Raw genomic sequence first — 105344 nt, 5'->3', positions numbered from 1 at the left:
CAACTAGTAAAATCTTTATTTTTGTGCCAATGATTTTCATATTCTCCTCAGTTGTGCATACATGTTACATCATTGCCATGATAATTGAACGTTCTTGATTAGTATGGGTGTCGGGTTATGGGGAGAAGGCAGGAGAATGAGATTAGGAGGGAGAGATAGATCAGCCATGATTAAATGGTGGAGTAGACTTGATGGGCAGAATGGCGTAATTCTGTTCCTAGAACCTATGAATATTCCTAATGTAATGAGATATTTTTGGATACATTTGTGGTTAAAAAGTTGATTTTATAGAATCAGAACTGCTGTAGAAAATACATCAATTTTATGTATTGGATTTATTCACCTATATTGCATGTAAGTTGATGGATTCCAAAATGAATTAACTAGACTGTTTTAAATGATTTAGAGATATGCTACCTATGGTTAAGTAATTTTTTTTTGTTATTTGAACTATTTTATGTCTCGATACAATCCCTCAAAAAGCATCAACTTGGTCAGGATAGGTTAGAGAAAGGTGTTCTTGGATGGAGTCATTAATGTGGACACTTGTTGCTATCACCAAATGCCATTAGTGATTAGGAACTGAGCTATCTATTTATGTTCCCTATCTTTAGCCTGAAAATTGATGTATTTGTATCTCCTTAACTGCTGCGCTGGATGGCTGACGTGATAAACACGCACATCAGGAAAATAATCTACCTCAACAAAGTGAAGTCTTGGGAGTTTTTGCAAATAAATTGACAATGGGCTCTTTTTGCTGGCAGTTGTATCAGTAACTTGGGACAGAAGTGTAGAATATTTACCAAGCAAACTGAGCCAAGCAGTGATATCATAACATAACATCCTGGGGTTACTAAAGGCTAGAGTCACGACTGGCCAGCTACAAATACCCTGACTGCAAGAGCAGCTCAGAGTTTAGGTATGCTCTGGTGAATAATTAACCACCTCCCGTCAAGGCCTTTCCACCAGACAAGGCAGGTCTGTGGCGTGTGTACAATCCCTTGCCTGCATGAGCACCACTTCAGCAAGCAACCCCTTGACTAGCATCTTAACTATTACTGAAAATATACAAAACCCATCACTACCGGTGTTCTGTGGCTGCTCTCTGTGTCATCCACAAAAAAATGTTGCTTGTCCAATTTTATCTAACAACTCCCAAACCTGCTGCCTCCACCATCACAATGAGCAAATGAAAAAGTAATAGAAAGAAAAACACCCGTGGGCTCCCCCACAAATTGCAAAACCCCCCTGACTTGAAAATCTATCATTGTTCTTGGAACTTAAAGCTACCGATTAATAGAGTATGAAAACAGGCCCTTCGGCCCAACTCGTCCATGCTAAACCAAGATGCCCCCAAATAAACAACTCACGTTTGGCTCATAGCTCTTGAACCTTTCTTATCCAAGTGTCTTTTAAATACTGTTATAGTATCTGGCTCAACTACTTTCTCTTGACCTAACTTGGGTAAAAGACTAGGGTGTGAATTCATCCAATTACTTTCCCTCATGCAATTCTTCTCACCTAATTGCACTAGGGAAGTACCATAACGAGAAGGACTCCAAAGGCTCAAATGGTGTAATAAAAGCTCCATCAACTGCCTAAAAACTTAATTTAGACCTTCAGATATTGGTATTTGTGGAATCTTTGGTGAAATATGACATTAGATGCACCCCACTAATACCCACTGATGAATGAATACATAAAACATTCTTGAGAAGAAAGTCTAGTAGGGCGTATAAAAGCATGAGAAATAAATAGGGCGCATGCACACAGCCTTTTGCCCATAGTAGAGAAATCGGGAACCAGTTCAAGGCAAGAGGGGCAACCTTTTCAGAGTGGTGGGTATTTGGATGAGCTGCCAAAGGAGGTAATTGAGGCAGGCATTATAACAGCATTTAAACTACATTTGGACAGGTACATGGACAGGAAATGTTTAAGAGGGATATGGGCCAAACATGGTGAAATAGAACTTACTTAAATGGGGCATCTTAGTTGGCATGCGGTTTGGACTGAATGGCCTTTCATGATGCATGATTATTGGAAATGTGTGAGGTGGTATTCTTATTGCTTGCTTTTCTGTACCACTTGCTAATTGGAAATGCCAATGTAGTGAGTGTCTAAAATACATACTTGGCCCATCGTCATGCTTGTTCAATTATTTGATGAAAGCAGGACTGCCAACATTGGGTGAGAGTTGGGAGTGAGAAATTGCGAGAGACCAAGCCCGAGGGGGGGGGGGGGGGGGTGGTGTGGGAGGTATCCCCCTCCCATTGGTACGGAGCTTTCTCATTTTTCAGTTTGAAATTGTGCAATCAGGTGCATACTGTAGCGAGTCTTTTAACTTACATTTGAATGCAATATTTATGCTTTAAATTGGATCAGCTATGAATAAGGTTAGGCTAAATTACATTCCACAGTAGAGCCAGACTCATCAACAGGTGCAGCACATGAATGATCTTAGTATATTCATGTATGGAAATCAGATTATAATTTGGCACTTGGTCCATGTTGACCAACCTGAATCTCACTGCACACCTGGTACTACTCCTGGCCTGGGACTCTTGCACTGAGGCGGTTCCATCTCTGGAGCTGCAGCGAGCGATTCGCCCGCTCCGGCTCCCCATCCGCATCTGTCCCAGCTTCTGCTTCCATCCCTCCCTCAGCCCCGGCTCTCCAACACGGCCCATGCAGTTGATATGCGTTTTTTAATTTTCGTTGATCACAGAATTTCTCACGACAGAGCGTGAGAAACTTGTGATCAGCGTGAGAATTTGGCCAAATGCGTGATTCACACGCTCAATGCGTGACAGTTGGCAGCCCTGTGAAAGGTAAAAGAATAAAGATTCACGTTTATGACTTTAGGGTGCCCACATTTTAGTCGTATGCAGTTTGCCAAATTGAAATAATTTGTGTCCGAGAGAAAACCAGCCAATTTACACCAAGGAAAGACACAAAGTGCTGGAGTAATTCAGCGGGTCAGGCAGCATCTCTGGATGGTGAGGTTTTGGGTCAGGACCCTATCTCAGATGGATTATGAGAGGGGGGAACTGGGAGCGAGACAGGACAAAGTGTGGCAGTTAATGTATGGACACAGGCAAGGTTTTTTTTGATCGATGGTTGGAACAAAGGCCAGAGGTTAAAGCAGATGGTATGTAACACACTGAAGAGTTGCAAATTGTGATGGTAGAGGAAGAAATGTAGGACGGGGCGAGTCCAGGGGCACAGTGGAGGGCGTTGTTAGAAATTACTTAAAATTGGAGAATTCAATGTTCATACCGTTGGGTTGTAAGTTACTGAAGAGGAGTATAAGGTGCTGTTCCTCCAGTTTGTACGTGGCCTCACTCTGGCACCAAGGAATACTTCAAAAACATTGTTATGTGAAGGACCTCTTACTGTTGAAGGATCTCGACTTGACAGCCTGTACAATCCCCCCTCAGCTGCTGCCTTACTGAGTTCCTCCAGCACTTTTTTTGTTTTGGATTTTGCCTGTTCGTTTCGGGGCACTTGTTTCCACTTAAGTATGGAGCGGGCGTATTAAATTTGTGTTAACATTTTGTCTGAAAGGCAATGCCTGTGACATTGCCACATTGAGTTGACGTGTCCACCCCTAGCAGCAGTGTACCCCATCAAAGCTGAGTTTAAGAGCAAAATAAAATTAAGGTGGCTGGCACCATATGTTGAAATGTTCAATGCACCGTTGATTTTATGTCAGGTGCACTAACAAGATGCTTAGACCGTGACAATTTCAAAAGTGCTCAAGGGGTGAAATAGTAGCTGCAATCTATACTGGAATTTTTCTCCGATTGGATTGGTACCTGCCTTAACTACCTCTTCTGGTAGCTCAATCTATATACTCACCACACTCTGAAAAAATTGCCCCTCAGGTTCCTATTAAATCTTTCTGCTCTCACCTTACACCTAGTTTTTGATTTGCCTACTTTAGGTAAATTTCTGTGCATCTACCCTATCTTACGATCCTCTTCGCCTCTGTAAGATCACACCTCATGCTCATATACTCTAAGGGATAAAGTCCTACCCTGCCCAACCTCTTCCTATAGCTCAAGCAATCAAGTCCTGGCAACAGTTAAGCATGTTGTAATGTGTTTGTCTTGCATGGGAAACTTTGTCTTAGTCCAAACAAAATGGCTATTTTAAGCCTTGAGAGTTTGCAATTTAATGATGGAAATTTTGATTGTGCCTCCTTTTGAAATGTAGAACAGGATTGTAAGGGTCAGAGGTGAACTGTAATTGGCTTCATTCTTTCATTGCCCAATCAGCAGCACTAAAACAGTATTGGTGAAACAAATGAAAATGTCCCTGTTGATGTTTGCACCTGGCCCTGAGGAAACAAATTGCCAAATAACAGACCCAAGAAAGTGCATATTTGGGCAGCTCAGCTGACATTAATAATGTTGACAACATAATGCAGAGGCAGTAACAAAAGTATTGCCAAATAAATTATTGCAGAGATTATTCATTGCCAACTATTTTTCACTAAGTTCGTGCAGGAAGATCTTTCAAAAATTGGTCAGCTTTTATTTAAGATGATTATTTCGAATCTTGACCTTGAGCAGTTTCCACGGCAATGCGGAGCAACAAACACAAAAGCAAACGAGGTGAGCAAAATCTGAATACATTGCAAGTAAATAAAGTGCAGTAATAAATAGCAGCATTCAATCCTGGTTAAGGTTTAGAAACATAGAAAGTAGGTGCGAGAGTAGACCACCAGGTCCGTCGAGCCCGCACCGCCATTCGCTCATGGCTGAACACTAAACAGACACACCCACAAACAGTAGACACAAGACACAGAACACAAGACACTACCCTCCCCTTTATACCGCTATCACCCCTCTCCACCCCAAGAACCGCGTGATCTCCTGGGGAGGCAAAAAACCGGATAAAAACCCAGGTCCAATTCGGGAAACAAATCCGGGAAATTCCTCTCCGACCCCAATCCAGGCGATCGACACTTGTCCAGGAGATCACTCAGGTCTTACTATACTAACCATACCTAGGTCCATATCCCTGCCCTCTCCCCGTAGCCCCTTATCCCCTTGGCAGCTAAAAAACCATCTATTTTAGACTTAAATATATTTAACGTTTCTGCTTCCACTGCTCCCTGGGGCAGTGAATTCCATAAATTAACCACCCTCTGGGTGAAGAAGTTCTTCCTCATCTCAGTTTTAAAAGAGCCCCCCCTTATTCTGCGACTATGTCCCCTAGTTCTAGTTTCCCCGATCATTGGGAACATCCTCGGTGCATCCACCCGATCAAGGCCCCTCACGATCTTATATGTTTCAATGAGATCGCCTCTCATTCTTCTAAACTCCAAAGAGTAGAGTTCCAGCCTACTTAACCTTTCCTCATATGTCAATCCCCTCATTGCAGGAATTAATCTTGTAAACCTTCGCTGCACTGCCTCCAGGGCTAGTACATCCTTTCTTAAGTATGGACCCCAGAACTGTACACAGTATTCCAAATGTGGTCTCACTAATACTGTGTACAGCTGCAGCAAGACCTCCGTGTTTTTATACTCAATCCCCCTAGCAATAAAGGCCAAAACTCCATTGGCCTTCCTGATTGCTTGCTGCACCTGCATACTAACTTTTAGTGATTCATGTACTAATACCCCTAGATCCCTTTGCGTTGCATTACAACGCAGCTCCTCCTCATTTAGAAAATAACTTGCCCTATCATTTTTTTTCCCAAAGTGAATGACTTCACATTTATTAGTATTAAATTTCATCTGCCAAGTTGTTGCCCACTCACCTAGCTTATCTATATCCTTTTGCAGACTCTTCCTATCCTCCTCATCCCCTACTTTTCCTCCCATTTTTGTATCGTCCGCAAATTTTGATATATTACACTTGGTTCCCTCCTCCAAATCATTTATATAAATTGTGAACAACTGGGGTCCCAGCACCGACCCTTGCGGAACCCCGCTAGTTACCGGTTGCCATCCCGAGTATGAACCATTTATCCCCACTCTCTGCTTCCTATTTGTTAGCCAATCCTCTACCCATGCTAATATATTACCCCCAATCCCATAATTTTTTATTTTTAGCAATAGTCTCTTATGTGGCACCTTGTCAAAAGCCTTTTGGAAGTCCAAGTATACCACATCCACCGGTTCCCCTTTATCCACCCGGGTTGTTACTTCCTCAAAGAATTCGAGCAGATTCGTTAAACAGGACTTCCCCTTCACAAAACCATGCTGGTTCTGTCCGATGAAGTCATGTTTATCCAAGTGCCCCGTTAGTGTTTCTTTAATAATTGTCTCTAACATTTTACCCACCACCGATGTTAGACTAACCGGTCTATAGTTACCCGCCTTCTGTTTACTTCCTTTTTTAAATATAGGTGTTACATTGGCCATTTTCCAATCCACTGGGACCGTTCCTGCCTCCAGGGAGTTTTGGAAAATTATCACCTATGCATCCACAATCCCCACCGCTATCTCCCTCAAGACCCTTGGATGTAATCCATCAGGCCCAGGGGATTTATCCTCCTTCAGTCTCATTAATTTCCCTAATACCACCTCCTTGGTGATCTTAATAGTATTTAGCTCCTCCATTCCTACCGCCCCCTGTTTATCCAGCGTTGGAATATTTTTTGTGTCTTCTATGGTGAAGACTGATACAAAATACTCGTTTAATGCCTTTGCCATTTCCATGTTCCCCACCAACAACTCTCCAGTCTCACCCTCCAATGGACCAACGTTCACCTTAGCCACCCTTTTTCTTTTTATATAGCTATAAAAACTCTTACTATTAGTTTTTATGTTGTTCGCTAAATTCCTTTCATAGTCTATTTTCCCCGTCTTAATTAATCTCTTGGTTATTTTTTGCTGACCTTTAAATGCTTCCCAATCCTCTGCCCTCCCACTATCTCTGGCTACCTTATATGCCCTTGCCTTCAGCCGAATACTATCCTTTATAGTTTTACTGAGCCATGGCTGACTGTTCTTACCCTTACCCCTTTTTTTCTTCATAGGAATAAATTTTTCTTGAAGGTTATACAGTAGATCCTTAAACGTACACCACTGCTCATGTACCGTCTTATTCTTGAGTCTGCTATCCCAGTCAACTTTGATCAGCTCAGTCCTCATACCTTCATAATCCCCCTTATTTAGACTAAGCACCCTAGCCTGAGTTTCAACCTGCTCCCCTTCTATTTGAATATGGAATTCGACCATATTGTGGTCACTTGTTCCCAACGAGTCCCTAACTATGACATTTTTAATTAATCCTGCTTCATTACACAGGACCAGATCCAAGATTGCCTCCCCCCTTGTCGGTTCTGCGACATACTGTTCTAGGAACCCGTCTCTAATACATTCTATAAACTCTTCCTCTAGTCTACCCTGCCCAGTTTGGTTTGCCCAATTAATATGAAAATTGAAGTCCCCCATGATTACAGCAGTTCCCTTTTTACATGCGTCAACTATTTGCAGATTTATGTTCTGACTAACAGCGTCACAGCTATTTGGAGGTCTATAAATTACACCCACTAGTGTTTTTTTCCCCTTGTTATTCTCTATCTGTACCCAAGCTGTTTCACTATCCTGATCCTTCAACGCAATATCCTTCCTCTCTATTGCCGTTATTCCCTCCTTTATTAAAAGGGCCACCTCTCCTCCCTTTCTTTCCTGTCTATCTTTTCTAATTGTCGAGTACCCCTCTATATTTAACTCCCAGTCCTGATCCCCTTGCAGCCATGTCTCCGTAATGGCCACGATATCATAACTATATATACTTAATTGCACCGTTAATTCATTTATCTTATTTCGAATACTCCGTGCATTTAGATAAAGCACTTTCAGATGATTTTTACTACCCTTCCTTTCCGTTTTTGCCCCTTTTACATCTAGAGCTTTATCTTCACACATTCTGGATCCTCCTGTCACATTTTGATTTACCGCTTCCCCACTGATACCCTGCTCTATTTCCTCTACCCCTGCCGTTATTACCCCCCTTGATACCTCCCCCCCGCTACTTAGTTTAAAGACCTCTCTACTGCCCTAGTTATATGATTTGCCAGGACCCCAGTCCCAGCACCGTTCAGGTGAAGTCCGTCCTTACAGAACAGATCCCCCCTGTCCCAGTACTGGTGCCAGTGGCCCAAGAAACCAAACCCATTTTTCCCACACCAGTCTTTGAGCCACGCATTCAGCTTTTTAATTTTACGTACCCTCGCCGATTTGGCCCGTGGCTCAGGTAGCAATCCGGAGATCAGTACCCTCGAGGTTCTGCTTTTTAATTTATTCCCTAACTGCTCAAACTCCTTCAGCAGATCCTCCTTCCTCGTCCTTCCTATGTCATTGGTCCCCACATGGACCACGACCACTGGATCCTCCCCCTCCTTCTGCAAATTTCTCTCCAGCACCGCAGAGATATCCTTAACCCTAGCACCGGGTAGGCAACACAGCCTTCGGGACATGTTCTGCTGGCCGCAGAGAACCTTATCTACCCCCCGAATAATACTATCCCCTATCACAACGGCATTTCTTCTAACTCCCCCCTCTTGAATGGCCCCCTGATCCACGGTGCTGCAGCCAGGTTGCTCATCCCTCCCACAGCCCCTGATCCCGTCCTCACATTGAGTAAGAGCCTCGGTCATGCTCGTCAGGGACAAGGGCTGTGGCTCCTGCCGCATCTCCTCCTGGTTCCCCCTACCTGCCTCGCTTATGGCCACACCTTCCTTTCCTTGCTCCCTAACTACTGAATTAGTTAAACTGGTTGGTGTGGCCATCCCCTGGCACCAAACATCCAGGTAATACTCCCCCTCCCTGATGTTCCGCAGCGTATGAAGTTGGGTCTCCAGCTCATCAATGCGGAGCTCGAGTTCCGCTAGCCTCAAACACTTACTGCAGCTGTAGGGATTATCTACATCAATGGTGTCGACAAATTCCCACATCTCACAGTATTGGCACATCTCCTGGCCGCCCATCTTATATAAGTAATTAACTGGTCCTATTTAAGAATCCCCTACCCGGATTACTGTATTGATACACCCCTTATTTATATAATCCTACCTCCTATAAATGGGAAAGTACTCACCCCAGCCGTAAATTACCTACTGGTTTGGCTGTCTGTAGTAATTCCGTGGTAATTCCGTCCGTTTATTATTGTCACATGGACAGAGATGCAGTGAAAAGCAAGGGGGAAGTGAGGAACAAACTGTGGGCAGTCCCAAAAATGGGTAGGTTGGAAATTGCTTCCAGTATGTAGGTGAATGGTTACATCTGGAGGGAAACAGGAGAATAAAATGGGGCAACATTGAAATGGAGCAACAATCTGCTTCAGGAACTCACCAGGTTGAGCAGCATCAGGGGGAACGGAAGAAATAAATTATCAAAATAAAGAACACCAGATGCTGGTTTACATTTAAGGGCCTGTTCCACTTGGCGATTTTTTTCGGTGCCTGGCTGCTGGCATCATATCAGTGTCGCAAAAAATGTATAGCATTTCAAAATCCAGCGGCGACAAAAAAATGTTGCACACTTGGATAAAACACTGCGCGTCATACATCATCACGCCGTGAATTTATCGGTGACCTGATACGTCAGTCAATGATCCCGGCAGTCACCGAAAAAATCGGCAAGTGGGACATGCCCTTAAAGGACACAGAGTGCTGGAGTAACTCAGTGGGTCAGGCAGCATCTCTGGAGAAGCTGGGTATTGATGTTTCGTGCCTGGTTTGCTTTGCACGGAAACTAAGCATCTGGTTACCTTGCAGTATAATTCTGAGTCCTTTGGACCATAAGGAACAATGGAGGAATATATAGAAAGGAACTGCAGATGCTGGTTTATACCAAAGATACACAACATGCTGGAGTACCCCAGCGGGAGAGGCATCTCTGGAGAGTAGGAATGGGTGACATTTCGGGTTGAGACCCTCCAGTCTGAAGAAAGGTCTCGACCCGACACATCACCCATTCCTTCTCTCCAGAGATACTGCCTATCCTGCTGAGTTACTCCAGCATTTTGTGTCTATAAACAATAGAGAAAGATAGGGTTGAGTCCAAGGCTGAAGAGAAGTTCAAAAAAGGGTCTCGACCCGAAACATCGCCTATTCCTCCGCTCCATAGATGCTGCCTCACCCACTGAGTTTCTTCAGCATTTTTGTCCATCTTCAACAAAAAAAAAGGATGGCATTTGTAATTTTGGCTGGGGCATGTTAATGCTTTATGGGCCTGTCCCATTTAGGTGATTTTTTTTAGGCAACTACAGGTGATTAGTTTGTCGCCACATGTTCGCTGGTGGTCGCCGGGAGAAGTCTCCTCAGTCGCGCAAAAAGTCGTAGCGTCTTTCTGGTTGTCGCTAAATTTTCAACATGTTGAAAAAATTTCGGCGACAGTGGGTTTGATGCCAATGAGCGTAACTTGACTTCTCCCGACATAGTTGCTGTCGTAGATTGTTGCCAGGATGACGTAGGTTGTCGGCGTTTTTTCGGCGACCTGCTACGACTATGACAGTACCTGGCAGTTGCCTAAAAATTCGGCAAGTGGGACAGGCCCATTAGTTTAGCGATACAGCATGCAAACAAGCCCTTCGCCCCACCCAGTCCACGTCGACTCTCAATCACTAGTTCACACTCGTTCTACATCATAAAATTTACGCATCCAATCTCCACACGGGTAGTTTTTAAGAGGTCTCTTTTTTGGAGAATTACAAAGCCGCACATCTTTAGGATGTGGGAGGACCCGGAGGAAACCCATTCGGTCACAGGAAGAATGTGCAAACTCCACGCAGACAGCAACTAGTCAGGATTGAACCTGGGTCTCTGGTGCTGTGAGCCACACCCCTCTGTTGCCCCTATTCTGACAAGGAAAGCTGGATGGATATTGAATTGTGAAGTTGCAGAAAACAAAGGCGTTCTGGCTGTTGGAGACAAAGGAACTGGTGCAGATGTTGAATAATAAATCCATGCCTGGAGTCCTAGGTTCTGTTTTGGTTTTCTTGTATAAGAATGCTTGAAAATAAGAGTTGTGGCTATCTGGCCCTTGAACCCTGTCCTGCCTGTCAATATGATCACGGCTGATGATGCCCTAGGGCTAATCTCTTCTCTTTCTTGCCCCCCATAGCCCTAAATTCTCTGAACTTCCAAACTCTCGTTGCTTAAAAATCTACACTGTAATTGTAGTAATAGTAGAGATACAGTGCAGAAACAGGCCGTACACTAGTACTATACTACACACTAGAGACAATTTACAATTTTACCGTAGCCAATTAATCTACAAACCTGTATGTTTAGAGTGTGGAAGAAATTCTGAGCACCAGGAGAAAACCCGTGCGGTCACAGAGAAAACGTGCAAACTCCATACAGACAGCATCCGTAGTCGTACCCAGGTCTCCGGCACTGTGAGGTAGCAGCTCTATTGCTGTGCCACTGTACCGCCCCTAATACAGCCTCCACATTATTTCAGGGCTTGCTACATTCACCGGGAAGAGACATTCCAGAGATTCACACACTTTGTGAAAAGCATTGGAGGTTGATTAGGTTAATTCTGGAATTAAGCAATTACCTTAGGAATTCCCTAACCATCTGAGGCTATTATTTAAAAATAAAAATGAGATATGACCTTATTGATGATGAGCAGGGCTTATTATCCCAAGCCAGATCGATGCAGGAAGTTGTGCATCGAAAAACACACTAATAGCATTCAGTGGGTCAAGCTACATCTGTGGAGGTAAGAAGAAAGTCTCCAGGTACTTGTGAGTGGTAAGAGAAGGGAGGGATGATAAGATAATCTGAGAAATGTGTGTCAAACTTACATTCATGGTTATAGAGCATTGAAACAGGCTCTGCAGTCCAACTTGTCCATGACCACTGGTTTTATCACTGAGCTAGTCCCATTTTCCTGTGTTCAGTATTTCTCTAAATCTTCCCTATCTATGTAGCTGTCTAAATATCTTTTAAATGTCGTAATTGGTCCTGTCTCTATGGCTTCCTCTGGTAGCTTGTTCCATGCAAGAATCATCTGTGTGAAGAAATTGTCCCCCCCAATCCATTTTAAATCTTTCCCCTCATCTTAAACCTACGCCCTCTAGTTCTAGACTGCTCTACGCTGGAAAAAAGGCCGTAACCAATCTCCTTATCAACACTCATTAGTTTGTGTACCTATATAAGTTTATCCCTCAGCCACTTATAAGTTTATCCCTCAGCTCCCTGGAAATAAGACCTTGCCTCCCTCATTGGCACAGCAGTAGATCTAATGCCTCACAGTGCCAGAGACTTGGGTTCAATCCTGACTGCGATGCTGCCTGTATGGAGTTTGCACATTCTCTCTGCGACCGTGTGGGTTTTCTACCACATCCCAAAGGTTTGTGGGTTAATTTTCCTCTAAATTGCCCCTAGTGTGTAGGAAAAAGAACGGGTGATCAATGGCCGGCGTGAACTCAGTGGGCCAAAGGGCCTGTTTCCACGCATCTTGAAGCTCTTATAACTCAAGTCTGAGTTCTAGTAATATGCTGGTGAATCTTTTCTGCACCCTTTCCAGCTTAATTACATCCTTTCTATAGCTGGGCGATCAGAACTGCACACAATTCCTGCAGATAAAAGTATAATGAAATGTGGGTGAAAAACATCAGAACTAAAGCAGTATGGAAAATGCCAAAAGCGTGGATATGTCTGTGGAGAGAAGAAAAGGGCAACTTTTGGTCAGAGACTTTGATCAGAATTGGAACAAAAGTATGAAGAGCTGCCATAGGTTTCATGCACGCAACAGGGCCAGAGCTTGAGGGAGAAAGAAGAGAATCACATAATTTAGAGAGACAAAAGGGAGAATCAAGTTTATTGTCATATGCACAGGCACAATGAAAATCTTGCTTGCAGTGGCCACACAAGTTCAGACTTAGAGGGCACATAAAAACAAAAGATGGAATGCAAGGAAAAGATGCTGGAATCTAAAGCAAAACACAAAGTGCTGAAGGAACCCACGAATCAGGCAGCAACAGATATTTAGTTCAGAACTTTGTGTATTGCACATGAAAACAAACTGACCTAGTCAGGGTGACATATAGTTGCACAGTAGGTGGAGCTGTTACCTCACAGTCCCAAATTCCAAGGTTATCCTGACCTTGAGTGCTGCCTGTGTGGAGTTTGCACATTTTCCCTGTGGCTGCAGGTTCCCTCCGGGTGCTCTGGTTTCCTCACACATCCAAAAGACGTGTGGGTTTGCAGATTAATTGGCACTCTGTAAATCGCCCCTAACGTGTATAGAGTGGATGGGAAAGGCGGTCGCATGGAGTTGGTGGGCCGAAGGGTCTGTTTCAATGCTGTATCTCTAAAATGATACAGTCTGAAGGGTCTCAACCAAAAACGTCACCCATTCTTTCTCGCCAGAGATGCTGCATGGCCTGCTAAGTTACTCCAGCATCTTGTGTCTACCGGAAATTCCACCGGACAGCTTAAATAAAACTGAGCAAAGAAAAAGTCATTAGTGAAAAAACAGAACTGGGGGAGATAAAACTCTATGGTACTGTAATGCAAGAGGTTGGTTGAGGGTGCTGTAAAGGCTTTCAAATAGGGAGACAAAATGTGCAATGTAACTACAGGTATGCTTTTGTGTCTTTTATTGTAAACCTGAATCTGCAGTTCCTTCTTTCTCCATATAATCTACAAGAATTATATTGTCGTAGAATATCAAGATTCTGATATTGTTGCTATTCAGAATCAAGAATATCATGTTGGTTTGCAAAAAAAAAAGAAAGTGCTGGAGTAAGTCAGTAGGTCAGGCAGCATTTCTGGAGAAAATGTAGAATGGAACTGCAGATGCTGGTTTACAAAAAAAAGGCACAGAGTGTTGGAGTAACTCAGCAGGCCAGGCAGCATCTGTGGAGAAAAGGTGTGCAGAAAGGAACTGCAGATGCTGGTTTACAAAAAGAAAGACGCGTTGTGCTTTCTTGAGTAACTTGGCATCTCTGGGGAACATGGATAGCCGCCGTTTCCTGGCAGCCTAGTGTGCCAACAATAACCTCGTCCTCAACTCTAAGAAGACGAAGGAAATCATTGTTGACTTCAGGAAGACCAGAGGTGGCAGACATACCCCCATCCACATAAACGGGACTGAGGTGGAGCGCGTCTCCAACTACAAATTCCTCGGGGTACACATCTCAGAGGATCTGTCCTGGTCCCTCAATACCACCAAATTGATCAAAAAGGCGCAGCAGCACCTTTACTTTCTGAGGAGGCTTAAGAAAGCTCACCTGTCCCCCCAGATCCTGTCCAACTTCTACTGCTGTACCATCGAAAGCATCCTGACCACCTGCTTCACGGTATGGTACAGCAGCTGCACCGCAGCTGACAGGAAGGCACTGCAACGGGTGGTGAAAACCGCTTAGCACATCATCGGTGCCCCGCTCCCTGCTATGGATGCCCGCCACCGAAAACGGTGTCTGAGACGGGCCGGGGAAATCATCAAGGACCCCTCTCACCCTAACCATGGACTGTTTGTCCTCCTCCCATAAGAGAGGCGGTACAGGAGCCTCAGGTCTCGCACAAGCAGGCTGGGGAACAGCTTTTTTAATAACACCATTGAACTCTGAGTCCCGTTGCTAGCTATCTTTAGACTCTCCCATTTGTATAGTTATTTGCCTATGTACCAGTTTAATTCATCCACAATCCACACATTGTTAACCAGTATTTTTATTTTTATTTGTATTTTTTATTTTTACTTCTACTATCTTGCACTATGACCAGACGCTAAACTGCATTTCGTTGTACCGATACTCGTATTTGTGCAATGACAATAAAGTTGAATTGAATTAATGGGGTGTGGTAGGAGGATCTTTGGTAGGAGGTGCGCCCCTTTAAACAGCGGCGCGCACGTCGCTTTGTTGAACAGCGTGGTGACGCAACGAGCCCCGTCCCTCCCCTCAGTGACGCTCCAGTTGCCATGGCGCGGTGACCCACACGCCGCGCGCGTGCGTCGTGCGTGAGGGGCGCGCGCGGATTTTTTTTCCACTCAAAACAAAATCTTCCAACGGAACCGAAATCCACCTGATCGCCGACATGGCGCCGCCTCGGCCCTTTTAAACCCCCACCACGCCGCCTCAGACCGCGTCTAAGATGCCCCGCAGTCAGCTGCGCCAATGTATCTGAAGAAATCTCGAAGCACCTCGATAAACGGCATCGGTAAACAAGGTCGGTAAGCTTAAAAAAAAGAATTGGTGGCTTCAGTTAGTCAAAACGCCTCATATTAATCAGTACAACTGTACCCGCAGCTCCCGCGTGTCGTTAAACTCGACGTTTTGTTTCATACTGTAGTGTTTTTTGGGGTGATTTTGTTTTCCCTCAGTTGACGAGGAGGAAGATTTCTGTTGGCATCCGGTCAACCAAGCTTGATGTGGGGTCCCGGCTGTGATGGACGACCCGCTACACCAATGAGAGAGGGCGGCCGGCGGAAGCGGGCCAATGGTGATGCGGGGAAGGGGCGGGGCAGGTGAAGCAGCAAGTTAGGTTGTGCTCACTGTTAGTGTCGGGGTGGGAGACGGAAGGGGAGACAGCTGATGTCTATTCGTCTCAACAGCGCAAAGTTTTTGGGAAAATAGTTCAAAACTTTTTAGTGTTTGTGCTTTGCATATTTTTTTTGCAATCTTTATTTTGTTGTGTAGTGTGCAAACCGCAAGGGCCAGTTGTTTTGGAAACCTACTACCATTCCTGTCTATTTTTCTCTTCGTCTTTCCTATTTTCACCCAAAGTAGTGCATTTTGACTTTTCAAAATTGTGATCTTGTTATCATAGTCACTTTGAATAGTCACAGTTCACTATTCTAAATGGGGAAGAGGAAGTAAATAAATGGTTAGGAATGGATAGATATCTCTCTAATGTATAACACTCCAAATTAACGAAGAATGTAATGTCAGTTGATTCATTCCACCGTTCATAACCGGTGTATTTTGCAACGTGGGATTAATGAATAGGAGGAGACACTCCTTCAGGGATTGGGTGATATGCAAGGTGAGAGATTTCGGGTTCAAGAGTGTTTATATGACATATGAACCAGAGCATTGAGGTGCTTACTCGTTACAGCTTTATAGGCACATTAGACATAAGGACAACAATGTATACAATAATCAGTTATTACAACTAAACTAGACCACGATTGCAAAGAACCAAAGTAGTTAGAGCGACCACAGTGGTGCTTGGTATTTAAATGACTTGGCATCACACTGTCTATGTGTACATCACTGGTTATTTTTGTTCTTCAGTAAGTTCATTTTGTTTGGGCAGATAATTCAAATAAGAAACTCCCTTTGTAAGCTTTCGGTCAGGTTCGTAAATGTGTGGGAGATTAATAGTCTTGGAGAATCAGGACAATTGTTTTTGTTTTTACATTGGTAAAAATCTTTTATGTTTGCTTCAACGGTGGAGGGCTGATTGTAAAGGAACAGAGTGAAATAGTGTCTTCCCAACTAAAGTCACTGCGCAGCAATTGTGAAGTGCTAAGATGTTAACTAATAGCAGTGTAGTGATCAGTACAGCAAAATGGATATACCAAGGGATTCCATTCTGAATTGCAATATTTGTTTTGTTTGACAACTGGAGTGCAAATGCCTTTGTCGAACAGTAGCTTTTTTGTTCCTTGTTTTAAATTTTGTTTCTATTCGGATGCTTAGTTCTGCTACTCAGATTGTATCAAATTGCTTTAGAGTGTGAAATCGCAGCTTGCTTGCTTATTTTCTGGTTTCCTCTTAATTGTTTCCTGTCTCAAGTTAAATGTAGTTTCTGGGGATGTGGTGCTGAGCGTCAGAATAGCCACTGAGAATGTGGACAGCTGCTGGCATTGACAGCTAGGTATATGGTTTGGCGCTAGCTTCCCAAGTGAGATATTTCCCCACAGCACTGGACTGAAAGTCCCTAGGTTATGACGGGGAATTGTTCATAGCCTACACTGTACGTAAGTCGGAAATTACCAGCAATAATAAATGGGAGAGGATCACCGAAACAGCTGTAACAGGAAAGTGAGCAGGCATTGGGTGGGAGCGGTTGCCATCAGGCCTCACTGACTCACTGACTATCCATTTGTCGAACAGTGGATGGGGGGGGGGAGGAGAGGAGGAGGAGGGACGATGCAAGAGAAGGCATGTAGAAATGTCCTCTTCCCACCTGACAGAAGGTACCTGCATCCCCATTGTACTTTTGGTTCAATCGTAATCACAATCAGTATGAATAATATAATTGTAATCAGTATCAATGTAATCTCATCTGCGGATCACAATCAGTATGAATTTGGCAACAACGCTTCCTCCTCTAACAATCAACACTGGACCCCCTCAAGGCTCTGTACTCAGTTTCCTGCTTTACTCTCTCTGTACCCATGACTATGTAGCCAGACACAGCTCCAAAGCCAACTCTCGCCAACTCTCGCCAACTCTCACTTTACCAATGATACCGCCGTGGTTGGATGAATAACAGGTAATGATGCGTTAATCTGCAGGAGGGAGATTTGAATGGTACCAGAACAACATTATTGCTTTCAACATTAGTGAGACTAGTGAGACTAAGGAGCTAATTGTTGACTGCAGGAGGGGAATGGTGGGGATCTATGAAGATGTCCTGTGGAGAGAGGCACAGCATTATGTTCGTAGGCATGTATATCTGTGAAGATCTGTCCTGGGCCCAGCATATTGATGCAATCACAAATAAATCTCGTCAATGCCTCTAGAAGATTGAGAAGATGATTTGTTAGCCACCTGATTTTACTTACGTGGTATGTGAGAAGGAGTTGTTGTTACTGCATCATTTCAGCCAGGTCCCTAGTGTTTTAAATATTATATGTAGTTGTGCACTATTCCAAAAATCCCAAGGGTTCGCACAATCACAAGGGTTTACAACTAAAAGAGGCACACAAAGTTGTGGCCAATCGCCCTTCAATAGGATGAGAAGATTAAGGGTTTTGAATAAAAGTAAACACTGCATACCAAAAAAGAACCAAGCATCAAACATCCAAGGCTTTCTTTTAACCACAAAACATCAAATTCAAGTGGGGTCATGAGAGGCTGCGGATGCTGGAATCTTGAGCAAAAAATGACTGCTTGATAAACTCGATGAGCAGGCAGCATCTGTGGAAGGAAATGGACAGATGGTGTTTTAGGTCACGACGCTTCTTTAGATTGGAGCTCACCTGAAACATCGTCTTGTGTTTGCCTATGTAAAAGAATGAAGAAAAATGCATTTTAAGATTGATATTAGATAGTAGAGTTCATAAAATTAATTCAGAATAGAAAAATTGTACTATTTGGAAAAATTAAGAAACCATTTGGGAAGTGAGCAAGACTGACCAAACTGACACGTGCAAGAGTATTTAATTGTCGTATACACCTAGAACAGAACAATTAAATTCTTGCTGTAGCTTTACAGACTCATTAATGTAACAAAACAACAAATAAATAGACGATAAAGAATAATACAATACATTCTCAGACTGAAGAAGGGTCTTGACCCGAAACGTTAGCCATTCCTTCTCTCCAGAGATGCTGCCTGTCCTGCTGAGTTACTCCAGCATTTGTGTCTACCTCAGGTTTACTAGGTAAGTAGACCATAATACTACAAGCCAAAGAATGTTGTGCAGCCTTGTACAAAGTCCAAAGTAGTTTGATGCTGAGGTAAAATTGTGGTTCAAGAGTGTGACGGGTTGATTAGACAAAATTAATCTTGAACCTGGAGGTAATGGATCTTGGGCTCTTGTGCCTTCCTCCCGAATTCATGTGAGCATGCTCGGCGAGGTGTATGCCTTTGATACAACTGTTTTTGCCTTCAGGCAGAGCTTACTGTAGATCCCTTTGATGGTGGGGAGCTCAGTACCTGTAATGGACCAGGCAAAGTCCACCACTTTCTGCAACCTTCTTCATTCTTGAGCATTCGAGTTACCAAACCAGGCCATGATAAAACCAGTTTGTATGCCCTCGAATGTACATTTATAGAAGTTTAACTGAGTATTTGCCGACCTGCGGGATATCCTCAAACTTCTGAGGATATAGCGGCATTGATGAGCTTTCTTGTGATTCCATCAATGTGCTAGGCCCAGAAGTTTGTGGTTTGGGTGAACAGGCTATTTGTTGACGTGGTCTGCATTTAATGATTCACTGGGCTGGCGGAAGTTTCAGTGATAGGGAAGTATAAGAGCAAGATTTTAAAAATATATATTTTCATCCTTCACAATCTCAATGTCTCAAATTCTCTGGAGCTTGAGGAATAATGAAGGTGGTTTATGATGTTGGTGAGGAGGGAGCTGATCTAGGTGCAGGCTGTAAAGGCTGCTTTTTACAAGCTCAGCATATGCAAATACAGTAAAACAAAAAAGTAATCTTACCCAAAACTTGTTTTGCAGTAGATTTGTTTTCCTATCCTTCCAGTGTTAATTACATTTTCTAGTCCTTGGTTATATCTGGCGATGCTGGGGTTGGTTTAACTTAATATATATGCTTTTTTCAAATAACATGGAATATTTATGGAGGCCTTTTACTTGTAAGGTGGCAGAGTAAATTTAACTTGCAAATAAGATCCTTTAATGTTTTCCGTGAGAGCTGTCATTTTGGGTCAGGATACTTAGATATACCTCAAACATGCTCAGTATTTGTGGACTTTTCTTTCGTTTAAAAAGAAATGCTCGGGGGTTGATCAGAACCCTTTTAAGAGTGTGGTTTTGTACAAATGGTGGAATTATGAACTAGCCTACCGGGGGTCTTATTTTCAAGGGAAATTGGATGTTGGAAAAGATGCACAAACTAGGAAAAAAGAGATTGATTTTGTGTTTTAATTTGTATTTCCCCATTAGATAATGAATCAAAGAAAAAGAAAAAGACTGCAGAAATTCTCCAAGCCTTAAACAGGTCTCCGGTGGATGTGGCTGCTTTGAGGAGAATGGCAATCAGTGAAGGTGGTCTTCTGACAGATGAAATCCGCTGCAAAGTATGGCCAAAGCTCCTTAATGTGAATACGTGTGATCTACGGCCTAAACCAGGTAATCCTCGTTCAGAGTATTTGTTTCAGTACTGAAATGCACGGTTGAGCTGCATTAAAGATCAGAAAGATTAATGATGATGTAGGTTTGAAGTTGAGGCACCGTGGAAAAATTTGTGCTTCACAAAGTCACTATTCACTTCAATTTTGAGAGTTTCAAAATAAGAGCAGGAATGCCCATGTGGCCTCTTGAACCTATTCCAACATTTAATAAAATCATAGCTGATTCAAGATCTCAACTCCATTTCCGCCCTGGTCCTATTTAACCCAAGATTCATTTGGTGATCAAAACTCGTATTATTTTCCCGTAGAATATATTTTGCCACTGAGCACGCTTTATTTGGGTAGAGACTGTTTAAGATTCCTAACCCACTGATTGAAAAACAATCTTCTCACCTTTGTCCAAAATGACCAACTTCAAGTGTGGCCTCTTGTAGATTTTTGCAGTAGAGTGTACTCACTCTTCCACAATCACCACCCCCACCCTGAATTCCATTTTAATATAATTTGCCTTCGTAATTGCTAGATCTCCTTGCAAACATTGAGCTTTTCATAAACCCAAATTGTTTTTTAATGATAGACTGGTGTGAATTAATATGTGCTTCTTCCAAAGTATGTAACCTCCATATATCTGTACTGTACCACATCTACTATCTTCTCGCTCTGCCTTTCTCTAATTACATTGCAATCCTTTCTTATACTCTCTCCTTGCTCTCATACCTAACTACATTCTGCAGCATATATCTTTCATATATTACACTTGGCCCCTTTATCTAACTCGGTGTAGTAGCACTAATTGTTGTTGTTTTTCACCAACAAATAATACTATCGATATTTCATATCCATTTGAAAGGGCGGCGGAGTCTTGGATTTACATCTTGTTCAGAGTGAAGGCCCTCCCAACAGTGCAATGCTCTCAATATTGAGGGATGTCTTTTTCTTTGAGCCGAATAATCCTCTGATTCAGTTTAGTTTAGCAATATGGCATGGAAACAGGCCCTACAGCCCACCAAGGCCGTGCGAACCAGTGAACCTCCCATGCACTAGCACTATCCTACACACTAGGAACAATTTTCAATTTTTATCAAAGCCAATTAATTCCATACCTACTTTCCATTAACTTACAAACCTTTGCAATGTGAGAGGAAACCAAAGCTCTCGGAGAAAACCCACGCAGTCACGGGGAGAACGTATAAATTCTGAGCAAGACAGCACCTGTAATCAGGATTGAACCCAGATCTCTGGCGCTGTAAGGCAGCAACTCTACCGCTGCACCACCATGCCACCCTGATATGAGAAGCTGAACCAAGCATTGCACTTCATTAGATGTTAATTTCATAGCTCTAAAAATCAAATTGCTTGATCAGGAATTAATAACAGCATGTAAAATGTCTGAATTATGGAATATGGTTGTTTTAAGTTCAATATGTTGTTTGTACTAGGTAGATTTAGCTTGTAGTATAGAAATTCTACATGGCTACTGTTAATTATGTAACATGCATTTAATAGTAAATACTTGACCTTTGCAACAGGACCAGAACTCCGAGAGAACAACAAAGACCATCAACAGGTGCGACTTGATGTGCAGCGATCATTACGCCGCTTTCCACCCGGTAAGACGTGTTGTTGAGAAATCCAGTTATCGTGTTGGAAACGGGGACTATTCACACCTTGGGTTGTGTACTTAGGAATAGGTTGATGCACGGATCCTTAGTTTCAGTAATACCATAAAGCACCAATATTAATTTGCATGGAGATGGGGAATAAACTTTAATCGAATATTGTAAAGATTCTCCACTTGCAGGAGGCAGCCACAATGCATCATTGACTTAACGGAGAAGAAGTTGGGGAACAGTGTCGCAGTACGGTTAGAACAAAGAGTATTGAACTTGGCCAAGAAACATGCAGGCATAGCAGGGCCCCGTGTGAGTGCCCATGGCTACACCTTTGATTTGTTGAAAGGAGAGGGATCAAAAGGAGAGTTGTTGAGGGTGAGGACAAGTTTTGTCCAGTAGAGGGACAAATTGTCCGGTGGAGGGAGAGAACATAGAACAGTATTGTACAGGAACAGACCCTTCGGCACATAATGTCTCTGTCAAACATGATGTCAAGACCATCTCTTATTTATCTGCACATTTCCTGTACTTTTGTCCATCCCGAGAAAAAGGTTCTATTACCCTAACTTTGCCTCTCATAGGTTTATATACATAGTGTTAGTTATGGGGAAGTGATTGCATTCTTCTTCTGGGAAGAAACACAGGGCATTGAGGCCTTCCTGATGGATATAGAAGCATAAGGTGAGACATCTATGGTAAAGATCAAGCAGTGGGAGCCAACGAATTGTTTACCTGGTGGAGAGTGTGTGAGGTGTCCTAGGTATAGGTGAGACAGGACTGGACAAGGGAGGGACAAGATAGAGTTGGGGTATGAGCAGTTGAGATCAGTGGGGCAAGAGCAGGCTGAAACACTGGGCTTTCCAGGGCAGTCCTGTTTGTGGATCTAGTGTAGGAGCTAGATATGGGAACTATCAGGTTGGAGGCTGTGGAGGGGAGACTGCCAGAAATAATGTGACCTTGTGGTTGGGGAGACTAGGCGCTATACAATTGTAATGGATATTTTGGTTGTGGTAAGGAGCTAACTACTGCGGAGTATCTTTAGAATAGAAAGAATAGTCCTTTCATTGCTTTTCATCATGACTTTTAAGGATTTAATTGTTTCCTTCTAGATGTTTAAGTGATTAATTGATTTTTTTATTGGTTGGGTGAGGTTGCATAATCACCAACCTATCTGGTATACTGCAATATGTGATGGTGTCTACAAATACGTCCATTAGATCGGAGTTATGACTGTTGCTGTTAGTTTGTGCTGAGGTTGGGAAACTTATCTCCGGGTGCTCCAGTTTTCTCCCACACTCCATAGACATACATGTTTGTAGGTTAATTGCTATGGTAAAATTATAAATTGTTCCTAGTATGTAGGATAGTGCTAATGTACGGGATGATTGCTTGTTGGTGCAAGACTCAGTGGGCCAAATGGCATGTTTCTGTGCTGTACCTCTAAAGTCCAAAGAAATTAAGTCAGTCCATTCATACAAAAGATTGCTATTAGCAACCACTGCAGAGAACTGGACACAAAATGCTGGAGAAACTCAGCAGGTGAGGCAGCATCAATGGAGAGAAGGAATTGGCAACGTTTCTGGTCGAGACTTCTTCAGAAGGAATTGGCGACGTTTCGACCCAAATTCCTTCTCTCCATAGATGCTGCCTCACCCGCTGAGTTTCTCCAGCATTTTGTGTCTACCTTCGATTTTACCAGCTTCTGCAGTTCTTTCTTAAACACTGCAGAGAACTGTTTGAATTACTTCAGATCATAGACGTAATGTCCGTGAGGTATCATTTTTGGCCTGAGATGAGGGATGGAATTGATGTAACCACCGGCTAAAGCAAAGGCATAGTTATGATATAGTCAAGCCTGTGGGAAGGGCTTGCGGCAGCTAGTTTCATAGTGCCTTCATTGTTGGAGGTGCTGATATTTCACATGGACGTGGTGGGATTATTTCCCTGTCCTAACTATGCCTTTGCTTTAGCCGGTGCTTACATCAATTCCATCCCTCCCTCGCAAAGATGTGAGATTTCATTAAGAGCACACTTGGATGAATAGATGCAAGTGGAATATGAACCTCTAGCGTCTCTTCCATGCGCGCAATACATGAAGCCGATGAAATTAGACAACTGTCACACCAAAGATAGACACAAAATGCTGGAGTGGCGCAGTGGGACAGGCAGCATCTCTGGAGAGAAGGAATGGGTGGCGTTTTTGGCCGAGACCCTTCAGACTCAGTCTTTAGGTCTGAAGAATGGTCTCGACCCGAAACGTCACCCATTCCTTCTCTTCAGAAATGCTGCTTGTTCCACTGAGTTACTCCAGCTTTTTGTGTCCATCTTCGGTATAAATGGATTACAGATTATGTGGTGTTTTGTACGTGGGAGCTTGTTATGTGCGTTACGCAGGCAACCAGACGGTATTACTGTGTTTAAACAATAAATGAAATGCGCTTCTTGTTGTCAAGGGGGGGGGGAGTGGGAGGTGATAAAATTGTTCGTTGTCATGCACACTTATCATCGGACTGCCAGGGAATTTGTGTGCCCCCCCCCCATGTTTTAAAAGCGATTTACTATGGCTTCCAATGCCCCGGGCCGTCTGTTCCCGCGGCCGGGGGTGAATCACCCCGTGTGTGGGTCGCGGTCCTGGGGTCAAAGGGGGGGTGAATCACCCTGGTGTGGGGTTTGGGGTCTGGTGGCGGTGCATCGCGGTCAGTGATTCTGCGTGGGCGGAGGGACCAGACTGTCCCCAACTCTGCTCCATTCGGCTCCATGTGTGTGTGTGTGCTACCGACCCACAGCCCGTCACAGTGCGGCCGCGTGGGGGCGACGAGGCGGAGGGTGGCCGTGGGAGAGGGGGCTGTCCCGAGGGATGCGCTCCTTCAGCCGTTTACAACTTGGTGCTCGAGTTCAGAGTGCCCAGTCACCCTCCAGCCCAGGACAGTCTTGTGTGGGAAAATGACCCACGCCCCCGTCTCCCCCGGCCAGTGATGTGATGGACCTGGGGGTCTGGACCAATCGCTGACAAGTCCCGCCCGTCATGTCCGTTATTTGGCTTTTCGGCACAGCGGCCTTTCGGTGAGTTGACTTCTAGGCGGCGCAGCCTTTCGGTTAGTTGGCATTTCGGCACAGCGGCCTTTCGGTGAGTTGGCTTTTAGGTGTCCCACCCTTTCGGTTAGCTAGCTTTTAGGTTTCCCACCCTTTCGGTAAGTTGGCTTTTAGGCGTCCCGCCCTTCGGTTAGTTGGCTTTTTGGCTTTGTACACTATCGGTTATTTGGCTTTTCGGCTTAGTTTCCGTTCGGTTATTTGGCTTCCATTTCTTTGCTTCGGCTTCTCGTCCTTCGACGCCATGTCCGCACACGGGTTATTTCAACCTGTGGTTAATGGAAGTGGGTAACTATCAACAACAAAAGCATTAACTTGCACACTATACCAGACCATGGGTGTCACTAGACCAGACAGTTTCAACCTATGGTTAATGGAAGTGGGCAATCATCAACGATGCAAACTTTTGTGGAGGGATTAGCTTTCAAAAAGTGAGGAGTTCTGAACATTGTTGAAGTTTGAATTTATTTTGTCCTTTCTACTAGATTTAAGTGGGAGGTATCATTGTTTGGGTTAATTTGCTCTCGAGAGGGGGCACTTGGAAAAATAGTGCGATTTTTGTACATTTTTGTCAGATATTTAATGATTTATGATCACCAATGATTTGTAGGAATGCCGGACGCAGAGAGAGAGGAACTGCAAGAAGAGCTGATTGACAGTATCTTGGAGGTACTAAAGAAACATCCCCAGCTTCATTATTACCAGGGTTACCATGACATAGTGGTCACCTTCCTTTTGGTTGTCGGTGAGAGAATGGCAACAGCTCTAGTGGAAAAACTTTCTACACATCATCTCAGGTACTTGGTACATAACTGTTTTTAAAAGTAGTGTCAACTTTTCTACGTATTCCACTCGATTTAGAGACAATGTTCATCTGTCAGGAAACAGCTGCTTCTTCCAGAACAGCCTTCATTCCCTTCACTGATTCTTTAGCTTTCCTTTCTGTATTGTAGTTTTCTTTTGCTTTCCATTCCTTATTCTAGTTGTTTCTGTTCTAAATTGCATTATTAATGTGAGGAATTTGTAATTGGCTGCCAACTCTTCATTACCTTCTTTGTGAGTATAACTGGAAAGATGGCTTAATGGTTTTATATCTCTAATCTTGCAATTGTCTTGAAAGGATTATAAATAATCCACTAAACCTAATTTAATCATTCATCCTCTGCTGAGCCATCTTGTTTATATTTGCAAAAATGTTTTTGCAAATCTCAATGTTATAGTCTCTGGCTTGCTCTTTAGTCGGTACTGTGGGCTGAGTGTGCGGCTGGGATTGGGTCCGTACCGTAAGGCGTGTGATTGGGGTCTGGTAGAGGAGAGTGGTCTGCATTTGCTCACCTGTGAGGATTATTCTTGATGAAAGTTTTTCAGCATAGGACTTGTGTTCATCACTGGATTAAAAAGCGCTGAACATATGGAGGCTTGGAACATATAAACATTCGTTTGGTAGAAAATGAATTTCTACCAGTTAACTGAAGAAACAGTCTGAAGAAGGGTTTCGGCCCGAAACGTTGCCTGTTTCCTTTGCTCCATAGATGCTGCTACACCCGCTGAGTTTCTCCAGCTTTTTTGTGTACCAACTGAAGAAACCAGTTAGACGCAGTTTGATGACTGTCCCAAGACATGGCCTAGAGGTTGGTTTGGAGAACATGCTGAAAAGGGACTAGTGCTTGGTATAAACCACAATTTGTATTGCAAAATGCAGTTGGGGCTCAGCACTTCAACTGTTCTTTCATAAAGTGTAGTGTATCCCTATGTTGGTTTGAAGGATAAGGAGCTTCTATTATGACATAGAAACAAGAAGCTGGTTTACAAAAAAAGACACAATCAATGAGGCAAGCACCATCTCTGGAGAACATGGACAGGGGACGTTTTGGGTTGCGGCCCTATTTCAGGCAGCTTCTCCATGGATGCTGCCTGACCACGGAGTTACCCCAGCACTTTGTCTTTTTTTTTACCATTACTTGGCTTGTTATTTCTTGGCTGTTTTCTGAGTGTTTAATTTTGTGGGATTTTATAATTGAATGCATTTTAATAAAAATTACGTGTTTGAAAGTTTGAAACCATTCAAGCTGTTGTAGACTAGTTTTGCATCCTTTTTGACCAGGCCCTTGATGTTCGATCAGCCAGTGGATCTCGCTGGTAGAACAATTGATTAGCCCAGTAAAGGGCATTCAAATTATTTTTCAAATCTACGTCACAAAATAAATTTTCATTGTTGAATTTCAAAGTTCTGACAACTTCTAAATATCTTTACGTTAGTAATTAAGGGTGTATCATCTGAAGCCATCAAAAACTTAGATTCTTACAGATAATTGTCATAGTTAATTGTTAATTGAGTCCTAAAATCTGACCCTGTATAATAGTCCAAAATGCACTAACTGAAAATGTTTTTAAAAAATGTATTCACCAGAGATGAAAGGGAAACAAACATTTGCAGGCTTTGTAATTAGATCCTTGGACCCATGAACATTCTAGCAGTTAATTAGTGTGGTTCAGCTGGATACTGTACATTAAACATGCAGGATATGCTACGGGGAACATGCTAACTGACGGGTTACAGTGAACAGAAATATCAGCTCTCGTTGCAGGAATCTGGTGTTCACACTGAAGATTAAAATGGTCATGCTGGCATATCCATTAAATAAATAACACAGACGATGGTATTTTATTGTCTCTGTCAGTGGAATGGTGGTTTGGGGGGGGGAAGAAATAGAAAAGGTTCAGAGAGGTACATCTTTTGAGTTTTAAGGTACAGGTGCACAACCTTTTATCCGAAAGCCTTGGGACCAGACACTTCTCGGATTTCGGAATTTTTCGGATTTCCGAATGGAAGATTTTTAGCGTAGATTAGGTAGGTAGTGCGGGCGGCTTGAAAAGTCTGGAGCGGCTGCCTCCTCCCCGGAGACCGGGGAATCATTGTAAATCATTGCTTAAATGTTGGTCAGTTAGTTTGGAGGGATTTTATGTGGTTGGGGGGGGGGGTTGAAGGGGGAAACTTTAATTCTTAGTCCCCTACCTGGTCGGAGAGGCGGGGAGCGGGCAATGCCTTACCGGGTCGCCGTGCAGTAAGCTCCGGAGCGCTGTGGCCGCCGACTCCAACCGCGGAGCTGGGGCTGCGGGCGTCCGGCCGCGGGCGGCGCCGGATGGAGCTCCGACCCCGGCAACTCTACCTCTGGCTGCGCGGCGCTCCAAATCCAGCGCCGCCCGCGGCCGGACGCCCGCAGCCCCAGCTCCGCGATGTTGGGAGTCGGCGGCGTCGCAGTGCTGGGATACCAGCGGGGAGCGGGCAATGCCTTACCGGGTCGCCGTGCGGTAAGCTCCGGAGCGCTGTGGCCGCCAACACACAACATCGCGGAGCTGGGGCTGCGGGCGTCCGGCCACGGGCGGCGCTGGATTTGGAGCGCCGCGCAGCCAGAGGTAGAGTTGCCGGGGTCGGAGCTCCATCCGGCACCGCCCGCGGCCGGACACCCGCAGCCCCAGCTCCGCGATGTTGGGAGTCGGCGGCCACAGCGGTCTGGAGCTTACTGCACGGCGACCCGGTAAGGCATTGCCCGCTCCCCGCCTCTCCGACCAGGTAGGGGACTAAGAATTAAAGTTTCCCCCTTCACATAAAAGCCCTCCAAACTAACTGACTAACATTTAAGCAATGATTTACAGATGTTTAAGTGTCTCCCCGGTCTCCGGGGAGGAGGCAGCCGCTACAGTAGTACAGACCTGGGTTGACCGTGGGTCGTTTGGGGTCAAGTTTGGCGCCAAACGCGAGCTTTGGTGTGCAGACGACATCCTGGAAAAAATATCCGGTTTTCGGAGCTTTTCGGTTTCCGGAACTTCGGATAAAAGGTTGTGCACCTGTATTGCTATTTTTTTTTTTTGAATAGTTGTTCTGTGACATGAAATAGTAAGATTAAACGAGAACTTACCAGTTTGAAGTTTGATCTTGATTTTATGAGGAGTTGCGATGAGCGATTACGTGAAGAAGGGCCATCCGTCTGCGTGCGCGTCAATCTTCAAAGCAGCGGTGTTAAATCACAGATAAAAAGAAGACCTGAGAATAGTAAGATTGAAGAAACTAGAACTTCCATGTGACCTTGATAGTATGAGGGTGGGAGCGGTGGGCACGTAATCGCTCATCGTAACTCCTCATAAAATCAAGATCAAACTTCAAACTGGTAAGTTCTCGTTTAATCTTACTATTTCACTTCGGAGTCACGTGAGTGACTACGTGAAGATTTCAAAGCTCTGTGATTTTACGCCGGTTACGAATCCAGGCGTCACGCACTGAATGGATTGACCATGGATGCGTGTAATCATTAAAGCATTCAGACATTACGTAGTTAAGTAAGGACACTGATGCTTTAAATGAAAGAAAAGTTTAAAAAAAACTAGTTTCCCCTCCCAACCTTGGGGGTAAACTAAGGGACAGAACTTAAAATGGTACGTGCAAACACCCCCAGTCCGGTAATAGGTTTGTTATAAAACCGATGGACCGTTATTTCATTCGTCCATCCTGCAGCCACTAGGATGTTGTCAAGAGGCACGTCCATTGCTCTTGCTGCCGACGTAGATGCAGCCCTGGTGGAGTGAGATTTAACCATATGAACGTTCACTCTGTTACCGCCATTACCCCCTTTGACCATCTGGAGATGGTTTGTGTTGACACCTTCCGGTCTGTCCTGAGCCTCTGTGGTTCTCCGTAACTCCCAGATAGTGGTGTTAGTATGTTACCACACACACAACCGTAGGTCCTCTGGATATGCCAAGAACTGGATCTCCATCCCTGGCATTCCTGGCCTGCTATGTTTATATCAGGTTCCTGATTACGAATGTTATGTTGTTCATATTGGTGGTCATGTGGTCCAACCGTAGCTTTTGCAGTGTCTGGACTCTTTGTCAGCATACCACCTTCAGGGTTAGTTATAGGCGGTCCCCACTGTCAAAGTAGGGTTAGTACCACGCTCACATCCCATGTGTCCGTGTACCTTGGTCTTAGAGGTATTAGATTGTAAATTCTCTTCATGAATTTTGTTGTAAAGGGGTGCGTTCCTATCGACCCGTGCCCTGCTTGCAGCATCAGATAGGAGGAAAGTGCGCCTCTGGCACTATTGATTGCACTATAACTTTGTTTATAGTTATAGTACAGAGTTGATAAGAAACTCCAAGACATCTGTTATCCGAACTGTGTTGTATTTGTTCGGACAGTCCTATGCCTTGAAATGGCCTCCTCAGAATCTGCAGACCAACAAGTTAATACGTTCGTGTAGTGGATGATTACTCCCTGTAACTGGGTTCACTAGGAGGTCCCTGCTCTTGGGTACAGCCATAACTGGCTGGACTATAGTTCCCAAAATTTTTGGGGACCAGCCTTGAGTAGGCCAATGTGGCACTACCAATATGCCTGTGGCTTAGTCTTGCTTGATTTTGGTCAAGCATCGGTTTGTGAGACAAACTTGCGGAAAGCATGCATAAACAATCCTCCCCAATTGAGGGAGAAAGCATCCACTGCCTTTGTTCCTGGATCCTGCTTGCAGGACACATATCTGGGTAACTGATGGTTTAGTCTAGATGCAAATAGATCAAAATCTGGTATGCCAAATCGTGTAGTTATTTCGTTAAATACTGCCTGATTCAACATCCATTCTGTGTTGTTATTAAACATCCGTAATCCAGCATTTGTCACCGTGTTATATCTACCTCGTAGATTTCCCAAATATTCCTCTTGATACACCAGTGCCAAATGAGGTTCGACAATCTATCGTAAGATACAGATTTTACACCACCCTTGTTAGTGGATATGTGCCACCGCAGTGGTGTTATCAAGCTGAATTTGAACAAGCTCCGGTTGCATATTGCTACAGAACCCCTTGAGTCCAAATTGTGCCCCCAACAATTCTGGGTAATTGATTCCATGTGTTGGAGAATTACAGACTCCTGCTCATTCCATCTGCCCCCACAGCTCTAGACTGTGTTAGTGGCTCCCCATCCTTAGCCGCTAGCATAGGTCTGAAGAACCCTCGATGGCTTTCAAGCAAATTTACTTTGAGCTTTCTCACGTTCGTTATCCACCGTAGTTATTCAACAATGGCCTCTGCTGGCAAACCATGGTTTTGCCAATTTTGCCTGCATGGAATCTGAGTGTTCGTTCCTTTGCTCGCTGTAATTCTGGTAATGCAAAGGCCCGTACGTACTGCTGGAAATGCGGCTACTATTTGCCAATTACACACGCTGTTTGCCTGATAGATGGCTAGTATTTGACTATCAGGTCATAGCAGGCTTGATTAATATAGTCGTTTGCCCCTAGGCAAAGTCACCAACATATTTACTGTTTTTGATAGTAAATTCTAGGTAATCAATTACCCTTGTAGGTGTCAATTTTGATTTAACTGGATGGATGAGGTAACCAATTCTATCAAACAGGGTTTTGGTTTGCTTTGACTGATGCTTCTGCCAATTCTAGGTGACTCCAAAATGAAATTGTCCAAATATGCCATTACTATGTGGTTCTGAGACCTTTGTAGACCCAGAATTGGTTTCCGTAGTTTTGTCAATAGTCTAGGAGCTGATGTCAACCCATTTGGCAGATCCATACCATCCAGTTAAACTTCAAATGTCTCCTGTTCTTAGTGAATAGACACCGAATAGTATGCATCTTTGAGGTCGATGCATGCCATGTGACCATTTTATAGGAAGCTCCTATAAAACAGTAGTTAGACCGTAACAAAATTACTGTTTCTAAAAGTCTATACTGCACAAATGAGTTAAACCTGGATGAAGTGACATCCTCCATCTGTCACATGTCCTGAATGGCAATCCTGCCCAAAATTACTGGGCCTGCCTCGAAGACAATTCCAGTCCGAGTTCCAAGTCTGCTTGGAACCTGTGTATGTTGTGCAGTAAAATTATCACGTTATTATCTGTTTTTTTTTTTTTTTAAACAGTTCTGAAATTTCATGTTATTGTCATTTTGAACAAGAACACAAGAGTAAATTACCAACATGTAACTGCTCCACAATCCCATGTTTCAGTAAACCCAGACCCACCTACCTCCATGGCTACTGGTGGTCTTGTGGTAAGCCCAAAGGCCCCTGATGCGGATTCCTTTTCTCTCCTTGATTGGGAGTAGGACTGGTAAGGAGTGTGGATTCCATGTTTCTCCTGACCTCTGCTTGGGTCTGGTCTGAAAACCTCATCATACTGAACCTGCCTTGTAGGACAATTCTGGCCATTATTTTGAGTCTGCCTTGAAAGACGACTCTGATCGTATTTCCGTGCCCAGCTTTCAAGCTACCACCGGATTCAGTGAACCGCTTTCCCCCTATGGAGGTGTGGGGTGTGTTGTTGCCTATGCGGATATTCTGCCAACTGCTGGCACTTGAGGCCATATGCATGTGCTTCAGTATGTTCATACTTTAAATTCGAGATCAGTTACCTACTGATCATTCACACTCCCCTCTACTGAGAGTGAGGTTCGTAGGCAGCCCTGAAAACAGGTGCTGCCGCAGGCCCCTGAGGATACCTGTGCTGACATGGCCCTTCCAGTGGACCTAAATGAGATTATAGCTTTGGTCAGACTGAAATGGACCATGAATGCACCTCTCCTCAGAGCAGGAGACATTTGTGCAGCCCTGAAAACAGGTGCTGCTGCCTGCGGGTTCTCCATAATACCCGGGCTGTCAAGAGCTAGATTCCATCCAGGGAAGCACCCAGTGGAACCTGGATGATTGCAGAAGCACTTATTTTCTGTTTGTTTGTATGGAAGCTTATTATTCCTTTTATGTAAAGCATTTTGGTGTTGACTTAAACAGTGCAATATAAGTAAAACTTACTTACTTACTTACTTCCTTTCTTCTGCTTGTCCCTGGGAAGGTTTCTTCCACTTGTAGTTCCCCCTCCAATGGGGAAGACATTGGGCTGCCCCATGTGCGAGGCTCCCGGCACCGGCACTGCTGTAGGCCGTGCTGATACTGCTCCCTCCTTTGGAGCAGATCATTGTTGGAGCAACTTCTCCATAAGTTGCTCCATGTGGGAGAAGTCGTCCTCAGACGCTCTCCGTTGAGGGAGGGTATCCCTCTTCCCCGGGCTCACTGAGTCAACGGGTTCGTTTAGACTTGCGGGTGGCATTACGTCCCGCAGGACAACCATGGAGCTCCTGCTACCGCGCAAAGTCTCCTGCCGATTCTGCTGTCGGCGCTACTGTCGGGAAGCGAGGCTCCCGGCACCGGCACTGCTGTAGGCCGTGCTGATACTGCTCCCTCCCTTGGAGCAGATCATTGTTGGAGCAACTTCTCCATAAGTTGCTCCATGTGGTAGAAGTCGTCCTCAGACGCTCTCCGTTGAGGGAGGGTATCCCTCTTCCCCGGACTCATCTGAGTCAACGGGTTCGTTTAGACTGGCGGGTGGCATTACGTCCCGCAGGACAACCATGGAGCTCCTGCTCCCGCGCAAAGTCTCCTGCCGATTCTGCTGTCGGCGCTAATGTCGGGAACAAGACCGTCGCCCGCTATTTGGAAAGCTGCGGTCTTCGGCAGCCGACATCCCCGCGGGCCTTCTCCTCGACATCTGGGCTCTGAAAAAAAAACTTCAAGCCCGAAAGAACGCAGGTAAGTGATTCAACTTTCCTTACCTGCTCATCCCGACGGCCTGGGAGGACTCAGTGCCTGCCAGTCCGTCGTGCGTGTTGCGTTCAGACGTAATGACGCGCACGCAGACGGACGGCCCTTCTTCACGTAGTCACTCACGTGACTCCGAAGTAAAATTTATGGATTGTTATACACAAAAACCCCCCAGATAAATCAATGTTAAACGACTGGAATCTAAGTCGATGGATTTAGATTATACATATGAATAATCTAAATCCATCAAGTTGGATTCCAATCTTTGAATTGATTTTTCCCAGTTCTTCTTTTGATCTGTCAAATGACGTGTAGTAGTTTTATCTTCAAGTGCATGATTTGTGCATTCTTTTAAAATAAGTCATTTTAACAAACGAATGTGTTTGTTAATAGTTAATAATGTTTAGCCATATTATAAGTTGAGCACTATTTTTGTTTATAGGGATTTTATGGACCCAACCATGGACAACACAAAACACATTTTAAATTACCTTATGCCAATAATAGAGAAGGTTAACCCAGAAGTCCATGATTTCATGCAAAGGTGAGTGTGTGAATGTGGTTTGATTCATTAAGGGCCTGTCCCACTTAGGCATTTTTTTTGGCGACTGTCACAGTCGTAGCAGGTCGCCGAAAAAGGTGGCGACTGGACCCCCCCTACGACAATGTCTACGACAAGCTACAACAACCTACCACCGAGTCGACGTCAAGCTACAGCAAGCTACCGACAACCGGCGACCCATTAGGACGTCCAACTAGGACCACGCCTACGACAACCTACGACCACACAGGCGACAACCTACGATAACCAAAGTCAACCTACGTCCACCCGCGACAAGTAACGATCCTGTCAGCGACAACAGAAGACAATTCAGTCGCTGGTACCTGTCGCCGGTTGACGTAGGTGGTACCAATGGAATTCATCAAAGTCAGCACTTGGCGACAACCAACATCACCTGATCCAACCTGCGTCATCCTGGCAACAACCTACGACAGGAGAAGACAAGCTACGTCAAACCCACAGTCGCCAAAAAGTTTTGAACAATTCAAAATCCAGCGGTGACCAGACAAACGTTACGACTCTTTAGGCGACTTGAGGAGACTACTCATGACCATACAGGCATCACCCCGCGACCATGTGGCGACAGCCTAGTCACTGAAAAAATCGCCTAAGTGGGACAGCAGCTTTACACCATGGTTACAAGCTATGGGGAACCCCTGCAAATGTTATCTGACATATGGACTCACCATGCTTTATTTCCCATATGTAGATTCTGTCTAGCCAATAGTTGCAAAAATATGAAATCTAATTTGCCTACATGCTGTGGATTTGGCAGACTCTGTTCAAATATACTTTTCATTGACTGTACAGTTGACCAAATCTTTTCAATAATCCAACATCCATGTAAATTGTGCCTACATGCTAAGCTTGTTCTTGAAAAAAATAAAAAGCTCTTGGCAACGGGAGAATTCCCCTTTGCTCTATCTATTGTACTTGAATTTGAACTGAATGTATCTTAGCTGTTTGGATAGGATGCAAAACAAAGCCTCACTGTACATGTAATAATAATAAACCCAAACCTAAATTGGGAGTTCTCTAATTTGAATACTCGCCTTTAGACCCAAAACATAGTAACCAGCTATTGGCTCTTTCAATACCAATCAATGTAAATTTGCCAGAGAAATCAACAGATCATATCAATGAACTTAGTTTTATCATTGATAGAGAACAATTTGATGGAATAGATGATGTTCACTACAGTGTTTTTTAGGAACATAAAATCTTTGATTCTTAATGTTTCTTTGAAAAATGTATTAACTGCTAGCAATCACAAGTAACGAAAACTTGAATGTAATATAACCTGGGACTTCAATCATTTTTCGATATTTAAGTAAAACAATATGTGAAGCACATATAATTAAGATAATTGTTTTCTTGTAATGTTGTATTTCGAAATTAATGAGTTTTACTTAGGCAGCACTGCCCAATTTTGCCCACTACAGAATCACTTAGAAACATAGAAACATAGAAATTAGGTGCAGGAGTAGGCCATTCGGCCCTTCGAGCCTGCACCGCCATTCAATATGATCATGGCTGATCATCCAACTCAGTATCCCGTACCTGCCTTCTCTCCATACCCTCTGATCCCCTTAGCCACAAGGGCCACATCTAACTCCCTCTTAAATATAGCCAATGAACTGGCCTCGACTACCCTCTGTGGCAGGGAGTTCCAGAGATTCACCACTCTCTGTGTGAAAAAAGTTCTTCTCATCTCGGTTTTAAAGGATTTCCCCTTATCCTTAAGCTGTGACCCCTTGTCCTGGACTTCCCCAACATCGGGAGCAATCTTCCTGCATCTAACCTGTCCAACCCCTTAAGAATTTTGTAAGTTTCTATAAGATCCCCTCTCAATCTCCTAAATTCTAGAGAGTATAAACCAAGTCTATCCAGTCTTTCTTCATAAGACAGTCCTGACATCCCAGGAATCAGTCTGGTGAACCTTCTCTGCACTCCCTCTATGGCAATAATGTCCTTCCTCAGATTTGGAGACCAAAACTGTACGCAATACTCCAGGTGTGGTCTCACCAAGACCCTGTACAACTGCAGTAGAACCTCCCTGCTCCTATACTCAAATCCTTTTGCTATGAAAGCTAACATACCATTCGCTTTCTTCACTGCCTGCTGCACCTGCATGCCTACTTTCAATGACTGGTGTACCATGACACCCAGGTCTCGCTGCATCTCCCCTTTTCCTAGTCGGCCACCATTTAGATAATAGTCACTTAAACATCTTTGAAATGGAAGAAGCTTCATATTCTCACAAAGATATTAAGTCCTAAATTAATGATAAGCACCTCTAAATTATGTTTACTTGCACTAAAGACTTTTCTATTCCCTACTCTTTTATTTTGTAGAGCTGAAGTTGGTACTATTTTTGCCTTGAGCTGGCTAATAACTTGGTTTGGTCACGTGCTTTCAGATTTCCGGCACGTAGTTCGGTTATACGACTTCTTCCTGGCGTGTCATCCTCTAATGCCAATCTATTTTGCTGCAGTGGTAAGTGCATTTTTCTCCCTCCTTCCTTATTTGTTTAGATACAAGAGAGAAATAATTTGCTCAATCTCAGCTGAATTGGGAGTATTTGAGTTGAACAGTTAAATTTGTGAATACCAAAAGTATTGAATGCTTAACATAGAATGGTAAAACTGTTGGCATATTTCCTGATGATTTATCACCTGCTTTTATTGTCAGGTTGCCATATAAAGGGTTGGCTAGATGTAAAATCCTGTGCAATCTATGAACGCAGCCTGGACTATGACACAAGCCAGTCTCTCCCCCCACCCCGCCACCATCAACTCCATCTTCACTTTGTGCCGCCTCAGGAAAGCAGCCAATGTAGCAAAGACCACTCACATTCTCTCTTCCCTCCTTTCTAGTTGGGTAGACGACACAAAAATCTGAAAGCACGTACTACCACATTCAAGCAAAGCTTCTTGCCTGCTATTATCAAGCCCTTGGGTAGACCTCCTATATTAGGGATGAGTTCCCAATCTTCCAGTCTACCTCACTGTGGCCCTTGTATTTGTTTTTAACTGCACTTTCTCTGCAGCTGTAGCTATATTATGTTCTCTTTTGCTCTATCTTATATACCTCTATATGGTATGATTTTCCTAGCTAGCACACAAAACAGTTTTTCACTATATCTCAGTACTGGTGACGATAATAAAATGCTGTCATCCATATGGGTTTTTCTTATTCCTCTAGATTGTATTGTACCGAGGGCATGAAGTCCTGGAGAGTGAATGTGACATGGCTGCTGTTCACCATCTGCTGTCCCAGATCCCACAGGACCTTCCATATGAGACTCTGATCAGCCGTGCTGGTGATCTCTTTGTCCAGTTTCCTCCGTCCGAACTTTCTAGAGAGGTTGCCCAGAAGGAAAGGTAAATCGTGTTTCTATGCACAAGCACAATGAGCTACAGGTATAATACTTGCAGCAGCATCATAGGCACACACACTTGGGCAACACATTAGAAAAATAATAATTATACATAAATTACATATAGGTTCTACAAGACACTGAAAATAAAAAATACTTTGCAAAAAAAACATGTTAATGCAAAGCACAATTAGAAACACACCCCTGGTATTATAAGAGTGGTTCATATTGTTCTGTTGCCAAGGTAGAATTAGAGTTGTGCAGGTCGGTTGAAGAACTTGACGGTTGTAGGAAAGCGTCTGTTCTGTAGACAGTCGACAAAAGAACCAACCAGACAGAGCAATTTAAAGGATGAACTTCAAAGAGAAGCTACCTACTTTGATTTGCTGCTGGAAAAAGGTCTTTGTATAAGATTCAGCATCTTTAATCATTGCCACTTCTACAAACTTCTCAATTCAAGGCAAGCACCCATATGCTATCTTGTCTCTCGAAATGCTTGCTCTCTGGTGAAAATCATCAATGACAGTGTACACTTTTAAACAATTCCCTCCAAGGACATGATATCGTGCTGTGAGTTACAAGGAGTGCTTATGTGACTGTCTTCAGTTTTGGATTATGTGATATTTCTGACAGCAGTGTAGGGTTTTGCTATTGTTCTTTCTGTTTGTTATCCAGCTGAATAAGATGGTGATGGATGAGAGACATTGTGCAGTTGACTCCATAGTTCGTCCCCTTTACCAAGGAAGTCTTATTGCCTAGTCAAACCCACTTAAGGAAGGCATTGTTAAAAATTATTTTCACGAGAATGGGAGGGAGCATTTTGAGAGAAGACCGTAGCTTGTGTGCCCTTTGACTTTGACATTAATCTCTTGATATATCATGAGAAAAGTGAAAAGGATGGCTAAAGGCCAAGGAAGCATCAGGGAAACTAAATTATCTCAGTAATGGGATATTGTATCTCACCACCCATATTCAGTTGTCTTGATCCTTGCAGTGAATGGATTTTATCAGTCCGCATCAAAATTTAGGTGGTCATTATTTCTCTCTAAAGAATTTTTCTTGCCCATCATTATTGCATTTTTGAGTGTGCCTCAATGTCAGATTATCTGTTAATGGTCTTCCTATGGTTTTGTTGAATATGTATGAAATAGTTGCTGCCTCTTTGGATTGTTTTCCCCCTCTGCTCTTGAATGAGGCTATTTGTATGTGTCCCATGAGCAGTATTTTCGGGAATCTCAACTTAGTTTCCTTTTCTCTTCTGTTGCCAAAAGATGGACAGACGAACTTGGAACCTGATTATGGATGATCAGCCATGATCACATTGAATGGCGGTGCTGGCTCGAAGGGCCGAATGGCCTACTCCTGCACCTATTGTCTATTGAACCTTCATGATCTGTATATCAGTGTCGCCACCCTGTGTAGAGATGGGGAAATCTCGATGCATTTTAATGATCAAGATTCACATACTCAAAAAGCATTAGATGTATTTTATTATTTTTAATTTTGTAAATCACAAGAATAAGAAACAAAATTCCAAGTCAATCTAAAAACATCCCTGTAAAATTCTATAGTAAGATAAGAAACCCATTTGTAAATGGGAGTTGCGATAGCTACCTGAGGTTAATTAATTGTAGGTTAGTCAACTTGGTCAAATGAAAATAGTTCAAGATGAGGCAGACCATTTGATGAATTACAGAAGTTTTCATTATCACTGTTGTAATCCCTTGTAGACCATGAAATGATTCCTAACTAACATATAAAGATTAGAGGATTTCAAGGGAAGATTTCTGTGTCATTCCTTGCGTTGACATGGTTAGTTAAAACTGGCATGTAATGTAATGTAGAGGATCTATCCAGCTGTGGATAGAGAGGAGCCGGTATATAGACTATACTTAGACTTCTAGAATTTGTTTAATAATGCTGTTTAAAAACTTGTTACAGCAAATGGCTCATGGTATAGCAGGTAACATTGGCATGGATCGAGAATTTGGGAAATGCAGTTAGAGTTGCGAGATGAATAATTGTCTTTTGTAGATGGTTTGCACTGCAGCCATTGTGAATTGGTGGTTGAAAGAATGAATTTGTAGAATGGTTGATGGAGTTATTCTGGATGGTGTTGAGTTTTTTTGGTAAGTGAAGAGTTCTGCACCTTGTAATGGTTTAAAAGGTGTGGGGTGTCGAGGTTAGACATTTGCCATAGGATACCCAATGTCTGATCTGCTCTGTAGCCGTCATGTTTATGTGGCTGAGCCAGTTGAGTTTCTGATCAATGGTAATCCCAAGGATGTCATTAGTGGGGAGAGGTCTATTCTTGTTTTTAGTTAATATGTGTGTAAGGAATGTCAGTAAAGTAATCACTTGTTTGCAAATCTTCTCTGTTGAGACACTGAATATTTATCTTGTGTCTATTATCATAGTCATATGACAAAAGAGTCATTTGACCCAACAAATCAAAAGCAATAGAGTTGTACAGCACAGAAACAACACTTCATGAGAAAGAAATCAAGATTTTGTTTGTAACAAAAGGAGCTACAATTGGAGCTTTGATGCTAACACTGCTGATTTTAGCTGACCCATTGAGTAACATTCTTGGGAATCGACTTTAACTGGAAGCTTGGCTGGAACAGCTACAAAAGTACTATAAGAGCAGGTCAGGCATATGATAAACTGCCTTCTACTTGTCTGAATGAGTGTAGCTCAACTCCTCTTAGAACAAAGCAACCTGCTTGATTGGCAACTCATCAATTACCCTAAGCATTCATTCCCGCCACCACTGACACACAATGGCTACCCACAGTATATCCCATCTACCAAAAGCATTGCAGTTACTCTGAGAACATCTCTACCACCAAACAGGACCTGGTCCCCTCCAAGTTGCATGCCATCCTGGTGTTTCTATGGTGTTACTGGCCCTGGTATTCCATCACATATGCTGTGGGTGTACCTACATCAGAAAGGGTGAAGTGATTCAAAAAGACAGCCCACCACTACCTTCTCGAGAGAAATAAATGCTGGCTTTACCAGTGATGGCCAATTGTTCAACATTAACTAATGGTGTAAATCGAATATAGCTGTCCTTCTTTCATTTATCTTATGGCCAGCAGAGACCAAATAGCAAAGTAATTTCATTGTCTGGCAGAAAGATATCTATGAAGATAAATTCATTTTGTGTGTATAGCATTATAATGGATAGTGCAGTTAATATTCAACGTTGAGCCTTTATTGATGTCTTCTTTTCCTTGCAGGTTATGTTCACAAGCAGAAAGCACCCCAGTGTAGTTTGATCCTAAATTCCCCAGTAAATATTTTTACGCTTGCAGTTGATAAGCAAGTATGGATATGTTATTTTGCAAAATGAAATCTTTGTAAAGGAGGGGTATTTCCGTTTCAGTATCGTACCACAATAGGACAGAACAGCGGGCTGGCTACAGCATCAAGGCAATTTGTCACCAACTTCATGCATTGTCCACTCTGTCATATTCAGATGATACAAATTAGATTCTGAACTCTGGCTTTGCTGTAAAGATCCAATCTGAAGCAAAAGTGAGATCGAGGAGCTATAGGCTATAACCTAACCAAAGTGCTTTACTGTTTACCTGGTGCTTTATATGATCGAAATAAATGACAGGCAGAAATACAGCAGTCTTTACGTTTTAACAGCAAATTAAGACAGGGAAAGCTAAAGGTAAGAGTTTTTTAATTAATGAAACATTTTTCAGTTTGGATGTTTGTTACAGTTTTATTTAAATTGGAGGGTAGCACAGAACAAATGAAAGCATAATATTTTTGCATGTAAATTTAAGCAACTTGGTGATGTCCACTTCACTTCAGTCTTTTTTTCTGCGCATGATTATTTAGTAACCTCTAAGCGACTACCTCAATTCTATTGGGGAAATATCAGTCAGGAAGCATGTGGACTTCTGTTGTTTTGATAGAGAAAATTAGCAGCAGGTGAAGTGATTTTGTGGACTGTGGCAAGGATGTGAGACTTCAGTCATAGTGAGAGATTGGAGACACCAGATTTGATGTCTTGATTAGAGATGGTTATGCTCAGGGCTGCCAACTCTCGCGCTTTGAGCGTGACACTCGCACATTTCAGCCAATTCTCACGCTGAAGACAGAATTCTCACGCTGACAGTCTGTCTTCAGTCCCTGCACAGTTTGTCTCAAGTTTGCGCCGCATGACAGCGATCTGCACGGATTGGGGAAGCGCGTCGGTCCCGGGCAGCGGGCGCCAGCGCTTTTGTGAGCCGTCTGTGAGCGCTGCGCTTCCGGCTACCGCGGCAACCTCGCTCCCTCCCTCCCTCCTGCCCTTCAACCCACACGGCAGCGCCAGCGCCGCCAATCCACGCTACACCTTGCCCGCCAGACTCCCCATTGGGCGGCCGGGGAACGAGTGGGAGGGGAGAAAGAGAGAGAGAGAGAAAGAAAAAAAGGGAGGGATGGAGGCAAAGAGAGACAGGGGAGGGAATGTAGAAAGGGGATGAAGGAAGGGAAGGAGAAAGAGGAAGCGTGAGGAAAAAGAGGGAGGGGGGGAAGAGGGAGGAGGGAGGAAAGAGGGAGGGGAGGAAAGAGAGGGAGGGAGGGGGAGGATTGAGTGGGGGAAGGAAAGGTGTGTGTCTCCCTGTGTGTGTGTGTCTCCCTATGTGCGTGTCTGTGTGTGTGTGTGTCTCCGTGTGTGTGTCTCCCTTTGCGTATGTGTCTCCCTGTGTGTGTGTGCGTCTCCCTGTGTGTGTGTGTGTGTGCATGTCTGTGTGTCTCCCTACGTGTGTGTGCATGTCTGTGTGTCTCCGTGTGTGTGTGTGCATGTCTGTGTGTCTCCCTGTGTGTGTGTGTGTCTCCCTGTGTGTGTGTGTGTGTGTGTGCCTCCCTGTATGTGTGTGTGTGTGTCTCCCTGTGTGTGTGTGTCTCCCTCTGTGTGTGTGTGTCTCCCTGTGTGTGTGCATGTCTGTGTGTGTGTGTCTCCCTGTGTGTGTGTCTCCCTGTGTGTGTGTCTCTCCCTGTGTGTGTGTCTCTCCCTGTGTGTGTGTCTCTCCCTGTGTGTGTGTGTCTCCCTGTGTGTGTGTCTCCCTGTGTGTGTGTGTCTCCCTGTGTGTGTGTGTCTCCCTGTGTGTGTCTCCCTGTGTGTGTGTGTGTGTCTCCCTGTGTGTGTGTGTGTCTCCCTGTGTGTGTGTCTCCCTTTGAGCGTGAGAGTCACGCATTTCAGCCAATTCTCACACTGATGACAGAATTCTCATGCTGCCTTCAGTCCCTGCACAGTTTGTCTTTCTGCGCCATATCACAACGATCTGTGCGGTCTGTGGAAGCGCGTCAGTTGGCGACTGTGAGTGACGTCGCATCTCTTCTCTTCTCTTCTTTCTTGGAAAGAACAACATGAAGCAGCCGGAGATAAAACTAACCAGGTGAATCGGTTGTAAAACATGGGGAGGACCACAATGAGGCCAAACATCTAGGACGGGGTTCGGCAACCTACGGCACACGGGCCGTAACCCAAAAACCTGAACACCATCCTCCACCCCCCCCCCACCCCCCCCCGTCGCAACGCTCCCTCGCAAGTTCTCACTCTCAACTCTCACCCAATGTTGGCAGCCCTGTTATGCTGGGGAAAGTTTTGGAAGCATGTGGGTAAATGCTATTTTGAAGGTATTCAAAATTATAAAGTATTTTAGGACATAGTTTAAGCTAGCAGGTGAATCAATAATCAGTAGGGATAGACTTAAATTAGTTAACAAAAGAACAATGTGGAAGATAGGAATTTATTTCCTTTGCTAATTATTACACCCTGGAATCCACGGGTTGACTGCATGTTGCAAATTGATTCAGTAATAACTTTCAAATGGAAAATTGATGAATGTTTAGAACATTTTGCAGGGCAATAGGGAAAAGGCAGGGAAGCGGACCAATTGAATAACCTTTTCAAACAACTGGCACAAGCATGGTGCTCCAAATGGCCCGTGTAGAGCCATGATTGCGTGATTCAATTGATATTACTTTTCTCATTCAATTTAAGTCAAATGGCCTACTTGTGGTTTATATATTTTTCACCATGTCTTCTTCCTGAAGTGTTGAATGTCCCCGCTCTCACAGAAGCCAGTGTTCAGCTAATTCAATTCATTCCATGTGTGGTATGCAGAAACTGCTGGGTGCAGTACAATGACAGTCCTGGCAATAGCAACCTCTCAGCTGTAGTCTGAAAGGCTTGTGCTTAGGAGGTACTTGTGTCTTTAGCCAAGCTGTTCGAGTACTGTCACCTATCTGACAATATAGCAATTTATTAGACATGACTATCCCTCATTAGATAAGATATTCCAGGATTTGATTCTACTGGTCATGAAAGAACTAGTTTATTTTCATGTCAAGAAGGTATGGAGTGGCCACAATGACGGCAGCAACTTGTGAAGCACTCATTACCATCTTTAGTGGAAACAAGCCCTTCGGCCCACCGAATCCATGCCGAGTAGTGATTACCAGTACGCTAGTTCTATCCTACATCCTAGAGACAATTCACAGAGGCCAATTAACGTACAAACCTGCACATCTTTGGGATGTGGGAATGTACTGGAATACTTGGTCACAGGGAGAACATGCAAACTCTGTTCAGCCGACACCCGTAGTCAGGATCAAACTCGGGTCTCTGGTGCTGTAAGTAGAAACTCTACCACTGCGAAACTGTGGCATAAATAGACTAATCTCCCCGAGCGTAAATTTACACAACCTTTTCCCAAGGTGGAGATGTTCAACAGTAGTGGGCATAACTATAAAATGAGATGGTTTAATGGAGATGCGTGGGGCTATTTATTTTTACAGTAGGGGCTTGAAACACATTGCCTGGGGTAGTGGTGGAGGCATGATCTGATAGTGGCCTGTAAGAGCCTTTTAGATGGGCATGTGGAAGTGTAGGCAATAGAAGGGTATGGATTATATACGGGCAGGTGAGATCATTTTAACTTGGCATCATGTTAGGCACAGATGTTGTAGGCCAAAGAGCCTGTGTTGTCTTGTTCTATATTCTAACTTATGGATGGACATTAAATTCATGGTCAGGACTGACTAACTGCAAATAACCAAGGGAGTGTTTAAGTGAAGAAAAGTAATGCAAGGTTGTACAGTTGGGCTGGTAGCCTTGGAGTAAGAAATTGATGTATTAGATTTTAGGAGTTTCAGCTGAATCCAACCAAATAAAGGACTATTGAGTTAGAAGGACAGTTCATTGGACACTGAGACTTAACCATTCATTAATGTTGGGATCTAGCCAGATTCTGTTCTTCTACAACCCATCCAGTCAGAAAAAGGTTTATTACTGAATTCCATTTAGAACAGTTGGTGGCTTTGTTCTTGCTATCTTACTATCAAAAATGTTTTGATAGTAAGATAGACATACTCAAATAATTTGATAGACATACTCAAATAATTTCCTAGTTCCTGTGTTTTACTATGCTTTGCTACTAGTACCTAAGAATTTGTTCTACATTTTGTGATTGAAGAAGACATTTGAAAGTCATGCTGCCGGATGTAAAGGCACCCGTTCAAGATTTAAAAAATTTAAATGGGCCAGCAGAACTGTGTAAGTAGAATTGCAGAAATTCCAAATGTGTTTCATAAGTAGATAAATAACATGGGATGAAGGTGTTTGAAGTTAAGAAGGGTAGCCTGTGTGAGAGGGACACATGGTGCAAGTTAGATTCTGATATAATGCTCGCCTTTCTTCATAGCGGAGCAGAATACATTTTAATTGAGGAGGAATTTAAATGCTGGATATCATGTAAGAGGAATTTTTAATGTGCTTGGTCATCTTCAAATTTAAATAATTGAGCGCATCTGGATAAAATGTATCCCAGGTCATTGACAAGGAATAGCGAAGGTTCTGACCATTATTTCTTGATCCTCACTCTTTGTTGGCATGATGCTAGTGGACTGGAGCATTGCTAATGTGGTACCATTATTGGCAATAGACAGAGGAAACGTAACTAATCCTTGGCAAATTATGAAAAGAAATTGACGCAGAGCATAAACCATAATTTAAATAATTGGAGATTTAATTAAGTGCAGTCAGAATGCGGATTTGTTAAGTAGAATGAATGTGGTCTGATTTTAACGTGACTTTTAACAGGGCCAGCCTGATATAAGATCATGGGTGGCAAGTTGGATCCAAAATTGGCTCAGTCATGGGCCACAAAGATTAATGTCATAGAAACTGGAAGATTACTTTTTACTGTTCAGTAGGATGCTGTGCCAGTGATATGTCATTGATTTGTATACAAGAGCAAGGAATATGAAATGGGCAGTGTTTACGATAATGTGGCTTGTGGTGTGCAGCAGAAAGCTGTGGACATCAGGACGCTGCCAAGGGGCTGGCCACGTAGGCAAGATCGGGCAAATGGGATGTAATCCGGAGAAGTGATACTTTTAAGGGGACAAACCAGAGAAGGGACAAGCAATGGGTTACTGTGGCACATGATTAAGAAGACTGTCTTAGTGCGTCTTGTTCAAGATTTTAGAATACAAGATCAGGAAGATAATGCTTAAATTGAACAAAATATTTTTCAGCCGTGCAGCTCTGCTCAATTTAATGCACAAAGGTTATCATGGCATTAGAGTGGCAGAGAATTTTTAGTAGGACATTGCCAGGAAAGGAAAACATTAGCTATGAGCAGAAATTAGCTAGGCTCAGGTCAGATTCTTTCCAAGTAATCTGTTTCATCCAGATGCATAAAATTAGGAGATGGTAGGAAGGACTTGCTTCCCTTAAGAGAGGCTAATAACTTGACCCTTTTTTAATGAAGATAATTGTAAAAGGATTAGGGGGAAGTTGAGGGAGTTTCTTTTTGAGAATGGTGGGTGAGCTTACGTGGTACCGTATCAGTGAACAATGAGCCAAGAGTAGGGGAATAACCTGCACGATGCAAAGGGCCTTCATGGCTTCCTTTGTCACAAATTTCTGAGTTTACAAAATGACCAGATATGGTAAGGGAAGTGAGTAGGATCAGTATTTTGCAAGCATGCAATAAAATGGGTTACACAGCATAGGCACATGAGATTGCAAATGCAATTTTAAAAAAAAATGCTTGAGGAACTCAGTGGGTCAGAGGGACAGGCGCAGCCGTGCTGGCGCGGAGACGATCAAGAACAGACTCGGACGGCATCTGCCAAGAACGAGGCCAAGCTTGGTGGCTGAAGTGACAGCTAAGAATGAGGATGGACTGGACGATGAGTGCTGAGAACAAGGAACAAGGACAGGTCCGGCAGGGCAACATCGTGGCGCAGCAGTAGAGTTGCTGCCTTACAGCGCTTGCAGCGCCGGAGACCCGGGTTTGATCCCGACTACGGGTGCTGTCTGTTTGTACGTTCTCTCCATGACCGCATGGGCTTTCTCCGAGATCTTCGGTTTCCTCACACACTCCAAAGACGTGCAGGTCTGTAGGTTAATTGGCTAGGTGTATGTGTAAATTGTCTCTAGTGTGTGTAGGATAGTGTTAATGTGCGGGGATCGCTGGTCGGCGCAGACTCGGTGGGCCGAAGGGCCTGTTTCCACGCTGTATCGCTAAGCTAAAGGTCCAACAACAACAATAAAAGCTCGTCCGCCGCTGAAACGAAGACCCAACAGCCACATGCTGGGGAAACTCAGAGGCCGAAGACCGGAGAGTCGAGGAGGGAGCCGCTGTCTGTGACGGACGCAAGGAGTTTGGCTGGTAGTAGAGGGATCTGGGTATTGCCACCAATGCCTTCAGGGTCAGACACAGGCGGTCGGCGGAGGAGGGGCACATCCGGTTGAGCTTACCTGGATCAGGGCGTTCCAGTACTTCCAACACGTGGACAGGACTTTGCACTTTGGACTGTTTGTGTTTTCTAGGTTTTTTTCTTTTTTAAACAATGACAAAATTGTGGCGACTGTGCATTTGTGGTTGTGCAAAAGAATTTCACTACTGTGTATACCTGCCAATAAAGAACCATTGAACCATTTGGCATTAGTCAAGGCAAATGGATAGTTGAAGCTTTGAGCTGAACCCTACATCGGGACTAACTGTTTTTCATTTTAAGGTTTCTTGTGACTGCATGAGGTTGCAGAGAATAGCATAATATTTAAGCTTTACTTAACTGATTTATGCTGATTGTCTTCAGTAACTTAATATAGCAACGATAAAAAGCAATGCTGCAATATTTTAAAGACATAAATGAGATACTATTTCTACTCCTGACCTTGTGCCCTTGCTGAATGGATGCCAAATACAAGGTGCTAGGAATGTTGGTGTGCTGCCATTTACAAATTGATCAGGAAACTGTCATGTGCTAAAGGAAAATGTGTAGACTCACTTGGGTTACTGCATTGTATTATTTATGCAAGGGAAAGAAAGGACCTGCATTTATGAAGCAACTTTCACCGAAGTACAGATTTACAGCCAGAGGAGTAGTTTGTCGTGATGTCTGTGTTACAAAGTAACATGGCAGCCAATTTGCACAGCAGGGTCCCACAAGTACCAGGGAAATAAATAAGTATCAAGTTTGTTTTCAGTTTAAAGATACAGCACAGAAAAGCTGCTCCACCAAGTCAACCCAAACCATCGTTCGAACTATTCACACCCATTGATTCACACTAGTTCTATATTATCCCACTTTCACATCCACTCCTTACACACCAGGGCCAATTTACAGAGGCCATTTGAGCTACAAACCCACTCGTCTTTGGGATGTGGTAGAAACCCAGAAGAAACCTATGCGGTTACAGACAGCACCCAAGGCCTGGATCATACCTGGGTCTCTGGCGCTCTGAGGCAGCAGGTTTACCACAGGTCATAGCATCGGGAGATGCTGATGCTCTACAAACACAAGAAATATTAACATTTGAGGCTTTTTGAGAGATCACAGGAGCCTGAGTGTATATCAAGAAACTGCAGAAGCTGTTTAACCAATCAGCAGTGTGTTACTAATCACTTCAATGTCTTGATCAGCTGGCTATCTGCAGGTTATAAAAGTATCTATCAGCAGTGGCGGACTGGCCAGGGTGTCAGCTTGCCCGATGGCAAGTGGGCCCCTGATGAAGTGATGGCAAGTGGGCCACTGTTAAATGATAGCATTGTAGTTGTGGGTGGGCCCCCTTTGTCTCCTGGCAACCAATATTTTTAGACCCAGTCTGCCACTGTCTATCAGTATTGTTGATTGCCAGTGCTACCATAAACTGTAAGGCATTTGCAGTTTCCTGGCCATTCTGAGGCAAGAGCTTTGTCAGATTTGCTGCTGTACAGTTATTAATTTAGTTTATTGTCACCTGTGCTGAGGTACAGTGAAAAGCTTTTTGCTGCTTGCTAACTAATCAGCAGAAAGACTATGTGTAGGAAGGAACTGCAGATGCTGGTTTAAACCGTAGACAGACACAAAAATTCAGCGGGTCTGACAGCATCTCTGGAGAAAAGGATTAGGTGACGTTTTGGGTCAAGACCCTTCTTCAACCTGAAACGTCTCCTATTCCTTTTCTCCAGAGATGGTGTTCGACCCACTGAGTTACTCCAGCTTTTTGTATCTATTAGTGGAAAGACTGTATATGATTACAATCAAGCAGTCCACAGAATACAGATACTTAAATCAAAGGGTCTCCAGGGCTGCCAACTCTCACGCATTGAGGTGGGTGTGGGGGGGGGACCTCTCCCCCCCCCGGTCACTACGCTACCTTGGCAGCCCTGGGCCTCCAATGAGGTAGATAGTAGCTCAGGACCACTCCCTACTTGGTGATAGGATGATTCAGTTGCCTGCTAATTCCCATTCTAGGATGGGAATGTTATACAGTGTGGAGGATGGGATCTGATCAGTTTGCAGTACTTCATTGCTTGAAGAAGTTCATGGTCTAAGGGAGCCAATTATTTTGGTGTTTCTGGCTAGGTAGTATTTTTGTAGCTGTAGCCAAGGACCAGGACTACAAACCATTAGTGCTCAACCAGTAGAAAAATACCATCAGATTACTGAGGCAATTGTTCGTGCCATTTTGGAGCAGTTTCTAATTTAATCACGGCATTACATTGCCTAAGTATTACTGCAGTAAATGGGAGTTATTCTTTCCGAAGAGCGTTGTATTCCCCTTGCCATATTTTGTTTTATTTTTCCTGTTTCGGTGTATCCCTGTGTATGCTGTTGATTTCTGTAAATGTAACAAATTGGGTGCTGAATATGTAAAATGAACAGACCCGTGAACAATTTGCATGCTAAAATGCTTTTAAGAATCATTATTTTACAGAATAACAAAGAAATAGCTGCCGGATTCAAATAGGACAAGTTATTTAACTAATGGCAGTCTTGATGAATTCTGAAAAATTAGAATAATTTTTGAGTTTAATTATTTTTAAGGGAGTTCTATTGCCCTGGTCCCATTGTGATATGCAAGGTAGCATACCTGCTTATGAAGCATGAAATGCATTTTACAAAACGTACATATTTAAGATCTCTATGAATTTCCTTTTATCCTTGTTTTCTCTTCTTCCCTGTGGGTATTAGCTAGTTTTCAAGAATGTTATTTGTTTTCCAAAGCTTCACATGCTTTATGGTCACGTGAGTTTTGGTGAATGTTGGTTGCTTGCCTCTCATTAGTGTATGTGAAATACGCCCAGCTATTTCTAGTATTAGCTTTGGAGAGCAACAAAGATCAGGAGGCCTTGTTGCACCTGTCTGCCCCCTCCCCCCCCCCCCCCCCCCCCCCACCCCCACCCCCCCCCGATTAATTTTAAACAAGAATTATTTGTTACGTTGACTTTGTCTTCTTATTGAATAGGTTGACTTTTATGCTGCATGGGTTTTTGTATAATTAAGGATTTGTTCCTGTCTACTTCCACAGCACTGCCGCTTCGACCTTCAAAGACTTTGAACTGGTGTCGGCTCAGCAACATCCCGATACGGTGCTTCGAAGGCGATTTAAAGACCAAGTGCAGCCAGCACCCACAACGAGTACTATTGTGGCAATAACGAGGACCAGGAGGTTGATAAAGCTGGCGGTGATGGGCCTGACTGTAGCACTGGGGGCAGCAGCTTATGCAGTGGTCAACAGTGCATTGGAATGGGCACCAAAATTTGAACTGCAACTATTTCCATGAAAGGGAAAGGTGTTCTTAGCCACTTTACAAAGCCCCAATCATGTACTGGGTAAGGGGCGTGATTTTTAGTTGTCATTGCCTTTTAGTTACGAGTACATCACTAAAGACTGGAGCGTCTTATTCCATGTATTCATTTATGCATAGGACTAGATTGAACACTGATTTTATATTTTGACTGCCATTTTGTGCAAGAATTGTACCAATGTTAACATAGCAATATATTGCAGAATATCAATTTTGCCATCAAAATCTTGGGCTATGACGTTGAAAATATACTGCCTCAATGTGGTTATCTCATTTCATTCTAACATGGCACATTGCTAATCTTATTTAAGTTATTGAGGGAAGGAGGCAATTGTGGGGCAATGGATGTGTGATGATATTCCAGGGAGCAAATTATTGAGTTAATTACTGAATTAATATCTGTTCCTTAAACTAAAATGTAGAGCGTTTGGAAAACCATATGGTAAAACAGAGAAAGGATTGCATTGATTATGTGCAAAAATTAAATAATTTCGGCAGCATGCATCACCCAGATGACAAGAAGTCTTGCATCTTTAACACTTGTGAAGCTGTACCACTTGTTACACAATTACATTTAGAGACAGCGAGTAGAACATTAGTTTAGAAGCTCTGTTTGTACCATAAGATTAGAGGAGAGCAGGCCTAGCGCCATCTCAGAAAGTTGTTAAACTCTGCCTTGTTGTATGATCATTCCCCTGGCAAGAGCAGCTTCTAGTCAAATTATGTAGAGCTGAACATGGCAGATTTTGAATTCAGATTTCTTCAGTTTGCAAATCTCTTGTCAGGTTGGCAGTGGGGGGCATTTGGCTTGCGCTTTCTGCTGCGCTGTTTCCAATGGGAAAACAGGTTAGGCTGAGTTGCAAAAAGATAGACACAAAATGCTAGAGTAACTCAGTGGGTCAGGCAGCATCTTGGGAGAAAATGGATAGGCGACGTTTCCGGGCGGGACCTTTCCTCAGTCTGAAGAAGAGCAGCTATCAATGTTCTTCAGAGATGCTGCGTGACCCGCTAAGTTACTCCAACATTTTGTATCTATCTTCGGTATAAATCAGCTGCTGCAGCTCAGTTTTATTACATTTTGGCTGTGCTACCCTCTCTTCCTTGATTAGCCTATCGTCATGGACTGTCTGCAATCATGGATAAAGAATAATCACTTTAGTCATAATTAACTTGACTACACTCCACAGCATGTGTCAACACCTTGAAGAAAGGGGGAATAAATGGGTAGTTGGAGATAAAATGCATGTCTTTTAGTGGTAGATTACTGGCCAGATGGCCAGCCCAGTTCTTCACTCGGCCTTTCCATGTGGGTAGCACTGGTGTTAAATTGGTGCAGCGGAGATACTGTGCAGAGTTCTAGGCTTTGGTTCTGTGACCACGCCATTACACAAGGAGGATGAACATGACATGCCAGTGATCTGCTGGAGCCCCATTCTCTCAGGGTAGTTATACATTCTCTCTCAATTTTCTCATTCAACTCATTCAATTCTCATTCAATCCTCCAAATTGCCCTGCCTTTAGCAATGCTTATCTGCACCACTGACTAGATACCTCAACTGCGATCTGCAGGATGTTTTTTTTATTCTGCTACCTAGAACATGCCTGTATCACAAACCAAACAATCATTTTAAATAAAGGCAAAAACACAGGCTAATCCATCACTTTAATAACACTTATATCACTGTTGGTTTAATTTTAACTTTGTAAATATACAGCAGAACATTAGATCTAAAATGTTGTTAGTGGGATCTGTTCAACAATTGTGACATGTAGGCTACAAGTCAACTGTTTAATTAATACACTTCAATTACAAGCAGCTAATATATTTTAACTAGCATATTGCAGCCTTAATATTGGTGACAGTAGGCACACTAATCTCACTGGAAGTGTTTGTGACGTCTCGCTAGCCCTTATGAGGCTATATTGCTTGAGAATTTGGTATGAAAGAATTATGTTCATGACATATTGTTGGCTTTGAAATGCGACATACAAATCTTTAAACCGTTTCATTTTGTCATTACAAGATTTCGCTAATTTTGTGAAGGTACCCAATGTGATTAACATGTGGAATTAATGATGGTTAAAAAAGCTATTACTTGCATTATTCTGTTTTTATTTTATTTCCTGTTTACTTCTCATTCTTATTGTCACTTTTTGTCGGGCTTGAATTCTGACCTTGGTGTTTTCTTATCTACATTACAACCTGCTGCTTTCTTGAGGTGCTATTCTTCTCCTTTGTGGGAGGAAAGAACCTTTTTATTTTTCTCTCCTGGAGTATAGGTTCCATTGGCAAAACCTGTGTAGCTGGGACATGTTGGCCGGTGTGGGCAAGTTGTGCCGAAGGGCCTGTTTCCACGCTGTCACTATGACTCCATGGTGTTTGTTTCCCATCCCTGTGTTCCTGGAGAAGGTGGTGGTGAGCTATTGTCATGAGCTGCTCCTAGACTGCTGCAGATGTCTACAACAGACCGTCTAGGACAGCGTTCCTCAACCGGGGTTCCCTGGAACACCAGCATGGTTAGAAACATAGAGAAATAAAGGACTGCAGATTTTTTTAACCAAAGATAGACACAAAATGCTGAAGTAACTCAGCGGGTCAGGCAGCATCTGTTCTGACCCGAAACTTCACCTATCCATTTTCTCCAAAGATGCTGTCCGACCCGCTGAGTTACTCCAGCACTTTGTACCCTTTTGTGTATTAACCTGCATCTGCAGTTCCTGGTTTCTGCATTGTTATGTAACCTGCCAGATCTCTGACTAACAGAGCAAGCTCAAATGTTGTATCTTGCTGCACTGTAACTGTTTCATACATTGTTATCTAATCTGCAGAATTCTTTCTACTTCTGCCATCATCTGTTTTTCTATGTCTATTTGTTCTTTCAGATTTCATCCTTCACTGAAGTTGGCTTCATGGGGCAGGGCTTTGTGACTATTTAAGGAACTGCAAATGCAGATTTACAAAAAAATGACAAAGTGTTGGAGTAACTCAGTAGGTCAAGCAGCATCTCTGGAGAACATGGATAGGTGACGTTTCGGGTGTCTCCATAGATTCTGCCTGACCTGCTGAGTTATTCCAGCACTTTGTGTCTTTTTATGGTTAGAAACATTATATTTTTATCAGATCTGTTTGTCTGACCCTGCTCTTGCATTCCCCACATTACAACAGTGACTCTTCATTGATTGCAAAGGGCTTTGGGCATTCTAAAAGGTGCTATTGTCTGTATTTCTTAATTCAACAAAGCGTTACCAACCACTAATGCAGAATTACTTTGCAGTATAAATTTTGAGTACAAAGAAGAAGCCATTAGCTGAGCAGGTGTTCCCCTCTCCCGTTGGTCAATCTGCCATGAAACCAGATGCAAAGGTTTATGATATTAGCTCCTTGGTAATGTTTAATAAGGAACTAAGTCTAATAAAGCTCTCCTATTGAGATCATTTTGTGAATTGTAGTATTGTTTATGCATTTGGGGAAAACCATTTTCATATGGCTTGAATTCTCCACCGAAACTTGCAGATCTTTGTAATATGACTACACCTTATCTTTGCAGTCAGGTATGGATTTTACTTGGTTCTTTCTGTCAGTCAAATTCAAGCATTAAAATTTGGTTTGTAAATTGCTTCCCAGTTAGGTACTTTGTTTGGAATTAACTAAATTGAACCTTGGATAATTTGCCTTTTGTTCATACTAATTGCTGTTTGTCCGTGTACAGTGAGTGACTAACTTCTGCAGCAGAGGGTTCATTGAGTGCTGCAGCAATATAAATTACTGGCCAGGTCTTGACTAGAGCAACAGGAAGGCACTGCAGTTAGTGACTGCAACAAGGGAGAAGGAGCATTTGTTGTCCATTGGGAAGAAAAACTCGCCAGAGCCTAATCAAGAAGAGTTGATCACCAGTAGTCAGGATATTAACAGTTACGTGGAGAAGGTCGAAGAATGGGGTCAAGAGAGTAAGATAGATGAGCCATGATTGAATGGTGGAGTAGTCTCAATGGGCCAAATGGCCTAACTGGTCCTATGACATATGATCATGAATACAATTGAATAAAACCATAATGCTGAAAACATTCAGCGGGACAGGCAGCATCTGTAGAAAGGGAAACCAAATTCCAGATCTGTCAGAAATGGGAAAGAGAGTAAAGAAACTGCCACCTCGCTTCCAGTTTTCTGTTACCTAAAAGACGATGTAATATAGTTAGAAAGGCTGGTGTGTAGGCCTGGACAAAGAATGTGTTATCAAGCTTGCATTGGGCCTTGCTGTAACAGCATTGGAGGCCAAACACAGATTAAAATGGGAGTGGTGTAGGGTGGAGAATTAAAGTGACGGGGCAACCAAGAACTTGGACTCTACCGCTGCACCACTGTCACCCAGGGGAGAGAAAGAGACACCATGTTAGCTCATGGAAGGAATAGAAGGCCATAGTTTTAAGGTTTTTGGCTCACGCTCTCAACAGATGCTGTGTTTTTTGATATTATTGGACGAGAATAAATGTACTATATCCATAGGCTTACCTTATCTGCTGAAAAAGTGTAAGTCTTTATAGCTGTGATGGGTAATCGAGGGCTGGGAGAGTAAAGGAGCTGAGTTAGTATTGGTAGCATTTTAGTCAAGTTGCACTGCAGGCAGAAAGGTGCACACAGAAATCTGCACTTGGCTGATTTAGTTGTTTTAACACTGATATGCTTGCTCCATGTGCAGAATTTGGCCATGTGGCCCATCAAGTCTACTCCGCCATTTAATCAAGGGTGATCTATCTTTCCTTCTCAACCCCAATCTCCTGCCTTCTCCCCATAACCCCTGACACCCATTCTAATCAAAAATCTGTCACTCTCTGCCTTAAAAATATCCATTGACTTGGCCTCAACAACCTTTTCTGTGGCTCTGACTAAAGAAATTCCTCATCTTTCTAAAGGTGCGCCCTTTTATTCCAAGGCTATGGCCTCTGGTCCTAGAATCTCCCCCTAGTGGAAATATCCTCTCCACATTTACTCATGGCTTTCACTATTCGGTAAGTTTCAATGAGATTTCTTTCCCCTCATCCTTCTAACTCCAGCAAATACAGGCCCAGTGCCATCAAACACTCCTATGTTAACCCAATCTTTCCTGGGATCATTCTCGTAAACCTCTGCATCCTCTCCAACGCCAGCACATCCTCCGACATGGGGCCCAAAACTGCTCACAATACTCCAAATGTGGTCTGACCAGTGCCTTATAAAAGCTCAGCATTACATCTTTTTTTATATTCTAGTCCTCTCGAGATCTAGCATTGTATTTTCCTTCCTTAGGTGGGCTTGTGTCAACAGATAAGCCAATGAGCGTAGTCCAGAACACACTGCATCTCACATTAGAAGTACTTTATTAAACGTTTCATAAATTGCAGCAAGAACATTGGGGGCTAAAACTTTCAGATCAGAACGGTCATATCAGTGGAAAAAATATATATTACATAAGCAATATTTAATCATCTATACTCACCTCAACAAATGAAACACCTCAGAAAAATGACCGTACCAAATTAAGACTCCTTCCAGAAGCTCCCTCTATGCTTAATATGTCTGGATAATAATTCTGATAATAATTCACAAGTTCTGTCATGATAGGACTAGGAGTATATGAGGTGTTTTGTGCAGGAGGGTGGGTGGGGTTCAGTTACCAACTGGATTTACCTGCTCAGCCACTTAACTATTTGATCACATCTTGGCATTGCTAGTGGGGTGAACGTTGGCCACCTCTGAAGTCAATGGCTTGCTCAGTCATTTCAAAGGGCAGTTATGTGCCATCCAGTTTGGCGTGCCTGGACATCCATATAAGGGTGTCAGATATCCTCCTTGTAGCACATTGTTGAGCGAGTGGACTTTACGACAGTCCAGTAGCTCCCTAGTCACCGTTCCTGATACTGGCTTTAGACTTTAGAGATACAGCGTGAAATCAGGCCGGCCCTTCAGCGCACCGAGTCAACGCCGACCAGCAATTCTCCCCAAACGTTGCGTCACTGTGCCGCTCTTTGTTCCAGATTTATTATTTGAATTCAATTGCCTCAGTAGATTGGAGGTATTAAACCTGACTGATCTTGGATTCTGGATATTGGTGCGGTAACTGAACAGTCTACAGCCATAACAGTCAAGCACTTGAGCAACTGTAAGGTCTTTTTGCATCCTTTTCCAGGGAACCGAGCAAGGCCAGTAAATACAAAAGAAAAGTGCTGGAGGAACTCAGCAGGCCAGGCAGCATCTGTAGATGGAATGGACTGGCAACATTTTGGGTTGGGACACTTCTGGAATCCCTCCAGCGCTTTGTATTTTGCTCAAAATTCTGGCATCAGCAGGTCCTTGTATCTCCAAGATCAGTAGATGAATGGGGATAGATCTTTTTATCAGGGTCTGACGAAGGGTTCTGACCCGAAACGTAACCTATTTGTTTTCTCCAGAGATGCTGCATGACCCACAATGTTACTCCAGCATTTTGTGTCTATCTTGTATCTTTTATCAGAGTTAATTTATCAGATCAAACGTACACATTGAGAAGTGAATGGGAATTACATTAATCATCCATTTTTAAGTATGTGCTGAGACCCGGCTTCAAGCCTTCCTCGGCTTATTTAGGGAAGACCTCATGGACTTTCCCCAGAAGCAGAAGCTCCACCCTTGGACCTCCTTTTTATACCCAGTTAAAGAAATTAGACTCTTTCTCACTCTGCTTTTTATGCAACACACTGGTTGTAATTGAATTTCCAAACTAGGCTAATGGTCTAAATGAGGCCACTGATTTAGTGCCTGGGAATTAACTCTACATTGGTCCCATCTTGTTTTGTTCAGAACACTTGCTGCCTAAGGCAAGATACTTCATCCTGCGCCTCCTTGTGTGATTTGCAATCTGCTCCTGGAATGTGGTGATGGCTTTTCGCAAGTTTAGTAACTAATTAATTGTTGCTAACCATCCAGCTTTGGTACACAATGGCCAGTAACTTGATTGCAGTCTCTTCGACCCAATGGGGCATCTGCCCCAATTCCGGCACAGTCACAAGCATTGTGTTTCGGCCAGTTACAGAGATGACTAACAGTGCTCTGAAAGTGCTCAGTTACAGTGATTTAAATGCACTAAAAAAACCCTTCTTTCCTCAAAGTTTTAAAGTCAGTACTTTCAAATCAGACACGTGTCTATCTGTGTTAGGAGACGATCATCATAGTTTTAGTTTTCTGGCTAGCTTGTCCAGAAGAAGTAAGTCTAAGGTACTGTGCTGTGGCCTTTGCTGCATTGAGGCAGAGATAATTGAGTGTTCTTCAGTGGCAGTTCTGACACCTGGGATGACATGGTTGACCATTGATGCGGCAGCGACATCCTCCACTGGTGTCACCGGTCCCCTGAAATAGACAGGAAAATGTATAAAATCATTGCATTAACAAAATAAATAGGGCTGAATAGTGAGAGGCCTGGTTAGAGTGGATGTGGCGAGGATGTTTCCACTAGTGGGAGAGTCTAGGACCAGAAGGCACAGCCTTAGAATAAAAGACCGTACCTTTATAAAGGAGGTGAGGAAGAATTTCTTTAGTCAGACTGTGGTGAATCTGTGGAATTTATTGCCACAGATGGTTGTAGAGGCCGTCATTGGGTATTTTTACTGCAGAGAATGACAGATTCTTGATTAGAAAGGATGTCAAAGATTATGGGGAGAAGGCAGGAGAATGGGGTTGAGAAAGAAAGATAGATCAGCCATGATTGAAAGGCGGAATAGAGTCAATGGGCCGATTGGCCTAATTTTGCTCCTGTGACATGAACTTATGAAGGTGTGGAAAAGGATGCAAAATGCTGGAGTAACAGAACAGGTCAGGCAGTATATCTAAAGAACATGGATAGGTGAGGTTTTGGGTCGAGACCCTTCTTCTGATGAAGGGTCTCGACCTGAAACGTTGTCTATTATGTTCTCCAGAGATGCTGCCTGACCTCCCAAGTTAATCCAGCACTTTGTGTTCTTGTGTGTATCAACCAGCATCTGCAGTACCTTGTTTTCACAATAAGGTATAGAACCTGTCGGATCTTATTGCAAGCTCAAGATGTTGTATCTTGCTGCACTGTATTTGTTTCATACATTCTTACCAAATCATCTGTAGAACTCTTTCTACTTCTGTCACCATTTAGGGCCTGTCCCACTTAGGTGATTTTTTTTTTTAGGCGAGTGCCGGCGACTGTCATAGTCGTAGCAGGTCGTCGATAAACCGGCGACTGGACCTCCCCTACGACAATGTCTATGACAATGTCTACAACAACCTACCACCTAGTCGACGTCAAGCTACGGCAAGCTACCGGCAACCGGCGACCCATTAGGACGTCCACCTACGACAACCTACAACCACACAGGCGACAAGCGAAGTCAATCTACGTCCACCCGCGATAAGCTACGACCCTGTCGGCGACAACTGAAGACGGCTGAAGACAATTCAGTCGCCGGTACCTGTCGCCGGTTAACGTAGGTAGTCGCCACCGAAGTTAGCACCGGCGACAACCTACATCGTCACCTGGCGACGACCTACGACAGCACCTACATCAGGAGAAGACAAGCTACGACAAGTCCACGGTCGCCAACTGTCGCAGAAAAGTTTTAAACATTTCAAAATCCAGCGGCGACCAGAAAAACGCTACGACTCTTTGGGCGACTGAGGAGACTACTCACGATCATACAGGCGTCACCCCGGCAAAGGTGTGGTGACTGCCTAGTCGCCTAAAAAAATGGCCTAAGTGGGACAGGCCCTTTTGTTTTTCTATGTCTTTGTTCATTCTGATTTGATCCTTCACTGAAGTTGGCTTCATGGGGCAGGGTTTAAGATAAAGGGGGAAAGATTTAGTAGGAGGGGAAACATTTTTACACAAAGGGCGGTTGGGTTACGGAAGAAGTTTCTAGAGGAGGAAGTTGAAGCAGATATTATCACAAGGTTTAAAAACCATTTGGGAAAAGTATATGGATAGGATGGGTGTAGAAGGAATGTGTAGGAAAGAACTGCAGATGCTGGTGTATCCTGAAGATAGACACAAAGTGCTGGAGTAACTCAGCGGGTCAGACAGCAGCTCTGGAGGAATAGAATGGGTGATGTTTCGGCTCGGAGCCCTTCTTCAGATTTTAGAAGGATATGGACCAAACACAGGCAGGTGTGACTAGTGGGGCATGTTGGTCAGCATGGGCAAGTTGGATGATGGGCCTGGTTTCACGCTGTTTGACTCTATGACTCTAAAAGCAGGAGTAGGTTGCTGTGTAGCATGCTGGATTATTTCTGAAATAATTTGTAGCTACATTTTATGTAAAAGAGAAATATTGAAGCCATACCTGAGGTCCCCAGCGAGGTCCCTTGGTCACCCAGCAGATTTCTACTTTGCACATGGTGCAGCGTATCCAGTCACAGCCATCTTTCTTCTGGACCACAATCTTGCATTTAGGACAATGCATGGCCTCTCCCCGAGTCACAAGCGACTGTAAGGTAAGTGGGCAAACAATTAGAATATACTATTCAATGGTGCACTCCAAATTCGTGAGGTTTTGGCAAGGATGATTATATATATTTTAAATTCTGAATAAGGTTTATTTTGGGGGGGGGAAAAAATTGTCCAAAGTACAATGGCCAAAAGGGTGGCTACCTTACAGCACCAGAGACCCGGGTTCAATCCTGACGGCGGGTGCTGTCTACCGTGATGGTGTGGGTTTTCCCCAATTGCTCCCGTTTCCTCCCACACTCCAAAGACATATAGGTTAGTTGTAAATTGTCCCTAGTTTGAAGGATAGTGCTAGTGTACTGGGATCACTGGTTGGTGCGGATTCATTAGGCAGAGGGGCCTGTTTCCGCGCTATATTCCCAATTTAATCTAAACCAAGACCTCGTGGATTGATTGCAAGTGTTCGGTGAAACAGTTACCTTGTCTACGCTTGGTCTCACCAATGTAAAGGAGGCCACATTTGGAGCATCAAATACAGTAGACTGGGTTGGGAGATGTGCATGTGACTCTGTCTCACCTGGGGTCCCTGGATGGAAATGAGGGAAGTGTAGGGACAAGTGTCACATCCCTTGCGATTGCAAGGGAACGTACCCGGGGAGAGGGCAGGCTAGGTGTGAAGGGATGAGTGAACTAAGGAGTTGCGGAGAGAGTCTGTGGAAAGCAGTGGCGATGGGAAGTCTGTCCATGTTGTTAGAGAATATAAGGTTCTAGGAAATTGAGCCAGTTCCCAACGGCAGCATACATTCCCTATGCAACTAGATCTGCAATTTTAATATGGTATTGGAACCCGAGTTGCTTTACAGGAAGACCAAATCCACTCACAGCCAGGTACCTTCTCATAACGTGTGACAGACTGCAATTTCTTGGGTCTTGAGAACATGTTTTCCCCTTCACTCTTCCTATACAATGAATGTGGGGACCCAAAACTTTAATGTAACACTTCATCAGAAGATGATAAATGTATTTACCTTGAGCATCTCAGCAGTTTGTTTTGCAGCTTCATCATTTTGAGCATGAATTTTGAGATTGTCCTGGTATTCCTTGCAGTTTATCCCTTCGTGTATTGCCTGTGCACATGAGGAGAAACAATATTTGTTTTAAATTATATAGGTTTTGATCATTTTTGCCTTTATTTGTTCTGTGGTAATTAATTCTACATTGCATTCCACAAAAAGGCCTTTGGCAGTAGCCTTCATCAGTCAGAATATTGAGTAGAGAAGTTGGGAGGTCATGTTGCAGTTGTTTAAGATGTTTTGGTGAGGCTGCATTTAGAGTATTGTGTTCAGTTTTGGGCACCATGTTGTAGGAAAGATGTTGTCAAGCCGGAAAGGGTGCAGAGAAGATTCATGAGGATGTTGCCAGGACCCGAGAGCCTGAGCTATAGGGAGAGGTTGAGCAGGCTAGGACTCGATTCTTTGGAGCGCAGGAGGATGAGGTGTACAAAAGCATGAGAGGAATAGATCAGGTAGCGGCACAGAGTAGGGGAATCCAAAACCAGTGGACATAGGTTTAAGGTGAGGGGGGGGGGGGAAAGAGATAATAGGAACCTGAGGGGTAACTTTCACACAGAGTGGTGGGTGTATGGACCGAGCTGATGGAGGAAGTAGCTGAGGCAGGTGCTATCACAACATTTGAGAAACATTTGGACAGGTACATGGATAGGACAGGTTTAGAGGGGTGGCACTAGTGTAGATGGGACATGTTGGTTGTTGTGGGCTGTTTCCACGCTGTAAGGCTCTAACTCTATGACAATGTGCATTGTACTTTATTAAGCTGTACTGGATGCTAATATCTCCCCTTTACCCAACACTTTTCATTCTGAATAGCGGTACCAATAATGACTTGGCTTAAAGCATCCAGCTCACAAGGATAGAGGTTCAAGCCCTCTGTTCCCTGATCTTTCAAAAATGTATCTACTTTAAATGAACTAGCATCTGCAAACTTCCAGAATAGAGAATCTGAGAGATTCACCATCCTCTGTGAGAATTTTCTACATACTCTTACAGTTTTAATAGTTACTGCTATCTGTGGCGATGAATTCTACAGATTCACCCTCTGGCTAAAGAAATTCCTCCTCATCTCCTTTCTAATGGTAGATCCTTTTATTCTGAGACTGTGCCCTCTTGTCCTAGACTTTCCCACTTGTGAAAACATCCTCTCCACATCCACTTTTTGATTCAGGTCTCCTTAAGACTCTTCCCTGAAGAATCATCAGTTTTGGGCTTTAGACTTCCAAATGACGGTCTTTTGTGGAATTACAATATTTCTCTGGCTTCTTTCAGAAAGCCCTCTGGTGCAAGTCCTACCTACCTTGCACACCAGGCAGTTGGTCTTCTTGCAGAGGGGGCAGGGAAAGTCATTGATCTCATCTTCGTAGATGCACCAACCCTTGCAGTCGGGTGTCTGGCAGTGGTAGCTGTTCCCGCTGCTGTTCTCTGCAATTGCCAAACTCTTGTCCAGGTAGCTACGATACTCATCCACTGTTAGGAGCTATAAGGGACCACATCAATTGTAGTGTTAATACAGGGGTAAATACTAATGGGTGGCATACAGTGGCGTAGCTGGTAGAGCTGTTGCCTCACAGCGCCAGAGATGCGAGTTTGATCCTGATCTCGGCTACTGTCTGGAATTTGCAGTCTCTCCCTGTGACCACGTGGGTTTCCTACGGGTGCTCTGGTTTCCTCCCACACTCCAAAGACGTACAGATTATGTGCAGGCAAATAAGAAAGTGACTTAGCATTATGTTTGGCACAGTCATTGTCACACACCATGTAGAAACAATGAACTGCAGATGCTCCTTTATACCAAAGATAGACACAAAATGCTGGAGTAATTCAGCGGATCAGACAGCATCTGGGTGAAAAAGGATGGGTGACGTTTTTGGTTGGGACCATTCTTCAAACGTCACCCGTCCTTTTTCTCTGGAGATGCTGCCTGATCGGCTGAGTAACTTCAGCATTTTGTTTTTATTTGCTAAAGAGAGTAAACAAGCTAGAGGGTGCATGAAGGATGGATAGGACAAAGAGAACGTTTCTGATGGAGCAAGACCAAATGGTTGGTGTTGGAGGTTAATTGGCAAGTCAAGAGTGTTTTATTGTCATATGTCCCAGATAGAACAATGGAATTCTTATTTGCAGCAATTGTGATGCTTTGTTTGTGCTGTGTTCCTGATGGCAAAGCCATAGGATGTGCATACAGATCAAGCTGTATTAATGGATACAGATAAACTGAGCCGAAATCATAGTAAAATTACAGAGAAAGTGCAGATGTTTTAAAAGTGCAAGTTCCATAATGTGGTAGGTTGGGAGATCAGCAGTGCTTGCATTTTGTTTAGCTGCACATTCTCTGTAATTCCAATGCTATAATGTTCTAACGCTATATTCTTCACTCTGATACTTTTCTCTTTGCACTACCTGTTGTACTTGTGTAAGGCTTGATTGTACTCGTGTGTACTATGATTTCAGTGGATAGCGAGCAAACACAAGACAATAATATACCAATGGTTAACATACCCCCTGCACCCAAGTTGGAGATGGTTGGGTTGTTCTCAGAATAATGCACGGTGGCACAGCGGTAGAGTTGTGGCCTTGCAGGGCCAGAGACCCTGGTTTGATCCTGACTACGGGTGCTGTGTGTACATTCTCCCGGTGACCACGTGGGCTTTCCCCGGGTACTCCGGTTTCCTCGCACACTCCAAAGACGTACAGATTTGTAGGTTAATTAGGCTTCAGTAAAAATTGTAAATTGTTCCTAGTCTGTAGGATAGTGCTAATACACATGGATCGCCGGTCGACACGGACTTGGTGGGCCAAATGATCCGTTTCTGAGCTATATCTCTTAAACTAAAGTAAGAGCACAAAGTGTCAGATGTGAAGAACACTCACGTGTTTTATCTCACGTTCCAGGATTTTGCTGTTGCAAGAGTAAAGGTCGTTTATGAATGGACAGGCCACATCTGCTTCTGTGCAGGTTAGGATTGTTCCCTTCAGGCAGTCTCTGAAAGTGATGATCCGTTGTCAATAAAATTCACTCTGTTTCTTATTCCACCCATTTTATGCTTCATTTCCCACCCCGACCTCCTCCCGCAGTCCTTCCATTGAGAGAAACTTAATGGACCAGGAGGGCACCCAACTCAACCCGAAGGATCCCGACGCGAAACATCACCCTTTTTCTCCAGAGTTTCAGCCCGACCCATTGAGTTACTCCAGCATTTTGTGTCTATCATCAGTCGCACCTATATTTGTGTCATGGAGTCATACAGCAAGGAAACAGGCCCTTCGGTCGACCGAGTCTACACCGTCCAGAGATCCCCCCCATCCCCCCCCCCCCCCCCCGTACACTAGCACCATCCTACACACTGGGGACAATGTTTACAATTTCCAGAAGCCAATTAACCTCCAAACCGGAAGTCTTTGGAGTGTTGGAGGAAATCCGAGTCCCTGGAAAAACCCACATGTTCACAGAGAGAACATACAAACTCCATATAGACAGCATCCATGGTAAGGACTGAACCCGGCTCTCTGGCGCTGTAAGGCAGCGACTCTACTGCTGCACCACTGTGCTGCCCACATGTTTGCTGGTCATACTGTACACACCAAAGCCTGTAACCATACTGTTCAACAACGTTCCCCATAGTACCCTCTGCTATTACGGTGCAACAAAAGGTGTCTCTTACTTGCAGAAGATATGTAAGCACTCTCGAAGAGTTACACCCTCACGTTGGTCCAGGGTGATTAAACAGATTGAGCACTCAAACTCCTCTGATGCTGATACCAGGTTTTGATCATCTGTTTCCAATATCAGTTGGTAATTTCGTTCTCGCTCGAGTACCATTGACTAAGAAATAAAAATTAACACCTTGGGTTACAGAATTCATCTCTAGCTTCATGCCACTGCGATCTAATCCCTTCAAATGCCAGTTTTTGATTGTGTAGGAAGGAACTGCAGAATCTGGTTTATACTGAAGATTGACACAAAATGCTGGAGTAACTCAACGGAGTTCTCAATGGAGAAAATGGATAGGTGACGTTTCTGGTCGGAACCCTTCTTCAGACTCGGTCTCAGTCTGAAGAAGGGTCTCTCAGTCAGATTCAGTCTGAAGAAGGGTCTCTCAGTCAGATTCAGTCTGAAGAAGGGTTCCGATCCGAAACATCACCTACTTTGTTTCACCAGAGATGCTGCCTGACCGGCTGAGTTACTCCAGCACTTTGTGCCTAACCCCAGTTATTGACCGTGGTGGAGTTCTTCCTCGACCAGAGGAGCAACCTATACCCAGCCACTGACACCCTCCTCCGCTTAGCGGAGTTGGTCCTCACCCTCAACAACTTCACATTTGACTCCTCCCATTTCCTCCAAACACAAGGCGTAGCTATGGGCACACGCATGGGCCCCAGCTACGCCTGCCTCTTTGTCGGGTACGTTGAACAATCCTTGTTCGAGGCGTACCAGGGCCCCATCCCCGACCTCTACCTCCGTTACATTGACGACTGCTTTGGGGCCACCTCCTGCACCTACACACAACTGACTGACTTCATCCACTTCACCACCAACTTCCATCCGGCACTCCAATACACCTGGACGATTTCCGACACTTCCCTACCATTCCTTGACCTCACCATCTCCATCGCAGGGGACAGACTCCTGACCGACATACATTACAAACCCACTGACTCACATGGCTATCTGGACTACACGTCTTCCCACCATGCCCCCTGTAAAGACTCCATCCCCTACTCCCAATTCTTCCGCTTACGCCGCATCTGTTCCCAGGATGAGACATTCCACACCAGGGCATCGGAAATGTCCTCGTTCTTCAGGGAACGGGGATTCCCCTCCGCCACCATAGATGAGGCTCACACCAGGGTCTCATCCATACCCCGTAACACTGCTCTCTCTCCCCATCCCCGCACTCGCAACAAGGGCAGAGTCCCTCTGGTCCTCACCTTTCACCCCACTAGCCGCCAAATACAACACATAATCCTCCGCCATTTCCGCCACCTCCAACGTGACCCCACCACTCGCCACATCTTCCCATCTCCCCCCATGTCTGCCTTCCGCAAAGACCGCTCCCTCCGCAACTCCCTCGTCAATTCTTCCCTTCCCTCCCGCACCACCCCCTCCCCGGGCACTTTCCGTTGCAACCGCAAGAAATGCAACACCTGTCCCTTCACCTCCCCCCTCGACTCCATTCAAGGACCCAAGCAGTCGTTCCAGGTGCGACAAAGGTTCACCTGTATCTCCTCCAACCTCATCTACTGCATCCGCTGCTCTAGATGTCAGCTGATTTACATCGGGGAGACCAAGCGTAGGTTGGGCGATCGTTTCGCCGAACACCTTCGCTCAGTCCGCAAAAACCTACCTGAACTCCCGGTGGCTCAGCACTTCAACTCTCCCTCCCATTCCCAATCCGACCTCTCTGTCCTGGGTCTCCTCCATTGCCAGAGTGAGCAACAGCGGAAATTGGAGGAACAGCACCTCATATTCCGTCTGGGGACCTTGCGTCCTTATGGCATTAACATTGAATTCTCCCAATTTTGCTAGCCCTTGCTGTCTCCTCCCCTTCCTTAACCCTCTAGCTGTCTCCTCCCACCCTCCCATCCGCCCGCCCTCGGGCTCCTCCCCCTCCTCCCCATTTCCTTCTTTCTCCCACCCCCCATCAGTCTGAAGAAGGGTTTCGGCCCGAAACGTCGCCCATTTCCTTCGCTCCATAGATGCTGCTGCACCCGCTGAGTTTCCCCAGCAATTTTGTGTACCCCAGTTATTGACCGTCAGGTAGTTGGATCAGGACGGGGTTGGAGAGCAGCAGGAATCACAGAGGGGGAGCAGTCAGAGAGGGTCTCACAGAACTCATGTCAGAGAGAGAAGGAGAACTACATCAGTTCTGACCCGGACTCCATCTCGGGCTTTTGTCCACCTATCAGCCAATCAAACCCCATCCTCACCTGTAACCTGTATCCACCTATCATTTGTCAGGTTTTTATCCCATCCTCAACCTCCCTTTTCCAGCCTCCCCCACACCTCAACAATCAGTCCAATGTTGTCCGTCCATCCATCCATCCCCCGACGCTGCCTGACCCGCAGAGTTACTGCAGTATTTTGTGTCCATCTTCAAAGCCAAATGGACATTGTAGTTCTTAAAAACAAACCTACTTGTTCGTATTGCTCAAAGGCTGCATCTTCCTCATTCATCCTCTGCAGTTCTTCCTGGTCAGGTATATAGGTGCGGGGTATATGGTAGTTATCTGGTTTTGCCGTGCTGCACATCTCACACCCTGGACGAGTCGGTTTATTGATATAGGTACATCCTGCACACTCCCAGCCAATCTACCAGGAAGGAAAAAGATGGTTATTCCTATAGAGGAAGGGTCCTGACCCGAAACGACACCTATCCATGCTCTCTAGGAATGTTGCCTGACCCGCTAAGTTACTCCAGCAATTTGCATCCATCTTTATTTTAGACCTGAAACACAGCGTGGAAACAGGCCCTTCGGCCCACCCCAATCAATGGTCACCCCGTACACTTACACTATCCTACACACTAGGGACAACGACGGAGTTTGACAGTGGTGCAGATGTTAAAATGAGTTATTTTTGCCAGTCTAATTCAAGAAAACTTGAGTCAAACCATTGCTGCTTAAATCAATTCTTTATTCTGACAGCGCTGGATAATTCTTTAAACCTTCCAACACAGAGTTAGAAACTCTGGAGCAGGTCGAAAGAACTACTGACTTTGGCATAAATGTAACACAGTATATGGGTAAAAGACAAGGATGGTACAAAAGGAGTAGCAAACTATTAACCAATCATTATGGTTTACCATACATTTAACTTATTTGCATTAACAAATCAACTAAATCCTTTCCATTGATTGACAACACGTATAGTCACATGATTTTCCCTTTTCCGGCCCCTTTACAACCTTCTTCCCCTCTGTGGTTTCTTCAACCTCTTTGCTCAAAATCATTTTATTTCAATAAAGTAAAACCACAGATATAAAACTAATTCTCAGAGAATACTTCTCAGAATATACACATAATACAGCAATCACACAACGCATACATACAAAACATATTTTCACTTTTGGAAAAGAAAGTTATTTCTAAAACTTCAGATTTAAACAAAGTCTAATACTTACAATCGTAATTAAACACAATACACTTCACAATTAATTTTCTTACAACCACATAGTTAAAATACAGTTACTTATGGATTACAAAGATTAAATATGAGTTTTGCCCCATTCTTACAAAGCGGTAAAGATTTTGTTATTTGTTATTTCTAATCACACAATTCCCAACTCTAGCCACATAAAGGCCATTAATTGTCACACTTGATTGCTTCTTCCCAAGCTCGGGTCTAATTTCATTTTGTATTACAACCTCCCCCTTCTATCTGGTTGAAAAGAATGTAAGGCCTCTTTACAACTTCTTATCAATAGCATTCCACACAGCAATTTGAAGATTACTATATGCAAACCCCAATCGTTTGGCTTAGATCAAAACCGAGTTACATTCTCAGTCTTCAATAAACATAAGAAATCCTTTTGCAAAGGTCACACAACCATCACCTATGCCATATCTCTTATCCCAACATAAATACATTTAAACAGCACAAACCATCTCACAGACTAGTATCTACCCTGGGTTCCTACAACCCATTACCATAAACCCCCTTCATGACACAGCCAAGCTCGGAAGGTGTGTCACAAAAGAAGAAGGATGGTGCTCATGTCATGGAGAAAGATCCCATTAACAACCTCCATTATAGATGCCAACCTAAACCAAATACAACTTCTGACAGCATGATTATTGCTTCAAAGCAATAAATAAAGATATGCCTATTCAGATCAACATTTCCATGTTATGATAAGCCATCTGTTCTCCTGTGTGTGCTCTTTGTTCGTTATTTCTTTGTGGAGACATGTATTTCTGAAAGCCCCAACTCCAAGCTCTTCTCTTGCAACTTAACACAAGTTCCTTAAGAACTTATCATTTGAGCAATTTTATTGTATAATATTTCCTCACAGAGGTAGAGTTGCTGCCTAACAGTACCAGAAACCCAGGTTTGATCCTGACTACAGGTGATGTCTGTACAGAATTTGTACGTTCTCAATGTGTGGTTTTCTCTGGATGCTCCGGTTTACTCCTACACTCCAAAGATGTATAGGATTTGTAGGTAGGCTTCCGTAAAAAAATTGTAAATTGTCCTTGGTGTGTAGGATAGTGTTAGTGTACGGATGATCACTGATCGTCACGGACTCAGTGGGCCGAAGGGCCTGTTAACGCACTGTATCTCTAAAGTTTAAAGACAATTTTCAATTAACGGAAGCTCATTTGCCTGCATACAATCCATATCCCTCCATTCCCTGCACATCCGGGTCAGAGTTCTCCCAGACGCCACCATTGTATGTGCCTCCACCACCACCGCAGCAGAGCATTCCGGACGCCCAACATCCTCTATGTGGAAAAACATGCCTCATCTTTAAATTTTGCACCTATCACTGTAAAGCTCTGCCCTCAAGTATTTGATATTTCCATCCTGGGAAAAAGGTCTGACTGTCTACTCTATCTATGTCTCTCATGATTTTGTAGACTTCTATCAGGTCTCCCCTCAACCTCCAGCGTTCCAGGAATAAAAACAATCCAAGTCTGCCCAACCTCTCCCGATAGCTAATACCACCTAATCCAGGCGTTGTTCTGGTAAACCTCTACACCCTTTCCAAAGCCTCCACATCCTTCCTGTAATATACCTGGTCTCACCCTATCAGAGATATTTCCAATGTTCCATTCATCCCTACCCAATCTTCTCTGCCTCAGAAAACATATACGAACGTACAAAATGGTGTGGACTCACCTTTGGAGTTTCTGGCAAAACCCTTGCTTCGTTGAGTTGCGGTTGAGTTCCTCGTGGTTCCAAAACAGGAAGGAAATCTTCATTATTTGCTCTTATTTCATCTGAATCGAGGTAAAAAATGGACAGATTTAGCACTCCAATATCACTCTCCATTCAAATCCATGAGTTGCACATGAATCAAAATGTTTTATTAAAGGTCGGCACGATGGCGCAGCATTAGAGTTGCTGCCACACAGCGCCAGAGACCAGAGTTCGATCTTGGGTACACAAAATTGCTGGAGAAACTCAGCGGGTGCAGCAGCATCTATGGAGCGAAGGAAATAGGCGACGTTTCGGGCCGAAACCCTTCGATCTTGACTGGGTGCTGTCTGTACGGAGTTTGTACATTCTCCCCGTGACTGCGTAGGACTTCTCCGGCTGCTCCGGTTTCCTCCCACATTCCAAAGACTTGCGGGTTTGTAGGTTAATTGGCTTCTGTAAATTGCCCCTAGTGTGCAGGATGTGAAAGTGGTATAACAGAACTAGTGTATGGGTGATCGATGGTCAGTGTGGACTCAGTGGGCTGAAGGTCCTGTTTCTATGCTGTAACTCTAAATTAAACTTCCTTCCACACAAATGTATGACATGGGGTACAATGGGATACTTGCCCACACTGTGGGCAAGTTGGGCCAATGGGCATGTATCCACGCTGTATGACCCTGACTCTCTAAGACTCTATGACACTCTACGACTTTATAAACACTCTATGACACTCCATGACATAGAAACATTGGAAATAGGTGCAGGAAAAGGCCATTTGGCCCTTCGAGCCAGCACCGCCATTCATTGTGATCAAGGCTGATCATCCACAATCAGTAACCCGTGCCTGCCTTCTCCCCATATCCCTCGATTCCGCTAGTCCCTAGAGCTCTACCTAACTCACTTTTAAATGCATCCAGTGAATTGGCCTCTACTGCCTTCCGTGGTAGAGAATTCCACAAATTCACAACTATCTGGGTGAAAAAGTTTTTTCTCATCTCAGTTTTAAATGGTCTCCCCTTTATTCTTAGACTGTGGCCCCTGGTCTGGTCGGCCCCAACATTGGGAACATTTTTCCTGCATCTACTGTAGCTTGTTCAGTCCTTTTATAAATGTATATGTTTCTGTATGATCCTCTCTCATCCTTCTAAGTTCCACTGAATACAAGCCCAGTCTTTCCAATCTTTACTAATATGACAGTCCCGCCATCCCGGGGATTAACCTCGTGAACCTACGCTGCACTGCTTCAATAGCAAGGATGTCCTTCCTCAAATTAGGAGACCAAAACTGCACACAATGCTCCAGATGTGGTCTCACCAGGGACCTGTACAACGACAGAAGGACCTCTTTACTCCTACTCAAATCCTCTCGTTATGAAGGCCAACATGCCATTAGGTTTCTTCACTGCCTGCTGTACCTGCATGTTTACTTTCAGTGACTGGTGTACAAGGACACCCAGGTCTCGTTACACTTCCCTTTTTCCTAATCTGACACCATTAAGATAATAATCTGCATCCTTATTCTTGCCGCCAAAGTGGATAACCTCACATTTATCTACATTATACTGCATCTGCCATGCATCTGACCACTCACTCAACCTGTCCAAGTCACCCTGCAATGTCCTAGCATCCTCTTCGTAGTTCACACTGCAACCAATTCTCTATCCATGTCAATACCCTAACCCCAATACCATGTGCTCTAATTTTGTCCACTAATCTCCTGTGTGGGACCTTATCAAAGGCTTTCTGAAAGTCCAGATACACTACATCCACTGGCTCTCCTTCATCCATTTTACTTATCACAACCTCAAAAAATTCCAGAAGATTAGTCGAGCAGGATTTTCCCTTCATAAATCCATGCTGACTTGGGACCAACCCTTTTACTGCTATCCAAATGCGCAGTTATTACTTCTTTAATAATTGACTCCAGCACCTTCCCTACCACTGTTGTCAGGCTAACTGGTCTATAATTCCCCGTTTTCTCTCTTGTTCCTTTCTTGCAAAGTGGGATAACATTAGCTACCCTCCACAGGAACTGATCCTGAATCTATAGAACATTGGAAAATGATCACCAATGAGTCCACGATTTTTTGGAGCCACCTCGTCGAGTACCCTGGGATGCAGACCATCAGGCTCTGGGGATTTATCAGCCTTCAGTCCCATCAGTCTACCCAATACTATTTCTCGCCTAATGCAAATTTCTTTCAGTTCTTCTGTCTCCCTAGATCCTCTATCCGCTGGTATATCAGGGAGATTGTTTGTGTCTTCCTTAGTGAAGACAGAACCAAAGTACCTGTTCAACTCTTCTGCCATTTCCTTGTTCCTCATAATAATTTCTGTTTCTGTCTCCAAGGGACCCACATTTGTCTTTACTAATCTTTTTCTCTTAACATACCCAAAGAATCTTTTACTATCCTTCTTTATATTCTTGGCCAGCTTACCCTCGTACTTCATCTTTTCATCCCGTATTGCCCTTTTTGTTACCTTCTGTTGTTCTTTGAAAGTGTCCCAATCCTCTGGCTTCCCGCTACTCTTTGCTATGTTATACGCCTTTTCTTTTAGTTTTATTCCATCCCTAACTTCCCTTGTCAACCACGGTTGCCTCTTACTCCCCTTAGAATCTTTCGTCCTCTTTGAAATGAAATGATCCTGCATCTTCTGGATTAAGCCCAGAAATTCCTGCCATTGCTGTTCCACCGTCATTCCTGCTAGAATCTTTTTCCAGTTGACCTCGGCCAGTTCCTCTCTCATGCCTTTGTAGTCCCCTTTGTTCAACTGCAACACTGACACTTCTGATTTGACTTTATGAGTATCTACACAAGCACTGATACACAGGCACACATGCACAAACACAATTGCAGACTCTAAGACTTTGATCTACAACTTTATGACTCTTTAACTATGACTATCTGACCCCATGACTCTCTGAGTTTGATTCAATGACTCTATGACATTTTATGATTCTCTGTAATTCTATAACACCATGATGCTATGACTCACTAAGACACTCTTTAACTCGATGACTCTATGACCATTCCCTCCCACAGTCCCTGCAGTATTTTTGGGGTAGAGTTTCTCACCAGTTGCCATCTGAGCTCTGTCTGGCTGAAGCTGCGCCCTTGGGTTGCGTGCAGCGCCGGCCTGCGCGGCTGTCAGGAGGTACACGTAGGCCATGTCCCCGTCCTTCCTGATGCCGTGAAAGGAGAGAGTCTCTTGGTCCTTGCCCAGACGCTGCGCGATGATCCACTGTTGCAGTGTGGGATGGAAACCGTAGTCTTTGGACATCTTTACCGGCAACAGAAAGAGGAAACAGTCAGAGAGACAGGCCCTTCAGCCCATTGACTTCCTACCGACCATCAACTATCATTCTCTACTATCGATCGCCCGTTCACACTGGTTCTGTGTTATTCCACTCTCTCATCCACTCCCCTACACACTAGGGGACAATTTTACAGAGGACCAATTAACCTATAAACCGACATGTCTTTGGGATGTGGGGGGAAACCGGAGCACACGGAGGAAACCCATGGGGTCACAGGGGAAACGTGCAAACTCCACACAGACTGCTCCCGAGGTCAGGAGCAAATCCGGGGTTGGACAGGCTAGATGCAGGAAGATTGTTCCCGATGTTGGGGAAGTCCAGAACAAGGGGTCACAGTTTAAGGATAAGGGGGAAATATTTTAGGACCGAGATGAGAAAAACATTTTTCACACAGAGAGTGGTGAATCTCTGGAATTCTCTGCCACAGAATGTAGTTGAGGCCAGTTCATTGGCTATATTTAAGAGGGAGTTAGATGTGGCCCTTGTGGCTAAATGGATCAGGGGGTATGGAGAGAAGGCAGGTATGGGATACTGAGTTGGATGATCATCCATGATCATATTGAATGGCGGTGCAGGCTCGAAGGGCCGAATGACCTACTCCTGCACCTAATTTCTATGTTTCTATGTCTCTGGCGCTGATGTGATCTGAGGATTTTCTTTGTTTAACACTTGCAGGATGTTGGCTCTCCTTCCTGTAATTCATCAGTTTGTCCATTATTCTGCACGATTCATGCCTTACATTTTATGGCAACAAACTTCTTGCACAGCCTCAGAATAAAAGGACATTTCTTTAGAATGGGGATAAGGAGGAATTTCTTTAGTCAGAGGGTGGTGATTTTGTGGAATTTATTACCACAGACGGCTGTGGAGGGCAAGTCATTGGGTCTTTTTAAAGCCGAGATTAATAGGCTCTAGTAAGGGTGTCAAAGGGTACGGGGAGAAGGCAGGAGAATGGAGTTGAGAGGGAAAGACAGATCAGCCATGATTGAATGGCAGTAGACTCGATGGGCTGAATGTCCTAATTCTGCTCCTATGACGTGAACATATCGCCTTACCTTTGACTTCAGCGTTGCAATGGTCATGTATGGATACACTTTCATTGTGATGATTGTACCAGTTGTCTGCGAATCTTCAACGCTAACTCTTAACCTACAACATAAGGGGTGCAAATTCATTACCTCAGGAAAGTAGACATTTATTATTTGGCATGGCTGTTGTGTTGTGTGTAAACAATGGCAATGAAGGTAGTACAGGTCCACCACTGATTTTCCAGCACCCTTGGTTCCAAAACCTTTCTGGATTATCCGTTTTGCTGGACCAGCAGAGGTCCTTTCGGGCATCCTCACCAGCCCGCAAAGTCGACTATGGGAATGAATCTGCTGGCTTCGGCTGGGCCAGAGTTCCAGAGTCCTGGCCACAAGGGGAAAATTCAACCAGCCGATCGGCGCAGGAGTACCGAATGAGGTTGAGATCGGCCACCTCACCTGGCCTGGGTGCCACATTTTCGGGGGGGAGGGGGGGGGGGGACTTCCGGGGGATTTTGTCCGGATTACAGACCACCAGTTGCCGGGAAATTGGTGGTAGACCTGTAGCACTGGGAAGGGACTGACAGTTAGTGTAAGGTGTCTTCAGGAATTACAGTGCACTTCTCAATCTGAGAACAGTGCAAGACACAAAATGGTAGAGTAACTTAGTGGGTCAGGCAGCATCCTGGGAAGAGAAATGGTATGGGTTGGGACCTTTCTTCAGGCTGCTTGTAGTAGAGAAAGCTGGAATAGAGTTTAAAGGTTCTTTATTTGTCACATACACCAATTGGTTTAGTGAAATGCAGATTGCCATTGCAGCACATTAAAAAGAATACAACATAACAATAATAAAGAAATTTAAACATAAAAACATCCCCGCACAATGGTTCCCCATTATGAGGGAAGGCACAAAGTCCAGTCCCCATCACCATGTCCACACATAGTCGGGCCTATTGAGGCCTCCGCAGTCGCCTTTACGGAGGCCCGAGGTTCCATGCCCTTCTTGCCAGATGATGGTGCTCCGGCGTCGGGAGAATCCTCTCAGCGGCTTGGGATACCTGGAACGGTGGCTTACTTACCCGAGACCGTGGCTTCCGAAGCCGACAGGCCGTGCTGGATGGAGCTCCACCACTGACGATCTCTGCGAGAGATCCCAGGCTCCCGATGTAAAGTTTAGCGCCGTCGCCCGCTGCTGGCCGCTCCACAGACCCGCAGCTCCGCGATGTTTTTATCGGCGGTCCCAGCATACCGGAGTTCCAGCGCAGCGACCCGGGCAAGGCATCGCCCACTCCGCGATAGCGCTCCAACGCTGTGCCGTCGCCGAAGCCGAGGTTCTGGCCGGTCCCGACAGGAAACGCCGCTCCAGACCCCGATGGTAGGCCACGAGGACAGGTCGAAGGTGCTGCTCGGAGGAAGGTCGCCTCTCTGGCCAGGTAGGGACCCTGAAAAGAAGTTTCCCCCTTCCCTCCCCCCAACCCCCCACATAATAAAGACTAAACCTCCAAAAACAAAACACTTTAGCTCAGTTGAAGAGTTGAAAAAACGGACAGCTGCAGGCTGGGCAGCCATACCCATACAGGACAGCGCCCCCTACCCGGGTTGGGGGCGGGAGAAAGCCTGGCAAGTGATAGGTGGACACAGAGGTGAAAAGGCGACAAGTGTGAAAATGCTGTGGAAATCAATTTAACGACATTTGAAAGAAAAATGGAAAAATAATGGAGGATAAACTATCTACAGGGATGTTAGTAGAGATTGAACTTAATTAAATAGTTCTCCAGGATAGCAATTAGGTCTGCTTTTGGGTTGCTTCATCTGATTTATTGGCCATCTATGGTGGGTAAGATGGTGGGAACTCACTGAAGTGGACAGACAGACTCCCACTGTGCTGTTTAGTGGTGTCTTTAGAACAAACAAGCAACCAGGACATTCCTTGGAGCTGGAGGATGAGGGGTGATCTTATAAAGGTGTATAAGATCATGACAGGAATAGATTGGGTAAATGCACAGTCTTATGCACAGTCTTTTACCCAGAGTAGAAATCAAGAACCAGAAGACATAGGTTTAAAGGTGAAGGGGGGAATTATTTAATTGGATCCCGAGTGGCAAAGTTTTTTACATAAAGGGAGGTGGGTGTATGGAACAAGATGCCGGAGGAGGTATTTGAGGCAGGTACCATTGCCACATTTAAGAAACATTTAGACAGGTACATGGATAGGATGGTTTAGAGGGATATGGGCCAAGCACGGGCTGGTGGGACCTGTGTAAATGGGGCATGTTGGTCAGCTTGGGCAAATTGGGCCAAAAGGCCTGTTTCCATGCTGTTTGATTCTATGACTCTCTGCCTCTTGAGTGTTGTTGGAGCTTCACACATCCGAGCAAGTGGAGAATATTCCACCTCATGCCTCATGCTTTGTAAATGATGGATAGGCTTTGGCTTAGCTTCAGGGGAGATGGATAGGCATCGGGGGAGATGGGTGACAAAACAGTGACCATCTCCTGACTCCCCAAAGACTATCGTCTACAAACCACATTTATGGTAAAAACGTCATCTAATTTGAATCTACCGTTGCAGTGCAATCCCCAGAATCCAGACGGTGGGATGTTTAACGATGGCAAAACCATTCTTTATTCAGGGAGGAGATCAAACATCTTGTTACAGATGGTGATGGTCTGGGAGTTGTGTGGATGAGTCATACAACGTGGAAACAGGCCCTTTGGCCCAACTTACCCACTCCAGCCAAGATGCTCCATCTACATTAGTCCCACCTGCCTGTGTTTGACCCATATATCCCTCTAAACCTTTCCTATGCATGTACCTGCCCAAATGTTCCTTAAACATTGTGACAGCACCTGCCTCAACTACTTCCTCTGGCAACTCGTTCCATATACCTACTGCAAGCCTTTTTTTTTGTAAATAAATAAATAAGTTGCTACTCAGGTTGCTATTAATTCCCCCCCACAAACCTATGTCCTCTGGTTCTCAATTCCTCTAAAGTCCATTGCTTTGGCTTATTCATTTAATGGTTCAACGGTGCTTTTAATGAATGAATACGTTTATTGGCCAAGTATGTACACATACAAGGAATTTGCCTTGGTGCTCCGCTCACAAGCCACAACACGACATACAGTAAACAATTACGAATAAAACATAAAATATTAAAACATTAAGAACAAAAACACCATAGTTTAAACATGTGAATGAAACAAAATACCCATTTGTCATATGTACCGAGGTACAGTGAAATTTTTTTTTTGCATACAGTTCAGTAAAAAATCTGAGTGTGTAGGAATAGTATACGAGTTGCCATGTTTGTTGCCATTTTTCATGATTCAAGTCTAAAGTTGTTATAACTGTAGAGTTCTTAACCCACTCTTTCCACCCCCCCCCCCCTCACCTTAAACCTATGTCTTCTGGTTCTCGATTCCCTTATGCTGGGTAAAAGACTCTGTGCATTTAACTTACTCATCTTCAATCACACTTTTAAAGTATTGTTCCATTAATGGAACTCCTCACCTCTCTGAGAACTAACTAAAGGGAGCCCAGTATTGGGGGGCTACAGAGAACAAAGGGGGGGCCTAATGTGGGAGGGCTCCTAAGAACGAAGTGGGGGGACCGAAGAAGGAATGAGTACATTTTGTAACTTTGTCGGTGTTTTTGTGGCGACTCTTTTGTGTATTTTGTAAAATGCAAAAACAAAGAATTTCACTGACCTAGCCTGGTACAGGTGACAAAGTATCATCAACTCACTTGATTTCTTGTTGACCGTAGGCAGACTTCTTGAGTTGGACGATGACGGGTAGATGTTGCTCAGCAAGCAGCCTGGCACACTCAACCGCTGTTTCCTTGTCTCCCTGTTCAATCGCTCTGCTCAGCTCCTGAGCTGTAGTCTCCGCTGGAAGAATAATACAGGGCAGTGGTCAGTCATCTTGATGATCAAGCTGGAAAGGGTGCAGAGAAGATTTACGAGGATGTTGCCAGGTTTACGAGTTAAGCAGGCTAGGACTTTATTCCTTGGAGTGCAGGAGGGTGAGGGGTGATCTTATAGAGGTGCACAAAATCATGAGAGGAATAGATTCCCCACAGCAGGAGAATCAAGAACCAGAGGACATAGATTTGGGTGAGAGGGGAGGGAAATATAATAGGAACCCAAGGGCAACTTACTTACACAAAGGGTGGTGGGCATATGGAACGAGCTGCCGGAGTAGGAAGTTGAGGCAGGTGCTATTATAACATTTAAGAAACATTTAGACAGGTACATGCATAGGGAAGGTGTAGAGTGATATGGGCAAAACGCTGGCAGGTGGGACATGTTGAGGCATGGACAAGATGGGCTGCATGACCCCATCAGACAAGGGGGGTGGGTGGTGGGAGGCTGGCAAGGAAAAGCAACAGGAAGATAACTAATTCACTTTCTAGCGCTCCCGTTCCATAGACAAGATCTGAAGGAGGATCCCGACCCGAAACATCACCTATCCATTTTCTCAAGAGATGCTTCCTGACTCCAGAACTTTGTGTCTTCTTCTATCATGCGTCACCACGACGGTGATGTGGCGTGACGCGTGGTGACGCATGTAGTGACACGCGGTAATGAGCGGTGTCTCCCTGCCGCCCCAGGATTTTGGAATGGTCAAAATCCTTGCGCGACATCTGCGTGTCTTATCATGTCGTGCGCCCTTTTGCACGATCACGTACGGGTGACGCGTGTTGATGCATGGTGATGCACGGTCATTGCCTATGCTAATTTATTTTTGCGTCGCCATGCATCACCACGCGTCACACATACGTCGTCGTGCGTCAAGATGCGTCACGGCGCGTCCCCTTTTATAGGGAAGCTGGTTCATCAAATGACGTCATGCGCCCCAGATGACGCAACCTGCAGTATCGTGTTACGGATGGACGTACATTGATGCCGCTTGACTGTCGCATGCGTGACTCACGGTGACGCTCGCTCTGTCCCATGGTGACGCGGAGTGACGTACCTTGACGCAGCTGTGTCACATCCTGTCGTACTACTTGACGGTTTTCAGGCGACATCGGGCATCAGTCACTGACGGCGTCGTCGCCCAGAAAATGGTAAAGTGCGACAGTACCTGAAGGCAGCAACTCTACTGCTGCGCCAATGTGCCACACCCCAATTAAAAGAACAGTTCCTACAGACAAGTTAAGACCACTTTCACCCTTGTTCATCTCAACCCACCCATCCAAACGGTCTGTCACCAGACTGCAAATACAATGCATCCACAGCACCATCAGTAAATGATGTGGGATTTGGGAAACTCACCTCTTTTTATCAGGTCTGTGCTCAGATTCCTTTGCACTATCCTGCCAGCCATCTCCAACCTTTGAGGCCAACTACTGCAGGCAGGTCCCTGGGGAACAACCAGAGAGAAATATATCATAACTAAAGGGAGAATGACCGAGGTTTAGAGATACAGCGTGGAAACAGGCCACTAATTCTGCACTAACCCGTGCACTAATTCTATATCCCACTTTCCCATCCACTCCCTACACACTGGGGGACAATGTACAGAAGCCAATTAACCCTCAAACTTTAGGATGTGGGAGGAAACCGGAGCACCCGGAGGAAACTCACACAGTCACTGGGAGAACGTACAAACTCCACACAGACAGCACCCGTAGTCGGGATTGAATCTGGTGCTATAAGGCAGCAGCGCTACTGTTGCGCACTGTGCCACCCAAGATGTGCAAATTGTAAAGAGCCTTGTGTGTTGGTTAAATCAACATTCAGGGGTCCCAAGCATTGCCATGTCTTGCGCAAACTTGCAGATAAGGAGAGTATACAAAAGGAAACGGGTTTAAAGCATCATCCGTTTATTTTTGCTTTATATAACTGTTGTTCTGAGTTGTAAAGGGGAAGCTTGAAAGACAAAAGGAAGCAGTTTCAAAGGTAATTGCTGAAGGGGAAGTACCATAGATGTAGATGAGAAGGAAAGCAAAAAATGGAGGCAACTCGAATGGAGCACCAGAGCACATCAAGCCAGCCCTCCCTTCCCAAGAAATAATGGGATGAATTGGAGATACAAGGAACTGCAGATGCTGGTTTAGGGGGAAAAAAGACACAAAGTGCTGGAGTAACTCAGCCAGGTCAGGCTGAATAAGGGTCCCAACCCAAATTGTCACCAATCCATGTTCTGAACAGATGCTGTCTGATCTGTTGAGATACTCCAGCACTTTGTGCCTTTCTATGATGTGATGAATTGTCTGCTTCCATTAATCCGTATCTAGAGCTGTAATAATCGAGAGCTCCTCATTGGAAACCCTCGGACTATCTTTCATCAGAATTTACTAGTCTTTATCTTGCACTAATCATTATTCCCTCATCCTGTATCTGTACACTGTGGATGGCTTGATTGTAATCACGTACAGTCTTTTTGCTAACTGGATAGTACGCAGCAGGAAATGTTTTTCACTGTACCTCGGTACACGTGACAATAAACTAAACTAAACTATATCCCCACCTCATTGGCTTTCTGCTCTGTCCCACACATTGAATTTGTCTTCTTCCTCGTTTTCAAATCCCTCTATGGTTTCAGTAGCCCTGCAGTTCTTCCAACCTCCATCTCCAGCGCCCATAATGTAACTTAGGGTCCTTCTTCCATCCCTCGTGGACACTCGAATTCTCTCGCTATCTCTCACACTGCTCAAAAGTCAAAATCTTCTCCTTTGTCCCCGTATCTCTGTTTGGCTGATGAGTCCCTATTGGGCACATCAAGATCAATTGTAAGGTCCTAACTATTCCCGCAGCTGAGATGCAGAGAAATACTTTAGCCGAACACCATAGTCCCAGTGACGCTGCGGTAAAGCTGCTGCCTTACAGCGCCAGAGACCCGGCTTCGATACTGACTACGGGTGCTGTCTGTACGGAGTTTGTACGTTTCCCTGTGACCATGTAGGCTTTCTCCGGGTGCTCCAGTTTCCATCCGCATCCCAAAGACATAACATTTTTAGGTTTGAAGAAGGGTCTCGATCTGAAACGTCACCCATTCCTTCTCTCCAGAGATGCTGCCTGTCCCCCTGAGTTACTCCAGCATTTTGTGCCAACCTTCGATTTAAACCAGCATCTGCAGTTCTTTCCTGCACAAGTTTTTAGGTTAATTGGCTTCTGTTAATTGTCTTTAGTGTATAGGATAGAACTAGTGTGCAGGTGATCGCTGGTCGGTGCAGACTCGGTGGGCTGAAGGGCCTGTTTTCACATAGTATCGCTGAACTAAATTAAACAAAGAACTGCAGATGCTGGTTTACAAAAAAGGACATAAAGTTCTGGAGTAACTCAACGTGTCAGGCAGTATCTAGAGAACAGAGATATGATGCCTGACCCACCCAGTTACTCCAACAATTTATGTCCTTTTTTATTGTACATTTAATTTCCAGGAAGGAATCAAATAATTTTTTTTACAACCCAACCTAGTAGCTTATAATCGCCTTTACTTCTAAACTTTAGTTATATTTGACTACTGAGATCTAAATTACCCACTTGCTGCATTGCAATTTAAACATTGTTACAATATGCTACAATTACATGGAGATTCGAGGAACTGCAGATGCTGCAATCTTGAGCAAAATGTGATGTGCTGGAGGAACTCAGTGGGTCAGGCAGTAGATTACAAACAGACCCACAATCCTATATATCTTTGAATGTGGGAGGAAACCGGAACCGGAGGAAACCTACGAAGTCACAGGGAGAACGTGCAAACTCCGTACAGACAGCACCAATAGTTAGGATCGAATCCGGGTCTCTGGGGCTGTGAGACAGCAGCTCTACCGCTGCGCCATTGAGCCGCTCCCTCCTTGCCAACTCAATGAGATATTTTTGAAAGTAGGGTTATCGAGGGATGTAGAGCTAAAGAGATAACAGCAGGTGAACGCAGCTAGGACCCAAGTTCTAAACATATCAAATACCTCCTTTTGTTCCATTAAATGCCTGGATTGTTCTGAAACCGTTCCATAATTTCCCAGCAGGATCCAAGGCGTTAATTGAAACAGAAAGGCCCGACCCCACGCCTTAACACAACCTTTCTCACTTTTCCAGTTCTGACCTGAAGGCACAGAATCATACAGCATGGAAACCTGAAGGCACAGAATCATACAGCATGGAAACAGTGCCTTCCTCCATGCCGACCAAGATGTCCCACCTACGCTAATCCCATTTGCCCATGTTTGGCCCATATCCTTCCAAACCTTTTCTATCAGGGTGGCATGGTGACGCAGCAGTAGAGTTGATGCCTTACAGCGCCAGAGACGCGGGTGCGATCATGACGACAGGTGCTGTCTGTACGGAGTTTGCACGTTCTCCCTGTGAACTGCGTTGGTTTTATCAAGGAGCTCCGATTTCCTCCCACGCTCCAAATACGTAAGGTTTGTAGGTTAATTGGCTTGGTATAATTGTAAATTGTCCCTAGTGTGTGTAAGATAGTGTTAGTGTGCGGGGATCGCTTGTTGGTGCAGACTCGGTGGGCCGAAGGGCCCGTTTCCGCACTGTATATCTAAACTAAACTATCCATGTACCTGTCCAAGTGTCTTTTAAATGCTGTTACAGTGCCTGCCTCAATACCCCCTCTGGCAGCTCGTTTCATATACACACCACTCTCAGAGTGAAAAGGTTGCCCCTCGGGTTCCCATTAAGTGTTAACTTTCTTTCCCTTTCCCTTTCCTGACCTGACTCTGACCTGCTGAGTGTTTCCCGTATGTCCCACTTTTATTACAAAGCTCCAGCACCTGCAGTTTTTAAATGCTTCCACCAAGATCGGATGATAGTGAAAACTGTACGAATAAATGTTGAACTGAATCAGTCACATATCCTGCAGTTCACAAAAACTAAAACACTTTGACAAGAACACAGGGTAGTTCATGAATCTATGAAGCTGTTTAAACGGCATACAAAAGCTGAGCCTTTTAGCCAAGCGAGTTTCTCCTTTACATACCGATAATTAAGAATACATTTTGTGTTAAAGAGACTGCTCCAAATTAACAAAAATTGAAATAGTACCTAATCATCATTACATTTGTGTCCCCTTGCCCTTTTAAATCAATAGCCCCTATTACTTTTTTTTTTTTTAATTTTCCCTCCTACCACCCAAAAAAACAAATCAAACAGATTTCATAAACACAAAATTTATTCCCAGGGAAACCTCAGAAAAGAAAAATGCATATTTTACTTACTTCCTCACAAGAATTCCCAATGAGCTTACCTGTGGAATTGGGGGAGTGTTGTTGATGTCAAGTCGGCAAGAACAATTTTTCACGACTGGATAGTAAAAGTGAAACAAACCCTTTTCCAGGAAGCAAGATGTTTTTTTTAAAGAAGAGGCCCTTGTTTAGTAGGTCACACAGATGCCAGATTAAAGTGCTTTGGAATTAGCAGATGTGGCATTTCCTCAGCTAGAATTGTGGCAAGCTTCCTCGATCAATATGCTTTAACCAACTGTTTTGTTTACGTTAAGATCTATTAACAATAATCCGTGACAAGATAATAAAAATCCAGGGACAGTTTCTTTCCAGCAGTTATCAGGCAACTGAACCATCCCATCGCCAACTAGAGAGCAGTCCTGACCTCCCATCTACAGTAGTTCATTGGAAACCCTCGGACTATCTTTAATCGGACTTTCCTGGACTCGATCTTGCACTAAACGTTATTCCCTTTATCATGTATCTGTACACTGTGGATGGCTCGATTGTAATCATGTATAGTCTTCCACTGACTGGTACAAGTGACAATAAACTAAACATTAGCAAATTGTCATTGAAATCACTCTTACGGGCTGAGGTCTCACATTTGTTTCAAACTTGTCTGATTTTACTCCTCAGTGATCTTAATAAGAGATTGAGAAAACTTTGAATTTGAATTGAGAAAAATTTGAACTTCAGTCTGAAGAAGGGTTTCGGCCCGAAACATTGCCTATTTCCTTCGCTCCATAGATGCTGCTGCACCCGCTGAATTTCTCCAGCTTTTTTGTGTACCTTTGAGAAAACTTTGTTGTGCGTGTCAAAGGTGTTGTTACAGATGATAACTGACCCTCTGAGCATTTGTATCATTTTTGATTCATAAATGCCCTTTGACCCAATTCGTCCATGTCAACCTGATACCCCATCTGAGCTAGTCCCATTGCCTGCGTTTGGCCCATATCCCTCGAAACCTTTCCTATCCTTGTACCTGTCCAAGTGTCTTAAATGCCATTATAGAAACTGCCTCAACAAACCTCCTCTGGCAGCTCGTTCCATATACCCACCACCCTCTGAATAAAATTGTTTCCCATCGGGTTTGTACTAAATCTTGCCCTCTTCACCTTAAGTCTGTGTCCTCTTGTTTTTCATACCCCTACTCTGTGCATTCCTATCCCCTCACAGTTTTATACACCTCTATAAGATCACCTAACTCCGCTTCTGGTTATAGACACCCCAAGCCAGTGCTGGTCCAAAGCCCGGACAAGGAGGAGGGTTGGGCGTAGGGCTAGCACCCCTACCCCGTAAAACTCAAAAGCCACCAAGGAAACAGCAAGCATAAACTATACTGGAAACCAGCATGAGAGATGGAGCTCGCCCCCTACAAGTATGACGGGCTCGGTCCAAAGCCTCCGGGACGCTTGTGCCCTGAAAAAGAGTACCATCTTCCCTGCCAAAACTGCTATGAGAATAGCTGCCTGGAATGTCAGGACCTTGTACCAGAATGGGAACTTATCCCAGCCACGGAGAGAGTTTGAGAAGTCACCTACGATAGCAATGACATGGCAACCTGACGGAAGAAGGAAAAGAGGCCGACCAAAACTCACATGGAGGCGAACATTCCAGAAGGATTTGGAAGCCCGGGACGCAAACGCATCGAGGGTGGAAGACGTCGCACATAACCGAACAGAATGGCGGAAGCTTGCTGCTCAATGCACTCAACAGTGTGGGAGGAACTAAGTCTAAGTCTAATAAGATCATCCCTCATCTTCCTGCACTCAAAGGAAGACATTCCTAGCTTGTCCAACTTCTCCCTATAGTTCAGGACCTTGTACTGCCAATATCTGGGGTGCTTTTGTGATTCCCAGCATCTGTAGTTTTAATCATAGGGTCCTAGAGTCCTACAGCAAGGAAACAGGCCTTTTGGCCCAGCTGGTCCACATCGACCAACATGTCCTATCTACACTAGTTCCACCTGCCTGAGTTTGGCCCATATCCTTCTAAACGTCCTATCCATGTACCTCTACATATTTCTTAAATGTTGCGATAGTACTTGTCTCAACTACCTCCTCCAGTAGCTCGTTTCATACACCCACCACCCTTTGTGTAAAAACGTTTCCTCTCAGGTACCTATTAAATCTTTCTCCTCCCATACACCTTAAACCTATGCCCTCTGGTTCTCGATTCCCCTACTCTGGGCAAGAGACTCTGTGCGTTTACTCAATCTATTCCTCTCATGATATTGTTTATCTTTTTCATCAATGGAGACTAATACTGTATCAAATCCTCTCAGATCAATAGGCATACCAGAGGTTTATTACATGAGAAATCATCTTTTAGATAAGAGACAACACAAAGGAAATAAGCCTGGATTCCTTTGTCAAACCCAAGAATTCTTTAGAATGACATAAATACCGAGCCAAATCATGTTACCTCATTACGCAATGATTATATCGAGAGGAGGAGGAGCCATCTTGAGGAACGACTGCTAGCCAGCAGCCGTCCATTTTAATTCGTTTTTTTAAAACGTTTTTAGTGAGTCCTGTTTAGTGATGTCTGGAGATATGGACTTTTTAATGTGGGGGGTAGGGGTTAATTTTACTTCTAGGTCCCTACCTGGTCGGTGAGGCAGCTCTTTCTCCGGGCTGCCCGTCGACCCGTCCTCGTGGCCTACCAGCGGGCTTGGAGCGCCGTTTCCTGGCAGGGACCGCCCAGCACCTCGGCCTCGGTGGCAGCACAGCGCTGGAGCGCCATCGTGGAGCGGAGCGGGCGATGCCTTGCCTGGGTCGCCGCGCTGGATCGACGCGCTGGAGCTCCGGTGAGCTGGACCGCCGTGTTCAACACCTACGGGCTGCGGGTCTGCGGAGCGGAGCGGGCGGCGCCGATTTCAACATCGAGAGCCTGGGAGCTCCAAACCGGCGCGGCCTTGTCGGCTTCTGAAGCCGCGGTCTCCAGCTAGAAAGCGGCCGTTCCAGGTGGCCCAGCCGCTGAGAGGACTCTCCCGACGCCGGGGCAACACCACCCGGTGAGAACGGCCAGGAACATCGGGCCTCCGTAGAGGCAATTGCGGTGGCCTCAATGGGCCTGACTTTGGGGTGAAATTGGGGTGGGGACTGGACATTGTGCCTTCCCCCACAGTGGTATCCATTGTGGGGGGATGATTTTTTTGTCTGTAAGGTAATCCTGTTAGTCTTTGCCCAAGATGGCTGCCGTGAAGGGAGAGTGGACGCTGGCGCGCTTTAGCTGCCGCTGCTCTCTCTTCACATTGTGTTTTTGATTTTTTGTTTTTGGACTGAATTCTGTTTTTAATTTGTGTTTCTGTGATGTCTTTATTATTTATTTTCTGATTATATGTTTATATTCCTGTTAACCTATGTAAGGTGTCCTTGAGATGTCTGAAAGGCGCCCAATAAATAAAATTTATTATTATTATTATTATTATTATTATTATTATTATTATTATTATTATTATTATTATTATTATTATTATTATTATTATTATTATTATTATTATTATAATATGGTGATGAAGTGTATCTCCTTCTTTGTCCAACTTGTGCTACTTTGCTGAGATCTCTATCCTGCATTCTCTGACTTACACTTTGCTCTACTTATTCTACTTGAATTTGACTTACTGGTAATTGTATCCATGTACAGTAAACCCTCGTTATAACGGACCAGGGGGAGCGGAGAGGTATCTGTTATGTCTGACTGTCTGCTATTACTGAGTAAGGGATTATCATTTTATGTAGTTGAAACAGAGTTGTTTTGTGTGTGTGTTTCTATATATATATATATGTGTGTGTGTGTGTTCAAGTTCAAGTTCAAGTGAGTTTATTGTCATGTGTCCCTGTATAGGACAATGAAATTCTTGCTTTGCTTAAGCACACAGAAAATAGTAGGCATTTACTACAAAACAGATAAATGTGTCCATATACCATGATATAAATATATACACACATGAATAAATAAACTGGTAGTGCAAATAACAGAAAGTGGTTGCTAATAATCAGAGTTTTGTCCGAGCCAGGTTTAATAGCCTGACGGCTGAGGGGAAGTAGCTATTCCTGAACCTGGTTGTTGCAGTCTTCAGGCTCCTGTACCTTCTACCTGAAGGTAGCAGGGAGATGAGTGTGTGGCCAGGATGGTGAGGGTCTTTGATGATACTGCCAGCCTTTTTGAGGCAGCGACTGCGATAAATCCCCTCGATGGAAGGAAGGTCAGAGCCGATGATGGACTGGGCAGTGTTTACGACTTTTTGTAGTCTTTTCCTATGTATACATGTATATATATGTATGTATATATGTGTATATATATATATATGTATGTACATTTTATATACATATACACACACACAAGGAGACATATAAAGACAAACAAACAATAATAGTGCAAAAAGACAAATCCAATTCCCCAAGCCTACGTAGTTCAGAGCGTATTTGGAGGTTGTAGTGTTTCATTTCCTGGTGGCTGCAGGAAGAGCTGTTCCTGAACCTGGACCTGAAGCCTAAATGTAAACCTAAACGTAAAGAAGGTTTCTATTTACCGGTAAGTAGATCCAACAGGATAAAATTGGAGCACATACACACCTTCAATAAAGCTGGTGCCAGATGTTGGCTTCCTGGTATACAAACAGCGGCTACCTTTAGACTCATGGGATCTACCACTGTTGTTCACTCGTCGTGGCTTGGATTGGTATATGGTTCAGAGACTCACTAGGGACCAGTGTTTTGAAGCAATCTTGTTTATTTGTACCACTGCAGGGTTTACGAGAAAAGTGGCTCTGGCTCTTTCTGAACAGAGTACATGACTCTTCCATGGAGGATATGATGTATAATATATGATGTGCGTTTGACAGCACTGGGCCTGTACACGCTGGAGTTTACGGGGTTGATGGGGGACCTCATTGAAACTTACCGAATAGTGAAAGGCCTGGAGAGAGTGGCTGCGGAGAGGATAATTCCACTAATGGGAGAGTCTGGGACCAGAGTGCATAGCCTCAGAATAAAAGGACGTACATTTGGAATGGAGATGAGGAGGAATTTCTATAGTCAAGAGGGTGATGCATCTGTGGAATTCATTGCCACAGACGGAATAGTACAAAGGGTTGGTCTTTCAGGGTGAAAGGTTTTAACTAATGGTGTGATTAACGCTTTGGTTCATTGCACCATTCTCCTTCCCACTGTACACTGTAGAGGATAATATAGGGTGGTGTAATGGCGCAGCAGGTAGTGCCACTGTCTCATAGCACCAGAGACCCAGGTTTAATCCTGACCTCAGGTGCTGTCTGTACGTGTGCACGTTCACCCTGTGACCGCGTGGGTTTTCTCCAGATGCTCTGGTTTCCTGACACATCCCAAAGACATGTGCGGTTTGAAGGTTAATTGGCCTCTGTAAATTATAGATGAGAAAATGGGATAACTTAGAACTAGTTTGAACAGGTAAAGCCCATAATAACATATTTCTATCCCACTGATTTAGTCATACAGAGACACCACAAGGACCTTGGTCCCACTAAGTCCATGCCACCAATCAACCATCGATTTACACTTCCTACATCACTCCCATCCATTTTACATCTGGCAGCCCAGTCCATATGCCCACCTCTGAATGATAAAATCACCTCTCAGGTTCCTATTAAATCTTGCACCTCTCACTTTCAAACTGTCCTCTATTTTTTGATAACAATAACCGGAGTAAAAGATAGGAGACAAATTGTTTAAGAAAGAACTGCAGATGCTGGAAAAATCGAAGGTAGACAAAAAGGCTGGAGAAACTCAGCGGGTGAGGTTTCCTCCAAAGATATGCAGGTTTCTTGGTTAAATGGCCCTCTGTAAATTACCCCTAGTGTGTAGGGAGGGAGTGGATGAGAAAGTGAGATAACATAGAACTAGCGTGAACGGGTGATCGATTGTTGGCATAGCTTCATTAGGCTGAAGGGCCTATTTCCATCGTTCCCATCCAAAAATCATGTGCCACATTCAAAGCCCTTCTGGGATAGGATAGTTAAAAATGGTGCTGTAAAACAGCAACTAGACACCTGCGCCACCGTGCCGTCCCATATTCTCAACTCCCTGCAGATTCTACCAGCTGATGATACACTCTCAATTTAAAATCATATAAGATATCATTCCCAATTTTTGAAGACCGTAGCTGTAAAGTCGATTGTCCATTTCCTCCACAGATGCTGCCTTGACCTGCTGAGTTCCTCCAGCACTTTGTGAATAACTGGTGCAGTAATGTATTCGCCCACCAGGTGGTGGTGTTGCGTCACATCCCATGCCCCAAATAACAACAGATAATACAAGAGTCAAGATATGTGTCGGAAGGAACTGCAGATGCTGGTTTAAACTGAAAATAGACACAAAAAAGCTGGAGTCAAGAGTGTTTATTGTCATGTGTCCCAAACAGAAATTCTTACTTGCAGCAGCACAACAGAATATGTAAACATTGTAGATAGACGCAAAGCTCTGGAGTAACTCAATGGGTCAGGCAGCATCTCTGGAGAAAAGGAAATGGTGATGTTTCAGGTTGTGGATTTCATCACAAAACGTCACCTATTCCTTTTCTCCAGAGGTGCTGCCTGACCCATTGAGTTACTCCAGCATTTTCTGTCTATCTTTGGTGTAAACCAGCATCTGTAGTTTCTTCCTACAGATGTAAACAGCACTCTGTAAACAATATAATAAATGAAAATAAGTTCAGTGTATATATTTCAGTGTGTATATATATATATATATATATATATACATCACACAAACAATGTTTGTGCTAAAAGACTAAACCAATGCCCCCAAGTCTAAGGCTCACTCACCCCATGCCCCATTTGACTTTACCTCATCCTATAATAGATATTTCCTTTGTCTCATTTCTCCCTTTCCCTGCAACATGAAAAAACCTTTTTCACTCTGGAGACACAAGAGGCTGCAGATGTTGGAATCTTGAGTGATAAACAAAGTGTTGGAGGAACTTGGGTGGCATGGTGGCGCACCGGTAGAGTTGCTGCCTCACCACCAGAGACCCAGAATTGATCCTGACTACAGGTGCTGACTGTACGGAATTTGTACGTTCTCCCTGTGACCTTGTGGGGTTCTCTCCGGGTGCTCTGGTTTCCTCCCACATTCCAAAGACACGCAGGTTTGTAGGTTAATTGGTTTCAGTAAAATTGCAAATTGTTCCTAGTGTGTAGGGTAGAGCTAATCTATTGGTTGGCGTTTACTCGGTGGGCTGAGAGGCCTGTTTCAGCGTTGTGTCACTTTAGTTAAGTCTAACTCAGCGGGTCAGGCGGCATCTGTGAAGGGAATTAATGCAATTTAGCTTATCGATCTATTGGTGCTTATCAAGTGTACCGGTAACAATGGGGATCGGCTTTAGCCTGCATTCTTGTAACTCATGCATTGAGAAACCCTGTGTAATCTCTCGCCATTTAGAACTTTATTACTGTTTCCATCACAAATTGGGACATTTTCCTTCATCATATTCCAGATCTTTGTCCATTCACTGAAGTCTTTATTCTCTGTAGCCCTCCTTCCTTACTTCCAACCTACCTTTAGTTTAGTTTAGAGATACAGTGCAGAAATTAGCCCTTTGGCTCACCAAGTCCACACCGACCAGCGATTCCTGCACATAAGCACTATGCTACATACACTAGGGAAAATTTTACCAAGCCAATTTGTCTACAAACCTGCACGTTTTTGGAGTGTGGGAGGGAACCGGAACACCCGGAGAAAACCCACGGGGTCACAGGGAGAACGTCCAAACTCTGTACAGACAGCACCCGTGGTCAGGATTGAACCCGGGTTGATCTCTGGTGCTGTAAGGCAGCAGCTCTACTGCTGTGTCACTGTGCTGTGCTAACCTACTACTTGCCTACTAACAAAAGGAGGAAAGCTTTTGGTCGAGGGACTAGTGGCAGATCTGACCAAGGAAGCACACACAAGACCATTAGCTTTTTTTGGGCGGGAGGTGGGGGGAGGAGTTGATAACATTGGAACTAATTAAATGGTGAAAGTTTACAGTGATTTGTAAACGGATAATGTTAAAACCGCTGTTGCTGCAATCTTGAGCGAAAAGTGGTGGGCATATGGAGCTGCCAGAGGAGGTAGTTGAGGAAGGAACCATAACAGCATTTAAAAGACACTTGGGACAGGTACATGGATACAAAAGGTTTAGATGGATGTGGGCCAAACGTGAGCAAATGGGACTAGTGTAGATGGGGCATCTTGGTCAACATGGACAAGTTGGGCCGAAAGGCCTGTTTCCTTGCCTTATGACTCCAAGTGCTGGTGGAACTCGGTGGATCAGGTGGCATCTGTAAAGGGAATGGACAGATGACATTTCAAATTGGGACACTTCAGTGTGAAGATAGGTCCCAACCCAAAACATCGTCTGTCCAATTCCCTCCACAGATGTTACCCGACCCGCTGATTTCCTCGCACATGCGCAGGAAGGAACTGCAGATGTTGGTTTTACACCGTAGACACAAAATACTGGAGTAACTCGGCGGGTCAGGCAGAATCTCTGGAGAAAAGGAATAGGTGACGTTTCAGGTTGAGGAAAGGTCTCGACCTGAAACGTCACCTATTCCTTTTCTGTAGAGATGCTGCCTGACCCGCCGAGTTACTCCAGCATTTTGTTCGTGTAGTCGGGAGTATCCGAGCCAAATAGGTGTGGACCACAGACTGTTCGAGTCTCTTGATTTTATTTCCTGTTGACTGTATGGGACACGATTTCATCTCCTGCAACACCCATCATTTACAGTATCTGACATGGATCTTTGTGGAATTAAAATGAGTCAGCCAGCAATGTGTTTTGTCATTCCCTTCATTTTTGTGGATCCTGATCATTGTTCAAATGGAGAGATGCCAAACAGCTGAAAGATCTCGTGTTTAAGAAGGAACTGCAGATGCTGGAAAATCGAAGGTATACAAAAATGCTGGAGAAACTCAGCGGGTGCAGCAGCATCTATGGAGTGAAGGAAATTAGCAACGTTTCGACTCGATCCGCTGAGTTTCTCCGACATTTTTGTGTACCAGCTGAAAGATCTCCACTACTGGCTGCTACCCGACTGTTTGACACAAAACCCAAGATTGAACACAAAACTAAAAATACAATTTTTAATTGAAATTGACAACTATACAATCAGTACATATAGGCAATATTTCGAATGTAGTGTTTGTGTTGTGTAGCAGTTTATCAACATTTACATCAGCTTGTCATAGATAATATTCTGTACAAAAACTGCAAAAGAACCAGTATCTGCCCAAGAACCAGTCCTATCATTCTAGCCAAACATTTTAACTCCCCATCCCATACTGACCTTTCTATCCTGGGCCTCCTCCACTATCAAGAGTGAGGTCACATGCAAATTGGAGGAACAGCACCTCATATTTACAACCCAGCGGTATGAACATCGACGTCTTCAATTTCAAGTAACTCCTCCATTACCTCCCCTCTCCCCCCACCACCCCCCTCCCCCACACTAGTCATCCTACCAGTTCCACTGTTCGCATCCTTGTTATCATATTCTTCCCCAGCCAACAATGGGCCATTATGGGCTGCACCCTTCCTGAGGTCGTCTGTTGCCGGCCCTGGTTTGATCTTGGCTTTTTCTCTCCTTCAGTTTATTTCTCCCTCCCCCCACCTCTACTTTCAGCCTGAAGAAGGGTTCTGACGTATTCACCTATTCCCATTCTCCAGAGATGCTGCCTGACCCGCTGAGTTACTCCAGCATTTTGTGTCTATCATTCGTGGTGTTTGGCCCCCGGGTGCGTCTTTGGTTGAGGATGGGCAGGATGCCCCTCTTCCTGGCCTGTGTCCGTGCCCACATGTCCCTGGAGAGGGAACACGCAGTGTCCATGGTGACTGTGCAGGCCTTCCATGAATGCTGACCGCTGTGGGTGGGGTGGGGTGGGGAAGGAGTGAGTGCATTGTTGATGAGGACGACAACATTGTAACATGATGATTCATTGAAAGATGTTTGCAAACTGCTGGGCAGTTTTCATCTTTCCAGTTCTTTGTAACTGATTATTTGAATAAAGGCTCCTTGTAATGGAAGGAGAGGGGCAGCCTATAGCAGAGTTGTGCATGTTCTTGTTTATGTTTAGAGTACAGCATGAAACAGGCCCTTTGGCCCACCGGGTTCACACCGGCCATCAGTCACCCTTTCAATCTCTTTCTATGTTATCCGACTTTCTCATCCGCTTTCTACAGACTAGGGGCAATTTATGGAGGCCACAAAAACACGCCTTTTGGAATATGGGAGGAAACCCATGCGGTCACAGGGAGAACATGCAAACTCCACACAGATAGCAGCACACCAGGTCAGGATCGAACCAGGGTCCCTGGTGCTGTGAGGAGCACAGGCAATTACTACTGTGCTCTACAGGCAAGTAAATAAGAGGACAGTATTGGTTTGATGTCCAATCATTTTAGAACAGTCCCAACCAACGAAGGAGCCTCCAGATCTCTGTGTTCTGGTCTGTAAACACTGAAGAGGCTGTAAACATGATCGTATCAAGTGTTGGGCCTCAGCTTCTTGGAATTGTGTGGCACACAGTAGTAATCGGCTCGAAATGACAACAAGCAAAGCTGGTCCATCTGGTCTCTGTTCCTCAAAAGCACCAGCAATGTCCATTAATATTGCACAGCCACATAACGCAAACTCTCTTCCACCAGTTCACCATCTGGGCAGATTGTGGGCAGTTTAGATAATTCACATCATTGCAATAGGGAGCTTCACATCCCAAATCATAGCTGCCCACCCCCCCCCTTCAAAATCTCTTCACAGAGTGCAGGATTAATAAAGGACTTTGGTCCCTGGCTTGAAAAACCCTGGAAAAGGCACAATGAACCAACCAACCAATGCTCCCAAAGGGGCAAAGAAAGGCTCAGCGGTCAACTGATTTACGTCAAGTCTCAGTGATTGGTCTCCATCCCTTGCACAGGGAGCATTTCCATCACCATCCGTTGCTCCCAGCCAATCCCGTTAACAACACAAAGGGCGGTGCCCAGAGACTTCCTCCCCTTGGGAAAAGCATGCCTGAGTTTTGGAAGGATCGCCCATCCCTGTCCAAGCAATTCCCTGCGTTTTGTTCTTCCGAGACGGAGACTGGCCGTCACAAGATGTCAGGTTTGTGATCACTGGCTGTAACCTAGAACCCCCGGTTAGAACTGCACGCTTCAGAGCACTCCACGGTCGGAATGGTTAAGGTCCTTGTCCAATCTGCAGGCAAGCGAGGCAAAACCCTGACTCTTTTTTAAAATACTTTCTTAATCAGTTGTTACAACAAAAATAAAACTCAATGTCTCTCTACAAATCGTTCAGGTTGTCCGTGTAACCGTCTGGCACCAGCTGATCAGTCAACAGGCTGGAGTTGGAGGACAGGTGGAAGTTGGACTTGAACCAAGGATGGTCCAAGATCTCGCTGGCCGTCAGTCTGTCTGCTGGCTCTCGTCGCAGGAGGCACCGGATGAGGCACTTGGCTTTGGGCGACAGGCTCTCGGGGATGGTGAAGAGTCCGCGGCGGATCTTGGTGAAGAGTGCTGCGGGCTCGGTGTCCTGGAAGGGGTAGCGTCCCACCAGCATGGTGTACAGGATCACCCCCAGGCTCCAGACGTCTGCTGCCTTCCCCGAGTATGACTGCTTGCTGTTGAGGATCTCTGGGCCCACGTAGGCCGGGCAGCCATGCTTGTCCATCAAGGAATCATCGTCCCCCTTCAGGAGGCACGAGTCCTCCAGGTTCTCCAGACACAGCTTGTTTCTGGAGTAAAGAGATGGGGGGGGGGAAACATTATAAAACAGGCTTGGTTTAGAGATGCAGCATGGGCACGGGCCCATTGCATCCATGCTGAACATTGATCACCCGCACATTAGTTCTATCCTACACTCTGGCACAGAGTTGGTTGCCTCACCGTACCAGAGACCCAGGCTTGATCCTGACCACGGGTGCTGCTTGCACTGTGTACATTCTCCCTGTGACCGCGTGGGATTTTTCCAGGCACTCCGGTTTCTTCCCACACTCCAAAGACATGTGGGCTTTGAGGTTAATTGGCTTCCGTAAATTGTCCCGAGTCTGTAGGATGGTGCCAGACTAAGGGTGTACGGGGCCCATCCCCACTCTCCCCTCCCTGCCCCTAATCCTCTTCCATCCCATCAACACCCCTCGCCCCGTATCCTCTCCCCCCCCCCCGCCCCCCTCCTCCACTGTACCCTCCCCTCTCCCCCCCCCCCCCCGCACCCTCTGCCGCCCCTCCTCTCCCCACCCCCTCAACCCGCCCTCCTGGGGCCTCACCTGCGGCGGCTTGTGAAGATAAATCTGCGCAGTTTGAGGTCGCGCAGCACCACGCCGTGCCCGTGACAGTGCGCCACAGCCTCCACCATCTGCAGGAACAGCCCGGCTGCCTCCTCCTCCTGCACCCGCTTGCAGGCCCGCACGTAGGAGTGCATGTCGCCCTGGCCGCAGAGGAAGAACACGTAGGCCTTGCACTCGCCCGCGATCACCTCCGCCAGCTGCCCCACGTGGGGGTGCGGAGGTAGGCGGGCGTACGGAGCTATCACCTCATTGTAGTGCCTCATGGAAAACACCTGTGGGGGTGAGGAGGGAGCGCAATCAGTTTCCCCACTAAACACACAACCATATCCTGCACTTTCCAACCGCCCCCTTCACTCTACCTACTGTACTAGAGTTTGGCTAGCTTGTATTGTATTGTAGACTTGTGCCAGAGTATTGTCCGATTCCCCTCTACCCTATACATTGTTTCTGTCTACAGACCTGAAGCACTACAATGCTGGGAACTATATTCTGCACTCTGTATCTTCCCCTTCTTCCATAAGCTAGGGTACTGTCTGATTGGATTTATGTATAGCATTATCTGACTTGCTTGTCGTGTATTGGTACAAGGTACCACGGTACTGTGCAATTTACCTCTACCACATTGTACTAGAGTTTACCTTGATTGTATCGTGGTCCTTCAATAAACTAGGGTACTGTCCAATTCACCTCTACTCCATTAAGGACACTGAACTTCATCAACGGAACTGATGCTGTAAAATATATTCTGCACTCCCTTTTGCTCCATATATTGCACAAGAGTTTGACCTGATTATATTGCAGTAGACTTGGGAACAGCTTCTTCCCCTCTGTTGTCAGGCTTCTGAACAGTCCTTCAATAGGGTAGGGCACTGTCCGATTCACCTCTACCCCATTGCGGACATTGGACTTTGTCTCTGGAACTGATGCGCTACAATGCTGAGAACTATATTCTGCACTCTATATCTTATACTCCACCTATTGTACGAGTTTGACTTGATTGTATTTCTCTGTAGTATTAACTGATATGAATGGACAGTATGCAAAACAGAGCTTTTCACGTACATTGGTACATGTGACAATAAGAAACCTAAATCTTGACTGGCCCAGTCCACCTCATAGACCAGGCTCCCCACCATTGACTCCATCTACACTGCAGACTAACCCAGAAAATCAGCCAACCTAAGTACATATCCCATCCCGGTCATTCCTCTGTCTCCATGTTCCCACCTGGCAGAAGATAAAGAAGCTTGAAAGTGCACACCACCTGACTCAACCTATTCATGTTCTCCAGAGATGCTGCCTGATCCACTGAGTTACACCAGCACTTTGTGCCTTTTGAAAAAAATGGGATGATTTGACTGGATGGAATGCAGAACACGCATCTGTACAGCAGCGGTAGAGTTGTCACCTCACAGTGCCAGAGACCCGGGTTCGAACCTGACTACGGGTGCTGTCTGTGTGGAGTCTGTACGTTCTCCCTGTGACCGCCTGAGTTTCCTCCGTGTGTTCTGGTTTCCTCTCACATCCGAAAGAAGTATAGGATTGTAGTCTAATTGGCTTCTGCAAATTGCCCCCAATGTGCAGGGCATAGAACTGGTGTGATCGGGTCATTGATGGTTGGCATGGACACACCCTATATCACTCAACTCAGATAGATACAAAATGCTGGAGTAACTCGGCGGGTCTGACAGCATCTCTGGAGAAGAGGAATAGGTGACGTTTCGATTCAAGACCCTTCTTCAGACTGAGACTAAAACTAAACTATCAATATGTAATTAAACCACTGACTTGCAAAGCACGGGAGGATCCCTCCCTCCCTCCATAAACATGGTCATCGTACCTTGCAGATGTATTCCCGTTCCGTGTCAGTGTGGATGGCTCTGTAGCAGTTGTTAGTCTCCGTGGGACTAAGCAGGAGGTAGGGTCCGATGCGTGATGCATTGTTGTCATCGGTGGTGGAGGAGGAGGGTGTTGGGGAGGGCGAGCCGAGGCAGGGCGACAAGGCTGGGATGGAGAGTTGACTCAAACGCACCCGCTTGCATTTGGGAAAGTCGGGGTCATCGGTGTCGTCAAAGTCTACCCTCTTCAGCCGAGCATGTTGTGAAGGGAGAGGCATCTGGGTACTCACACTCATGGGGATCTGGGGAAAGAGAGAGTCAGCTTTACAAAATGTCAGACACAAGGAACCACAGGTGCTGGTTTTAAAAAAAAAGACACAAAGTGCTGGAGTAACTCAGTGGGTCAGGTGGTCTGCTGACTTTGGAGATACAGTATGGTAAAAGGCCCATCAGCCCACTGAGTCCATGCCGACCAACAATCACTCTGTACACTAACATTATCCTGCACATGAGGAATAATTTACAATCTTACTGTAGCCAATTAACCTAAAACCCTATGTCTTTGGAATGTGGGAGGAAACCAGAACACCCGGAGAAAACCCACACGGTCACAGGGAGAATATACAAACCCGTAGTCAGGTTTGAACCAAGGTCTATAGCGCTGTAAGGCAGCAGCTCTACCCAAGGGTGGCACAATTGCTGCATTACAGATTGCCATCAATGCGAGTCAAAGCTTCAGCACACTTCCTTGATGACAAACACAAGGGATGGCACTCAGCGATCGCCCTTAAATAACCTCTGAACAGAGAACTGGTGAATCACTGCAGGAGGAGTCAGCCAGCCAACAGTTCAGGTAACAAGTCACAGCCTGGCCCAATCAAACCTCAGTGATGCCTCATGCCTCATTCATGAGTAACACCGACAAACACCCTGTTCATAGATCACTCAACCAAAATGGTTCAGAACATGGAAAAAATAAATGAGTTCATTACTGAAGGAACAGGTCAGGGTTTGTCACACATTGTAGGAAGTGGTGACTGTTTCCATGTAAAGGCAAACTATGCTCAAGAGAGGGGCCTCCAATTATTTCACCCCCTCCTCCCTCTCAACAACCCCCCCTCTCAACAATGGCACAGTAGCGCAGCGGTAGAGCTGCTGTCTCACAGCGCCAGAGACCCGGGTTCGATGCTGTCTGTATGTAGTTTCTCCATTCTCCCTGGGACCATGTGGGTTTTCTCCGGGTGCTCCAGTTTCCTCCCACACTCCAAAGATGTGTGCTTTTGTAAGTTAATTGGCGTCTGTTAATTCTGTTAATTTTCCCAGGTTTGTAGGTTAGAACTAGTGTACAGGGTGACCACTGGTCAGCGTGGACTCGGTGGGCCAAATAACCTGTTTTTGGGCTGTATCTAAAAATGCTAAATTTAAAAAATGTAAACACCCAGGACTCTGAATACTTTTCACTCCACCCGTATAACCTTAGTTTTTATTAATTTTGCTGTTGATTATTGAGATCTGAATTCCCCCCCCCTCAATCCTCACCATTGAGAAACTCCTTAAAGGCCTGGATAGAGTGGATGCGGAAAAGATCTATCCAGTAGTGGGGGAGTCTAGGGTCCAAGGGCACAGGCTCAGAATAAAAAGAATAACCCTTTAAAAAGGAGATGAGGATGAATTTCTTTAGTCAGAGGGTGGTGGACCTATGGAATTCATTGTCACATATGGCAGTGGGGAGCAAGTCATTGGTTATTTTTAAAGCAGAGATTGATACGTTCGTGTTTAGGAAGGGCATCAAAGGTTACGGGGAGAAGGCAGGAATATGGGGTTGAGAGGGAAAGATAGATCAGCCATGATTGAATGATGCAACACACAAAGGGCCAAATGGCCTAATTCTGCTCCTGTCTACGATCAAAGACTGAACAACTAATGTCACCCGCTCTTAACCTATCATTGTTTCTCCAGAGATGTTGCCTGACCCTCTGAGTTACTCCAGCACTTTGTGTCTATCTTTGGTATAAATCAGCATCTGCAGTTCTTTGTTCCTAGATGAGAACTTGACCCAAGTTGGGGGAAATTCACTCGTCTTATGGTGAACAACTAAGCAGCTGGCAAGGAACATGAAAGGTAGACACAAAATGTCTATCTCCAGCTCCAGCTTTTTCGTGTCTATATCTTTAGTGTAAACCAGCATCTGTAGTTCCTTCCTACACAGTAAACCGAGTCGGATGACTAGGATGGGGGAGGGACGGAGAGAGAGGGAATGCAAGGGTTACTTGAAAACAAAGAAATAAACATTGATAGGGCTGGGTTGCAGGGTGCCCATGAGCTAGGACCATGGGAGGAAACCAAGCACTTGCACTTCATGCTCAAAGACACGGACTCCATTTCCCAGGGTCCAACGCTGGGAGGGGCACGTGTCCAACAGACAATTGGGGCAATGACCTCCCAAAGGAAACTCAATCACTGCTGCCCCTCTACTCTTGAACAAAAGAAACAGAGAGAGACCACTCGGCCCCTACCTCATGCTCCACCATTCCAGCTCCCAACTTTAGCATCCATCATGAAAAGGGGAAAGAAGCCCATGCTAGTGAAGGGAATTTGAACGCTGCCCATCGGAAAAAGTTATTTGGGAGTTCCATGTTCCTACTGGAGCCCAATTTTGGAAACTCCTTCTCTTTGTTCTGAGCTTTTCCAAAGAAAAGGAGCGTGTTTATTAATTCCTTTAATCTTCTGGAGAATTCCCCCCCCCCCCGGCTAAAACTGATCCCAAACTTCTCCGATCCCAAACGCATGCGGAGGGAAGGTGAAGAAATATTGGGCAATGCCCCATTAAAACTCCGCTCAACCTTCATTCCTCGTAACAAAAGTCAACTGGTCTCAATCAATCGACACAACGGGACGAAAGAAGAGGGGGAAGCGCGCATCGGTCACCAACATCGAAATAACAAAATATTATTTTAAAATGAGTCTTAACCCTAGAAGAATAAATCCGATATCGAAGGGACTGTGGAGGGTGGAAGGGCCGGTTAGATTTTATTTCAGTGCAAATTTCACTGGCATTAAAACGGTTGCTTTCTGTAACGTGTTGGTAGGGAGGGAGGGGTGAAGTATAGTGGTAACATCGAAATTTAAAAAAATCCTAAACCCAGAAGAATAAAACCGCTACCGAAGGAACTGGGGAGGGTGTGGGGAGTTTATGTTTTGAGTGCGAATTTGGACTGCTTTCTGTATTGGTGGGGAGGGGTGAAATATTTCTCTGTGCAATCACTCCACAGTTTCCCAACACTTTACAAAGCCGGCGGCGCTGGCATGGACAAAGAGCTGGAGTTTTAAAAGAGCAACTACATCGTTACACGAGTGCGTTGCTTTCATGAAACTTACCTGTTGGCTACTTCTGGTTATAAAGTAACGACGTGTTACAAAGCAATATCCTTCAGTTTCTCTTTTATTTCCCACCCTGTTGTATGAAAAGTTCCTGGACACCGATTCTCCAGTAGATTACTTTGTCTCTCGTTTGCTTCTCCGAGTTTCCCCCACGTGTAAAACTCACAGTGGAACGAAATTCCCTCCCAGGCTAGGGTCGGTATTGAACCGCGGTCGGCATGTCCAGTTGTAAGGGAGAGTTCCCAATATTTTCCGCAGATGAATGATTCTTCTGTAATTCCTCGAAATTAAATTAAAAGATAAGCTTAGTTGAAAACTTCCATTGGAGAAGGTAGGGAAAGTGCAAGTTGTTTCTGGTCGGTAGAATTGTCCTTTGGTTGTTTAAAAAAGGGGGGAATCCGAGTGCTGGTACTGACTGATCAGTGGCCGGGCAGCTTTATAATGAGAGGCTACTGTAATCTTGGTGAATTATTACTGAGCTACGCGCTTTCACTCTCGCTCTGAGCTGGCTGACGTTGGCTGCTTCGCATATTGCAACATCCTCGCCGAGCAACACGGGCCCATTGGCAACACAACAGGGGAAGGGCTGGAAAAAAACAACACCCTGTTTCAAATATCTTTCCCGGTGGTGAACAGAAGAGGGCGGGCGGATCTTAGATCACCAAGACCCGCCTCCTACTCTAGACCCTCCTTGAGTCTGAAGAAGGGTCGCGTCCCGAAGCGTCACCTATTCCTTGTCTTCTGTGATGCTGCTTGAGCCGCTGAGTTACTCCAGCTTTTTGTGTCGATCTTCGGTTTAAACCAGCATCTGCAGTTCCTTCCTAAATGGCCACTAGCTTAATTTAGAAGCAAAGAAACAATCTGAGGAAGGGTTCCGACATGAAATGTCACCTCATAAATTCATAAATTATAGGAACAGAATTAGGCCATTCAGCCCATCAAGTCTACTCCGCCATTCATCTTTCCCTCTCAACCCCATTCTCCTGCCTTCTCACCATAACCCCTGACACCCTTACTAATCAAGAATCTATCAATCTCTGCCTTAAAAATATCCATTGACTCGGCCTCCACCGCTGTCTGTGGAAATTAATTCAACTGATTCACCACCCACTGACTAAAGTAATTCCTCCTCATCTCTTTTCTACAGGTACATCCTTTTATTCTGGGAGCTATGACCTCTGATCCTAGACTCTCACACTAGTGGAAACATCCTCTCCACATCCACTCTATTCAGGCATCTGCAATTTCTTCCTACACAAAGAACTGCAGATGCTGATTTATACTAAAGATATACACAAAGTGCTGGAGTAACTCAGCAGCACAGGTAGCATCTCTAGAGGAAAATAAATAGATGACGTCTTGGGTTGGGACCCTTCCTCAGCCCTTTGGCCCACCGAGTCCACGACGACTGTCAATCACCCAATCACATTAGTTCTGTGTTATCCCACTTTCTCATCCACTCTTTACACACCAGGGGCAATTAGGCAATTTACCTACAAACCTGCACGGCTTGGTATGTAGGAGGAAACCGGAGTATCTGGAGGAAACCCACGTGGTCACAGGGAGAACGTGCAAACTCCATACAGACAGCAACCAAGTTCAGGATTGAAAAGGCTTTTCACTATGCCTCGGTACACTTGACAATAAACTAAACTAAACTAAACTAAACTGCGCTTTGGGAACTTACAATCCAGCGGCATGAATATTGATTTCTCTAATATCAAGTAACTTGCATTCCCTCTCTCTCCATCCCTCCCCCACCCTAGTTGTCCTGCTAGATTCACTGTTTGTACCCCTTCGTTATCATCTCTTCCACAGCCAACAATGGACCATTGTGCACTCTTTGTCCGTTGGTGCTGGCTCTAATTTTCACACAGAGAGTGGTGAATCTCTGGAACTCTCTGCCACAGAGGGTAGTTGAGGCCAGTTCATTGGCTATATTTAAGAGGGAGTTAGATGTGGCCCTTGTGGCTAAGGGGATCAGAGGGTATGGAGAAAAGGCAGGTACGGGATACTGAGTTGGATGATCAGCCATGATCGTATTGAATGGCGGTGCAGGCTCGAAGGGCCGAATGGCCTACTCCTGCACCTAATTTCTATGTTTCTATGTTTCTAATTTGTTCTCTAGTTTCTGTCTCCCCTGACTCCCATTCTGAAGAAGGGTCTCGACCAGAAACGTCACCTATTTCTTTTCTCCAGAGATGCAGCCTGATCTGCTGAGTTACCCCAGTATTTTTGCGTTTAACTATGGTGTAAACCAGCATCTGCAGTTCCTTCTGACACATAACCCCTTAAACCATTTCTGTTCATGTACCAGATGTGTTTTAAATGTTAAAATAAACACAAAGTGCTGGATATGTTGCATACCTTGGGTATGCAAGCAAAGAATTTCATTGTGCCTAGTCACATGTGACAATAAAGTATTAAATTCCATTAATTCTCAGGAAATAAAGAGAGAGAAGGGAGGGCGCGAGAAACAGAAAATTAATGTTTTCAGGCTAGCTTTGCAAAGGCACTGGGTGATTGCACCATCTCTAACTTACTCAAAGCTGCTGAGTGATAATATTGCAACATTACACATAGATTTCACATGCTCAACAATGTACAGAGCAAAATAGGCGGAGTCTGTGAAGCTGTAATCATAAATAACACTGTTGCCATGGCGAACGTGAATGGGCTGCACTTAAAAGGCAATGTTTGAAATGATGCAGTTTTTTTCAACAGCAAATTGATGCACATATTTTTTTAAAGCAGGAGAAGTCTGTTGCGCCCCGCGGACTGAAACCTTTATTTAGAAGTTGTGTCAGTCGCTATTTTGTGTTGAAGTCATCGCACTGGTATTCAAGCCCCGTGCTTCACCCAGAAACTGGAGTTCCATTCCCACCTTAGTGGCTGGAGGAATTTCAATGCGACTGATGAAATAACGTTTGTATTTGTAATAACAAGAGTTGCAGGATTTCAGTGAAAGTCTATCAATTAGGTCTTAGCTGAAACGTCACCTATTCCTATTCTCCAGAGATGCTGCCTGTCCCGCTGAGTTACTGCAGCTTTTTGTGTCCATCTTCGGTTTAAACCAGTTCCTTCCTCCCACATATCAATTTCACTCAAGCGTCACAGGGGTGAAATCCTACGATTTTGCCCCAAATCTATATATGTAACTCCAGTCGCCACAATGAGTCACAATCAAGAGTTTCAAGGAGAGATACAGCAACAGGCTCTTCAGCCCATCGAGTCCATGCCCAAGCATCAAGCACCCATTTAGATTCAAGGGTCCCGACCTGAAACGTCACCAACCCACGTTCTCCAGAGATGCTGCCTGACCCGCTGAGTAACTCCAGTACTTTGGGTTTTACTCAAGGTTCCAGTATCTGCAGTAGCTTGTTCAGTGGCTCAACGGTACTTTGTTGTGTCAATATTAATTCTACAGTAATTGTGCCTGAAGAAGGGTCCTGACCTGAAACATCACCAATCATGTTCTCCATGAGGTGATGCCTGACCTGCTGAGTTACTCCAGCATTTTGTCTCTTACATTTATTCTCTTACACTTATTCTATATTCATTCTATTTTATATACATAGATACATAGAAAATAGGTGCAGGAGGAGGCCATTCGGCCCTTCGAGCCAGCACCGCCATTCATTGTGATCATGGCTGATCATCCCCAATCAATAACCCGTGCCTGCCTTCTCCCCATATACCTTGATTCCACTAGCATCTGCCATGCATCTGCCTACTCACCCAACCTATCCAAGTCACCCTGCATCCTCTTCGCAGTTCACACCACCACCCAGCTTTGTGTCAACTGCAAATTTGCTAATATTACTTTTAATTCCTTCATCTATATCATTAATAGATATTGTAAATAGCTGCGGTCATTGCACCGAGCCTTGCGGTACCCCACTAGTCACTGCTTGCCATTCTGAAAGGGACCCGTTAATTCCTACTCTTTGTTTCCTGTCTGCCAACCAATTTTCTATCCATGTCAATACCCTATCCCCAATACCATGTGCTCTAATTTTGCCCTCTAATCTCCAGTGTGGGACCTTATCAAAGGCTTTCTGAAAGTCCAGATACACTACATCCACTGGCTCTCCCTTATCCATTTTACTTGTTACATCCTAAAAAAATTCCAGAAGATTAGTCAAGCAAGATTTCCCCTTCGTAAATCCATGCTGACTTGGGCCGATCCTGTTAATGCTATCCAAATGCGCCGCTATTACATCTTTAATAATTGACTCCAGCATCTCCCCCACCACCTATGTCAGGCTAACTGGTCTACAATTCCCTGCTTTCTCTCTCCCTCCTTTCTTAAAAAGTGGGATAACATTAGCCACCAATCCAAAGGAACTGATCCAGTATCTATAGTACATTGGAAAATGATCACCAATGCTTCCACAATTTTTAGAGCCACCTCCTTGAGTACCCTGGGATGCAGACCATCAGGCCCTGGGGATTTATCAGCTTTCAGTCCCATCAGTCTACCAAACACCATTTCCTGACTAATATGAATCTCCTTCAGTTCCTCCGTCATGCTAGATCTTCTGTCCCCTAGTATATTTGGGAGATTGTGTCTTCCTTCGTGAAGACAGAACCAAAGTACCTGTTCAACTCATCT

The 105344-nt window shown here is 44.6% G+C and overlaps 3 protein-coding genes across 10 annotated transcripts; 1 reads left to right on the top strand and 2 right to left on the bottom strand.

Moving 5' to 3' along the window:
• The first annotated feature begins 14908 nt into the window (after positions 1 to 14908).
• On the top strand, positions 14909 to 53756 carry tbc1d20 (TBC1 domain family member 20). 2 transcript variants are annotated; one of them, XM_033041786.1, is made up of 8 exons: positions 14909 to 15147; positions 19784 to 19969; positions 21501 to 21581; positions 25285 to 25471; positions 33726 to 33827; positions 36200 to 36341; positions 37050 to 37228; positions 50042 to 53756. In XM_033041786.1, exons 1-8 carry the CDS (start codon positions 15096 to 15098, stop codon positions 50295 to 50297), a joined length of 1185 nt encoding a protein of 394 aa, XP_032897677.1. In that variant the 5' UTR covers positions 14909 to 15095; the 3' UTR covers positions 50298 to 53756. The 2 variants fall into 2 exon arrangements, with proteins under 2 accessions (XP_032897677.1, XP_032897678.1); XM_033041787.1 differs by lacking the exon at positions 14909 to 15147 and adding an exon at positions 15499 to 15963.
• Positions 53757 to 55657: 1901 nt separating this feature from the next.
• On the bottom strand, positions 55658 to 83307 carry rbck1 (RANBP2-type and C3HC4-type zinc finger containing 1). Of its 7 annotated transcripts, none has more exons than XM_033041781.1 (13): positions 83226 to 83307; positions 79298 to 79385; positions 77764 to 77908; positions 74047 to 74140; positions 72750 to 72954; positions 69653 to 69753; positions 66950 to 67123; positions 64476 to 64636; positions 63685 to 63796; positions 62111 to 62290; positions 60769 to 60867; positions 59637 to 59780; positions 55658 to 57681 (listed from the first exon to the last, which is right to left on the bottom strand). In XM_033041781.1, the coding sequence occupies exons 2-13, from the start codon at positions 79347 to 79349 to the stop codon at positions 57601 to 57603; spliced, it is 1548 nt and encodes a 515-aa protein (XP_032897672.1). In that variant the 5' UTR covers positions 79350 to 79385; positions 83226 to 83307; the 3' UTR covers positions 55658 to 57600. The 7 variants fall into 7 exon arrangements, with proteins under 7 accessions (XP_032897672.1, XP_032897675.1, XP_032897673.1 ...); XM_033041784.1 differs by having other exon boundaries at positions 77764 to 77905; XM_033041782.1 differs by having other exon boundaries at positions 83193 to 83300.
• Positions 83308 to 94471: 11164 nt separating this feature from the next.
• trib3 (tribbles pseudokinase 3) lies at positions 94472 to 101323 on the bottom strand. The gene is made up of 4 exons (XM_033041777.1): positions 100727 to 101323; positions 97351 to 97650; positions 95490 to 95782; positions 94472 to 94958 (listed from the first exon to the last, which is right to left on the bottom strand). Exons 2-4 carry the CDS (start codon positions 97642 to 97644, stop codon positions 94508 to 94510), a joined length of 1038 nt encoding a protein of 345 aa, XP_032897668.1. The 5' UTR covers positions 97645 to 97650; positions 100727 to 101323; the 3' UTR covers positions 94472 to 94507.
• Positions 101324 to 105344: the final 4021 nt, after the last annotated feature.

This window comes from Amblyraja radiata, chromosome 23 (assembly GCF_010909765.2).
Source record: "Amblyraja radiata isolate CabotCenter1 chromosome 23, sAmbRad1.1.pri, whole genome shotgun sequence".
Lineage (NCBI taxonomy): Eukaryota > Metazoa > Chordata > Chondrichthyes > Rajiformes > Rajidae > Amblyraja > Amblyraja radiata.
Note: the sequence above shows the minus strand (reverse complement) of the source record. Positions and strands in the feature narration are given on the sequence as shown.

What these genes read in the sequence shown, in the direction of transcription:
- tbc1d20 (XM_033041786.1), top strand. Translation starts at nt 15,096, where the DNA reads ATGTATCTGAAGAAATCTCGAAGCACCTCGATAAACGGCATCGGTAAA. An exon ending in TGATCTACGGCCTAAACCAG is followed by an intron (nt 19,970 to 21,500) that starts GTAATCCTCGTT and finishes CCTTTGCAACAG; the next exon opens with GACCAGAACTCCGAGAGAAC. An exon ending in CTTTCTACACATCATCTCAG is followed by an intron (nt 25,472 to 33,725) that starts GTACTTGGTACA and finishes TTTTGTTTATAG; the next exon opens with GGATTTTATGGACCCAACCA.
- trib3 (XM_033041777.1), bottom strand. Translation starts at nt 97,644, where the DNA reads ATGAGTGTGAGTACCCAGATGCCTCTCCCTTCACAACATGCTCGGCTG. An exon ending in AACGGGAATACATCTGCAAG is followed by an intron (nt 95,783 to 97,350) that starts GTACGATGACCA and finishes TCACCCCCACAG; the next exon opens with GTGTTTTCCATGAGGCACTA. An exon ending in ATCTTCACAAGCCGCCGCAG is followed by an intron (nt 94,959 to 95,489) that starts GTGAGGCCCCAG and finishes TCTTTACTCCAG; the next exon opens with AAACAAGCTGTGTCTGGAGA.
- rbck1 (XM_033041779.1), bottom strand. Translation starts at nt 79,415, where the DNA reads ATGATATATTTCTCTCTGGTTGTTCCCCAGGGACCTGCCTGCAGTAGT. An exon ending in CCTTTGAGCAATACGAACAA is followed by an intron (nt 64,637 to 66,949) that starts GTAGGTTTGTTT and finishes TTTATTTCTTAG; the next exon opens with TCAATGGTACTCGAGCGAGA. An exon ending in CCAACTGCCTGGTGTGCAAG is followed by an intron (nt 60,868 to 62,110) that starts GTAGGTAGGACT and finishes TCATGTGCACAG; the next exon opens with GCAATACACGAAGGGATAAA.